Source organism: Aquila chrysaetos, chromosome 6, assembly GCF_900496995.4.
Source record: "Aquila chrysaetos chrysaetos chromosome 6, bAquChr1.4, whole genome shotgun sequence".
Lineage (NCBI taxonomy): Eukaryota > Metazoa > Chordata > Aves > Accipitriformes > Accipitridae > Aquila > Aquila chrysaetos.
In genome coordinates, this window is record NC_044009.1 from 11819341 (window position 1) to 11963519 (window position 144179).

A 144179-nucleotide genomic window follows, 5' to 3' on the forward strand; every position below is an offset into this window, starting at 1 on the left:
CCATAACAAAACCCTGGTTACTGTCTGCCAAAACACCCACAGGACACACAAAACATCCTTCTACCATTTGCAAGATACCACTTTAGAAGACAACTGTAGGAGGCAAAGGTCTCAATATTGAAATAAATGAAGGAAAGAACAAGGATGTCCAAAAATCTTGCTGAAAACTGTGGGAAAGACTGGAGTTAGGGATGTCGTCCAGCGGCTTCTACTCAGCAAGTGCTTTTTCTAGATGGGAAAGTATTGTGGACCATGAGTTGACTTTGTTTAAAGCTCTTTGGGGATCTGTACCTTAAGCACACAATTCCCAGTGGCACTTTTTACAGCCTACACAAGGTGACAAGGGCATCCAGCACCCTGCCTGCTTACCAAGTTCCTCTTGGAAAAACTGCTGATGTCTCAGGCAGATTTTACAACCTTTCATGTAGAAGGAGCCCTAGCATATCAAAGGTGATTTCAAGACATCTTGCAGGCTGCTCAGCATTCAGGTCCTGCAGAATCCAAGTTCCCACAATTGTGGCTGCAAAGAAAGCTTTTGAAATCCAAGTGCATTTTATCACCTTGGCTGAAAAGTGACAGACAGCAAAGCTGACCAGGATTTTGGAACTACTAGTCGAGTTTGAAGCATAAAACTTTAGGTTGGCTTTTTTTCCACTTTTCTGTGTCTTACTGGAAAATCAGCATGCAGCCACATAACCCAAAATAGAGAGTTTACATGTGACACAAAGTGGTTTTCTTCCAGAAAGCTGAAGTTGAATTGGGACTGTAAGTGTAACAGGATATTTGACAGTCACTCCTCAACGCCATTTCCAGATAAGAGTAATGATAGGTATTACAGCTTGTTAGAGCTTGCCTTGACTCATTCTTCACAGTCAGACATGAGCCAGAAATGTCAGCACAGGATGGTGTTGCGTTTGTCCATGGGAATCAGCATCTCTACCATCACAACAGCATTACTAACTTGCATTCCAAAGTCCTAGCATTTCTTGGTTTACATACAGGGAAACAAGTTTGGTTTTGCAAAGCTAAATTTTAACTGGTACATAACTGTGTAGTAAAAGCACTGCTGGAAACCGAGCTAATTAATGGGCCAAAGATGAATTACCAGGAATTTGTGTATGCATGGTCACCCTCCATACGATCTCGACACTTTACAGAAAGGCTCTTGCCAGGAGGATAGCGAGCCCTGTCTAGGGGCACTTTACCCTATTTCCCAACATAACTGAAGTGTATGGAGGGACCGGTTGATGCAAGTGATGTTTTGCCCCATTTGACAGCCACTCCTATTGGCCTTATTAGGAGATGACTGAAGGCAAAGAGCAATGACTCAGATTTTGTGGGTTTGCTTGCCTTTTTAAGGACACAACTGATTCATACTACAAGATAAAAATTTATCTTGGGGCAGAAAAATCCTGAAGGCTGCTGAAGACAGACAACCTGTATACTTGATAGCTCTAGTGGTATTTTTGCATTGAGCCCAACTCTGTCCCAGTTATTTACTGAAGTCACGCTGTTTACAGCAGCCTCTATCATCCACCCCCAAAAGTCTGAGGCATGACCACTATTTAAATGGACTGCTAATGCTAAGAAGAATTTGGAGAAAATTTAACTACTGCAGGAAAATTCTGGGGGCTGTACCAGGTCAGACCCAAGACCGTCCATCACTGCATGCATTGGGTGTGAAAAGGCTAGAAATAAGAGAAGCTGTTACTGTGCAGTTGGAGACCAGCAACTGATGCTTACTGCCATCTGCCCCTCGTTCTCACCGAGATGGTGAGAGCATCTCCAAAGCCATATCCCACACCCATGTGCAACCAAGGTCAGCCAGTCCTGCTGAAGGGTAGAGACACCCTATGCATAGCCCAACTCCTCCTGTGAGCACAGCAAACCCTTTCTCATGTCACGGCCTGGTAAGAACTAAATATTTGAGAAAGTGACTCCTAGCAGCTCTGGTTGGCAATGCAGTAATAGATGCCAACATTCACACTGTTACAATTATGGTCTGTCATTGATGGTTAAGGAAGGATGAGGGGAAGAGAGGTTCTTTTTCTCCACTTCTGACTCAAACAATCAACAAAATTTCTGCTTTCACGTAGAGAATGTTCAGCTTTTAACACTAATGAATGCAGAGAAAGTTAAAAATATACATTTAGGCTCACCTATTTCTCAAGTTTCTGAGCCATGGGTCAAATTTTAGTGTCTGCTTGTTGTGGTTTAACCCCAGCCAGCAACTAAGCATCACACAGCCATTCACTCACCCCCCCCAACCAGTGGGATGGGGGAGAAAATCGGGAAAAGAAGCAAAACCCACGGGTTGAGATAAGAACGGTTTAATAGAACAGAAAAGAAGAAGCTAATAATGATAATGATAACACTAATAAAACGACAACAGCAATAATGAAAGGATTGGAACATACAAATGATGTGCAGTGCAATTGCTCACCACCCGCCGATCAACACCCAGCTAGTCCCCGAGCGGCGATCCCCCCCCCCCACTCCCCAGTTCCTAAACTAGATGGGACGTCCCATGGTATGGAATACCCTGTTGGCCAGTTTGGGTCAGGTGCCCTGGCTGTGTCCTGTGCCAACTTCTTGTGCCCCTCCAGCTTTCTCGCTGGCTGGGCATGAGAAGCTGAAAAATCCTTGACATTAGTCTAAACAATACTATCAACAACTGAAAACATCAGTGTTATCAACATTCTTCACATACTGAACTCAAAACATAGCACCGTACCAGCTACTAGGAAGACAATTAACTCTATCCCAGCTGAAACCAGGGCACTGTTTAAGTCATTCTCAGGGTGAGGAAACAGGAACCATTTCTGGGTGTGCAGGAGCGGCAACACAGCAGCAGTTCTTCCTGCTACAGAGGGACATTCATTGCTCCAGGGGAGCAAATGGGGAAAGGCTGTGGCAAGGATGTGGACAGCCTTGGACTTTCACTTTTCCACCCCATGTCTTTGTATCAGGTTAGGATCAAAGCCATTTTAAGGAACCACCACAGCTCCCCCAGCCCTCTCCCTCTACCTTCTTCCAAGCACAGGTTTCGCTCTTGTTTAATAAGCTGCTATTCCATTCAGCCTGAATAATTTAAAATCAGAGAACACAATCGGCAGCAAACACACACGCGAGACAGGATACACGCTTCAAGCCTCTCTAATTCAGCAAAGGCTTTGCAAGCATGCTCACAAGATAAGGTGGGAGCTGTTTCTGAAACCATCACCTCACGTCAACCTTCACCTGCTTCCCATCCCCGCTCAGCGATCTGCTCTGGATCAGTGGCATTCTTGCATGCTGCTTCAATTTCAGCATCTCATTAGCTCATTCATTTCTGCTTTTTAGTTGGATGCCAGTGATACAGAGTGTTCACATTTACATTTGGCATGACTAAAGGGTATTCTTTGTTTGTTTTCATTCTGCACATTCCTCCAACTGCTGGCTTTACCTTCTCTTGTCTCACTCTGCCCTCACTGTCTGAACTCCAGGAGCCTCCGGGTCACTGCCAATTCACAGCAGCTGTTACCATCCTCCTAACTCATTAGCAGGGAGCATTTTCCTGCAGAAATTCTAAGAAATCTCCTTCATCACAGCTGGTGCAAAGTGGAAGTGTCAAGTTTCCACATGGCAAAAAAAAACCCAAACCACCTTGAAGAGTATCAAATCTGATATTGGCTCAGTCAGATTATTTTGAGGTCAAGATTAAGCTAGTGTCTCCAAAGTGTCTCCAAAAATAGGAGGACTGGTTTTAAAAGAGCTCTCCGAAAGATTTTTCGAAGGTGGGAAAACTGTCAGAAAACAAGATTGCAAATGGTTTCTATCAGTGGTGTTTTTCTGACTGGGCACCTGCTGTTTCCCAGAAACAAGCTAGGAACAAGAAGAGTTTAAGGAAGTTGCCTTACAGTAAGGAAAGTACCTATACATTCACATCGATAGACTAAATAAAAGTGTTTACTGCAGATTTTAGAACAACCTAGATAAGGCTAGATACCTCAATAGCAATGCCGCATAATAAGAGATAACAGGGACAAGGGGCAACAGAGGATCATATACTTCTAAAGCTCATGGCCAGGTAGTCAGGGATTTGGGGAAGAAGTTCTCTAAGATTTAGAAACTAGCTTACAAAGGCAATCTCAGGACAATTACAGATGAGAAAATCTGCATAAACAGGAGCTCAACATCCATGCCATAACAAAGGTTCTTTTTCATCATCTTCTGGCAGGCAGAAAGTATCTCAAGCTCCATGAGACAGACCTGCATCACTGTTTCGATAAGACTTCTTTTGGACTCTGGCTATGAAAACTGCCAGTTCATTTTGCCTCCAGCATTTTCCTGGTCTTCTACCCTCCGTTATTTCAGCAGTACTACTGTCAAATGGAGCACTCTACTGTGTCATCCAGAGACCATCAAGAAGTAATTACAAATTGTTTTTTCTGCTATCTAATACACTTTCGAAGCCTTTGTGCAACATCAGATGCTTGGAGTGTGCATCTTGTATTGCACACATCTGGTTTTTGCTCTATGCATTTTCTGATTTTAAATCAAGGCACTGCGCTTACTCTAGATGTTTACAAATCTTTTGGAAAAGGAACCTCAGCCAGTTCTGACTGGCATATCCAAAAAACTCCTTTGAAACAAATAGCTAGGTCTACATCCAAGATATTGCAGACTATGTTCTTAAAACACATTTTCCTGAGAAAACGTGGCTGATGGCTCATCAGGGCAAACAAAACCAGGAGGAGGGTAAAAAGGTTCTTTACTCCATATACCCAGCTGACGTACTGGCAAGTTCCAGAGACTTGGAGGTTTTGTTCAATAAGCCATCCAGCTCAACTTGGTATGATATGACTTGGGGGCATTTAGCACAGATGATGAATTGGGCCCAGATTTTCTGTTCTGGAACAAGATCTCAGCTGCCTGGACTGAAGAAGCAGCTCTTACAGCTAAGGCCCACAAGCAGCTGTTACTGCTATAGTAGCTGCCAGAAAAGAAGTGGGAGGACCACAGACTTGAGTTTGCTTCAGATATGCTAGTCTGGCTGAACAAGCAGCAGCCTATTTTTACCAGCATGGAGAACATTCCTGCCCACTCCACAGGAAAATCAACACTTGCAATCTACCCCCAACCCTGCTTTCGGTTGCTGGGTAAGCCAAGAAGCTAGAACTTCTGCGGTGGCTTCGGGTTAAGTGCCAAAATCATGAATGCAGTTATGCAAATGCTAAAATAACATAAACTTAAAGTGACAACCTATTAAACTGTCTTTAATTCTCAGTGTTGTAAAGGATTTATTAAACACTACATTGCAAGGCCAGAACGAACAGGGAAATAGGAATTTTAAATAACTTGGCAATCTCACCACACCCTCAATTAGGACAGTTATCAGTTGAACCCCAAATATTTCACAAGAGAAGGGCAATGTTTTTTCCTGCGTTGGACTTAGAAATTAAAACCCCAAGGACAAATTCATTTGCCTACAGTCCAGATTTCTGATGTCTCAAACCATGTTCTCCACTGTTGTAGCTACTCTATTGCCTCTGCCCAGTACGAAGGAGATGCTGGGTGCAGAGTGCAATTGTAAAAGCATGTTGCTTGCATCAACAAATCAACAGAGGCTGATGAGCAAAAACATTTCTGTGAGGCTGAGAGGCCGCCACTGATGCAGGTGCAAAGGGGAATCTTGCATTGAAGTGATTATTGAAGATATTGGGTTTAAGTAGCAAGGCATTTCCCACCGCCGGACACAGCTGAGCCCATCGGCAAAGCTGGTGGTGCCTCGGGGATAACATATTTAAGAATGGGCAAAAAATTTCAGAGAGCAGTGAGGAGTGAGTTAAAAAAAGCATGTGAACACCAGGGCCAGAGGATAAAGAGGGGGAAGAGGTGCAGCCCATGGAGAGACCACAAAAGAGCACGTATTTCCCTGCAGACTGTTGTGGAGAGGACGACGGTGGAGCAGATGTCCACACTGCAGCCCATGGAGGACTCCATGCCGGAGCAACTGGATATTTCCTGAAGGAACTGAAGCCCATGGAGAGCCCATGCAGAGATAAATTTATCCTGAAGGACAGTAGCCTGTGGGAAGGACCAATGCTGGAGCAGGGGAAAAGTGTGAGGAGGAAGGAGCGGCAGAGAGGAGCTGGTATGGGCTCACCGCAACCATACCCAGTCCCTCAGGGTACAGGGGAGGTAGAGGAGTCGGGAATGAAGGAGTGACATTGAGCTTGGGAAAAGGGGGATGGGGAGAAGGTGGTGTTTTAATTTTTGTCTTTGTTTCTCGCTATTCAAATCTATTTTAATTGGCAATTGTGGTGGGTTGACCCTGGCTGGATGCTAGGTGCCCACCAAAGCTGTTCTATCACTCCCTCCCCCACAGCTGGACAGGGGAGAGAAAATATAACAAAGGGCTCAGGGGTCAAGATAAGGACAGAAGAGATCACTCACCAATTACCATCATGGGCAAAACAGACTCAACTTGGGGAAAATTAACTCTATTTATTACCAGTCAACCAGAGTAGGGTAATGAGAAATAAAACCAAATCTCAAAACACCTTCCCCCCTCCCCTCCCTTCTTCCCGGACACAACTTCACTCCCAGATTCTCCACCTACCCCCCCCCAGTGGCGCAGGGGGACAGGGAATGGGGTTTATGGTCAGTTCATCACACGTTATCTCTGCCGCTTCATCCTCTTCAGGGACAGAACTCATCACACTCTTCCCCTGCTCCAGCGTGGGGTCCCTCCCATGGGAGACAGTCCTCCATGAACTTCTCCAATGTGGGTCCTTCCCATGGGCTGCAGTTCTTCATGAACTGCTCCAGCATGGGTCCCTTCCACGGGGTCACAAGTCCTGCCAGAAAACCTGCTCCGTGGGCTCCTCTCTCCACAGATCCGCAGGTCCTGCCAGGAGCCTGCTCCAGCGCGGGCTTCCCACAGGGTCACAGCCTCCTTTGGGCACCCACCTGCTCCGGCATGGGGTCCTCCATGGGCTGCAGGTGGAGATCTGCTCCACTGTGGACCTCCCTGGGCTGCAGGGGGACAGCCTGCCTCACCATGGTCTTCCCCACGGGCTGCAGGGGAATCTCTGCTCCGGCGCCTGGAGCATCTCCTCCCCCTCCTTCTTCACTGACCTGGGGGTCTGCAGGGTTGTCTCTCCTACATGTTCTCACTCCTCTCTCCGGCTGCCGCTTCTGTGTGCCCCACAACTTTTTTTTCCATCTTAAATATGTTATCCCAGAGGTACTACCACTATCGCTGATTGGCTCGGCCTGGGCCAGCAGCGGGTCCGTCTTAGAGCCGGCTGGCATTGGCTCTGTTGGACACAGGGGAAGCTTCCAGCAGCTTCTCACAGAAGCCACCCCTATAACCCTCCCACTACCAAAACCTTGCCACACAAACCCAATACAGCAATAAATTAAATTAATTTCCCCCAAGGCAAGTCTGTTTTGCCCATGACAGTAACTGGTAAACGATCTCCCTGTCTTTATCTTGACCCATGAGCTTTTCCATCTTATTTTCTCCCTCTGTCCTGCCAATGAGGAGCACTGAGAGAGCATCCAGGAGGGTGTCTAGCAGCTGGCCAAGGTCAACCCACCAAATGGAGAGAGAAAGGGACCTCTTGATCAGATAACTGCTTTCAGAGGTAGACCTACTTTTGGCTTGAAGTTCAGTTCTTGCCTGTCCTATCCTCTCCCCACCCCCTGCATATTATTTTATGTTAAGGTGAAAGGAATGACAACTGATTTTTCAAATCTTGAGATACTTTTCTGACATTTGCACAATGCCTTTTAGCTGGGAATCTGCAGGCAGCAGAACTGGCTTGTTCACTGCCACTTTCAGTGGAGCAGTCATCACTGCCTTTCACTTAAACCAAGAGAAGACAAGGTGCAGCATGCTGCACTGAAGATACCTTTCACTTGGAAAAGATTTTTTTTTTTTTGGATTAAAAAAGTATATGCTTACTGTGAGGGCAAGCAGCTGATGAAACCACCTTGCCAATCTCTTTCAGTATGCCATTTTATTTTGCTTTGCACCATTTTCTTCTTACAAACCATCTTTTTAAAAAATGATTTTTTTTTTTTTCATCTTTCACTTTACTCAGAGAAATCTCAAATCATAAGTACAGTCTGGCTTCTGAAACTGGATTTAGCAACTGTCAGGATTTCCAATGCCCTGAGATGTTCGTGTCATATCCAGCAGAACGGAAGAAGGACAGGCAGGGAAAAGAGCATGAAGAGCAGCTGAGCATTACCCTCTGTATTCCCAGCATCCCAGTAAGCCTGCAAGATGTGCCCTTGCAGAAGCCAGGGAATGGTTGCAGAGGAGTCTGAGAGCAAGAAATTGGGCTACAGCATTTCTCCTAAGGCTTCTCAGCTCTCAAGACCTCACAGGAAAGCAGTCTTGTAGGAAAACAAGAAAGATGACTTCCTTGTGCCACAAAACCTTTACCAGTACCATCCAAGAAGAGACCAGTCCACTTGGCTTCTGCATAGCTCTTCTTTCTCTCTCTGTCTCATGATGATGACACATCTTAGAGGTCTTTGGTCTCAAGGGCTTTCCAGCCTACACAGCAGCAATCCAACATTAGATGGGTGGTCTTGATGACATGATACTTGGTAGTTTTCCATGCCCTGGAGTTTTCCATGGAAGGAATAACCTAGTTATTTCAGCAAGGGACACCTTTGCAGCAAAGGAAAGGCTGCAAGGTCTGGCTTTTCTGAGGACCAAAGGAAGTCACACAACTCCTCTGCAGCATCAAGGACAGCACAGATTACATGGAGTGATCACATGGAGATCTCATTTCTGCCTCCTTGTTTTAATCCCTTCATTAAAAAAGATTTAGATTGTGTACATGGGAAAAAATTTGACATTTGGATGCATGCCTCTTGATGTTCAGCCAAAAAAGAGACATAGTTGCAGTGCCCCACTGGCATTTAACCATAACATAGCCCAAGCGCATGGCAGGAGTCAGAGCAAGTTTCCTCAGAGGCAAACCATTATGGGTAATTGTTCACAAAAGTCCCAAGTTTTGTAAAGGAGCCACCCTAACAGCCTTGTTGTCAGCAGGACCAAGAGGAGGGAATGGCTCTTGTGTAACACCTCAATGGTTTCAGAAGAGGTCCTTATCTCCTGATGTCAGTGCCTTGCAGGAGGTCAGCCAAATTCACTACCTCATTACTTTGTGCTCACCAAATTAACAAGTACCTGAAATCCACCTCAGCATTTAAACGGTGATGTCATCCAGCCCAAGAGTCCCATCCAAGCCTTTGAAAGAGCATGCACTTCCCAAAACGTGGTCTTGCTGTTAAGAAGAAGAAAAAGAATGAGCAAAGGACAGACACACAGAAATATGGGGTTTTTTTCTTAACGCTTCTCCAAGACCAGAGCTTACATCTAGCCTAGCGAGTAACCAACACTACAAGCTCTCCACCCGCACAGTTACAAAAGACTGAGCATATCCCATTTCTACAGCACAGCTACCCAGGACTAAATTCAGGACTGCTTAAAAATCCAACTTTTAGTTCTTTGACAATCCATTCCATGTAAGTTTATTGCCCCCGGGGAAATACACAACCTTCATACAGAGCTGTTTTTCCCTGTGCAGCTCTTAGAGGCAATAGAGGGCTGCAAAGCTAGCTGCCTCTCTATTTACCAGCAAAAGCAGGAACAGAGCCCACATGGTGTTGCTCAGAATATCACCTCAGCTACCAGGCCACGCTGAAGAGGTCACTCATGTCAGAAAGGAAAAGGTGAAGAAATCTGCCATTTCTATATTGTATGGTTTCTATACAACAGTGTCCTCCCAATCAATGACAGCTGAAGAACTGCAGAGCAAAGGGGGAGAATAAAACCTTCTAGATATTAAAGACAAACATATTTATATCTGTATTTACATACATGTGTCTGTGTGTAAATGCACATACATATTTAGCCTCCAGCCATCCCAGCATTAAATAACCAGAAGGTGCTCAATTTCTGGGAGAAACAGCATCTTCCTGGTGTGGCTTTTGCTATAAGGTTGTGCAGTAGGAGGTAGCCACTTGTTAGGACACGCTAGCAATGGAAAGCCAATGCGTGTGTCTGCAGTTCTGGAAATAAAGAAGTCATCCAATGGGCCCAAAGAGACTGGTTTTTCAAGGTAACTCCTAATGAACAAGAGTTTGATTGGCAGTATTTTGCACTGTAAACATTTGGACCTGAGCAACAGTGATGTATTTGTGTTTTTAATGGCAAAAAAACCCCCTTGAGGGCATAGTTATGTCATTCCAAAGTCTGAATCTATTAATCTAACAGCAGATGCAACGAGTTCCCACAAGCCACTCTCCAAGTTCTGAAATCTTTCCTCTCCAAGAGTTGGCAGGGGGTGTAAACATAGATCGATCTCTTATTTAGACTGCACTGACACAACTATCAGCATGACAGATTAGCTGTTATTTGAACAACTCACACCAACATTCTGCTTTCCCGAAATAAGTATCTGCCAGGAAAAAGCAGAATGAGATCTGAACCCCCAAGGCTGCTACTGCCCCTATACAGAAAGCCAATGGAAGCCCAGGAGACCCAATATTCCTGATACACCAAAAAACCTGCTCTGCCCAGGTGTTCAGTGGATGGCAGTGAAGGTAAGAGCAAATACCAATGCGTAAAATGAAATGCCTTCTTTTTCAGCTGCCTAAACAGAGAAAGGGTAGCTGTGCAGATGGTAAACCCCGATACCAAATGATGAGTCAATCCTCCGAACAGCGTAGTAGTGAGGGGCATATTTTAGACCCAGTGGGGTGCAATAAAGCCAACATGAGGTTGACTTGAGGGATTTACTCGCCTTCTGGGAGATGCTGCTCTTGCACTCTTTCCTCTTCATCATTCACACCCACATGGCTCCTCTCAGTTTCTGTCTTTGGGATCCAAACAGTAATGCAATCCCATGATAGGCTAATCACACCACTTCATTAATCATTTATTTCATCAATCATTTCAAGCCATTTCCCTAGGGCCACACAGCCTTGCCTACAGCTGCCAAATTTCAGGCTCGTTTCATCTCTAACCTAGTTTCAGAGCTGCCTTGTCTCCCTGCCTTTCATGTTTTCAGCTCGCATTTTACTTGCACATTTGAACTGGCTGTCCCTGATCAGTGAAGAGCAGGATGAGGGGGTACAAAAGAGGGGAGCCAGACTTTTATTATTGTTTTTGCTAAACTCAGTGTCTTGGAACCAGATGGTGGCTGACTTGTTCAATTCTACTCTAAAAGTGGACTCAAAAGAGCAAGTAACTTCAAACTGGGCAGCACTCCACACTAGCAAGTATGTACGAGTCTCTAATAATTGCGAAGCATTTGTTCACTGTATCTTCATGCAACAGCATGTCCTGTGGTTACGTTAATTGGGATGAGTGCAAGAGAAACTGGCCAAGAGTATTGGCCCACACTAGGCTCAGCCACTCAGAACATCATTTGCCAACTCTGTAACGAGCAGTTGCAATATTTTTTAACGCATTAATGGCTGGAGAGGTGTATTTTCAGGACTCCAGCAGCACAGCAGTCACATCATACTCTGCACTCACAGGGACAGCAGGTAAGAGAGAAGACATTTGGAGAAGGACAAAAGAAAGTGCTTAGAAGATTTTCAGCTGAGCCTTCACTGAACTCTGCCATCTATCATGGGCTGCCACAGGGTAAATTTCCCACTCTTGGCAAATCACACATATGGGCAAAGAAAGCCTTCATGCCTCCCTTTAGCTGGGATCTGAAAAGCAGCTCTTCCATGCAAACACAGATCTTTTCTCTTTCTCCTTCTCTCTAGAAGGAAAGGGGAGGGACAAGCATGAGAAACCCCCTCTTTTGCCAAATCAGCCCTTGGCTCTGACAGCTCCTAGATGAAACAAGCCCGCTTCCTTCCAGCACTGCACATAGTGGGCCTGTATAAACGGTGGCAGATCTAAGAGTGCTCAGGGTTGGAAGGAAAAACACTCACACACAGATGCCTTCTCCTTAAATTAATAGCTCTAGCATCAAGTACCCTAGACAAAGAGATAGTTTTAAAACCCAGACCTGAGTCTTGCAGTTTCTCTGATTGCTCAGAGGTGCACATTCCAGAGATCACACTCCAATCCTACAAGCCAGGCTCTTGGGCACATTGGCTTTTGAAGCCCCTGCAAGGCCAAGCCCAGAGCCCTGCAGTGTCATCAGAGCATGGGTACAAATACAAAACAGATGGAGTCTCCTGCATCACCAGCAGCATTCACATTCAAACCGTGGCAGACTCCAGCCTACCAGCATGTCCCTGTGGAACTCCAGCCCTCTGCTCCAAGTCGCTCTTCTCCAGGAGAGCCAACACTGCAAATGTCAATTGATGACAGGCATGAGCACCACGCTGAGTATCTGTGCTTTTGTTCACAGTGGGAGCATGCAACATTTTCAATAAATAGTAAGTTCTCCTAAAAATAGAATTTTTAGGGAAACTAGATTATTGGCAACTTTTTGCAGAGTTGCTTCAGCCAGAGAGGGGCGAGAAATTCAGAAGTGTCAGAACATAGCCTGTTGCGCAACAGCAGATAGCAATGAAATAGTAATTTCATTATGAAATAGTCACAATGAATAGTCATTTTAAAGAAGATTCAGTCATGTAATTGGGGCAGAAAGCCAAGGCCTAATATTTCAGCTTCAGGCTTTTTTTCCATCTTCTTTCAGTGAAAGAACTAAATCCATGACACTCTTTAAACCACAGGCAAACAGCAACAGCACTCAACCATTCACTTCTGGTCTTTCCCCAGACACCCCCACTTCAGTAGGTATATTTGCAGGCTTTGGCACGTAAGGTTTTTGGACAAAAGGCTGCGTTCTGGTTCACTGAACATACTGCAGATGCACAGATCCACTGCTCTGACCCTTTGAAAAAGGCAGGCTTCGAACACTGCTCCTGTTCTTGTAACATTCTTTCTCCATGCAACAACCTCATCTATTTTAATCATTTTCTTTCTACTAGGAAAGATGATGTGGGGTCTGGGTTATCTTTTGATGCTGTCTGTTCCAGAAAATTCACCATCAGGACCCATGAATCCTTTAAAAGCATTTGGGAGCTCAAGAAGCTAAGAACAATTCCATAGACAAGTGTTTATTTCAGTTCCTTCCAAGATGCTAAAAAGTTTACAATTAATAAAACAACAGTTTTTAACCAGCTTAGAAAACCAAACAAGTCAAAGGCTCTTGCAATCAGTTCTAGCATTTCCTATAGTCAGTGCTTCTTCCCCTTGAAATACTCTGCAAGACCATTCCACTAAGTAGGAAAGGTATAACAATATTCCTTAGTAGCACCTGCATCAGAGACTGTCCCAGGGGTTTCTGGGTTTTTTCCCCCTCTAGATCTCACAAAGAACCTGGCAAACCTGCTTAATGGAGATTTCTCACTATTGAACTTTCAAATATGAAAGAAAATTAAAGACCTTTAAAACATGCACAGAAAAAATTATCTGGCCTTCGCTGCCCCATCCCAGTAACCCACAGGTGTCATGTAGCCCTTTTCTAGAAGCATGATGCTCATAAGGACATCAACAAAACTATTCAGAGGTTGTCTGCAACAACCAGCTCTGCACCAGCTGCACGTGTCGAGTGCCATCCACTCACTTTGTAATTTTGTCCATGCCAGTTTTTGAGCTGTGACACTTCTTCATCTTGTATCATGCCTATTTCAGTTCTGTAACAGTCTCTTTAGGAAGGCCTGTCAGAAGGCTTTTGGGAAGTCTAGATCAGGCCTCTACTTTCCTGATCCAACCCAAACACTTCTGAGCTTTCTTCTGCAGAACAGCACTGGCAAGACTTCACTACATTGCTATACTCCAGGTATACTTTCAAGATAATTTCAGTTTATATACTTGGTGTGGACATGAGGCTTACTGCTTTAATTGCCAGGTTTAAATGTTTCTGGCCCCCATTCTTCTGCATAGTACCTCTTTTTGATGAGATTATGGGCTCCGCCCCCCCCCCCCCCCCCCCCCCCCGTTTAAATCAACAGCCTTCAATTTGGGAGGCTGTTATTTCTTTTCTCCATTATTCATTCCAGATCAGGAGGCTTAGCCAGCAGCAGCACCTCCCCACTGCTCAGAAAAAGATTCAGTCTCCAAAAGCACATAAGATTCTTTTTAAATTCTCATTAATCATGGCCTGTAATCCCTGGGATCCTGCCAGGCTCTGCGGTTTTCCTGGTGGTCTCCTTCTTCAACTCCAAGTCTTAGAGATAGCCAGTGCCCTAAACAAGTTTGGTCTCTGGAGGCCAACAAGAAATCCCAATTTCCTTCTTGGGCTCCATTTCTTCCAGCTTAACCTCCCCCTGACTTAATCTGCAATGAACATCTAGACGAATTCCAGGAGCTTGACTTCCTTGAAAGAGTTAAGACCCATGTTTTAAGCTTCCCTTTCTAGCACCGGGCTAACACTGGCTTTCTAGCACAGACTCCCTGCTTGTCACAGAGAACAAGCAATGCCCATAGACACATTGTCACCACCTTTTCAGAAGCCTTCACCACATGGAGGATTGCCAAGTGCATTATCGGCCATCTGACGTTACCTGGATTGAAGCTGTGGGAGAAATCCGCTGCTGGTCTTTGCAACAAGTGCCACACATGTTGACAATCAAGGCAGATATGCACAGACAGATCTGGCTTCAGTACCAGTCCAAAGAACAAACAGTGTTTGGAAGATGGGGAGGGGCACGTGCCTATGTACTCCATGATCAATGAATCCGACAGGTTCCCCAAGTATTTTAGTGCTTGAGGTGTTAAAAACAGGATTAGAGCAACCAACTGAGAAAAAAAGATATAAAAGCGTTCTCCTAATGCTATTAGCATCACAGCCTCTCGGTAAAGGATGGACTTCTGCTTTGCTTCTTCCTCATGCTAGGAAAAGAGTTTCATTTGGCTGCTGCTGCTAAAGATTCAGACTTACAGCTCAGTTGGGAAGTAGTAACAAAGTCAGGACTGGATTCTTATAAATCACTGCTGGTAATCAAGAATCACCAATCACCAAGAAAGTGACACAGAGACAGTATGAAAAAAAAAAAAAACCAAAGTAGGTGGGAAAGGAACGTCACATTCTGGGAGGAGAAGAACCAGCTAAGGTCAGGACAAGCACATTCAACAAGTCATTCAGTGCTTCCTTCCCTGAGAGATGTTTTGAGCCACTCTTGACTGAGACCATCAGCCAGCAAGGCACGTGAGAACATCATAAAGGAGAATTGAGCTTTCCCTGCTGATGCCACAGGAAGAAAACTACAAGAACACATCACCTTGGCCAGTATCAGCTGGGAGACCTTCTAGGGACATTGCATGGCAGCTCTGACTGCTGAACCACAAAGCCCACCAGCAACATGCGCTGACCCTCATTCAAGAAAACCAGTCTGAGGTTCCAGTGATCCACTGGCACTCTGTTTCCTGCAGAGACTCCCCACTGCACTGTGAGACTGAAGCAACAATTTGTCCTGGGAAGGGGAAAAAAGGATTTTAAAGCCAGCAGAAGGTCTAAAAGGAGAAAATACAGTGGCAGCTGTGAAGTGTCAGACAGCAGCAAATTTCTTCCTGGTTGCACAAACATTAATTAGTGCACCTAATCTTTAGAGCCATTACAATGCCCTTGCTAACGTTAACCAGCTGCAGTGAATGAGATGAGCTCTTGAATAAGAGAAGAGAGGGAGCTAGGAGCAGGGGTGAGGGGAACAGGTAGAAAACTTCAACCATAAAATTAAATCTCTGCAACCAGCTTTTCTCTAGCTTTCCTCTTACCAAAGGCACCTTACAGCCTGCAGTCCAAGGCAAGGGATGGCTGGGAAATCTGATTAAAAGCCATTTTATCAAAAAGGAGAAGTTTGTCATGCAGGAAAGAGAAAACTGTACTGTGCCTAGGAGTAAAAAGCAAAACCATCTTTGTGCCTGGAGCAGAATTTAAGCTCTGGGCTCCAATGTGCAAAACAAGCACTCTAACCTGGCCAGGATTTTTTGTCTCAGTCATTTCTCCTCCTCCTCCCCTGTTCTCATCACCATTTAAACAATCCTCCTACCCCAAAAGTCATTTTATGGCACAGCAGGCCAGAAATCAGAAGGAAAAAAAAAATCAGAATTATTTGAAAACTGGGATCCTGTCTCCCCCGTGCCAGCCTTGCATTTATTCAATTCTGACACCTAGTGGGCATCACTACCCGTGGGAAGCAGGAGCAGAAGTGGCCAGCCACGCTCACACACAGCCTTAGCAGCAATGCTGATGCTCGGCATTAGCTACGGACTCGTTCTGTCGTGAGGGAGGTGCTCCATCCATAGCACAGCTGTGTCTCCTTAAACCCTCCCAAGCCTCCCCGTTGAACTTGCACTTGCAGACATACTGACAACTGCACATTTTATGGTAGAGTCACAACTGGAAAATGTTCGGGTCCTGCTCCCAGCATCTCACCACTCTGAATCAGGACATGGGCTTGGCAATTAAGGCCTATCCTTCATTTCAGAGAGATCATCCAGGGGTCAGTCCAGTTTGTCACCCACCTGAGAATAGGTTGCTGACAGTAGAGTGTATGCCAGGAAATCTCCACATTCCTTCAGGATGAGCAATAACCTTCTTTCTAGCATGGGCCAGGCTCCATCCAGCTTTCACTCGAGATGATCTCTGCCCTTTGAGAAATTTCTTCAACTAGTTTCCCATAGCACCGAATCCCTCTTAGTTGCTGGTAATTCTACCCATTCCCAGCTAGCCCAAGTAAACAGAATTGCTCTGGGGCTACCAATGCACCAGCACGCTTCCCATGGTGGCACAAACCATACCAGCATCAAGCACTATATGCAGCAATTATCCCCAAGCATCTATGCCATGACAGCAACGAGAGGGTCAGGGATACGAAATGCTGTGGCACCTTGGACCCCAAATACCACCGTGTTTCCCCAAGTGTTGACTGAAGGGCAAGAAGGGAACTGAGGCCTGTCTTTCTGCAACACCACTGTATGGTAGTGTCCTTCATCCACACCACACCATGGGAATCCCTGCTGAGACCCTGTCAGCATAAATCCTGTTGGGGTGTGCAAAAAAAAAGAGAAAATGCATATAAAATGACTGATTCTGCCATAAATGCAGGTTTTACTACCTTTTCATAGAGAGTGAAAAGTCAGCAGTTTCCCTCCTTCCGCAGGGACAAACTGAGGTGCCGGAGGTCTGCGTAGGACATGCTTGCTGTGTGCGCGGACAGATCTCCTGACACTGCCCCAGCTGCAGCAGGGAGCTGTGGTTGTTCCTACTCATCCCCCAAATTATTGCACAAGTCCAAATCAACATAACTCCTCACTTCTTTCCTCATCCTACAACTACTGCAGATGCTCTGCATTGAAAGGGTGGCCACATTTCTACTTTCTGCTGAGGCAACACTCAAATGAACTGCCACAAAGTCCCTGTATGGAGCAAGGCCCAGTCTAATACCCCAAGGTTTTCCTGTCTTCCCTTCAGACATAGCTCCCTTTTTTGCTGTCTCAGAGTTTCTGAACAACCTCAAAGTCTACAAAAGGAGAATTTCTACTCTGCACATTCCTACCACTGTAAGTACTGTCTCTAAGCAGTGCAGGGAAAGCTCCCTCCCTGTCCCTGCTGCTGCATAAATCTTCAGTCTCCAAGCAAAATCCAACGACAAAACCAGTGGTCCACTTGTATAGAGTCTGCCTCCTCCTTGGTGTACTTTGCCTCTTGCTATTTGCAACATTCCCCCTTTCTAATGCTTGATGTCCCTTGTACAATGTAGAAGGAAGGTGGTATCTTACCTAAGGAATCCCTGGTTCTCACTTAGCGAAGCTACTGTAACTAATAGCTTGGGGAGGGTGGCCATGGAGAACATAGCATGCAAATAGACAACGAGTCAAAATATTTCTTGGTGCAGGAGTGCAAAAAGGGCTTGATGATAACGTTTTCCATTTGAGCTTGTTCCCTCCAAGGGAGGCAGTTTTGGAGCCTGTCAGTGTACTTGGAGGCTGGGACTCCACAAATGTGAGGACGTGGCTGAACACGAACAGAAGGAGGACTCCAGTGTGATTTCAGGCTTCAGTCACAGCAAGGAGAGATTTGCTCTTGGACATGGTTGTGGTATTTCAGACCAAACTCTCAGACATGGGAGTTGGAAGGGAACATCCGTAGCAACTATCATTGGTATGTTGGAGCAACAAGTGCTCGAGTCAGCTATTTGAGGCCACGAAAGACTTGAGTAATGTGGACAAAGAAAATATTACTCCCTAGTGCCAGATAAACATCTGCACAACAGATGCCACATCAGCTTTTAGGTGTGAAGTTATTTGCATACATGCAGCAAGGAGCTTAAAGTACCTGTAATCTATTTTGCGGGGGGGAGGAGGGGGGAGGGCGGTTCTTTGCTTTTTTTTAGAGAAGTGCACATATGATTAGCATATAGGCATCCCATGTATACTGGAGAGGGCTGGCCTTTCACTGATTTCATTACATCTATCAAAAGGAGATGTTGCAGCCCATGCATGTGCTACAATGGTGCCTGCAGAAAAGCTCCTGCCCTCGTTCCCAAGGGACATGACCACAAAGTCCTGCCTTCTGAGAAGTTTTTGCTTGTGGGACACCTGTGTTAGCAATGCCAAGAGATCAGAAGACCTTTTCTGCACAAGGGTCATATCTGGAGGTAAGAGGCAACCTCAGTTTTCATTCTTTAACAGCAGTAAGATTTTTTTAGCTCAGACAATAACTGTGAATCTATAATCATCTAAATGTCCATGCCTTGCCAGTGAAAATGTACTGGCAGTGTATCCCATGAGTGATGGAAATCACTGTGGGGACAGATCCCTGCCGTTGAACTTCTGACCACAGAGGGCAGGTAAGGTAAATTAATGGTGCTGGAAGTAGGTTCCTGAAGGAAAGTGGTGCTCCACTCTTGTTCGCTCACAGATGGTTATTTCCTCGAACACACTGCACCTGAAAGAGCAAGGGACAGGCTCTGTTCATCATTCCAGCATCAGCTAGCCAGCCCTTAGCTCAAAGACAAGTTTTCTACGCCACGTCTTGAAAGACCCACTATCAAACTCAGTAGTCTCTTCTGTCTCTTTTCCCTGACATACAGAGCCATGCTACAAGGACTTCGTAGCAAACATGCTCCCCTCCTATTCCACTGATACAGAGGTCTGCCACTACTCTCAATCAGCAAAATATGACTGCTTTTAGGCCAAGAGAAGTGTCTGTTGGGAACTGGGAAAAGCAAGAGTGCAATAGGGAAGAGTACAAGCACAGCTGAAGCTGGCTCATGTGTCAATTCACCTCATCCCTTCCAGGAGACAGGTCTTAGAAGAACAGCCCAGGAAGTTCTGCTCACCCATGGCTTTGCCTAGGACAGGAAGGCATACATGTCTACATGAGAAGGCAAAAGGCCACCATCACTTGAGCTCAGGAGTTTCAGGAAGCAGCTAAGGTGTTTCTTTGCACCAGCTTTTAAGTGAAGAGTCATGGTTCTACCTAAAATCAGCACAAAGGTGTGAAGTCACCCCTATTAGGAAAAAGATGCTCAGCAGAAATTACTTGACTGCAGCAGACAAACAGATTATGCAAGGACTCTGGAGCTGTACGTTCACAACGAACGAAGGGGTGATATTCCCAGTCCTGTTGATGCAGACAAAGCAAAACCACCATGAGAAAGGAAAACAGTCCTTCCTCTGCTGGAACTCTACACCTTATCAGCACCTTTCGTCCCCTTCTACTCCCTGCTGCTGCTACGGGTAACGATTGAGGGCTCCTCTGACTACATGTTGTCACGCTTATGAGATAGAAATCCCTACAAATCAGGTTACTTTGCTGCAATCAGTAAGGAAAATTAACTGAGAGTCAAACTGGATGGGAGAGTTGCTTTAGAGAGAAAAATCAGTTGATTTTGAAAGGAAGGACAGTTGCATAGCTGATAAGGAGCCAACGATCAATTCTGTAGCTCCCATGACCGTCACTTACCGAGAAAGCCAGCTGAGTACCAGGAACTGCAGCAGCAAAACTGCAAACCAAGCCAGTGTGCTGTGTGGTGGGAGTGAACAGGGATGGAAATAGATCTTAAAACACCACTGATACTTTTTCCTAAAGAAGACAGTTTTATTATGTCCACATGTTTTAAAGATTTCTTCAGCACTAAATGGCACTGTTATATTCCACCAGATATCCAACTAATTTCACTGTTTCTGTCTCAGAAGATTCACCTGTTATTTTGATCCAGTTTGGCACAAATCCATCATAAGCATGATAGAAAACACCTATCCGGATCTTCAGTGCTCGGGCAACGGGCACCTCCCCCAGAGGCCTCTTCCCGCCCTTACCAGAAAAATGGTGCTGAAAACAGGGAAGGAAAGACATAGAGAAAGACAGGGAGAAAAACACATTCAGTCCCAGAACTGCAAAGTCCTCACCTGGTTTCTTTCCATTGCAGCCAGGAGCAGTGGAAAGCCACGCTTCACAGAGTGCTTAGGAAGAGGAAAGCTCTTTCATTGGGATCTCGCCATCAGGTAACATGCAGGGAATCACATCACCCAAAGAGGTTGACCGCAACAAGAGTCCGTCCAGTGCACAGTTTGAATCAGGGTCTGCAGCTCAGTCAGGAGAGATTCCCTGCACCACAGGGCTGCTCAGTCCTTATAATCCTGTTGATCCAGGCACCTGCACGACCAACCCAGCATATAGGTGAACCTTTGCTGTTATCACAACTACGTGCAAAACACCTCTTCAGTACCTTCACTACGTACATGACAGTTTCTGTAGGAACAGCTTCTGTTGCCTATTTACAGATGCCTTGCGTGTGTCCAGCGGGGTCACATCTGCACTAGGTGAACTAGGTGTGCATAGAAGCACAGCCCTAATACCAGCCTACACCATAACCAAAGAGCAAACTTGGTGGTAAAGCCTTAAAAAACAAACAAGAAAACCCCAAAACTGCACAGTAACCTTTCCCTTCCGCAAGGGCTGCAGGGTGGGCTCTGTTGCGAGGAGAGAAAGGGACAAGACTGAAAAGACCTGTTTCCCAGGAGAGGAACACATCAAAGGTCTGTGCTAACCTAACCTAGTTCCCAAAGCCGTTAGTACCTGACAATCACTGTCATTAGCTTCCCTCAGCTCCCCACATTTGTGATCAAGTACCCATTAAAGCTAGATTGCTGGTGGGCTAAAACTCAAGCCTTTGGATCTGTAGCAAGACACCTTGTCCAGAGCTGTTGCACCCCAGAGAAAAAGGAATTCAGCACCTTTATTAGTTTGAATGAATCAAAATTAGCTACAAGCATTGCAGAAAATTACAAGCAACCAGAGAGCAACCCAGAACAAACAGACGGAATAATGATCCTTTAATAGCATCATTATGGGATGGTACAACACATACTGGACACAGTTAGCCAGGCGTCTGAGACAGTCCTTCCAGTGAGCTCTAACACATCAGAAGGCGGCTATCGACTGACAAGCACGCACATTTAGCATCTCATGAGTTCATCCAATGGCCATTTGACGTTGTAGCAGGAAGTGAGTTTAGGGAAAGACTGTCACTTCATTACAGAATAGTTTTTCACGAAAAAGGAAAGGAAATGGCATCAGGTTCTTTCTTCTTTCTGCTTAGTTGCTGGCTGGTGTTAAACCACGACTGGATCTTCCAATCTTGATTCTTCTCATTCTCCACTCTACTTCAAAAAAAGGGAGGGGGGAGAAATATCATAGCTCAAAATTTGTCTTGTACTTCATAGAACTAACCAAACATCCATGGCCTTGGAAAAAAATGTGTTCAGCTTCACTGAGTTGCTTATTAATTTGTTTAGCGTCAGAATCACACCATGAGGAATCTGTAAAAAGAAACCTGCGTATGCAAAACACTTCAAGTGTGCACAAATGTCATGTCAATTGCTAATTAGTGTAAAAAAAAAAAAGAAAAAAAAAGAACCAGACTGCTAGAAAAATTAACGACAGTGAAGTAAGTAACAAGGGACACAAATCAACACATATTGTAAAGTCTCAGAAGCAGAGATGGTTGAGGCTATAAGCTGATGTACGGTCTTCTGAGAAATGTGTCTGAATTAAGAGCTACAACATGCAGAAGAAATTTGAGATATGTTTTTCTAAGGAAACATGTGCCTGCTTCTACAGCAGTTTGTAGCCTACACTGTTATCTTCAGCAAGTTTGTCACCATGGCAACCTGAAATTTTTCTGTAAGGCAATTTTGTTAGTAAAATTTTAGGGATAGATTTGTGCCAGAAAGGAGTGTCCACACATGTGGTAGTGATAGATATAGCGACCCTCTGAGAGCAGCTTGTCCAGGAGCGCCTGGGTCCTGCCCAGCCCTGGAGATGGGGGATGCGGGCCAAAGAACCAGGACCAGCCACTACACTCATCAGTGGGGACCAACTGACAAGAGAGAAAACAGGAACAAGTGGGAACATGGGAAATTCCAGCTCAGTTTCAAGAAAAATCTTCCCCCAAGAGTGCTCTGGCACTGAACCTGGAGCCCAGAGAGGACGAGGGATCTATATTCAAACCTCAGCTACACAGCCTCACAAACCTGGCCCTGCTTTGAGCTGGGGATGGGCTTCCAGAGGTCCTTCCCAACCTGCACGACTCTTTGAGAAGCTCATTTCCAGTGCTTGCAAAATACAACAGTGAGCACTAGGCTGGAAGACAGCCGAGAGCCCTTTCTATTCCTTCAGTGAAGTCCTCTTGGCTTTTTCCAGGAATTAGATTAAGGGGCTTGCAATCAGGCCTTAAAGACACAGTAAAGTCTAAGGAATCATCCAAACTCTGCATCCTCCAGAAGCAGGAACAATTTCCTCAGTGCAGCAGTGGGTCTAATCCTTCAAAACAGATCCAGAAGAGGTGGACAAAGGGCAAGGCAAAAATCACTGCCGTTAAGAATAGCAACAAGAGATTGTCACAGCGATTCTCCTCTCTGCTGTAACACCTCTGCTTCATCCCTGCACCATGATCTGACCTGAGCATCAGGAAAGCTCCTGCCTGGGTCTGTTTCAATTGCAGTTCTTCACCTCTGAACAGATGAAAGTATGCTGTCTTCTCTGCTACAGCATGTCACAGATGCCAGGTGACACCAAGGACTGAGCTATCACAGACAGACTCCAAGGCAGGAGGAATATAATGGTAGCCTGTCATTTCCTCCATGTTGCCTGAGCGATAAATTGCTCTAGCTCTCACTCTCAAAGCTGATCCACTATGGACCTAAAGCACTGTGCAACAGATCCCATTCTGCAGGGATTTTCCTTCCCTCTGATGCTTCACTTTTTTCCCCAGAAAGCAATATGCTGCTTTCTGTGAACTGTAGAAAGTGGGGTGGGTGAATGGAGAGGAAAAAACAAAGACAGAATATACGAAGTCATGAGAATACAAAAGGAACTAAAATCAAGCAGCTTCTTAATGAGGACACTGGGGGTAAAAGCTCTTCTTTCCATGGCCCAGGAGTGTTATGCACCCTGCTCCATTATTATTTTTATAGAAGACAGACAAACAAGCATCCATTTCACTCTGAAGGTTGGATCCTGGATTTCTTCCATGTGAGAAAAGGCCCAATGTTGCCAGTTATTCTTCCATTGAAAAAAAAACCCTAATATTGAAGGATGCTGGTCTATTCACTTCTGATTCTCCAAGGCTGCTAATCAGCTTGTAACAACTGCCATCACCACATTCCCACCAGCAGTGAGCTATGCCAGGTGACAACTCAGCCAGAGAGTCATTTTAAGAAAAATGTAGAAAACTCGAGGAGGAAATCACAGCCCCTTGGCTTGATGCAGAAGGAATCTGATTGTCTGTTAAAGAACACTTTCCTTGTGTGATTAATGACAGTAAGAAAAGATCAGCATTCACAATCTACATGTATATTGCAAGCAAAGGCAGGAGTTTTCTTCTTAATTTTCCTGCTCAAGGAAATGAAGCATTGCTGGTGAGACTCCAGACATAAGTCATAGGTCGGACTCCACCCTGCACAAAAAAACCTGCCTTAGGCAGTTGATTTTGGAAGAGCAGAGCATTGGGGCCCTTTTCTTTTGCTTTCTGGGGTCCAAGGTGTTAGGTGAGTTTGAGCCATTTTTTAGGCTCCTCTTTACAATTCACAGCCACAAACACCATTAAGCAGATTCCAGCTTAATGGAACCCATAATTCCTCACACGTGTGCACACTCTAAAAGCCTTTCATATTGTGTGTGTGCTAAACAGCATCCTTTCAGAGCAGGAGTCTCTCCTCCCCAAGAGTTTCAACAGGGGATTGACTGCAGCACTAACTTGTCTTTTACTGACACTGTGGCAGCTGACACAGCTCCAACAAGCTCTGCACATACCTGGCAGGCCAAGCTAACTAATGACCTTAGCACTTGTTGCAGGCTAAGGCTGTTAACCAGTGATCAGCTGTTGTAGAGCAGCTGGCTCTCCTGCTGTCACTCGCTCATGTGCCTGAGCTATTCGTTGGAAAGACTGGTCCGCAGCATGACATGTGAATTTTACAGTCTCCCCAGTTCTGGAGATGCACTAGGAAATAAATCCAGAAAATCTGATTAGGACTTGTCACTGAAGTAAGCTCATTAATCATTGATGTCGTTCTTTCATATGCAGTTTGCTAACTCCTGCAGGCACCAGCAGACCGGTGGGTCTGAAGACTGCAGACTTGAAAAAGTTCTTCGTTATATAACAATTGCACTGATTTTTTTTCCTCTTGAATGTTTAGCACATTCTAATAAATAAAAAGAGCCACAAAGCACCAGTGAGATCATTTAGCCTAGCTTCTTGCATAGAGTCAGGCACAGGATTCCCCTGAAATAAATCCTGTAGCCAAAAAAGATAGGAAGATCTAGTTCAGAAAGTGTAAAATCCAGCAAGAGAAATCCTGTCAGCCACTTGCCTTAGTAATTTCTGCAGCAGTCAGTTACCCATACTGTTGCATAAAAAAAAAAAAGAATCACATTTCATTTCTCACCTGAACTTGTCTAGCTTTGCCTGTCAACAACAGGTTCTTTGAGTAAGAGATGAAAGTCTTCTATTATTAAATTGCTGTTTCCCCAGCCTCCCCCAAAATACTCTCAGCTAAGCTAAGCCAGCTGAGCTACTGCCATCTTAAAACACAGCACATATTTCCCATGCTCCACCAAACACTGCCATCACGGTATGGCTTGTAATAATGCCAGCCATGATCACACAGGTGCCAAAACACAGGAAAAAAAGCCATGAATAGCTTTCCCTGGCCTCAAACACATGAAATAATTTGGATACCTGTGGTTCCAAATTAAACCCACGGATGAAACCTTCTAATTCTGGATACCAGTGAAATTGAGAAGTAAGACTTCTCTCCAGACTTTACAGCTAATAAGAAGTCAAATTGACAAAAACAAGAGAAACAAGGACTTTTGAGGGATTTTGAAATTCTCCCTTAATCTCCTGACGTATCTGCATCCGAGATGTCCAAAATCTAGGACACTGGTATGAAACACAGCTCCATAAATGACACTTGCAACCTATCCTCAAGAACAAGCAGAAAGTATAAAAACTCCAACTGCACAGGATTTCAAGAACCATAAATTTCTCCCCATTCCTTTCATGTCCTCTTTCAAGATGATTTTGCAGCTTACTTCTGGTTTAGAGATTTGTTAGACATTAGATACAGGAACACAAAATATTCATGATTACTGCTTAATGGGGATAGCTCCTCTTGAGAGCCAAAGAACTAATTTAAGATACCTGACATTTTCCAAATGCAAACAAAATGATGTCTCCCCATTTTGAGCACAAAGATCTCCTTCCCCATAACTTTTCTGGAAGATCGGTTGAAGAAAGTTCAACCCCAATTCACCCAGCCAGACTGAGACAGTTAGGTTCTCAGAAGCCAACAATGGTCAGGCATTTACAAAATTTGTCCCTCTCTTCCCTGGAACAGAAAGTCAACCTTATGCTACTCTTCAGTAAGCCTCAGTCTTTCCACAGCATCTCCTTGGATTAAAGGTACACAGAAGGACACAGAGTGCACACCAGAATGCCACTGCAATATGCTCAAGGAAGTTCGAAGACATTTAGAAAAGTTAGAGACTCCTGTAAGAGGAAAGGTAGTGATTAAAACAGTCTATCACCTTTACTGGCTCATGGATAAACTAAAATAGCATATGGATTTAATGAAATCATTTTTACAAACACAGACGTGACCTAGCAGAATGACTGGGTTTTCCTTTCATATCTAGTTTCTAGGAGAGTAGGGGGTATGTCTCCTTCAGCACATATAGGTTTACCACAGATATGCTTATGAGTAACATGTGTTAGGTTTTGGTGAGTCATCGGTGCTAAATTACAACTAAAACTGTCTTGTTTCCAATGCAGCAGGCCTGAATTGAGCTCCACGCACATGGGGCATTCAGTTCTGGCACTCTCTACAGGGACAGAGACCTGCTAATGATATGTACCCAAGTGAGCCTGCAAAACCTTTTTCATCACAAAGACATAGTGCTAAGTAATTTCCTCTTCCTTTCCCAACTACTTTAAAAGTGTTTAGCATGCCAAAGAATGACGTCCATTCTGTGTTGCTAAAACTCTTTCAAAATCACTTCCCTTTAAGATTAACTCCATAAGATGGCAGGTAAAATATCAGCAGCAATTAGAGCTGCTCCCACATAACAGCCTCGGAAGTAGGTCAGCAAAGCTGGTTTGTATAGGATAGGCCTTGCCAGCTCCAATGAATCATGAGTGCCTTTCATTATCATTCCCATTAATTGGGCTCCAAACATCTCCTTCACAGCTTCTCTGCAACAAACACTTGCCCTGGGTAAACTGCATCTTGGTTCTCCCAGATACCTTACTACCGCATTCATTTTTTGTTTGCTGAACTGTGTGGCCTTGGGGCCCTGTTGCATTAGATTCAGCACAAAGACGTGGTGATTCCTCCAAGAGTTTGCAGTCTAAACAGACACAACAAGCCATGGCTGGGAGGAGAGCACCAACACAAAGATGGCAGGAGACTCGCTGAAGGACCGTGTCACCCAACAACTCACCTGTGTCTTTGCCAATACACATCCAGAGCATGTTCCGGATCCCACAGCCAAGTCATACACCCCTGCTAAGGGCAACCCGTTTGGATAAGATCCAAAGCATCCACAAAACATTAGACAGAAACATGTCTCTGCCAGCCAAGACAGATGGAGGCAAAAAGGCAGAACTGTAGCTCAAGGCTTGGGCCCTATGCTAAACTCAGGCCAGCAGATTGATTTTCTTGCACACCGTTCACACTGCCTGCACACCAGGACACTGGTGTTTGTGCGAGTATATGGAATGGACTACTCAAGAGTGAGCGAAAGCTGTGAGCTCTGTAGTTGGGATGTCTTCCTAAGAGTGAAGCAACAAGAGGGAAATCAAAAACGTCTTCTGCTGCCTTGACAACTGGTCAGACCCCTGTTCTGTGAGCCCTTCCGTAGGCACCAGAGATTGCCACCCCATCAACATTTGTCGATGGTGCTGATAGAGCTGTTTGTGTCACTGAATTTCCCCATAAGCAAGTCCTACAAATGCCTGGAGTAAAATGGCTTTTAACACGCTCGCAGCCAAGAACCACATTCCCATAGAGGTCCTTTATCCTGAGCAGTCACTTTCCCATCCTGCTGCAAAACCTGCAGACCTAGGGTGCATAAAAGCTACACTTTGAATTGTACTCACCCAAACCATATTATTCAATCTTGTCAGAGCCAAAATAGCTGGGTTTATGCCAGTCTGCACGGCTGCCGCCTCTTCCCCTTAAAGGGAAGGCTTCAGGAGCCAATACATCTTTTAAAAAAAGAACATGGAGACATACGTGAACATTATATGCTTTCAAACGTGTGTTCATTCAGCATTCTGCAGAACATCAAGACAACCTCAAGGATGCATGCAATACAGGTTATGTGAGCACAAATCTGGCAATTCAGAAAATGCATACACAGAGTATACAAACCTCAGCATTGCCCTACTTTGCAGCCTAATGCCCTCACCATTTCCTCAATGAGACACCCCTCTGCAAAGGAAAAAGCAGCTGGCCATGACCTGAGCAAACTGCTGGTCTTCCATATTTTCTTCTCCCTCAGACAGATGACCTTCAGATTGTCCAAACAGATGATCCAAAAGGCAAACATGTGCCAGGATAGTCCAGCATGGCAGAAACGGCTTACCTTCTCTGCGACTGCTGCCCCGCCTGTTGGGGTTCATAATCGGCATATGCATCATCTGTAAATTAAAGATGTTTCTTTAAAAAGCTCATCTGTCAAGAAGTCTAACTCTCCTTCATTTCCTTGGGTACTATGTGATCACTGAAGTAATTCCAAACTTCATTATTAATTTCTCTGAAAACAATATTACTGCTCATACTATTGCAAAGCAGTGCTGTTGCTAAGGAAGTCTGCAGTTACAGGTAGGCTCTCAGGTCAACATCTTTCATACTTCATACTTTACCTGACCTTCCTGTAGTGCAGATACAGCCAGGAGAACAGAGCCTGGAGAGCAGAGTTAGTCAGTTGCAGTCACACAGGGCACCTCTGACTCATTTATCCCAAATTACTCTTTTAAAAGCTCTCTATACTCTTCTTTTGTTGGTCTCTATCCAAGTAATATGATCCCAGCCTCAGCCAATCACAATTCCTTCTCGTATTGAAATGCCACCAGCACTACGGGAGCTACACCAACACCATCCACCACAGCTACACCACAGCATCTCAGCCAGGCTAAGGTCCCTTGAACTGAGTTACAGCTCTAGAGCAAGAGGTATGGTGCACTTGCTACAGCCCTCTGCAGAAAGAAATACTTTCCTTTTCATGTGCAATAATTCCCTTTGGCATTTATTCCTTATTAACATTGCAGGAAATACATTCCCTAGCAGGAATATTGGCAGCAGTACTGAATTTTAAGCGATGGTTAAAGATGACTTGCAGGAAGATGTCTGCTTGTAAAAGCAAGTGTTTGTATTATACTGAGTGCCCTATTAAACAAGACTTATGCTTAACCCACAGAGGACAGACTGAATATCCAAGACTATGTTACATATTTCAGTACTTCACATGCGGTCTTTCCGCTCTGCAAATCAAGACTTCCTGCAGTGCATTCACTAGCTAGCTCTGAATAGAGATTCTGAACAACAACAACAAAAAAATTACAAGCTAATTTGGCAATTCAAACCAAGAGAAGGTGACACAGAAACCTATTTGCTTCAAGTTATTAATTTAGTAACTTGCACTTTCCAAAAATAAAAGCTGTCCATATCCTCTGGCACCTTGCTTGTGAAACTATCTTTGTTCCCTGCATATAATCCTCAAGCACAACACCCACTGTAGGTGGGTTGTAAGTGCAGGCACCCAGGTTCACGTGTCGTCAGTTCATGGAAAAAGTGGACACTGGCATGATTTGAAAACAGCTAGCAGGAATTCACAGGTTGGGTCAGCATTTAATCACACCTTAAAAACCACATAAGAGCTCAAAAGGGAATACAAATCTCAGTAGAGCAAGTGTTCTTCAAGTATACTGTGATTACATGCTCAGTTGAGCTGGGTTTGGTAACAGAGCCAGAGCCATCGGTATTTGTTTCTGTCTACAAGATGTGCCAATCACTGTTCTCCAGGCACATACTCTATATGTCAACGAAGAAAGAGTGTCGGAGTTGGTGGATGTGCCAGACTGCCGCAGAGATTCACACTCTCCCCAGGCATCCATCAAGCAAGGTCAAACCTCTCAGCTGATGAAAAGTGAAGCATTACAGGAGACAGCTGGATTTCAAACCACATTTGGTTTTCTGATCAAAACCTCCAACTGCAACAGGAGTTGCAGTTCACACATATACACCTGACTTCTCCTTAAAAGAGGATGAGCAGAATTTTCGCTCCCCCAGGCAGCAAAAATTGGTTTTCCCCTTCCTTACCTCCTCGCTGCTCATCGATTCGGAGCTGGATGTGCCACGGTGGCACTGCACGATAATGTTTGAGATCAGCTCACCGGAGACTTCCACAACACTTCTGCAGAAAGCGGTTGACTGTAACAGATCAAAACAGAGCAAATCTCATAGAGCGAGCTACTGTGCAAACCCTCTCATGGGAGTTTCACAGGGAGGTGTTATTGTGCGCAATAACACAAGTTATTGCATATTAGGTCTACGAAGTCTTGACCCTGCTAGAGGCAGAAGAAAATCTCCAAGTCCTTTTCATGGCTCTAGCATCGCCAATCACAAACAGAAAAGCTGTGCAGGGCTATGCTGACGGCAGCTCCAGGTCTAGAAGTTAAGCTACCTTTAAAGAAGCTGTCTCTACAATTTAACAGAAGCTCCAGCAAAACCTGCCACCCAAGTTTGGAAAACAGAAACCCTCACACTATCTTTCATACCATATTGCCCCAAGAAGAAAAGAAGAGCGATGGTGTCTGTTTAGGATACAGTGATAACTTCCCAGCAGCCAACTCTTGTGTCTTTAAAGAAAACCTAGCAACAACCATCAATTCCATGTTGTCCCATCTACATGCACACACAAGCTGCTTAGCTCAAGAGTAGCGATACTTGAAGAGTTGTTTACCCCCCTCTTCATGGGGTAAACTACCTCCTGAGGTAGTAGCATGACTCATAAGCTATGAGGAAAGCCTTTGGGCCATATGTTCAGTGCCTTCCCAGAATTCCCCCCTCTTCCCTAAAGACTGTGCCCAGGAAGGACAGCTAAGTTTGGCAGCCATTCACAGAGGAAAAAGAGGCGAGAAGAGCTCAGCTTGGAGCAGCGCAAAGAAGCAGAGAGAATCTCTGTGGAAGTCTGACGCACAGTATGGCATCATTGTAGAGAGGGACTCAAGAGCTATTCCACACGCTTTGTAAGATTTGTGCAAGCAGTTAGGACACAACCACTCAGAAGCTTGCAATGGGAGCAATGTTTTGGCAAAAATAACTATGCATGGAGAAGTCCAGATTCAAAAATTATGTATTTACACCAACGCTGGTCATCTTAGAATCAGAGCAGAGCAAGAGCTATATATATCAAGAGCCTGATCCGTGTTTATTTCAGGCTGAAAAGAGAGCTGAAAATCTGAAAAAGATTAGCACTGTCAGCAAAAGTAGGAATCTGCACTGCATAAGAAGATAAGCCTTTGTATGGTGCCTAGATGCATGATAGACAAAAGCAGGTCAAATGTCAGGTTTTCTACCCTCTTATCTTAGAAAAGAAGCCATACCTTCATTCCAGGATTTGGCTCCAAAGCACACAGACACTTTTACTACATGCTGCACCAAGACATGCATCCTCTTTTCAGCTCACAGCAGCTCCTCTATTCCCCACTGACCAGACAGAAGAGTTTCCCAGCACTGACCCTTCCCACCTAACACCCACTCCATGCTGCAGGTTGTATTGGCTTGGGTTTGGTTTTGTTTTCAGAAAGCCAGTCATTCTTCATTCTTCAGCACTAACAGTGTTTCAACACGACCATCCTGCACTGAGGGGGGGGTTCACATTCACCCCAGAGGCACTCACCACGAAAGGTCCAATTTTGAAGTCGCATGTGAATGGGTCTCTCCCTGAGGCTTTTGTGCACACAGTTTCACGAATGCTGAACTGCAGGTCTAGTCTATAGGCATCGCTGTTCCACCAGTCAACCTGGTAAAAGGAAGGTCAACACAACATATAATTAGTGCCTGTCATTCTTCCATGCCCACTGTGTGGCAACCTTGCTTCTTTGTCAAGCAGAAGCAAGACATAAGGGCATTTTGGGTCAGTGCCCTATTTAGAGCAAATTACTGTGTGTGAGAAAGGCTATTTTATTGTGCTCAGGAGTTATTCTCTTGGGCAGATTTGGTAACAGCAACACAGAACAGCTTTCTGTAGGGGTTTCACTTAAAACCCTACGGCCACTGTGGGATCCTCCTACTGCTCAGAGTCAGTTTGGGGGGCTATAGCTGTCAAAGGTAGATAAGTATAGCATTACCCCTGCATGCTACCCCCTCTTCTGTGGGAACCAGGGAGCTAACAGCGCTGCTTTGGATATCTAGACTGCTGGGAAGTCTATTGCAAACACATGACTTGGAAAGTAAATCACATGACTGCAAGCAATTGAATTAATGCAGTTTATAGAGTTGCTCCTTGTCAGGTCCAACCCCCAGAACAACAACAACAACAAAAAAAACCAACAAAAAAACCAAATCCCCACTGCTTTCAAGTACTTCTTTTTTTTTTTTTTTTTTTTTTTCCCAAATGAGATCAACCCAAAAATCATCCTGTCATTCATTCCTGCAGAAGAATTGATACATGCCATCTATAGAAACAGAATGGTTCTGAGGATGTTCAGGAACATGGACATGCTAACCTTAAATTAGGAAGTTTTAACTCCTTGACGCTGGGAATCCAATATAATTCTTAGCAACACAAATTAAAACAGATATGGGTTTCCTGCCTGCATTTATACATTAGCACATTTAAACCAGAATTAGTGTGTAGAGACAGACGACATAAATATATATTGGAGAAAGAATCCTGAATGTGTTTGTGGTGACATATAATTAGCAGTGTGGACATTCAGCTGAGACCTTCAGATGAACCAGATTACTTTATGCCCAAAGCAAAGCAGTTAGCTGGAGGTATTTAAAAACACCGGTTTTGAACAAAATCTTACAAGACATCCCTCAAAGACTTCTATACTAGGGGTGGAAAATTTGAACTCCTAAAGTATTTTTAATTACAAACCAACATACGAACAATATTTAGGTCCCTAAAGCCATCACTTCAGATAATGCCCCAAACCCACCCTCTTCCAAGCAGCATCAGAAAACTCCAACTAAGTCTAGGTTTCCAGGGTTGGGTGAAAAAGAGCTTTCCATCACAGCAAAGTGTATTTCAGGTAAAGGTTCCCCATTGTCTGTGCACTTACTCTTGTGACATGGCTCCTGACAACACCGTACAGGTTTGTCCCCCATGACTGAGAATTGATCCTTGCAATGGAAGCATTGAGAGCCTCTTCTGTGACAGGGAGTTCATAGTCATACACTGGAAACCCTGAGACAGAGGCACAGTTCCATTAGAAGTTCGTCGTGGTCCTGTACTTTTCCTCCCTAAACCACCATAAGAAAGAGGATGTGGCTCCATTCTGAGCAACTTACCTGAACACGAGAAAACACCCAGTGTGAGGACAAAAATTAAGATCCTCATAGCGTGCCTTGCAAAATCCTCTGGTCTTTTTCCTTTTCTAAGCAAGGATTTCCAGTGCATATTCCTCTGTCTTTATATAAATGCAGCCTTGATCCTATACCTGACCTTCCTGTGTCCAAGCTCTGCTACAAACATTGCACTTTAAACAGAATTGATCTGAGAGTAAATATTTGCTGTCAGCTTTTCTCCATTTAGCAGTAGTTCTCTGATAAGAGATGGGCTGCACTGCCTTTTTCCCAGGACTGCAACTAAAAGGGAGCACTGAATTCCTGGTATCTCCACAGCCAAAGGCAGAATTTAGTTATTTTGTTCACTTTTAGCCATTAGTTATCCATTTAAAGCTGGTGAGTCGACTATTTCCTTAGCACTGGACCCAGCACCTTTGTGTCTCAGCAGCAACTGAGAGCACTTACAAGCTGGAGGGGACGATTCCCCAGCACGGAGTGGGAATCCACCTGTGTGGACCTGTCCGACACTACCACCCTGCAGGCCAAAGCATCCAACAGAAGCCTCCCGGGCTCACAGCAGACCCTTGGGACAGCCCAGGTCTGTTTGCCGTGCAAGCTCCTGGGATCTCTGGCATTTGGTGTGCACCAGAAGAGCTCCCACGTTGCTTTGACTCATGCCAAGCCTGAGCCCAGCTAACCAAACAAGCAAGTGGCTGTGGACATTTGGTTTCCCCTGTCAGATCCCCCTGAAGCTGAGGCTTCATTTTCAGCACAGAAATTAATGGGCTTTTTGAAAAATTATGGCCTGACTTCAGTACTGAAAACACCATAAGGAATTACAGGGAGGAGCTAGACGTGACACCTCAGCACTTAGCTAACTGGAGCCACTTGCTAGTCTTGGTTTCCAGATACAGGCAACGTATCACTCTACCACAACTACTCCACAACAGAGCCACTTCTAGTAAAGCTCAGAGATACACCTGGGTTTTAAGTGCTTAAAGGCTGTCCACGGGAGTTGGGAGGGAAACTTGCCTTCAAACAAGCTCACCCATTGCTGACTGTTCACAAGGCAGAGATGTGTCTAACCGTATTCATTTTGAAGATCCCATGTGTGAAATTCCTCCATTAACCTTCAAATTGCAGTTCTACTTGAATTATGTGGCACAGGGTCATTTTGAGAACTTCCCAAATGACAAGCACTCAGGGAAAGATATGGGAGCGTGCAAAGTACCAGGGCTTAGATTTAATAAGGAAGAGGATAAAACTGGTTCTGGTTGTTAGGCTGTCAGATTGCAGGACAGCACCCGATCACAAGGTTGCACACTGGGGTTCACACTGACTCTTCAGGTGACAGATGGAGTCAGGTAAGCATCACTCACTGCAAATACTTTAAGGCAAAGACCCATAAAGGCAATGCACTTCTAAGACACAACAGAAACAACTGCCCAGGTGTGGGCCTTGACGGTCACTGGATTCATTCCCCATTGTTGCTATGAGATACTAGAAAAAGAACCTGTTGAGCCATGGTGCACCCCAGGAAAGAGTTCGCGTGCCAGTTAGAGCTGCGCACAAACACAGAGACTGTACTAGGAACAAGCTGTGCCTTGGGGGGACAAGCAGACACGGCGCCAAACAGGAACCTCGCCAGGGCCACATTACTGGCTAGTGTCACACCATGTGTGTGCCATCCCACCCAAGCACTGCTTCGAGAGGGGTGGATGTGGGTGCATATTCCAAAAAAGGGGTGGGCATTTTTGACCAGCCAACTTAGATTTCAGCATTGGGAACGTGATCAAAAACGTCGATTGAAACTTTGCCCAGTCAAAAGCCAGAGCCTCTTCTGTACATCCATTCTGCTTGTTCACTGCAGCTGAAGACGCTCTCTCCTGGCTCTTGGACATGCTCACCCATAGCAGGGTCTGCCCTTCCTGCTTCCCAGTTCTTAACTGCTGTCTGTGCCATGGGGAGGCCACTAATATTCTTCTGTGGCTACAGCCATGCCAGAGGACCACAATGCAGAGGATTTAAACTGAGCTGGAGATTCTCAAGAACAGAGTCTGTTGTGCTATGCCTAACTTTTCTGCAACCAGAGCCAAGACCATGCTGCCTCAGGTCAAGGAAACCTTCTGATACGCTGTTTGACCTACTTCTACAGTGGTTTCTCTGCAATCAATGGTGCTGCTGCTGCGGTAATGAAACACAAGAAACGAGACCGTTCAAACCACTTGAATGGAAAGAACTTGGCATTTGGAGCCCCAAGGTCCTCATTGTTTTCCAGCATGTTTCACCACCAACTCGCTGCGGTAGTTTGGGTAACATCTAGCTTTCGACTTCATCTCTAGAAAAGGAACCATCTGCCTCTTGCATGCTGGGACCAGTTAATATTCCACCAGAACCTGAATATGTAAAACTGCTTCCTAACTGCTGAGCCACAGCATTGTAGCCAGTCCAACAGTAATTTTAATTATTGAACCAACTGCAGAGTTTAAAGATTTTCCTCTTAGACTAGCTACTAGGAAATGCTGCCAGCAGGATTGTAGTAATGTTGAGTGGGGCTTGAAAAGAAAATGGTTTAATGACATGAAAGTTCCTCTGCAGAGCTCTGGCTTTGCTTTGCGGCATCCAGAGAACAGAGATGTTTGCTATTCCACCTCTGAATCCTGGCTCATTAAGTCTGTAATGAAGTTGGTAAATATTTCTCCTATCTCTCCACAGATACATTATACACTCTAGCAGATTCATGTTACAGCAAAATTGGTTTCATCCACTGTCCACGTCAGAGGCATGTTTGGGTTGAGGGTGCTCAACCCAAACAGAGACAGGAGCTAGGGAAGAGGTAGAAACTAGGGGTGGGCAGGATAGGAAAGGAGAGAAGGGAGAGTCTGTGGAAAGAACAGGCTCGGGCATGTGCTGGTGGGAGAAAAGGCAAGTCTGAGCAGGGTGCAGCATTGTCCCCACTCACAGGTAATGCACCTCCACAGGTACCACCTGCCTACTGCTAACGGGCCAGGTGCAACCAACAAGAAAAGGACAGTTTACTTCTCTTTGGGGCAGGAGGTTGAAAAAAACATGCTTGGGAAACCTCTGGTTTCAGTAGATTTAAGCAGTGGAACCGATTCTACATTTTCAGACTCAAAGTGTCCCGAGTTCTGGGTTTCTGAGGACGTCTGAGGTTTTCACCACATTCTTTGGACTGCAGACTGTAACTGAAGTGTCAGGTTAGGAAACACCACTAAATTTCTAAAGAGCAACTGGAATTCAAACTGAAATTCAATACTTTGCAGAAGGCCTCCAATTTCAAATTACTGAACCCAAGAGACTCTTCAGTTACTGGCATATTCAAAACAGAAAGTTGTTGTTTCATCTGTGCTAAGGAAACAACAGGCATGGCCACGCAGACCAAGGAGAACATGCTCTTGAAAGAGCAAAGCATTGTTCCCTTCCTCTAGAGACCAGCTCCTGGCATTTGCTGATAAGGACCCTGCCATGAATTACTAGGTACTACAAGCCATGGTGGTGAGCGGTGCCGTGGCACATGGAGAGGTGACGAAAGGTGAAGCCTTTGCCTCAGACCAAAACCAGGGCGGAACAAAATGGAGAAGGTGTGAAAAATGAGACAGTAAGTGTTTCTGGCATGTTGCCTGCTACCTTACTGCCGCTGCCTTCCACATCCCTGGGAATTATACAGGCTTTCATGGGAAGATGACCCAGACACCACACAGCACTGGGGAGAAGCCAGAGATTCAGTCTGCAGCTCTATGAAAGCTTCTGGTTGCAGCAGCAGCAACGGAGCTCACAATGTCTCTGATCAGGAAAACGTTTGGTTTTTTTTTTCCCCTGATTAATCAGACTGAAGAAGTTTGAGAAGACTTTTAGAGAGGGCTTGCAGAGCAGATAGAAAAAGCATATGGACACATATATATACATCTTTTTAGAAAGGACAAATGTTACAGTTGAACCCCCAAGAATACAAAACCTCTTGAAACTTGGGGGGGGGGGGGGCCAAGGTGGAGAAGGACTCTTCACAATATAAGGACCAAACTTTGACTTATACTACCAGAAAGTTCCAGATGCCAAGCACCTTGGGGCAGAGGGAGAGGGTTGTATCCAATTTAATCTGCACAGCAAACAGATATGTGCTATTTAAGAAAAGAGGAAATTAAAGAGCTTCTGTTAGATGACTATTTTCAGATCACTTTCACTCCCAGCAATCAAGTCAGCTCTGTTCCCAGACAACTGGGAGAACAACAATTTCTCTTTGAGTGAAATTTTGATAATTACAAGATGCATTTTCATTTAAAATGTAAATCGTCCAGCATCATCACATGCCTGTATGCTGAAAACAGTCTAAACAGTATCCCAGGCACCGAGGAACTATTCCTGATCCCTTGTTTCCTGGACATTCAGAAGACAGAAGAAAGTTAATGATATCCCTTCAGATAAAAGAAAACCGGACTAAATTCAAAGCAGCATGTTCTCCCCCCCGCCCCAGCTCTCGCAGCATGGCATTGGCAAAACCAAAAGGCTCCCTGAAAGTTCTTCTCCATGGGTAACTTCTTCATCACACGTCAATACAACAGTCTTCCGCACATCAGCTGACAGAGGTAGGAGAAAGGCTTCTAGATTTTGCTCAGACTAACAGAGGTTTTGAGAGCTGATCCATAGCTCATAGACACCAACAGAGACTCAGCTTTGATTCCCTTCAGATCTTGCCTGCACGTCCCTTGAGAAACTAACAGACGATCGTATAGCCAGTGCAGACACTGCCTGTGGGCTGCTGAACATTCTCCAGCCCTCGACCACCTGAGAAGGAAAGTAAGTCTTTGTTATTCCAATTTCTCTAATTGCTCTCACACTCTCATAAGATGGTACCCTCTGCCACACTGGCTGCATTTGTCAACCCCACATAGAGCTTTTCACTGTAAAGCACTGGAAGATTTGGTGGTCAAAAGGAAAGTGAAGACAAGTGAATATAGTGACACCTCAGCTTCCCATACCTACAGTGTTAAGGATGAAACCAGATGCATTTCATAAGTCTGGAGTTTATACCATGGAAGTTTCATACTCTGCAAGGTTTGCCATTGCTCTGGGAGAACTCACGGAATTGTTCTATGTCCAGACTAAAAAGCACTAGAACTGATGTCTTAACAGTAATTTTACAAAGATTAAAGGAACCATTTCAGTAAGGGCGTAGAGGCAGCACCTAACCCCTTTAGCACTGCACTTCTGAGGTGCACCATACATGCTGGTTCCATGAACGCAACTGAAACCCACACAGTTTCTACTGCTGTTGCTGGAAGTGGACTTTGAGAGTGAAGCAACAGAAAGCACACATTACAGCAAACAAAACCTCAGTAACACACACTGGATGACTGTTCTGAAACATCACAGGCAGCAGCAGAATCTCAGAGGTCTCACTTCATTACTTCAAGCCTTTGAAACTTTAAATATTTATATTTCCTCTGCCTGCCAGGTCAGCAGTAATAGCTCTTACGGGGTCACTAGCACAACTTGGTAGCTGATGCAAGGCAAACATTACCTCCAGACCCAAAGGCTGTTCCCTGAAGAGCCAAAGAGCTATGTCTCTCTCTTTTTTTTTTTTTTTTTTTTTAAGTTTTGCTGACCGTACTGATAATTTTCAAGGTTTTCTCCCTATCCCTAGGGCACGTTCTCAGATAGTTCAGCTGTTACATTCTTTTGCATTCTTAGTGAAAGCTACTTGCAACCTCTGGTCAAACCAAGCCCTGGTAAAACTTGAAATCCTAGGTGAAACCAGGCAAAACATTCACCTCCCACTTCTGAAGCCATCAACAGCCAAGTGCAGCCACCAGTGTCATACCCTGTCCCTTGTGAGCCTGATGCTGCCATTTATTGAAAGTGGCTTGCATTGCTGAAGTAGGCTCAGCATTTCTGGTATTCAGTCACTTTACCAGCATTTCCTTTTAATGTTATTTCAACCTTAGCCCTCAGCATCGCCGTAAGTCAACACACAAAGGGTTGTTTCTGGCTGCAAGTCATGAGAAGGTGTACACACAGAGGAACATGATTTATGAATTTTTAGCATGAATTAATTAAAAAAGTTATTTCTTCAAGTTACAATCTTTCTCTCCATAAAAATATTTAGAATATTTTCGTAATTTCCCACAGGCATTAAGATCCATAACCAGAAAAATCAGAAGTCCAAATTTCAGGGATTCTTAAATACCAAAGCTGTCATTTTCATCTCTGGTTTTTAGAGTCTCTGAGCAGTTACACAAGGTTTTAGACATTAGATAAAAAGCCACTGATGGTGAGCTCAAGCTTCAAATCAGCATATATTTTAGATAATTACTTTAGTTGTGAGCAGCAAACCCAAGAATTAGCCAAACAGGCTATTCCAGGCACTGACTTGTCTCATGCCCTGCACAGCAGTAGCCGGGCATTTAGCAAGGGATTCAAAAGTCTCAGGGTACACATGAAACCACAAAGACTCTCAGATGCTGAAAGGGACCAATCTGGTGTCTGAGGCTGTACAGAGGTGAGCTCAATATAATGAAGCAAAGAAAAACCCAAGAAATCACTTCTGGTCCTGGTTCAACAGATGGTGCATAGCCACAGTTTCTGTAAAAAACCCACCACCAAAATCAGGGATGCAGGCAGCCGTTATGCTCATTAGAGACACTCCTAGAAACAGCTCACTTGTGATCATACAACTGAGGCAGAGGCACTGACTGCAGAAAAGAACAAATAAATGCAAATAGTAGAAGGAGGATTGGAAAAAAACGTACAAGGATAGAGCATCATAGCATGCCAGTCCCTTGGTAAGTGCACAGCACACGACGGAGGCCCTCTGCAAACCCACCTCTCGAGGGGAAGCCCTCAAACATAAAAATCAAGTACCCAACCCTCCTCCTCCACATATGCATATACCTCCAGGCAACCACTGAGCACAAGCACAGTTAGGAGTGGACACAAAACTCAGGAACAGCTCGGTAGCATCTTCTACACTATCTGACCTACTCTGGATCCCACCACCAAGCCTTGTCCTTATCAGCCCTTTCCCCCAGCATTGAGAACAACACAGACCCTGCTCTCCCAGATTAGATGTGGCATGAGCACCTGTGTTCTCTCTGTGGAAAAGATACAGCAAAGTGGTGTATTTTTTTTAAGTAAGACTCATTTAATTACTTGGAGCAATTAGTTTTATGAATTCATTCAAGGGCTGTGCTTGGGCAGCTGACAAATGCTTAAATGAAACAGCCAAAAAGGGACTTGTCTTGCACATATGCTGACACTTCTTTCCCCTATGAATTGCTGAGGGCCATGCAGGTGAATCAACTCTGATTCCAAGCACACTGCTCTCAGAAGAGGTATTATCAGCCCTACCTTATATTCAAGCCAGGCTAGCTAAGCTCACATTTTACGATCAACAGAATTAAAACCCAAAGCTAGGAGAAGGCCTCTCCTCTCTCAGACACACCCCAAACCCAGACTCCTCAGGAGACAGTCCATGGCTGGTCCTGTTCTCCTTACAAAGGTGAATCCCAAGCAGTCTAAAATTTACTTTTCCTTTTTACATTACGTTTCCTTCACCAGGAGCACGCCTCAGCTCTGGGAAGTCTTGTTCATTAAGGGTTTCCCTATTGCCATCACTACACTCCAGTCTCACCTGCCATCTTCTACCTGCACTACAGCCTCCTTCCTCCTGCCCACCCATTACTGAAATAGTTAGCCACAGTGGGCAGCAAGTGCACTGGCTGCTAGCCTGTTGGCAACCGGAGCATAGAGCGCTAATCCTGTGCACTACCTGTGCAAAAGTGACAAGATACAGAGCACTGTATGATGCAGACAGACCACAGTGCTGGCTAGCTGCTTCCCACATCTCATGTCCTCCTTTTTGATAGACTCCCTGGACCACTTGGCCCCAGTGGGCGTTGGTCCTTTCTGCAACAAGGATAAGAGTGCTTCTTGGTTACAGCTACAGGAGGAGCTTCAGCTACTTGGCAAGTACAGCAAAGGAAAGCAAGACAAGATATTCTAGTGTCCAAACAACCAGAAGTGATTACCTGCACCCACAAAGAAGAAAGAGATGGTACGAAGAAGAGCTGCTGGACCTCTTCTGCATCTCTCATTGTAGATTTATAGAGCAAATCAGCTCCAGGACCACAGCAGAAAAGGCCCGAGCAGGAAAGCCATGGGGTGCCTACTGCAGCCCTCTATACTATCAGTCTGTCTTAATTCTGTCAATATCACTCAAGCAAGAGCCATCCAAACTAGACATAGGCTGATGTCCTGGGGAGGGGGCACAGATCAGGCTTTCTGTGAGCCCAGGCAGCAGATTCACAGCAACAGGGACCACTCCTCATAAACACCTGTACCCCATGGCCCACCTGGGGACCCAGAGTAGATCCTGGTTGATCATAGCCAGTAGGCACTTTGCTCTATCACTTCTCTTCTGAGGCAGAGACTTGGCAGCACTGTCTTAACTTCTTGTAGTTCTACTGTTTTCAACACCCCTCCTTGTATGTGCATGTAAAATCCCACCTCCTGTGGCAGCACCACAGGAACAGAAGTTGAATCCGGGTTCCCTATTGTGCAATACAGCTTTTGTGCCCAGTCTGCAAAAGCTAACTGATCCTCCCTGGTTCACAGAGTTACTGCAACACTTCTTCCTCCATTTATGCTTGGAGAAAACCCCTGAAATCCTTGGTTTGATTTCACAATAAACTCACAGAAGTTGATCTGCAACCATCCATCAGCATCTTCGAGCATCATTCACCACCCTCTTCAACTCTGCTTCCAGCCAAACTGAGCAACCATTTCCAAGTGAATTCTCTGTTTCATCACTTGCAGTCTTTTCCTAGGTGTATAATTATTTTGTCAAGTTTGTTTAAATGTGCAGCTTGCTGTTCCAAATCATAACTTGCGGTACTGGGTTTGGATGGGATGGAGTTAGTCCTTTTCATAGCAGGCAGCATAGTGCTGCGTTTCAGATTACTGACCAAAAGAGTGTTGGTAACACATAGATGGTTCAGCTGTTGCTGAGTAGTGCTTGCACAGCGTCAAGGACTTCTCTGCTTCTTATGCTGCACCCCTAGCAAGTGGGCTGGGGGTGGGCAAGAGACTGGGAAGGGACACAGCCAGGACAGGTGACTCAAACTGACCAAAGGGATGATCCATGCCACATGATACCTTGCTCAGCAATAAAACTGGGGGGAGTTTTTCCAAAGTAGCCATTGCTCAGGGACTGGCCAGGCTGGTGTTGAGTGATTGCTTTTGCACCCCTGTTTTTCTTTCTTTCTTTTTTTTTACCCTTCACTTATTAAACTGTCTTTATCTCACCCTGGAAGGGGGTTTTTTGCTTGCTTTTTGCCCCTCCCATTCTCTCCCTTATCCCACTGGGGCAGGGTGAGCAAGTGACTGGGTGGGAGCTTAGCTGCCAGCTGGGGTCAATCTGCCACAGTAACGTTCATTGCAATCCATCACCAACTGTGGGATACTGCCTCTGTTCCTTGAGTGGCTGCATTTAGCAGACAAACCTGATTGCAATAGCCATCTCCAAGAAAAAAAAAACAACAAACAAACAAAACCCAATTACCTTTCCTGATGTACTGAGCACGTGAACAAATATCCTAAGGGCATTCACGCTACCAAAATGCAATCACATGGTGCTGGCATGAAAGCACAAAGATATACACTAACATGGATAAGCCAACGCGAACAGTGACCCGAGTGGTGCTCCTGAAGCATTTTCTGCAGCATTAAGTACTCCCTGATTCAACAGACTAGTAGTGTTGGCGTTTCTCTCCCTCTTGAGGGTTCAGTGCCTGGAACAGCATCAAAGTCATCACTGACACCAGTGATTCTTAGCATTCAAGTATTTGTGCATCAAACCCCAGAAAGCCAAAAGATTGTAGAAAATGATAGAACGGGTAAAGACTGTTGTCTTTGGATTTGTGGATTTTATAGTTCACGTTTATGTCTTGCTGACCATTTTAAAAGGGCTTACAGCAAGCTTTTGTGTTTTTTCTTGCTTTTGAGCGGAGATTCCCAAACTGCAAGAGGCAAGGCCTTAAGGGAAATATGCTGTCACAGGTCTTAGAGCAAAAGCTATCCAAAGCAACTAATTCTATACAAGTACAGTTCCAGCAAGGTAGGAACGCTTCGTGTGTTCAAGTTTCCCTGAAGATGACATTTGTGGGAGTCAGCTATGAAGTGTTCCCAATCTAAGCCCATCAGCAAGTATTTACAGAGACTAAGTTTTACAGTTACACTCCAGCATAAGCATCAAGACTCTATCAGCACACATATACAAGCCAACTACAAAACACTGCACAAACGTCCTGAATACTTCATAGCTCAAATTCTACACTAATAGCAGTCACAAAACAAAACAAAAAAACATTTCTAATATCCAAACGAAACCTCTTAGAAATAATCATAGAATCATAGAATCATTTAGGTTGGAAAAGACCTTCAAGATCATCGAGTCCAACCATCAACCATGCCCACTAAACCATGTCCTGAAGTACCCCGTCCACTCGCTTTTTTTAATACTTCCAGGCATGGTGACTCAACCACTTCCCTGGGCATCCCATTCCAATGTTTGACAACCCTCTCAGTAAAGCAATTTTTCCTAATATCTAACCTAAATCTCCCTCGCCTCAACTTGAGGCCATTTCCTCTTGTCCTATCTCCAGCCACCTGACAGAAGAGACCAGCACCCACCTCCCTACAACCCCCTTTCAGGTAGTTGTAGAGAGCGATAAGGTCCCCCCTCAGCGTCCTTTTCTCCAGACTAAACAAGCCCAGCTCCCTCAGCCACTCCTCATAAGACTTGTCCTCCAGGCCCCTCACCAACTTGGCTGCCCTTCTCTGGACACGCTCCAGCACCTCAATGTCTTTCCTGTAGTGAGGGGCCCAAAACTGAACACAGTACTCGAGGTGCGGCCTCACCAGTGCCGAGTACAGGGGAACAATCACCTCCCTGCTCCTGCTGGCCACACTATTTCTGATGCAGGCCAGGATGCCGTTGGCCTTCTTGGCCGCCTGGGCACACTGCTGGCTCATATTCAGCCGGCTGTCGACCAGCACCCCCAGGTCTTTCTCTGCCGGGCAGCTTTCCAGCCACTCTTCCCCAAGCCTGTAGCGCTGCATGGGGTTGCCGTGACCGAAGTGCAGGACCCGGCACTTGGCCTTGTTGAACTTCATACGATTGGCCTCAGCCCATCGATCCAGCCTGTCCAGAGCCCTCTGTAGAGCCTCCCTACCCTCAAGCAGATCGACCCTGCCTCCCAACTTGGTGTTGTCTGCAAACTTGCTGAGGGTGCACTCAATCCCCTCATCCAAATCATCGATAAAGATATTAAACAGAACAGGGCCCAACACTGAGCCCTGGGGAACACCACTTGTGACCCGCCGCCAACTGGATTTCACCCCATTCACCACAACCCTCTGGGCTCGTCCATCCAGCCAGTTTTTCACCCAGCGAAGAGGACACTTGTCCAGGCCACGAGACACCAGTTTCTCAAGGAGTATGCCATGAGAGACAGTGTCAAAGGCCTTGCTGAAGTCAAGGAAGATAACATCCACAGGCTTTGCCTCATCCGCTAGGCGGGTCACCTGGTCATAGAAGGAGATCAGGTTGGTCAAGTAGGACCTGCCTTTCGTAAACCCATGCTGACCGGGCCTGATCCCCTGCTTGTCCTGGACTTGTCATGTGAGTGCTCTCAAGACAAACCATTCCATAATCTTCCCCGGTACCGAGGTCAGGCTGACAGGCCTGTAGTTCCCCGGATCCTCCCTCCGACCCTTCTTATAAATGGGAGTCACATTGGCAAGCCTCCAGTTCTCTGGGACCTCCCCTGTTGACCAGGAATGCTGATAGATGATAGAGAGTGGCTTGGCAAGGACCTCTGCCAGTTCCCTCAGTACTCTTGGATGGATCCCATCAGGTCCCATAGATCTGTGAGTGTCCAGATGGCGTAGTAGGTCCCTAACTATTTCCTCCTGGATTAAGGGGGTTATGTTATGCTCTTCATCCTTACCTTCCAGCTCAAGGGGTGGAGTACCCTGAGGATGACTGGACTCACTATTAAAGACTGAGGCAAAGAAAGCATTAAGTACCTCAGCCTTTTCCTCATCACTGGTTGCTACGTTCCCTTCTGTATCCATTAAAGGAAAGATATTCTCCTTGGGATTCTTTTTACTGTTAACATATTTGTAAAAACATTTTTTGTTGTCCCTTACGATAGTGGCCAGATTTAGTTCTAGCTGAGCCTTTGCCTTTCTAATTTTCTCTCTGTATGATTTAACAAGATCCCTGTACTCCTCACAAGTTGCCCGCCCTTTCCTCCAGAGATGATAAACTCTCCTTTTTTTTCTTGAGTCCTAGCAAAAGCTCCCCATTCAGCCAGGCCAGTCGTTTTCCTCGGCGGTTCGACTTGCGGCACGTGGGACTAGCCTGGTCCTGAGCCATTAAGATTTCCTTCTTAAAGAATGTCCATCCCTCCTGGACCCCTTTGCCCTTCAGGACCGTCTCCCAAGGGACTCTCTCAACCAGTGCCTTGAAGAGGCCAAAGTTTGACCTCCGGAAGTCCATAGCAGTGGTTTTGCTGACCACCTTCCTTGCCTCACCAAGAATTGAAAATTCTATCATTTCATGGTCGCTAAGGCCAAGACGGCCTCCGACCATCACACCTCCCACCAGTCCTTCCCTGCTTGTAAACAACAGATCTAGCAAGGCTCCTCCCCTGGTTGGCTCACCCACCAGCTGTGTCAGGAAGTTATCTTCCACACACTCCAGGAACCTCCTAGCTTGTTTACTCACTGCTGTGTTGTATTTCCAGCAGATGTCTGGAAAGTTGAAGTCCCCCACGAGGACAAGGGCACACAATTCTGAGACTACTGCCAGCCGCTTGTAGAATGATTCATCCATCTCTTCAACCTGGTCAGGCGGTCTATAACAGACTCCCAGCACAATATCTGTCTTATTGGCTTTCCCTCTCATCCTCACCCATAAGCACTCCACCTTGTCATCAGAATCGTGTAGCTCTGTACAGTCAAAACATTCCCTAACATAGAGAGCCACCCCACCACCTCTTCTACCTGCCTATCCCTTCTGAAGAGCTTGTAGCCATCCATTGCAGCACTCCAGTCATGGGAGTCGTCCCACCATGTTTCCGTGATGGCAACTAAGTCATATCTATCTTGCTGCACGATGGCTTCCAGCTCCTCCTGTTTGTTGCCCATGCTGCGTGCGTTGGCATAGATAATGTCTATTTGCTCGCTATTTTGTGAGCAGAAAAGGAAAGATGAAGTTTGTCAATAAGTTATTCATTACAAATTAGCCCTTTCTTTTAGCAACTGGGTGCACTCCAGCCAAAATGGGGCATGCTGTAGAAACCAAGAAACACTTCACCTCTAGCAGTTCTGCTGCACTCAATAGAGCCACGTGGTTACAATCTCATTCTGTATTTTTGCTCCTACTGAAACCATCCTGTATTTATGAATCCTAGATTTCACAGAAAGCAAATTTATTGCAATCAAGATTTAATTATGGCCCATAATTAATTTCTATATTACATAAATCCTTTTTCACAATACCTGCATACCAGCTACCAGCCTAGGCAAGCAGAATGCTTTCAACCTTCACTTACCCATATATCCTTGCTTGAGCCAATATTTTTAACTGTATGTCATTTTAGTGTCTCCCAGACCAAGCCCACATTGCAGATAAAACAGTGTTTTTCAGCTATTTACCATGAAGAGCAAATCTACATCTTTTAAGCAAATACCTCTTAAAAAAAAAAGGCATTTTATATGATCTCGTTAATATTCCTTTTCACAAGAAAGATTTCCTGATAGCAGAAAACTCATATCATAAATTAACAGGGAGATTATTAGATTTACATATTTCTTAGATGACAGTTTTACAATGTTGTTATTGGAAATACATTAACGTCCTACACAAAAAAAATAATAGGAATGGCATAAAGCAAGAGGTACTACCCACTTATATTGGGGCTGCAGGAAAATAACTCAACACAAAGTTGCCTTGAGACAGTATCATATCAATGTTTTAAATCAAATTAATAATGGAAAAGCAGGAGACAGCCAGGGGCAAAAACATGTAAGCCACCTTCTCTGTGAGGAAACACAGACTGGCTCATTTACAACACCCAGGCACTGCTCCCATGCCGAGACTCCTACGGCAGGCTCCAGCAGCACGTGCGTCCCTCCTGACCAAGGGGCACAGCCACAGGCATTGCCTGCTCCTCCAGCAGCCTTGAATATCAGCAGTGGGCCACGATGCATCCTCCCGTCCCTGCGGTTCTCCAGCCCCTGCCAGGGCCCCCACCCCTGGAGACAGATGTAGGACATTTCTGCAGGAAAACAACTTGTACCACAAGATGTGGAAGGCATCCATCAGGTTAGGGGAGACCCAGCAGGAAGGGTATATCCTGAAGGATATCTGAAGGAACATCATTGTGCTTGACATCTAGGTACCCATGCAAGCTTAAAATCAGCTGCCTCAATTTCCAGGACAGCCCAGTCTTGACCAGCATCCACCTGTGGATAGAGGACTGCTAGGAGGTTTTGCTGGGACCCAGGGTGACAGGACTAGCTGTCTAAAGCACAGTCTGCATACACGTAGTACCCCCTCGCATATCCACAACAGTCTAGTGTCATCCTGAAACCAGACACACCCTCATATGTCAACAGAGAAGAGCAAACAACATTCAGCTCCTTTCAGGATGTCTAAGCTGTGCTTGTTTAAGAATGTGCCCCAATTTTAAGGTCTGCTAATGCCCAGCAGTAACAGCTGCCAAAAATGCCTACCTCATTCTCTTCAAGATGCACAGAAAGGGCCAATTAGCAGGAAGCTTTGGGAGCCAAACCTTCCAACCCTTTCCTGAGGCCAGGGACACATCAAGATCAGCTGGTGCCATGCAGAGAAGGACTCTCCAAGGTGCATGGCCCATGCATCTCAGCTCTGTGCTGGCTCTGGGCCAGAGCAGCTTCCACCAAGGAAGAGGCTGTGACAAACCCTCCATCTGTCTGCAACCATCTCCACCTGCACAGAAGAGGTGGCACAGGCCTAGAGAGATCAGGCATTAGAATATCATGACACTAAATTCATGTATCCCCAGTTTAGATTAGCGTGTAATGGAAGTAAAAAGCAGGAGAGATCCATCGCCTCCTGGGGCACAGCAGCAAAGCCAGGCAAATGCATATTGCCTAAAAAAAGCCTAAATAGATGTGTGTAAGCGTGTGGGTAAAGGCCTTTTAATTCACAGCTCTCACTGCTGTACTGAACTGACCATGTTCCAGGAGCTAGACAGCCACCATGACAGTGTATTTAATGTTGAATAATCCACTGACAACAAAGCAGTCATTTCACCCGGCAGGAACCTTTTGGGAAGCAACCCCAATTCCTCCAAAGGGATTGACCCAAATTAGTAGTTTTCTTGGGGAAAACAAACACACACTTAAGAAACCCTTGCAAGACTGAATTACTTACAGTCCTTTCAGTACAGGCATTCTAGCTCTTACTTCTCCAAGTGTGTTTCCAGGTGTAGGTTCAGACTTAAAGCCCCAGGCCCCCTGCAAACACAAGCTGGCTGCTGTCTTCTTCACATGTCTGAACTCCTGCCTCCAGTCATGAGAGCAAAACCAGTCTGTTCTCAGTGAGAGACCAGATCCCTGTTCCCACAAGATGCTCTTTTAAGCAACATCCAGGATTCTCTGCTGTGCATATGGCATTTTTCATGCTTGCTCTGAACAGTCTTTGGACAATAGAGCACAACCTGGCTCAGATCTGGTGTCAGCAAACCCCAAATACCAGTAGAGGAAGAAGCAGCAGCTGTTTTGCAGTAATGTCCAAGACAGACTAGAAGGGTCCCCTACCTCTGGTTTCATTTTGTTTGATTTCTGTCTGTGGCTTATGCAGGGGCCGGGGTTCTTGAATTGTGGGGACCAGAACTGGACACAGTACTCCAGGTGCTGCCTGACAAGCGCTAAACAGAGGGACAGTCATGCATCTGTCCCTACTAGTAATGGCCCTGCAGATGCAGCCCAGGATCCGATTTGCCCGCTGTTGCAGCAGCACACTGCTGACTCCCGTTCAGTCTGTTGTCCACCAGGACCCCCAGGTCCCCTTCAGCAAGGCCACGCAGATGCTAGCCTGTACTGGGCTCTTCTGTTATTCTGTCCCTGGTACCAGACTTCGCACTTGTCTTTGTTCAACTTCATACTGTTCTTGCTAGCTCACTCTTCCAGCCTGCCCAGGTCTCTCTGTAAGATGGCTCTCCCTTCTGACATGTTCACCTCACCACCCAGTTTGGTGGCATCAGCAGACTTGGTGAGAGTGCTTTCAATCCCATCATCCACAATGTTGAACGGCATAGGGCCCAGTATCTATCCCTGGGGACCCCACTTGTGACAGGCTACCAGCCTGAGTAAAAAACATTGATTATCACCCTCTGAGTGTGACCTCTTAGCCAATTTCCTACCCATCTCACAGACCACCCATCCAATCTGTTTCTTGCCAGTTTGTCCAGGAGAAGGCTGCGGGAAACACTGTTAGACACTTCGATGAACTCCAGGTAAACAACATCCACTGCTCTCCCCATATCAACAGATGTTATTTTGGTGTAGAAAGTGATCAGGGTTGTCTGGCATGGTTTGCCCTTGGCAAATCTATGTGGGCTTTTCCCAGACACCTGCTTCATTTGGTTAGTAATGGTTTCTAGGAGGACTTGTTTAGTTACTTTCCCATGGACTGAAGTAAGACTAATGGGCCCTTCTTGTAGATGGGTATGACATTTGCCTTCTTCCAGACATCAGGGACATTCCCTGATCTCCACCACTTTTCAAATATTATAGATAGTAGCCTTGCAACAATGTCAGCCACTTCTCTTAAAACCCTGGCGTGGATTTCGTACAGGCCCATAGATTTATGTTGGTTGAGCCCTTGCAAGAGCCCACAGACCAGCCCTTCCTCCGCTACTGGTGGGTCAACACACGCGTTAGGTGTGTCAACATAGCTACTTGATCTTGTGATTTGCAGTCCAGCTACGCTGGTAAAGACAGAGGCAAAGGCGGCATTGGGAATGTCTGCCTTGTCAGCATTATTAGTGACTAACTTCCCTGCTGTGTTTAGTAATGGGTCTATGTCTTTCCTGTGTTTCTGTTTACTGCTCATGTATCTGAAGAACCCTTTCTTGTACTTGACATCTTTGGCCAATTTTCTAGCTGAGCCTTAGCCTTCCTGACTGCATCTCTGCATGCCCTAGCAAGGTTCTTGCAGTCCTCGATAGCTATCTGGTTGCCTTTTCACAGCTAGTATGCTTTTTTTTGCTTTTAAGCACACCCAAAACTCATTGTTAAGGCAGGGTGGTCTCTTGTTCTGTCTTCTTCCTTTACCTTTGTAGGGGATGGACTGTTCCTGTGCTTTCAGGAGGCTGTTCTTGAATAACTCCCAGCATTCACAAGGTCCTTTGCCCTCCGTGGATGCTTCCCATGGAATCCCTTGCAACTGGGCTCTGAGCATATTGAAGTTGGCTCTTCTAAAATCCGGGGTATTTGTCCTACTAGTGGTCTTCAGTGTGTTCAGCAAGATCTTAAACACCACAACGTTGTGGTCAGTGTATCCAAGGATAATGCTGGTAGTTATGTTGTCAAGTAAGTCTTCTTGATTTGTGAGCAGTAAACCTAGCAATGCACAGCTCCTAGTCAGCATGTCCAGCATCTGTAGCAGGACACAGTCCTCAATGCATTCCAGGAACCTGATGGATGGCTTGTACACAGCTGTATTGTTTTCCCAACAAATGTCCAAGTAACTGAAGTCACCTGGAAAGACCAGGTTCTGTTGGCCCACACATAAAAAGAAGTAGGGAACAGTAGTCTGTGCTTTTTTACCAGTTGTGGCAGTCTCTCTGACATCCCAGATCTTGGCTCCTGACAAGCAGCAAACTTCCCCTGACTGTATATCAGGCCGGCAGATGGGTGCCTCAGTGCCTCTCAACAGACAGTCACCCACTAGTAGCACTGGACGCTTCTTCCTTTTGCAGCTTTTAGTATGTGCTGCTGGTGCAGTTTCTTTCTGTGAGTCTCGCTCATTGGTTTTGTCCACTGCCAAGGCTTCACATCTGTTTCTGGCTGGTACATATGAGGAAGGGGAGTGAAGTGATATCCTGGTCCCACAGGTCACCAGAGACCATGGCACCTTCTTCTCCAAGGTGCTGTCTGTTTGCTGTTCACGCTCTTTGCCTGGTGGTCCTTGGATGTCAGTGAAAAAAGGGCCCTAGTATTTCTTCTCGCAAAGCCTTGAGTAATACTCTGTTTCTTGTTCACCCTCCCTAATACAGCATAGCCTGCTAATTTCCTTCTGCAGCTCCTCCACCCACTGCCTGAGTGACCCCACCAGAGCACACCTTGCACAGGTGGAGCTTCCACCCTCCTCCACCCAGGAGGCCGGGTGCAGTCTCTGCAGCCCTCCACCTGGGCAGCAGCTTCCCGGACAGAAAGGTCTGTCAGGGTGGCCACCTCCACTCACCCCAGGCTATCCTGGCCAGGTAGCTGATTCCTGGCTGCTGCAGAGCACAGCCCTCCCCTGGTCTCTACTGCCATGCTTCCAAAAACTTTAAAGCACTGCCTAACAAGCCTTTCTAATTCCCTGGAGACCTTAAGCTTCTGGGTAGGCTTGTACAGCCACCAGCTAGCTGGGGAGCCCATCGACACCTGCAGAAGAACCTGCCGCATAAGGAAAGATTGAAGGAGTTAGGTCTTTTCTCCCTGGAGAAGAGAAGGCTCGGGGGAACACGCATCATCACAGTACTTAAAGGGTAGCTGCAAAGAGGATGCAGGCCCTCTCTTCACAAGGAGCCACATGGAGAAGACAAGGGGCAAAGGGTACAACTTGTATTGGGAGAGGTTTCGTCTCTGTGGTCCTGCCCTGGGGAGCTGGGGTGGCCACTGCTCAGGGGGAGGTCCTGTCTCCTGAGAATTGTCCTTGGCTGGTGGAGGGGTGGGCAGGAGATGAAATAGTTATTCTCAGCAATGAACACCTAGGAAATATGCGGGGAATAGCAGGAATAAAACTCCAGGACTTCCTTCTCCAATGCCAGCATTCCCTTGGTCAGCACACCAACCCATCTGCCCCTGTGTGGAGAGGGCCATTCTCCTAAAATCCACTGCCAGCTTTCTCCTCTGCAGTGTTGAGACCCAGGCCAGATGGAGAAAGATCCTCTTGCATCTGTGAAGATGACGTGACATTCAGAACAGGGACTGACCCTACTGGAGGACACTTCTGCTATGAATTGCCCTTGTTCCTCTCCATCTCTGCACATAGCACATGGGGCAAAAGAAAGGCAGGACCAGGGCCTGTGTGCCTCAGGGCCCAAGTTTTGCACCATTTCATTTCCAGAAAGAAAAGACACACAGAGAAGGTGAAGAAGCCGGACTGTTTATTCGCAGAAGGCCGAGTGGAGGGGTGAGCTGGGAGCAGATGAAGGGGACAGACAGGGCCTTAGGGCTAGAGCTGTCCCATGGGCAGGGAGAGGCCAGGAGCGACCCAGCCTTCCACACACGCTCAGCTGTGCCCTGGATCAGCTCTGCACAGAGCTCTAGCAGCACAGAAAACTGGTGCACGGGAGACAAGGTCTTCTCCTCCTCCATGTCCTCCAGAGCTGTTCTTGGAGCACTGCTAGTCTGAATCTGGAAGACGACTTTCTCTCTGCAGCTCTTAGCAGGAATAGGGTTTGAGACGGAGAGGCTGACGTCTTTTGTCGTGCCTTGAAGGGCTGGGACAGAGAGGAAGAGAGCCGAGGTCAGAACCCGGATCTGCGGGGACCCCAGGAACGCCTCCTGCCAGGGCCGCCCCACCCAGCTCTTCCCATGGCCAGGAGGGAGCAGGGGTCAACAGGATCAGCCGGAAGGTGCTGGCCACGAACGCCACGTGCCCCTGAAAGCTCTCTCTGCTCTGCCCACGCTGCCCCTCATCCGCGCGAGGAGCAGAGCTCTCCCCAGCTGGGGCAGGGATCACAGCTCCCGGCCCAGGGTCTTTCCTCCTCCCTGCCAGTCCCCACTGACACCCACCCTGCTGCCCTCACTCACCCTTGTAGATGACCTGGCGCTTCACCTGCTGATGCGTCACGTGCCGCCCGGCGAGCCCTAGGAACACGCAGCCCGTCACAAATCCTGCTGGCCCCAGCAGCACTCCTCCCCTTGGCGGGGCTGAGCCCGGGGTCCTCCCAGAGCGTGACGCCCAAGGGCAGGGGTGGGAGAGGGCGGCAGGGAGCCCCGTGGGTGCCCTGGCCCTGCATCGGGTAGTCGGGGCTCCACAGCCACAGGGCCAATTCCTGCTGCCGGTGCAGCAGCCGGGGCTGGGGCCAAGCTGCAGCGGGGCAGGGAGGGACCCCGGGGGAGTTGTGGCTCACCAAGGAACCTGATGGCCGCCTCTCGCATGGATGCCTGTGGGCTCTGCAGATACAGCAGGGACTGCTGCAGGTACTCGTCCACTCTGCTGCTGTACTCTGCCAGCTGGAGAGAGCACAAGGGGATGGAGGGAAGGATTGGTGCAGACTCTGCCCCCAGGTCGGGCGCTCCCTGCACCCTGCCTTTCCTGCCAGGACACCCATGACGCCCAGCCAGCAGCCGGCCGGTGCCGGGGTTTGGAGGGAGCAGAGGGCTGGGTGCTCCCCGGGGAGCCGCGGTGCCACCCTGCTGCCAAAGCCCAGCTGGGCCGGGGCTCCGTCGTCGGCACCCGGGGCTCGAGGAGGGAGAGGAGCCTGGAGAAGAGTCCACGGGGACGCACGCCCAAGGGAAGGGAGCGAGGGGGTGGGGGCAGGCTGGCGGTGATGGGCTGCAGCAGCAGGCAGGGGCACGCTCTGGGGTTTTGAGTTTTCAGAACATGGTCCAAAGTTACATTCACCATTTTACAAGAGAACAGATCACTAGAGCTACTGGCAAGTACACTGCAGGTTTTATATATGAAAGGAATCAACTAAAAGCACAATTTTCACATTCAAAGCATACAAATGACATAAGAAAAAATAATTTCTAGAAAGGAAACTTATCTCATTAATTTATGATGCAAGCTAACTGCCACAGAAGTCAATGAAAGCCTGAGTCCTTTATAAACTTTTTAACAGAAAAACACAAGTATTTCCATATGTAAACAAGTAATGCTGCTATTGGTAGTGCTATATCCCCCAGATTCATGCAATGCATGGCATACAGTAAAGTTAGGTCATGTGAAGCAGGAAGAAAAAAGCAATAGCCTTTCTGATTTCACCTCATCACAGTTTTCCCTGTAAAACTATTCCATTTTCAGCTACAAAGACAAGCAGAGCAGCAGCTCCAGTAAACGATGCATGCATGTGCTGGCCTCCTCAGTCAGTAAGCTGCACCTCTATCAGCTGTATCCTAAAGTAGAAACATTCCCCACGTACAACAGCACTTCATATCCTTGTACTGAAGCAAACACCAAAACACACAAAAACAGTCTTGTCTTCCCCGTATTGGACCAACATGTTTTCACAGCAGACGTGGACTGGAACATGCTGTTGTGCACAGAGGCAGGCCTGCACACAGGCTTTGGTTTCTAGCCAGGCAGCAGATGGCTGTATTTGCAATGGTCAAGGCGACTCACCTGGGGAGTGTTCTGCTTCAGCAGAAATTCCCTCTTCACCTACCTAACAACTCATCTGGAGACGTCATGTGGCACCCATGTAAGCACCCATATGTTCTGCCTGACAGCCCTCAGACTAGCTGCAAGTCATTGTAAAGTGTATGGACTATGATAGCCATTGCCAGGCAAAAGGAAAATACCTAAACCTTCAAAATCAAACATCTTGGGAGATTGTTCCTAGACACAGGGGATGGAGACGGATACAATGCTTTGCAAGGTAAATAAATGCCATTTGTAGTGGTTTCCCTTCAGTTGGCAGTGCACCCAGTTATACCACACAAAATTCAGCTGCTATTTTGGATGGAACGCAGAAAAAGCAACCTCACCATAGCAAGCATCACAATATTTAAAGCTGGCCAACAATCTCTTCTCCATTTCAAAATGCAAACATCTGCAAACAGATGTTTGAAAAAGTTAAATTAATTGCAATGCTCCCAGTATACAAATTATCACTAAAGAAAGAAGCAACAATTGCACACAAGGCCTTTGGAAACACTTTTTAGATTAATTAAGTCTCCCATGTGGGGTTGTAATAGCTGAGCTTCAGCATTGCTGCACAGTTCCAGGTAGAGTGGAAAGAAGTCCACACTGTTCATGCAGGGTCTGAGATGTGGGTGCAGGGTTGGACAAAAGGCTGTCTTTCCTCCAGGGGATGATGCTGAAATACATCATATACTGGCATGCCCGCATTACAGACCTCAGCAGGTCTGACAGACAGACCATGCAAGTAACAAGCTCGATCTGGCTACTACATGAAGGAAAGGGAAAGGAGATTGATTCATTAAGACAAGCAATTAGTGGCTAAAGGAAACCCATGAACAGGCCCCTTTGAGTGAAATTGAAAAGCAAAGTGATTTTGGCAGCAGCAGCAGAACTGTTGGAATTAGGAGTGCTTTTTAACAGCAGCTGACAAGGTCTAATTGCTGCCATTGAACATCAGGGGAGATGAGGAAAAAGAAGAGCGTGGGTAACACGGGAGTCCTGCCAGGAGATAAACAGTCGTCTTAATGTTTTACCATCATCTTGCAACAAGCAGAAAGGGCTGTTTTATTGAAAAAATAAAAACCGAAAAAAATCCTAGTAACTCCTGCTGAGACATTGACACTCTGGTGGATCAGTTACTGTTTGCTTGGTGGTTACTGCCAGCTCAGAGAAATTACTCTTGATGAATCAGTACCTGTGTGAGCAAAAGAAAAAGATTTAGTGTAGAGCTCCTAGCCTGCCTCAACATTTTGCTTTCATCCTCATGACATCAGCTTGGAAAATTGGATGTCTTGTGCAACACTTGGGATCAAGGAGTTCTTTGCAGCACCCAGCCAGAACATGGTGTCTTAGCGGAGTAGCAGAGATACTCGTTGTCAGGAAGTGAAAGCAAAAGAGACACCTGCCTGCAAAGTACCTGGAATGGCCAATCCGGTATCTCATATTGAAGATGGTCAGCACAGATACAAGTACTCCCTTTCAGATGAGATAGCATAATGCACACATCTGCATCCTGTGAGACACTAACCTCCCTGTTCACACTATGATGTTAGTACTGTGGACTGCCAAGGCTCAGCTTTAGAGTCAGGACAGCTCACAGGCAAAACCGTTTGATCACAGCTGGGATGTCATCTAGATAGTTTACCAAGCATAAACTGGAAAGGGACTCCATCTTTTCAAGGCACTTATTATCTATAAGGAGAGGCTGTTTCCACAAGCTCCATCACATTTAGGTATCTTCTTTCCCAGGTAGGCTAACCATAATTCATTCACTCCTTTCTACAGATTATTTGTTAAGATTTCCAGTTCCTTGTCACTGTTCTGAACACTCTCCAGCCACTCTGTCGTCCTCCTGGAAGGTTAATGCGAACACTGGATGCTGTACCCAACAGAGGATTCACCACACTATAAGCGGCAGGAGGATTATTTCATACATCTCACAGACAACAAAACACGAGCTATTTAATATTCCATTTCAGACACTTTTCTGCAGAACTGCTGTCTCATCAGATTTTCTGCCATTTTGTGCCTGTGTAGCCAGTAATTCCCAGGTAACTATAAAATTTGCATTTGTTCTTACTGAATTGCAACCTATTTTTCAGCCAAACTGCAGCTACCTTTGATCTGAGCCAGTGTTGTTTTGAGTGGGGTTGGCCTAGATGACCTTCAGAATTCCATTATTCTACAGCCTATTTTCTAGGTGACTTGGAGTTTACTGCATCCAAGAAAATGCCCAGGAACTGGTGATCCTTGTAGATTTTATTAGGTGGTTGCAAGTCATTCATAACAAAACTGAACTTCAGGTCAAGTGAATATGAAGTTGTCCCTGAAAAATGGGGAGACAACTGATTCAGGAACATTTGGCACAAGTATAAGCTACCTTGCAGAAAAACCCTCTATGGGAAAAGAGGCCAGGCTCTAATGTTCAGGCTGATCAAGTTGTTCCAGATTATCCTTGTCAACAGCTACACTTCTTAACCTCCTGTCTTTAAAGAATGCATCCATCAATATTCTGTCTGGCTTTCACATCCCACTGGAACCTGTGGTTCCAACCTAGTTCTTCGCAGAACTCGATGAAAAAGGACACAAGGCTCGTGACCAGATGCTGAACTGCAGCTCTGGAGCCTTTGGGTTAACTCTTCACTCTGCAGTTTATCATATAGGACACAGGAAGGCTATAGTGATCTGCCATAATGCCCCACTTTGACAGTGGGAAAATAAACCATATTCCTACCCACAATTCTGTCTTTTCTATTTGGTTTTTATGTTCCTCAGAGTTAAAATGAACCAACTGTAAAGGATCCAGCACAGCAGCTCCTAATTTTCCAGGGGGCCTCCAGCACAAAGACAACTAAAATAACCTTGGGTTATTCACAGTTTTTCAAAGGCGAGGGAGCAAAACAAGATATTTTAAACCATGCCAAAAATGGAAAATTGTATTTTTCAGAAAAAAACAAACAAGGAAGAGAATTTAGCTCTTATTTCTTTTCTAATATTAGACAACATCAATACAAGCATCAATAATTAATACTAACTCTTCTTCCAGAGACATACAGATTTAACATCCCAAATGCTGATAACTTATTCAAGTCAGAGAATGGGTTTAAAGAAGGCTTACCCTGCTCAGGTAGCTGCTCTTGGATTTCAGATATGTTCATTTGATTTTGCTGGAAATCTCTTTCAGAAGGCCTTTCAAATCAGAGAACTTAAAAATTAAAAAAAAAAAAAAAAAAGAAAGAAAGAAAAATTGTTTATGTAAAGTCAATCTAACTCATTCCAATAGATGATCACAGCTTGGGATGAAGGGAAAGGAAAAGAACAAAAAAAGCAAGCAGTAGTAAGTACCTTGAAATACCCCAGAACATACGTACCCTAGAAAATACCATACAACATCAGCAACAACAGGCATAAAACACATCTGGCCTCCTGCCTCCCTGGCTACCCTGTGGACACCAGCCACTACTTCAAAAGCAATAACTGACTGCTTTTTGTATTCAGTAGTCACACTGTGGTGGCAAATATTAATATTATTAATATAACACCAGTGTTAATATTGCTTTTCACAGGAAAGCAATAGTAATAAGTAATATGAGTAACGAGTAATTGCCTCTCCAAATATTACACCAAATGCAACAGTGCTTGAAAGGACACTCCCAATTACAGTTTTCATCAACGCAATTAATGCAGTGAGCCCTAATGCATATGTATTTCACCTAGTTAACAAGCAGGTATCGTGACAGCTACAAGCTCCCAACTATAATGCACCTCCTTGTGCTCCTTTAAAGCAGAGACTGCAGATCACTGGAGTTTTGTGGAGCATTCATTCTGGCACACAGAGCTACCTTCAAACCCTCCCTGTGCCATAACTGAAGGCCATTATTCCTCAGGACATCCACATCAAGTTTAAAGAAAAGTTTACCCCATGATCAAGGCTCATGCCTAGGACTCAGTTACATCCTCAGACTTGTTTTTAGGACATCATCTGAAGTGAGAGCCAGTGAGATATCTCTGGAGTGCCTTGCTCTCAAGGGCACTACTCCTAAGCACTGGCCTCGGTACGTTTCTGTCACTAAAGCTGAAGGCACGAATAGACAAAACAGCTTGCTGTGAGGTATTCCCTCACAGAATAAGAGGCACAATTTGGGTATTACTTTTCAGTATAGAATTAAGGTTATCGTATTTCCTTTCAGTTTCACAAGAAGCATCACTAGACACATACTTGGTCACTCACAATTTCCATTTCAGTCTTGAAAGCAAGCTATCATTTTACAATCTACATTATTTGACAGCAATCAAAAGAAGTATTTTGAAGTATATGTGGGCCTTTTCACACTTGGACTTCTAAAAAGTCTGTTCTTCACATCAAAGCAATGCCCCACTTCAGAGGCAAAATACATAATTCAATCAAGCCTCAAAAAATACCCATTGTGAAGGTCTTTTCAGTATCACAGTCATAAAAAGTATACTTGTATGACAATTCTTATAATGATGTGCTCTCTAGTAGGTTGGTAGCTTTGTATTGCTTCAACACAGGATGTTTCTTTGAATCAGATGAGAATTGGTTATTTTAAATGTAATTAATGATCTTCCTATCCTGCAATATGTATGGAGCATCCTTTGTTTACCTAGCAGGTGTTGCGTGTGCTATCTGAAGCACCACCAGGCTTACCACAATGTATGTGAACTGCTACTTCATTTTATAAGCAGAAGTTAAACAACAACAACAACAAGAACAAAGTAGGATTAATTACTCACACCTTCAGCACTAGAAGCTAAACTTGACAGAACATGTGTTTGAGAATGGTATACTCTAAGCATGTAATGCCCCTTCTTCCCATCAGTGTTTCATGGGCCTGTTACACAACATTCTTCAGTGCTAAGCAAGTATCTTTCTACTTAATTTTCCAACAAAGTATGAAGCTACACATGGAATCAAAGATGCAAAGGAGCACATTTAAAAAGCCCAATTAAAATGGGGTCCTGGCAATAGTAACAGACTGCACATGACTCTCGGTGATGCTTGTTTTCCTTGTGGACCACTACTTGCTTTACCAGATAGAAGCACATCCCTCAGAGCAGTCTGAAACACAAGTACCTTTGCATCCAGTTGTCTAAATCGATGCACCATCCTGAAAACAGAAAGAAGACACAGAAGAAAGGGCTGAGACCAGGTATTAGAGAAGCCTTGGCTAACTGCCCTCCCCCCTTTGCAAAACTGGGCAGAACTGCTTTGCAGAAGTCTCTCTGGAGCTCAGAGATCTAGTTATCATCTTTGGCCAAAGAGCAGAGCTAAGGCAATTAGAGTCTGAAGCTGTCAGAAGACTGCCCTCTTTGCATGTAGTCAGAGGGCAGTTACAGATTGTCTGCAGATGCCCCTGCTTGGGAACACCAGTGTTTCATCCTTCCAAGAAGGCAGGGCTGCAGGTGGTTTAGCATTGTTTTTATTACAAGCATATTAACTAACATATGAATTACTGTTAGTGCCGTGCTACTCCATTTTCCCTGTCAACACTCCTGCTTCCAGCATAAAAGCTTTTTTTTTTTTTTTTTTTTGTTTGGCTTCTTATCCATGCTGAGTGCCTCTGGGTAGTCTTTAACATAAACACTTACTTGTGGACAGCAATGTCCACAGCAGGGGCAGATGGGCATGGAAGAGTCTGGTCTTTCCTATCCATTCTTATCAGCTCTTCCCTTACATTTGACTTAGGGAAATACTAAAGCTGCTGGAAGTTAGCTACAAAATTATGCCATCATACAAACCAGGTTAGTGTTGCTGTTTTCTAGCTTTCTTTATATTTCCTTTTCCTTGTATACTATTACTCTGAAAACACTGAGACAGATCCCAAAGATAAAGTGTCATGATCCGGCAGTCAAAGAAGAATAGTCCAAGTCATCAACCTTCAAATACAATCATTCCAAATAGCATCTTCCCCTCTCCAGAGGTCTTTCCTACTTATGCTATAAAGTACAGACCTCTGTATAGATTGATGCCGTGAGGATGCTTGATATTCCAGGTCTAACACTAAATACTCTCTACTAACTGCATAATGTTACAAAACTAGTCAGCTATACAACTGCTTTCCACAGTGAGACCTCAAAACACTATAGGAAGACAACATTTTCTCCTCTGGTGGTAAAATAGAAAGCCTCAAGTACAGAAAGGTGAAATAATTTGAGAAATACTGTGACAGACATTTGGAACAAGTGTGTTTAATACATCTACCCAGCTGTGTGCATAACATGCCATTTTAACCCTTGCAATATTGCCATTAGTATTCTACCCGACCAATCAATTATTTCTGAAGACAGCCTGCAGCAGCTGACAAAAACCCCACCATTTTACTTAAAAAGAAAATGCACATTTATGCTGAGTTTATTTATCTACTCATTAGTTTGTAAACATTTAGAGCTGCCAAAAACTTGCCTTCACTAAAAATATTCAACAGAAAGTTAAGAGACTGAAGACAAAGAAGGGCAGACGTACTCTTCTGATGAATCATTTGCTTTGGTATTGATTTTGACAAGGTAATTCTCCTTCATGACAGCTTCCCATGCCAGAATTTCATTGTCCTCATTTTTTGAGCCTGGAAAATGTATGTGAAGAAAAACAACACTAGATTCAGTTAATTTGTCTTTCCAATGCTAAGATGTAAAAAGGCTGGGTTAGTGCTTGCATTCAGAGGCTAATGATTCCCTTCTCTGCATCCAGAGCATTCACAGCCCCACCTTCCACCTGTGACACAGCTCTGATAAATGTGACATTAATGCATTTTACTGTATGCTCCTGGCAACCACAGTTGGTTAAAAAAAGAAAATATGAACAAAAAAACCCTAACAAGTTCCAAAACTCTTTCTGGAATTTTTTGAGCCTTGGTTAACACGAGTGCTTTGTGAAATGGCAGCCGCTTCAACAGGCATAGGACATTCCAGAAAGTTCCTATCTGGGTTTGAGCTTTCCATTTGTTTCTACATTATCCCATATTCAATCATTAAGAGTAACACGTATTAAGAACCATGTTGTATGACTTATCATTGAACTAAAACTTTTCAAAATGATGAAGCATTGTCTTCTCTAAAAAACATCTCCTGTTGATGCTGTAAATTAGTGTGACACAGAGCAAACCACTTTGAGGCATCAAAGTCCTCCAGGATAATACTTCTGCATTTTATCCTGTTCCAACAGGACAGCACAACCCACATGGGTTTTAATTAAAAAAAGTTAGCTGAGACAAAAGAAGCCCACAGCTGGCAAATGACCGAAGTCCCATTTCCTCCACCCAGTGCTCCTCTGACCTAACACAGCCTCAGTTGTTCTCCCACATACCAACAAGCATTTAAGCACCCAAATCCCAACCATTTCCATAAGAGTTAAGTGGGGAAGTCAGGATTTTGCAATAGTTAATACATTAGTGTGCTTTCTCCATGCAGTTCTCAGTTCCTGTCAGCAGCTCAACCACGATGATATTCCAGCTCTAGTTAATCCTTCCATTTGCTTTTAGAACTGCAACATCAGCTGTGCATTACTTGGGCAGAAATATCTGCCGTTAAACAACCTTCCCAGCAAGGAAACCAAACAGTGATTTGGACAGCCAAAACAATTTAGTCAGCAGTAAGGAATTTTATACGCCAAAGCAGGCATCTTTCTGCTGAACCAGTAACAAATCCAGCCTGTGCTGCAGGGCAACTGCCAGGTTGCTGATGGATGGGAGTAAGACTGTCAATTAACTCAACTTATCCTCTCTCATCTGCTTCTGAATGGGACTTAAAAAAAGAGAAAACACTCCATTTGTTGGGGGGAAAAGCTTGTTAAAACAATTCATATCTGTGCCTTCTGACAGAGTAAATAAGGGGGAAATAGCTAGAGGACTGACTCGGCCACTGGTGCATTTTTGAGGCAGTTTGCCCATTTGGCCATGCCCAGAGGGTCAGGAGACTCTCTATTCTCTTTCAGTCACTCACCAGCAGGCAGAAGAGCCTCTGAAGATGATTGTCCTCTGCTAGGCTGCCATAGCAGCTACTAGCTGTATTAGCTGGGAGATTGTAACTGGAGGACAAAAAGAAACGCAACTCCAGAAGGTAGAGTGGCAAGCAGAGACTAAGACCACCTCTTGTACTAGCTACCTAAACACTCAGAGCATGCAACATCAGGGATCTCTGCCACTGGGTAACAGTGCAGGAAGGATGCGCTACAAGATGTTAATGACAAATGGGATGGTTTACATTTTTCATGCAGAGCATGAAGATGAATTTCAGCTGCTGCAGGCTCTGGATGAATTTATTCAGTGCTCTAACACAAAAAAAAACCTTTTCAAAGCTAGGAAGAAGCATAGGCAGCCCTAAACTGATAGGATTAATTTGAAGACTTAATTGATTTACATACATGAAGTAATTCTGCCTTGAAATGGCTTGGACAAGAAAGCACTGGATAACTCTGCACAGTACTCAAGTCGACCAGGTCTCAGTAGAACACAAAAGCTCTCTAACCAGACCAAAACCAAAGCTACTGAGGGGCAGGGATCACAATAATGCTCAATAAGAGTTTTAGCATAAGGAGTTAGGAGTACCCATATCCCAGAGAGAGCACACCTTGAGTACTGAAGGAAGATTATGGCTGAGAAGCAGCCAGGGACTTTGATTCGAATCTTACTGAAGGGATTTCCAGCAATATAGTGGATTTGCATTTGATAGAGAACATGAATGAGCTGCTCCTCTTTTCCACTACAACCACCTCCTCCAAGGTCTACATTGCCCATGAAAATTTCCCACCAAAATACTAGCTGCCTGGTTTAAGCACACTATGCCATGGAAGAGTTGCAATGCACCTGCACCAGAGCTGACTTTTAGGCAGTAAGGAATAATCCAACTCACAACAAATAGATGGCTCTTTACTTTCTTTCTTACAGCAGCATTTGAAACATTTCCTCATCACCATGTATATGTAGGCAAAGATGACGAAAGGGAAGGGGATAGTCAAGCGACTGCAGTATTCTTGGACCAAGAAGTAACGCTGGAACTTCCACACCTGGTCGTTGTTCTCTTGTACTGATCCAACAGTGTAACTAACGGGTAAAGAAACAGAAAATACATACAGCATTAGTTACTCACTCCATCAGAGCCAAGTAACACAGTGTTTCTCTTTATTATACTAGGGCATGTTTTTGTAAAGTCATCCCGGAGCTGTTACTTTTTACTGATTAGGAGGTTATTGAGTTTGTCCTTTTTAGAGAGAAATTTGAAAATGAGGAGAACTAAGACAGTAGAAAAAAAACCACCCTGAAGTTACAAATAAACTGGAAAAATGAGGAACAGGGAGAAAATACTCCACATACTTTCACTACCTTAGCTCTAGGCAATTTTCTTCCAGCCTAGACACATGGGAACAGGATGCTTCTTTGCAAGATACTGTCTCATTAATTCATCAGCTAACTTCTTTCTAAGCAAAAAAAAAAAACAAAAAACCAAACCTAAAAATAGAACATTTACAAAAAATGAAAAGCTCCTGAGATTTTTAGTGGAGGCATTAAGAATGCTCCAGGCATGGATCAAACCTACTGTACGAACCCAGCAAAGCAGCAACCGCAAGGGCAAACAGCTCCCAGACTGCCTGACCTTTCATTGCTGACATTAAATGGCAGACAGATGCTTCCAAAACGTCTGTGTTGAGATCGTAACGGACCCTTACACGAGATAAGCTAAAACCTTCACCTGGTGGAAATTATCTATTGTTTTAGAAGATAATACAATCCTGAATATCAGAAGTATCTAAAATGTAATATTCACCCTTTTCAGCTAATGCATACCAGATGCAAAGAAATAGTTGGATTCTCTGTTGTTAAAATTAATATATAATTGTAATTACAACATATAGAGACACTGATTGGACTGGTGTCTAACAGACATCAGCATTATTAAAGATTGACAGACACTATGTACACACTGGTCATAGGAGGAGTCATCACAGATTTCACACATTTCCAACTGCACCAAGAAAAAAAACATCTGGGATTGCTCTTTGCCCACTGGGCTTCCTGACTTCAGTACAATCCAGTGCTCCTCCTTAAATTGTGCAGTCTATTGTTAAAATGAACTATGCAAAGCTCTGAGAGTGTCATTAGAGAATTCATGTGGGTCCTTCCACGAAATAAACTGAACTGGCAAAAGTTAGGTTTTTACTGGCATAACTGTATAAACCAGAGCATTTACCATTAGGTGCTGTTAAAATAAGTGTTCTAACAAATATCAAAGGCTTCTAGGGTAGAGTGGCTTACTGCTATACTTTCCTTGATTAATGTGAATTGCTTTCACCCTTTCTAGTGAGTATAAGCATTGTCTTCTGTCCCCAGGTCCTGTGCAGGTTAGGAAAACTAGGTACAATAAATAGATATGCTGCACTGGTCCTAGCTGCCTTGTCAAAAATCACATTACTGACTGTCTTTGGAGTCCAGCTCAGCATGGGAAGAAAGGGTCAGGGCAGAGGGGTGAGCAGATCCCAAAGCTGAGGCGTTCTCAACTCATCACACTAATACATCTCATCTCAGGACAGTAAACATTGGCATTGGCATTCAGAAGGGAGATCTTTTTGAGGCAAACCAAGAGTCCTTAGCAGTTCCTGTAAATACTCTTGTTGCCAAAGCAAATTCCTGCCTAGTCTGTCACTGCCAAAGTACCATCAAACACACAAAAATAAACATCGTGGACCTCAAGAATGATGCCCAGGGGTTGTAAGTATTTTTGTTAGGCTGCAAGGGAGTGTAAAGCAGAAAAGAAGTAGGATTTCTGGAAGAAACTGAGGAAACTTTTCCCTGAGGACCAGTTATGGTTTGCTCTTGCTGGTCCCAATGCAGTCAATATATATTTGATAATGTGCACAACAGCAACCATTTTTATTTGGCAAATCAGTGCTGGCTATGTGATACAGTCAGCAGTTACCAGCACCAAATTTCTGGTGTCTCGTCCATCTGCATGGTATAATACCTCACAAGATGTCAGAATAGGCCTCCTGACTGGTAGACCCACAGACAAATTACCATATAAAAAACAGGGGTGATGGCATTTTTCAAGACAAAGTCCTTTTATATGTCCCAAGGAGATGCAGCCCATTGCCTGTGCTGTAAGTCAGAACAATAAATAGCAGGTTCACCAGAGCAGTAACACACCCATCATTACCACACAGCAGTTCTGGTTAATAAAACCTGAGTGTCACAGAAAGACTGCAATAATAACTTGTTTGTTCTGTCTAGCACAGTCAGTTGTGCAGCAACTCACACTTGGTAAAGCGCTGACCCAGCAGCTACCACCCGCTGTGTGAACCACAGGCGTTTGTACTAAGCCCAGTGTGCAAAGGATGCCTAGAGAAGTAGTAAAAGGACAGGCAGCAAGCCGTCCCCAGGACATTGTACCAGTTTTGATTAGACTGCTGTGAGAAACGCTGAATAACCTTGCCTTTGTTCACCTTCCCATGCCACACCCTTCACTTGAGAGGTCTGTTTCAAGTTGGGAACCCCATCCAGACTACTCCCAGCAAAGGACACAGGCAGAGTCCAAGGCCTGGCTTCATGCCATTTCCCAGGACTTCATTCCCTTTCTCTGAGCAATATCGATACAGAGATCACAAGCAAGTGATCGCTCCTTTATTACGTACCCAAACATGGCCACAAGCAGGTTCACAAGGAGGATGTTAGTTGAGAGCATGTAAATGCAGACAAGGGGAATGGTAATCCACTCTGGGAAGCGGGGTTGGTTGTTGGCATCCAGCTCCACGCACAAGGGCTTGGACTCATTGCCAGAAAAGGTGCAGCGGTCAAAGTTATAGGTGGTACCTCAGAGGGTGAGAGAGGAGAACAAACACTGAGCCTTCTCCCCCTCTTTCCTGTTGAGTCCAGCCCCAGATACTGCCATTGACCCCAAGATGTGTGGCTTCCTCCTTCCCCACCTCCCCATCAGACATAAAACCTTGCCTTGCTGCTGCTTGGAGGAAAGGATTCAACACAGGACTGGACAACCACTGAAAGGACAGAGCCTTCCACCCACCCAGGAGAGCTTCCCGCAGAAAACAGGTACCGTCAACATCATCGGGGTACTGGCCAAACATAGCCAGGTACGGCTCGTAGATCACAGATCGAAATATCCACTCCCAGCGGTGCTCATTCTTCCTCAGGATGCCTTGCCTGGCCACGCCAAAGGCCACCATCCACACAGCAAAGAGGAAGAGGAAGAAGAAGACATCTATCATCTAGAAAAGGACAACAAGCAAATGCATCAGTGACCACCGCAAGCCACACATGGCTTTTTTCTCCCTAATTTTATATTTGGGAGGAGAACAAATATTAGAAAACCTACACAGCACCATTTTAATGCATGTTTTCACATCACTGCTTCCTAAATTTACAGTCACCAACACACACGCATGCAAATAATTAACCATTCCCGCTCAGGGAACTTCAAAAATGTTTACGCAACCAGAAAAGCAAGGCACGTTTCAGAATGTAGGATATCCCCCTGGCATCAGACAGGGTCCACCCACAAAAGCAAGATCCACATATAAAGACTACTTATGCAACAGCTGTAGCTTGCAACCCTCCAGCCAAGTGTCAGGTGAAACCAGCCACCAGTTCTGAAAATGCTACCCTGGATGGCTTCAAACCAGCGTTTATAGTCCGGACACTCTGGCTAACAGTTTCATGAATTTCTGTCTCTTAATAATATAGAGATAACTGAAGACTGGCAGTATCCCAGTTGAGCTTTCCCATTTGTTGCAGATCCACCTCCAGTGAGGTGTGCCCTTCCACTAGCCCCAAGCATCTTTTTTATTACACTTACTCAAAAACTTATCCCTTTTGAAGAAGGCTAAACAAGAGAAAGTTGTACAGGAAACAATCCTGTGTTGTTGCTTCCATATCATAAGGCACTCTAGGACTAGGTAATCTCTAGACTTCAGCTTTGCAGCAGTGGTACATGGCAAAATAAAGGCTTTCTGGGTAAGCTGCAGACCACACTGTTACTCCCATTGTCACCACACAGCTGGTTTTTAAATTCCAATACAAGATCGGCTCCAGGTGACATGCACAAACTCAGGCATACTCCATCTCTCCAATGCTCCTCATTCCCACACCTGCAGTAAAGCCACATCCATATTATATGGAACGCCACTTTCTTCCTATTACCTTTCCCAGTCTGCTAGCAAACATGCCCTCCAGCTACAAAGGACAGAATTAGCCTGGCCACTCCATAAGAGACTTCTCACCACCAGCTTCTCCAATTGTGTGATGGATGCAGTGGAAGACAGAAATCCTCCTCCTGTACCATTTATCATCACTGTCTTGTTTGGGGAACGCTCATGTGAGCAACAAGAGTGATGGAATATACCACTGAAACATGAGACACGTAAGACAAAAGCTACCAGGAAACAAATTTCCTCTTCTGTTCTTCAGCCTGATCTTTATTCTCTCCTTGTGCAGAGGGAGAGAAAAAGGCCCTGCTCTTAATTAGGTCCTATTTGAATCTTAATTAATCCTGTTTAGCAGATTTAAGAGAAGGAGAGAACTTGCTGACATCATCAGAACAGTGGTGATTTTCACTCTTGAAGAAAAAAAAAGGTGTCACATCATTTATTTAGACTTCCTTGAACAGCTGCCAGAATCTTACCATCCTCTGCAGCATAATAATTTTGGGTCCTAGATTCCTGCTAACTGTGAAAATATGGATCAGCCTCAGAGTAAAAACTATGTAGTCCAAACAGAAAATGACTCTCCCAGCATACCAAGAGCTTTCATCAGATGAGTGAAGCCTGATGGAGACAGTAAAAGAAAATGAAGACAAGCATTGGGTAAAGCATGCAGAAATCAGGTGAAAATACACTGAAACACTGAAATGGGGAGTGGAAAGTGAGTTACTGGGAAACAGAGCACAGCTATCCAGGGCCCCATGCCCTCTCCCACCCACTCATACCTGATGACAGGTGGTAGAACAATGCACACCTTGTTTACACCCTTCCTATCTTAGCTACATCATCGCTGTGTTTCCTCTTAGCCTCTAAAACTATTAACAGCAAAGAAATCTTGTACTTTTAGCTACTCCCACAGCCCTCCAAAAAGATCACAGTGCAATGACCGCTCTGCTGCACTGAGGCAACAACAACAAAGTTACAGTTGACTGAACAATTACACTGTAAAATGTGTTTCCATCATTTCTTTGTCATGGTTGTTAACTCACCCATTCATGTAAAGTAGCTTATGTGAGCTAATGACATTCGGTTAGACTATTGTAGGTACAATTACGGTCCCCTTAAATACAACACACTAAAGCTCAAAGAGTCCAGATTACCATACTAAATAGTCAATAATAGAAGCCAGGGAAAATCCCAAAGAACTTCTGACTCTCCAAGATATTAACCATCTTACCCTGCAACTTTTATTTGCTTTTACAGATTTAGAGTCAAGACTTGGCAGTATTTGGGGCCTTCATAAAGAACAGGGAGTTTCACGAACACGTCATTTCCCAAAATCTCATTACAGGTTGTAGTCAAAACCCAGAAAGGAAGCAAAGCCATAACATGGCCACAAGAAAAGATACTACTCACCTGAACACAATCCCTGCTATGAAGTAGAAGATTGCTAGTGTATCCATAACATTCCACAGATCTGAGAAATACTTACTCCCATTCATGTACCACTGGGAAGGAAAAAGAGCAGAAAGTAACCACCACAGAGCACTGACCAGTGACATGGGGAGCTCATCCATCTTCCCCTCCTCTCTCCCCACTGGATGTCCTCATGGGTAAATATTCCACCCACTGCAATAGAGTAAGGATTGTTTCCTTGCCCAATTACTTTTTTGTCACACATAATGGGTATACCAGAGTTCAGATTGCTTTTAATTTCCCCCAAAAAAGGGTTTTTAATATATCCACCAATGCCAGAAATAACTGGCAACATGTTTTTACATGTTTACATGTAACTTCTAATAGGACTACGGGTCAAGATTTTCTATGTTTAGAGCTCCTTAACACATCTTCTCCTGCAGTTCAGATATCCTAACCTAATGCTCTTGCACTAGGACCAGTCAAGCACATCAGCGACACAAACACTGCACCACAGTGTGGGTTACTGCACTCAGAGGACATAATCCAACCACACTGGTGCTTGTGCATGGAGAGAGGAGGGAACAGTCCTGACAAGAGCTGAGACTGATGGACTTAGTGCTCACATGTGTATACACATGCTGCCAGGGGACCTCAGGGTAGATCACGGTATGCTCCAGCAGAACTGCTGCCAAATGGGTCAAAGGAGTCTTGGTGTGACACACTAAGAGCAGATGAAACACTGCAGGGAGGCAGGAGGGTCACTGTTTCGGTGCAGTTGAACTATTCCAGCTTCTCTTTCTTCACAGAGCCTTTCAGTAATCTGTCCCTGGCTACACACACATGCTTTTGATCAAAGATGCAGGCTTAATTTATTCTTTTAATTACCTGGCGCTCTATTTCTGAATTGCAAGTCTAGTGAGAATCTGCCCATTCCCAGACTGACTGGTACTGCACCCTCGATCCAAAGTTTGTGCAAGAACCAGCTTCTGGACCCAATTCAGAGGTGACTCATTAGGACAAGTAGCTTAGCCAGGAGAAACCTCTGCCAGGACTGAAGAAATAGACTGAGTCCCTGATCATAATTCTTTTTAACGTTCTTGAAATAATCAAAGCTTAGTACAGTACTGATCAGTGAATCTCTCTATAACTGGCATACCCAAGGAAGGCAATTCTGCTCTCAGTACTTTTATGGGAAACAGAGATTGAGGGGAGTTTTCTTCTAAATGCAGAAGCAGCTATAAGTAGAGACCACCACTTTGCTATTCCAGTTGCACAACTGTTGCATTTTCTTCACATGATGGGACACATTGCTAAAGATGGACAGTTGTGGCAACTACCAGGGTGTCAGGCTCAAAATATTACCAGACACTATTTCAGCATCTTGGGACCCAAACACACCTTTCTTACTACTTAAGGTACCAAAGGTTGGGCACTGAGTGGGGACAGCATGTCTGACACCTATGACATAGGGTTGCCTCTGTCTAGTAACTCCCTAAATCAAACATAAGTTGTCTTGCTACACATGACAGTGAAGCAGGGGTTTATGTGAATGGCTAGACACACATGGTCCAAATATCTTTCACAAAGCAATAAGCATATCACTGCACTACAGCTGTATTAAATGTAGCAGGTTTAAGCCTGATGCCTCTTCTATTAAGGGCACAACTGTGGATGGAGGAAAGGAAACAGGTTTTGGTCTAAAGCAGAAACAGAGAGAAAACAGAGGCAGATGCTTGTAATCAAGTGAGAACAACCGAGACTGCAGTGCAGTTAAGTCCTTCAAATATCAAGCAGTTCCCACTGCTAAGAGTTAACGTGCATGGAGATTCTGTCCAGATTCCTTCCCCATTTGAGAAAATGGGGCTTTCCTGCACACCCCACAAGTCTACCCACTCACCTGGCTGGAGGCTACATCCATGTGGCTAAGAAGATAGCAGGAAAAAGGCATCTCCGATTTCACTATTGCCATGACAGCTCTAAACAGGATATGAGAAAGTAGCTCTGGCTAGTTAAAAATCTCTAGGACCATCAGAAGTGAAAACAGGGCAGAGCCAGTGGCTTACAGTTCAGTTCTCCTGAATGGTGAAATAATCTCCTTTAAATTTGGAACAATGTCTAGTAGTTGTCACTGCCACAGACACACCACTCTCTAATCAGAGGGCTGATTTCTCCCCAAAACTAGTTATCTGACTGCAGCAGGTACAGTGGGACCCCAGGCAACGTTACTTTTACTTTTCCTTTGATGTGAAAGCAAAATCTGAGACATCCCTCTTTTTTTAAATATTAAGGACACAGATACTATTTTGACTGCAGAGTTAGACCAATGCATGCATAATCTATCTCGGAGGAAGCCAGGGAGAAAGTTTCCTGAGAAGCTTAGAGGTTTGGGACACTGCTTGGCGTTCTGCTCTTTAGCAGAATAGGTTTGAAGCCAGAACACTGGCTTAAGATAACTCTAACTCTTCAATAAAGTCTCTGTTTTAGCTGCCTCCGCTCCCACAATCAAATTGGTACAGTCCGGCCACCAGCTATCAATGGGATTACTGGGATCTGAAGCTGTTCTACCTGCTCAGGGTAGTGAGAAATAGTGACATTGGTAGGGAAAAAGGTTTCTATCCCTAAGGCTTTCCCCAGGACTTTTGCTGGGTACACACGGGAAGTGCAAGGACAGGTCCAGAGACACCAGAACCTAAATCAGCAGAAACAAACACTCCATTAGAGTTCTCATTGCAACAGAGTCTTTTACTTTTCCCCCATTTTCCTTAGCTAGTAAAGTTGCCTTAAACAGGGTACCACCTTGACTATTAAAAAGGAAAAAAGACCACACAGCAAGTTAAGCACAGTGACATCAACACAGCCATGTCATTTGAGCTCATGTAAGAAATGTTATTGCAGGGTGGTCTGATCCAGCAGATCACCCACAAACACTCATGTGGAGACTAATGCCTTACAGGACAATCAAAAAGCAGCATTGCACAGAAACCACACACCCATTTCTCTTCCAATTTCCCCAGCATCTTCCCACTATTCTGAACACTGACTGATAGAAATCAGCTTGCCTGAAAACCAACATATTTCATATGTGCCCTTACATATGAAGTGAGAAGAATATCAACTATGTGGCTGGCTATAAAGGCAGTCCCACACACTCTTCCCACACCACACCAGGACAAGCAGTGTAGGCAGTCCAAAGCTGGTCCCTGGGACTACATGAAACTAGCAAAACCTGTATTTATGATTAAAAGATAAACAGAAATACATAACAATATGTTGCTCATTGGTCAAAAAAAAAAAAAAAAAGCGGGGGGGCAGGATGTGGAGAAGAGAGGCAGGAATCACTTGATCTAGAGATATGCACCCAGATAGATGTGTTAAATCTAACCTCCTATTCTCAACTGCTTTGGCAATCCAAGCCAAGCATTCCTGAGAAATATCTCCACCATCATCAGCTTATCCACACAGCCTCAAGGTCAATACGCATTCCTCTTGGTGCATGCTATTGGGGCACAAGTAGGAATTAAACATCAGGGGAAAAAAAAAAAAAAAAATATTCATTGTGCCTTGAGTTGCCTGAACATATCTCCCAAGAAGTGGTTCCCCTGTAACTCAGAAGCTGCCTGCACTGTCTTATGCTACTAGGAGGGGAAAAACCACAAGGCTTTTAATCTAGCACTAAACATTTTTGGTTTGCAAGCGCTGCCTACTTGTCTCACTTCATCACAAAGCAGAATGAAGACCAGCACGTAAAGGATCATCTCCAGGATGGTAGGTTCCTTCTGGAAATCCATAAGCAACACGTAGGCGAAGAGCAACAGGAAAGCGATGTAGAAGATGACATTCCAGGAGAAGACCACAAAGGGGGAGGTGAAGAAAGACACATAATACAAGAAGAGTTTCTTACTCTTCTCCACAGGCTTTTTCCTGAGGAATTAAAAGAGGGAAAAGGTCTCAAAGCATAGCTTTTATGCCTGGAAACAGTTGTGTTCTTCAAAGTGAAAATGAGAAAGGTGCAAAGTCTAGCACAGGACATTACTTTAAAGGTAATGCCATTCTGCATCCACTGACTTCAGGCATGCAAGTAAATTGGCACATCTTAACTCCAGATCAGAGTGAGGACACGATCTGTCAGCTCATTCAGGCATGAAATATCTTTATTTCAGAGTGATTGAACACTGGAACAGGTTCCCCAGAGTGGCTGTGGAGTCTCCACCCTTGGAGATACTCAAAACCCAACTGGACACAGTCCTGGGCAACCTGCTCCAGCTGACCCTGCTTTGAGAGGAGGTTGGACTGGATGATCTCCAGAGGTCCCTTCTGGCCTGAATTGCCCTATGATTAACTGACTTGCTTTGCTTCTGCTAATGAGAAGCCAGTTAATTACCTGAATGAGATGAAACCACAGCCTATTAAAGGAAAAAAGAACAGACACAGTATAATCTTCCAGTTCTTAGTATCTCTTGAAATCTCTCCATACCACTGCTTGGAAAGGAAATTCTGCAGGGAAGAAGAAAATATCATCATTTGTTCTAACAGCAACAAAATAATCTAGGAATGCTATTAGAGGACATTTGATGTAGTAAAAAAAAACCCCAAAACTTTGAGATTTCAATCAAAATAACTGGGATTCCTGTTTCAACAATACAGAAAGCTTTCTGCATCAGTAACAGCATGCTGGTTCCTTAGTCCAGCCATCTTCCAGTCTACATGACGAGGAGTTCAAGTCCTCATCAGCCTAATGTTGACCTGATTTATAAGGCACTTTACGCTGGGCAGTACATCCATACTGTGCATACACAGGAGCTGTGCCTAGGGAGAAGTCACTTCAGGCAGTCTTTATCATCCAGCTCATCATGATTTACAGCTCTAAATCAAGTCTTCCCCTCCTGACTTAACATTTCTGGGCAAATCAGCCAATTCCTGTTTCGAGAAGAGAAGCCACACACCCTGTACCCCACCAGCCACAGTCAGTGCTCTCTGGGATGCATTTCACAGCACTGCAGACGCTGGTTCTGTAAGCGTATTGCAGGACACGGCTACGCTGCCGCCCTGCAAAGCTCAGTGTTCACAGGGCTAGGAAACCTTGCCTGGAGGCTCTCACTTCCATGAGGACAGTGTCTGAGCATTACCCTTTCACAGACTGTTCACGCGGATATAGCATTTTCACAGCAAGTATATTCACTTTTTTTTAAGCTACCCAGATCTCAAGAGTTACAGTAATCTGTGCACCTCCTTTTCACTGACATTACCTGCACCCCTGGCTGTGCAATGAACTGCTGGTCTCTAGCTTCCACTGCTAGTTCCAGACAATTGCTCCCTCCCCAGGCTTCACAGGAATAGGTCAGCAGCTGCTCAGCTAGATCCTCATCATTGCTGTAGCACTCGGTGAACAGCTCTGGAGGAAAGAAGTAGCCCCACACTGAGCTCCAACTTCAGACTCAATCTCCCACCAACTTGGGTGCAATTGTCTTCAGTGACTTCCAAAGTATAATATTAAAGCATGCAGACACAAGAACTCTTTCCACATTTTCAGCATGGTAAAACAACACGTGCATTGCTTTACAACCCCACTTGCATGTATTAAGCTTTCATACAGAATTCATGTCTGGATGGAAAACTGTAATAGTAAATCAGTTCACACAGAGATAGCATTAAGTTGAGTTCTGCACTAATTGAGTAAAAAATATGAACTTCTCCTACTCAAATGACTCAGTATATCTGCTTGTTTCATCGTCATTCATTTAGCATTGATCTAATGACTTATAGTCAGTCTCAGTAGTCATATATTAAGAGTAGGGTCGAACAACAAGGGCAGAACCTGATGCTTTTTCACTGGGAAATGCATTGCAAACATAGTTGTTTTAGAAGAGCCATAAGCATCTTATTCTGCCTATAGATTTTTGCCACTAACAATGCACATAGAGTGAAAAATTATTTCTCTTTCCAGCTCTGGACATTTCCCACTCGAAGGCAGTTCTGTTGGTGTATCTGTGACAGAGCATAACTGCCCTGAAGAGCGATCCAGCCTCTTATAAAACACACCAGCCTTCACTAGAAGCTCTTCTCTCCAAGAGTGCATTTTCCCAGGCATTTCACAAACAGCTGTTACCGTAACTGCGAGGATGCATGCATACAGCAATACTTTTGGCTGGTGTTGCCACATACACCACAACATGGAGAAAGATCTTGATAGACAGACTTCAATGGGACATGTTCATTTCTCAGTGTCCTGCTAATAGTCAGGCCTGAGGGATGTAGAAACCTTTAAGAAAGCCTGTTTAAGCTGTCTTCACCTTGTGAAGTAGGAGATACTTTCTGGTAAGAAGCAAGGTATTTTCAGTGTGGCCTCGTGCCACTCCTTAGCAGCTAGTGAAATAGCTTTGGTGATATACACATAAATAAAACAAGGCTGAAGTTCAACAGGTCAATCAAGTCTCCATTAGCCTCAGAAAAGGAACAAACATGATCTGCTTTTAGGAGCAATAAAATAATATCCATCTGTGGAGATTTTTAAGATTTAGCTAGAAGGAGCCATGACTGAACTTATTTAGTCCTGGTGGTAACACCACCTCAACGAGAAGACTGGACTAGAGGCCTCCAGAAGCCCTTTCCAGCAACATTTCTATGGTTTCCTATTCAGTCTGCAGGGCTATTACACTTTACCCGTCACTTAATCTGACTTGGTGGTGACATCAAATTGCTGGGCAGCCATGCAGTTAGAGATCCACTGTTTTCTGCGCCAGGCAAGAGAACAAGGCCATAAGCCATAATAAAGCCCCAGAGGCAACACTGTGTTGTATCTCCCTCCAAGTTTAGAAACCAAGGTCCTGCACCACAGAGCACACCACAGATAAGCTTGAGTTTGTAAGTCGTGGGTGCTACAAATTAATCCCTGCTCTGGTATCTACCAACTGTGCTGGCTTTCATTTGCATGTTTCTCTGAATAATTTGCAGAATAACTAGACGCTGAGGAAACATCAGCATCGCTGCTTCAGAAAAGGGAAGTCCTAAAAAAAAAAAAAAAAAAAAAAGAACATCCCCCTGTTCTCCTGCCACCCATTACCCTCATTAAACAAGAAACTATTAGTCACCCCAGCCCATGAGAGGCAGAGCTCAATTCTGAACCATTCACAATCCCTGCAAATGGAGAAACTGAAGGTCATACAAAAGAAAAAAGAAAAAAAACCCAAGCTAGATCTGCATTCTTAATGAGTGACAGTATTGCTTGTCAACTTAGAATAAGGAAGGTATATGATTTTGCAGTTCAGAATTCGGGAATTCAATCCACTTTTTAGTTACAATTTATTCTCACTCCCCAAAAGTACTCCTGCAAATTTGAAGGGTGGCTTTTCTCAACCTGAATATTACCAGCACTCATGCAGAAAGCTTCTCTTACTCTATATTCTCCTTCCTATTTCTGGGCACCCTTCTTTTTCAGCCTTGCCGTTAGAGCTAGGTAGCTTTTCTTCCCAACAAAAGGAATTATCTACCCCCCAAAAATCCCACAACACCCACTTTTGGAGGCAAGCTGTTCAGGCAGGGGACACAGTTTCTACTGGGAACAGATGGTGTGGAAGAGATTTCTAAGCAGTAAAAACACATTTTGACATTAAAGGGAAGCATTTAATGTTGGATATCTAGTTTTCTAAATAAAGCTTTCTTTCTACTTCCTTTTGAGATGTCATTTCTCTTCTTTAAAATTCAGGCTGGATTTCTGGGCAGCATTTCAGGCAAATTGAATGAATTATCTTGCCTTGCATTTTGCTGAACAAAACCAGCAGGGTTATCAGTTTTGCTTTGCACAAAATAAAAACATCACTATGCAATCATTGGTGCACACTAGACCTGGAGACCATTAAAACAAGTAATGTTCTAAGAAAGGAAACAATTTACTGATCTCTCACCCCTCCCATTAAATTTCTAAAGGACTTAAAGAAGGCACTTACCTACCGCTCTTGTCTCATACTCATTAGCGAGTTCCTCAGACTCACCAGCAGCATTTATATCATTCTTCACCTTCGCCATGCTTTTCAGGAGCTTACTGGCCCCAAGGGCTGCCAAAGTGCAACCTCTGGTCTATGGAGAGAGAGTTAAGTCATGCAAAGCCCTCTGCGAAGGGAATGTGATACTTCCTTTAAAAATTATCCCCCTTTTTTTGCAGCTGCTCAGTTCCCAGTCAGGACTGGCAAATGAAGATCCAGTTCCACAAAACAAATGGTAACCATCAGTGTACTGGTTTGATAACAACTTTGTGACCAGTCTGAAAAGTTCTTGTGTTTAATAGTTATATATCAGCTTTGCATCTCTGGCTGAAGATTCACTAAAAATGGTCTGCTCTGCCATGAGCTACACTACCATTTTCACTGTCCACCAGTCTGGACCAGTTGGGTGTACCCAGAACTGCCCAGACTATGTTAGTCCATTCCATTCAAATGGAATCTATATGTACAGGGAAGAAGCACTCAGTTTCAGACATGAAGACCAACGTGAACAGGAGCATCCATTAACTTTGTTTGCATTAGCCTCACATTTACAGCCTGCGAATTACGTATTTGATACAATCATCACTAAATGTACTGTCTAATTAAAATTAGAAATGGATTTCAATCAAATACCTGGGATCAGAACACATCCATATTGCAGAATGGGTGGGAACTCAGCATCCAAGATTGAACACAGATGAGAACATACAACTATAGGTACATGTTAGTTTGGACTGGCTGACTCACACGTGACATTAGGAAAGGAAAGTATGAAATCCACACCCGAACACAAAATGGGTAATATTAAACCTACTTACTGAATCGCCTAGCAATTATCTCTTGTGGTTTTGTGCTTGAAGATGGATCCAGAGCCTTCAAAGGCCCACAAAACAAAGACAAGGAACACCAATGTACTGTTTGCAGAGAGGAATAGAGAATTCAACTTACTTGCTCCCAAATGACTTTAGACAACTCTTTCTTGTTCTGAAGAACTGACCAAATAAACAGAGCTTGCAACGGGTGCCTTGTGATAGGACACTCATCCTGAAAGAAAGAGCAACAACTCCTCAGACCTGAGCTCACCAAACTGTTTTCAACTGGAACAAATCCTAGCCTGCCACTCTCCTATTTTCATATTTTCTTTCTTTTACAGCCAACCCACCGATCCTCTCTGTCAGCTACCTGGCACTTGTCACGCACTACTGTAAGTTAGGTTATATTTTATATTTACATTAAAGCCTTATATTTTCCTATTTGATGTGGAAGAATCAGCCTCCCTGTTTTTCCTGAAGTTGGCATTAAAGGACATTTGGGTCACAGTCACTTTCTGCCTTAACCCATGCAGTTCAGATAGCCTCATTCACAGCTTGACTTTGTGTTTAGAGAACACAGATTAACAACCTCTAAAAGGAATACTGACTTTATACCAATATGCCTTTCGTGTTTAAGCAAGACCCTGAACTTCACAAAAACTTAAACAAAGAGGAATTTCTATACCACCATCTTTGCATTAGAGCAATTAGCACTGGCAACGGCAAAGCCATCACAAAATGTCTCCTGAGCAACAAAAGTTTTAAGAACCACAAGCTTTGGTGGAAAGTCTCAGAGCTAACCAGAATTTTTAAACCAAGCTTCCCCCAAATGTCTCATGTGTTGCATTGCATCTCTAAAGTCTACAACTGATTTCAGAGGTTTCCTATCTGATGCCCAAACTCCAGTTTTGAAATTTGGATCTGGATCTGATGTTTGGACCTCCTGTGCTGTGATAACTATGTCTGGTTCTACCTGACAGTGAAATAAAGTTCAGAAGATGCTTGACACCCTTGCAACAAGCAAGGTTTAAGATACAAGAGTCTGTACCAAAATATGAGTCCGTATTCCTCATGCCCAGCTGGCACCTCTGTACCAGACTCTGAATTTATATTGGTATAAATTACAAGCATAACTAGAGAATTGATTGCTCTAATAGGAAATATTTTAACTCACACCCAAACTCACCCATTTTTCTTGTAGTTAAATGACCATTACATGCATTTGTAAAACGGGGCAATACGTTAATCGTAAAACAAGGCTGAGACTGTTAAAGCAAATCCTGCTATACCAGAAACAAAACTTAATTTTTGTTTTTTTCTTTCAGGGGACACACAGTGGAATCAAACTGTTCAATGCTTACCGAAAGAGGTATCTCCATCTCATCCTTGCTATTTTTGTCATCTCTTTTGAGACCTCTTCGGAAGTCTTCAACCATCTTCCACACAAATGTAAGGAGTGCATCATTATAGGAGTTTTTTGCAATCTGCAGGTTCTTGAACACCAGGCTGCTGAAGTTGTTTGTGTACAGCTCTCTAAGGACCTCTGTGGTAAGGAACTTCCTCAGATTCAAGCCATTTTCCAGGAAGAGACGGACAAATTTGGGCCTGTCTTTCACTAGGGCTGTGAACATGACATCCTGTAGGTCAGCAGACTAGGAAGAAAAGCAAATATTAGGGAGCACATGAGACATGTAAAGCTTACCTAAGGGCCTGACACATGTGGCTAACTGCCACGTTTTCAACAGAATCAGTTTTTTCTGTATGCAGTTGCCTTTGTTGGATGGCCTAGAGTCCTTCTGGCAGAGGCAGATAACCTTTGCAATCAGTGATGTCAGTGCAAGGAGGACTAGACACTCTTTCTGATCATCACAGAGGTTGGGGTACAGACCTAGTGGCTCCTGTTACAATGTCTCTCTTCCCACTGCTCTCCTGTCTCATGTCACTGTACTCAGACACAAGTGGTCTGTACCTCCCAGTTTCGGTCGTTGGTGAAGATCTCATCACTGGCCAGGTCCAGCTGGTTCCACTCCAGCAGCAGCTTCAGCTGCCCATTCCAGTTATCTCTGTCATGTTCATTGGTGCTGAAAGCTGCACAGAGGGAACAATCCTCTAGGTAAAAGACCAGAAACAAAAGAGCTTCTTGGCACAGTTATTCATGTCTGCTTTTCACACTCTACCTGACAAGACCCCTATCAAGTGTCTTTCCCCAGACTCATGTGCATATTCCTGATTGAGTTTTAGAGGATGCTGGAGGCTTATAGACATATTTATGGTCCAACATAGGCACCAAACAAGATGCTAGGAGCATGTCATCAACCAAAATCAGCACATTTCCTTCAGGCTCCTCAGTGTCCTGCATCCTCTGCACAAAACAAATTCTGCAGGATTCCCAATGGGGCCCTACACAAGAAGTGTCATGACAAGCTGTAATGTTCATAAGCTTTCTCTATGCACAGACAGGAAAATGAGGTCAGCCCAGCAACTTTCACTGAGTACCAGTTCTGCTCTGCTGCACTAGCAGAGAGCCCAGGTCTGAGTTACTCACGGTAGCAAGTCACTGGGATTTGAAAGAGTTAGGAAGCAGCCCTGCACATCAACTGTTAATTAACTGGATACTTCTCTCCCTGCTGAATGCCAGTCAAACCTCTTCAATCCACATATATAACAAAAGACACTTGATTTTACATTGCGGGATGCAGAGTAATCCACTTCTGCAGTATAACCAGAAAAGATCCTTTGCTTGGCTTCCTGACTCTCTGTTGTGTTGCATACTTGTGTGCTACTACTCAGAGATGCTATCCCAGCATCCCCAAAGCTCTGCTAAATGCCTTCTGAATTATCTGGACTGGATTTCAATCTCACCCACACTAACAGATCCCATAATGCTGCTGTAGCCTGTCCACACCACTTCAGATGAAGACAAGCTCCACACTGTGGCAGGAGCTTAACTCTAGAGAGATAGCACTGCTCTAAGGAAGGCAGTTCTAGAAAATAAATAGCCATCTTTTCCCATCTATTAAAAAAAAAAAAAACAAAAACAAAAACCAACAAAAAACAACCAAACAACCAAAAAAACCCAAAACCCACCAAAACAGAAAAACAATTACTTGCCTTTGTACAGAGCAAAAGAAATAGCATTGCTCACAATTTCATCTCCAGCTTCTTCTATTTTGATAACTGTCAGTAAATGAGGGTTCTCAAGGACTTCTTTGATCTACAAAAAGGAAAAGTTCCATTTCAAAGCAATCTAGGCTGTTTAGTAGTTGATCTCCTAGAGCACCTTTAAAAGAAATTTCCCATCACATCGTAGCAAAACTGCTTCTCATCAGTCCTACTCCCACATACAGTTAAAATTTAATCAAGTCCAGATTGAAGTAGATAATGAGATTTATTTTAAAGCCACCAAAGTACAAGATTAATTATCCTCTGAGCATACAGCAACTAACTGATTCCCCTATGCAGAATATCATAACCAAAAAGATATAATCTCAGTAATCAGAAACTACTCAGAAAAAAGACTGTGACAGCGCAAGTTTCAACAAATGTCTAGCAGTTCATTAGAGAACAGTTTCTACCTCCCTGTGCTTTGTCAAAACCAGAGATCATTTCTCATATAACCAAGCCTTATAAAGTTACTTTCATTCTAGCACATACAAAACAAATAATCTTAGCCATTCTTGACTGCAGGAGGAGGTACACTCCAAGGCAGCTCAGCAGAAGCTGTGAGGAGTGTGGCCAGGTGACCAAACGGAAAACTGCCTTCAGCAGCAACACACTCCCCAGTGCAGAGCTCCTTCTAGAAACCAGAGGGTCATGGTCTGCTCAGAGGGCAGTTCTTCCTCTTCAGGTTTGGATGTCACAGTCCCCAGGCTCAAAGTGCAAGTTCAGACATGGTTTCTGCAGGACTGTCTCTGCAAAAGACCATGCCCTATTCCTGCCCTTTTTCCTGTAAGCTTCTTATTACAGAAGCAGAAAATTGTTGAGGTTGGAAGATAGGTCTGGAGATCCCACTGCTCAAACAGGGTCAAGTGGAGGAGGTTGCCCAGTGGAACTTGCAGGTTGATCCATGGACTCACTCTGCCAAGCTCCAACCAAGAGATTTGAGTCAGGCCTTGCCAGAAACAATAGCTGCTTAAACTTCACAAGCTTTGCTTGGTTTATATCATAGAAAATACACACAAAAGTTTGAGTGTCTGAATTCCTCTCCAGGGCCTACAAACAACTTGCAATGGTACATTCATAAAAAAAATTTTTTAAAAAATTAAAAAAAATTTAAAAGCTAAGGGCAGGGCATGGAAAGCTGAGAGAAGAGGCCTTAAGTGTACAGAAAGCAATATAACATTTTCCATCCCCCATAATGAATTTTGACTGAAGTTTGAATATGCAATCACTCCCCACTCCCTGCTCCCCACGATGAGCGTGGGTAGGAGATAATTAACCAAGAGAGCAAAACAGAATCAGACTCCAGGATAAAGCATTGGGCAGTTAATTGAGAAAGTCAATTAGCTCAAGTTAATGGATTGTTCACTGAGCTGAAGCATTCTTGGAACTAAGACTTCTGAAAAATAACAGAACAGTAAGATTTTTTTGGAGCTCCATTTTTTTCTGTCCCAAATAAGGAGAGCAGAAGTATACCAAAAACAGGTCCACCCAAAGTCAGGCAACCAGAGAGTTACAACAGTTTCCCGAGACTGGCCCAAACAACCCAACCTAAACGATTCTATGATTCTATTGACAGTTGGACTCAATGATCTTAAAGGTCTTTTCCAACCTAAACGATTCTATGATTCTAAGATAGCAGATGCTCTCCTTACTTCTCCAGTTTTCCCAGTCTCCAAAAACCACTCTTGTAATAAACAGTTACATATGGGATCACAATGGTGGCTACATCCTGAAGGCTCTACCTCTGGTCAAAGAGGCAAAGACGACCAAAAGAAGAATTTGCTGGTGTATGTACAGTGTTGTACCTTCAACTGCATCCCATGTACACAGTACTAGTAAGTCAGCACTAACAGAGTCCCAACGGAGATGGTGTAGGGATGCTGCTGTGGCGAAATACTGACCAAGTAAGCCTCTAGTCCTAAATGTCCCCTTCCTAGTCTGTAAGGGAAATCTGTCCTGCCCAATATCTTAAGGGATGCAGGAAGACAGACAATAAGAGAATCCTGAAGTAGAATTGCTGCAGTTTGGAAGTCCGTGGTCGCGACAGCGATAACCCTTTGTCTCTGAGCAATTCAGCAGGATTTAGCAGTGTGAGGCTTGGTTCAGCAAATACCCAATTTCTCCACTTTCACAAAGCACGTAAAGGAATTGCAACACCAATCAGCACATCAGCCAAGAGACACATCCAGCAGCCAGTGCTCCAGAGGGATTGCAAGCATCCAGGGAGCAGACAGTTACAAAACATTTGGTCTTAGCTCTCTTGTGCCTAGACATGTGCTGCCTTTCCAAAAGATTGCAATCCCCCACTCCTTCTGTTCCAATTCCTCTAAGTTACAAGAGTTTGGAATTTTTCTTTTTTAAATCCCCCCAGATATATCATGGCAAGGAGCCCCACACATCCTATAGGTATCACCAGACAGCAAGATCCCTGATTTGGATCTAGCTGCTCCTGACCTTCTGTTTCCTTTACGCTTCTCCCACTTTCAGCCTTGCTAGCTCCCTGCAGTAGCATGCACTTACCCATTTGATCCAGCTTTCAGTCTCCTCTTCTGAGAGCCTTGAAATGGTGCGAGGCAGATACCTGAGCAAGCTCTCCTTGACACATGAAGAAGCAAGAGTGCCTTCTGCCTCCATCAAGCTAGCAATAACATCAGCGATCCGGCCAGAGCCTTCCACCACAACACAGGGAATCTTACTCTTGATAGCCACATTGATAGACTAGGGAGCCAGAGAGGAAGAGGTGATCACTTGAAGCATGACTGTGTTATTAGAGCCTACTATTCAGTAAGAAAGCCTAGCGCTTGTAGGTTTGACTTAGGCGAGAAAAACAGAAACCCATGGTCCAGAGCAGTATTTTTATTACTACCCACTGATACCCTTAAATGACAACTCTTTAAAACACAGGGCTGTGAAGAGCCCCATAAAAACTGAGGGACAGAAATCATCATCTGCCAAATTTTAGAGCTGATTAGCAGATCAGGAAAATTGCTGAGTGGAAATGGCATTCAGGACACATTACAACATTGCCTAGCTACAGTCACTGCTGTTTTATGGCGCAGCATTGCTCAAGTAACACCACTGCTGAGTACAAGGGCTCTGGCTTTATTTGCTGGAGACGCAAGCAGCAGTCTTACATAGAGATCACTTCTGTAGCATCATGAGAACACTGAACTCCAATGTTACTGAATGTCTCCAAGTAGCTGCTTATGTGATTTCTCAAACAGCAATGTTGTACACAGCTCATTAGCAAGGGGAAAAAAAAAAAAAAAAGGTGTGAAATAATGATGGAAGGACCATTAGAATTCCTGTTGCAAAGACCACAACTGGTGACATTTATTTCATTTGCATCACTACCATTTAGAACACTGCCATCAGAATATAAGCTGTCTGCCAGCAAATCGTACAAAAGGAGTCAGTGCAAGTTATCATCAACCACTAGAAAGACAGAACATCTATTAGCTATCTGAAGAGACAGTTTCATGAGAACAAAAAAATCAACTTGGAGTCATCAAAACTGTGAGCACGTTACTCCTGTCAATCGGATAGCAGGTCCATGATAAATGCAAGATGTTTTTTCTTACCAACTAGATCAAAGTGGTGTTCTTAAGAAGGGTCCAGCTAAAGTGCATGTTTTACATCACAGGGAGTTTAAAACAGAAGCTTGAAACAGTTTTAATTCTCCTCTGCTAAAGCTGATTCCTGTCATCATTGACCAGTCACAAGCTGAGAAAGAGGGAGGTTTTTTTGGTCAACACTGCTAAGACCAAGGTATGGCAAGGACAGACATCCACAGCATGGAACCTGCTGTGTCACTTTGGGCTGATCAGAGACTCAATTTACTCCTTGAGAAAAGGGCTTCACCTACAAATGAGCAAGAAGGCAGACACAGATGTCTCCGTGTACCAGTAACACCGATAAATAGCCGGGAGACTGGCCTGAACCCTTAATTGGACTATCAACCAGTTACTTTTCAGAGGAAGCTCTTGGTAGGAATTATGCATTTGTTTTAACAAGGCTTTTATTCATTCTGATTAGATAGCTAGTAAGTCCGTGTTATGTATCATTTCTTAACAGTGGGTTTTGAGGTCTCTCCATAATATACATGTAACCACAAGGCTGCCCAACTAACTACACTGCATGGCATATAGAAACAGCTTCTTCAGCAATGGCCAAATCCCCTCTTAAATGTTGGCAGTTTGGAGCTAAAAGGAGATGGGCGTATTCAACATGTCCTTTTCAGCAAAGCTTTGCTCTAAAACCTGAATGGATGCTTCAATTCAACTTAAGACCTCTGATTAACACATTGAACTCTGCATCTGTATTTGCCCACAATCTACCTGTGGGAAAAGCTAAAATTAATCATGTGAATGGAACCAAAACATGCAGGAAACATACAGGGAGGCTGGGATAATGATCTGAAATTTCAGAGTGGTTCAGACTAACTGATTAATGTTAGGAATGAAGTGGTGACAGAGTCTGTGCTTTGAATTCACATTGTTTGTCATCCTGACAAGCAAAATAGTTTGATTAGCCTTAATATTAACAGCATAGCTCTGGTCAGAACAGGTAGTACTAAGATCACCTCTTCAAAAGAAATAATTAGAAATACCACCCTGCTTCAATTTTACTGACTCAAACACTGACACACTCTCTTCATTGTATCCTACCCTCTTGCAAAATCCAGCTCCTTTTCTAGCTCTTTCTCAAGGTCCTTCAGCCCAGGCTACATCAGCTCTTCAGTCAGAACCATCTCTCCTCACTGTTACTGTTCCCTTCCCACACAGCCTGATTGCACATCCCCTCACTTTAATTCCCGGCTGCCAGGTCCCTTTGCTCCCTCAGTCACACCCTCCTCACTCAGGCCTCCCATCTTCATTCTTGCAAGGTGGAGGGGGAAGTAACAACCCTGTTATATAACACTAAGACAGATCTAGAAGTCATGTCTTTTTTCCCCTTCCCTAAGCGTCAGTTAGACATCCTGTTTCAAGAAACTTCTTTCTGCCTTCTTTGTTCTGTTCATCCTCCTCCTACCTGTCATCTATCTGAAGGTGATGCCTACTCCCTCCCCTTCTAGGCTTAGAAGGGGCAGAGTCAGCTGAGCCCTCCTGCCTTGCTCAGCTGCCTAGATTTAAACTAGGTGCAGCCCACAGTTCTCAGGAGCAGCAATCACAAGTCAGTTCAAGCAAGCTCTGAGCTGTAGTACCTCCAGCACAGCTGATCTTCCCTGTATATTACAAGAAAGCATTAATCTCCACTGAGCATGGGCAAGCCAAGTTTTCCCAAACCAAACTTTAGGCAAATTTGTATTAAAAAGATCAAGAGCTCCATGGTTGACAAAGACTCTTCTGATTGCTGCTCAAATAAACACAAGAAACAAACATTTTTGTGCTGCATTTGTTATGGAGGAACTGAGACAACCGAACTGTCCCAGCCAACAGTTTTCCAGGATGTCAGCCTGAGGTAGAAACTTTGCATAGAAAATTTTAACTGAAATAAACTTCATAAGCTTAAATGCAATTGCAAGTAAGTTCTTTCTATAGCAAGTGCTAGGCAAGCTTCAGTAAATAATAGGACTGTATATCAAGTTGTTTGTGGAGTAATCCGTCTTAAATATTAGAGCAATGTCCCTACTGTCACTCCTGGAAATAAGTAAAAGAAATAAACTTACTTTCAAAGTCTCTTTCCCTCCACCTTGGGCAAAACACACAATTGGAATCTTCCCACCATAATTAGATTCTGTGAAACATGCCAAAAGAAAAAAAAGGAAAAAGATTCAACACAATGCAGTTTGAACAACTTATTTTTCACAAGTACAATGAAAGAATTTCCAAGCAGTTCATGCAAACACTCCGATACTAGTTTACTGCTGGTTTTGCCAAATCTGTTAACAGCTCTTCCTGTTTTTAATGAAAACTCAGTTTTGCCTAACATTCTGCATATCTGGCTTCAGACACCCTTCTCCAACAGATGCTTTTTTTCCTCCTAATAATCATAATTTTTACTAGCTCCAAAGTCCCTAAAACATGATTTTATTGTATTTACCTACCGCTTTGACCATTTTGAGTCTAGGTACAAGGTTCTTATCACAAGCTGAAGATTCAGAACCTCTGACTTCACATTTTCAATTGTGAAGGAAAGCTAAGAATCCTGTAACTCTAGAAGCTAGTGTTTAAGAGACATACCAAGTTTCCTAATGACTCTGGGTGCTTTGTCATGACTAACAGCAAGTATGCTTCAGCTGAGATACACAGTAAAAAAAACAACAACAAAAATCCAAAAACTTCTTTAACTAAGAATTTCTTGTCAAGGCTTTTGATTTTTTTCCATTTTGGCAAAGAAGGGGCTGAAAGAAATTATTTAGGAGCAGACTGCAAATGGATCCATCACCATCACAAAACAATATTTTGGGAAAAGCCTAATTTCAGCTCCTGTGTAGTTGTGCGTCAGCTACCTGGAAATCAGTGCCACGTGGGAAGTATGTAGAAGGGTCAGCTTCCAACTGATAGCCCATCAGGAAGGGAGGGAAGGGCTGTATGGCTGAAAGGGATCATTTGCTGTGTCCCACAAAGGACTACTGTCACATAAAGAAAGGAAGATGAGAGGAGAGGAATTGCTCTGAAGAGGGCTGGTTGTTCCTGAAAGTGCTCAAGATGCAATGCAGTTAACACATCCCTTCCAGCTCAGCATCCAAGGGATGCTACCACTAGTCTTTTGTTCCTAAAAAATCACTGTGCATCAGCCCCAAAGCATGCAAGAACTAAGTAGAAGGAGGTCTTCAACCTGGCACCCACACCTACCTGGGATAACCCGCTCCGAAATGTACTTTTCTAATTGAGTTCGTACTTTTGCTTCTATTGTCGGATGCCCATGGGTGCCATTATCAACCAGTAAGAGATGGGTGTGATTATTATCCAGGCAATAGAGGGGGTCTCTCTTGAGATCATCCATGATGTAGTGAGCCAAGTAGTACCCCTAGAAGCACAAGCACAGCGTTTAACAGAGATCCAAGGGCAGAGCATGCACAAGCCTCCAAGGACAAGCCAGTGACAGCTGAACCCCTAGGCACCAACTATTCCTCATTATTTAGGAGTCTGAATTTCCTGACTCAAGACACTGCTCACTGGCAGTCTCAACAGCAGCAGAAGACAGTGAAAGAAATGCCATACAAGAGCACAGCATAAATATTTGCAGATAAAGGCGGTTTTTATACAAGAGCAGCCTGATTTGCGATGACCATCTCATAATTTCACTTCAGCCAATGGAACAGTGAAAGTTATTTGCAACAGTTTAGTTCTTTCAGAGATCCTGTTAAGCAATGCATGCTTCCTTCAGCCACCAGAAACATTAAATCTGTGGCAATCTTACTTTCAACACCTCATAGAATCACAGAATTTTTTAGGTTGGAAGGGACCTCTTGAGATCACCTAGTTCAATCCTCAAACCTTAGAGCCTGCAGTAAACTAAACTGCTTTTATTTATCTACCACAATGGTTTTTAGACATGTTCTATAAAGTCTAGTGGAAAAAAGACAAGGGGAACTATGTCGGTGTATCCGACAGACAGGACAATAATATCAATAAGCAAGATCCTCAACAGCAGCAGCAGTCACAATGTGTCTTAGTTCATGGGAATCCCCACTATGGGTGAGTGTGTAGGGATTTCGCAGCAGCTAGAATAACCGTGAAAGAGATTGTTCCCTAATGCAATGCCTGACATGAAATTAGAGCAGCTGAACTTCCACATGGACACGCTAAGCACACAGCTGAAATTCTCCCCACCAGGCCTGATGTGCGCAACCATCTTGAACATGAGAACACTTTAGTTTCCTCCTGTTCTGGGAAGAGCACCTGATGTTTCATCTCACTGCTACGTACACTGAAGAAAAGCTGGCCCCAGGTTGAATTGTTTAGGACACAGTACGTGAGGCTAAGTAGACAGATGTGCTTCTACACAAACATTGTACTGGAAAGCATTCTGCTGAAGGACAGAGATGACAAGGTTAGGGGTTTTCAGGTGCCAATGCTTTGCCACATGTACAAGCAGAGCTTGACTGACCACTCAAGTCAGTCATCACATAGCTGAGAGCAGCAGCCTCGCACAGATACTGTTATTGCTGAGAGCAGCAGTCAGAGACATAATCTGTATAATTGGCAGCCAAGCCTCCTCTTTGTTTCCCCACCAACCTGTACATGTTTCTTACATCATTATCACCACTGCGAATCAGACTTTCTCGGTTGGAAATCATGCCCCAGGCTGCTATGCCAATAGCCACCACATTCTCCTCTGAGCTCCGACTGATGGTGTTGTCTCTGACCACTTCCCCGATGTACTTCATCAGCCCATAATGCGTGCCTCCTGTGAAAATCCAGGCCCCTGGGGACAACATCCAATAAACTGGGGGAATGTAGCAGAATACCCACCCTGCCAATGCATTACCTTTAAGATACAACCACCCAATCCCCTCTCTCAAGACCTTACCTCAGAAGAGGCATTTATTCTTCAATTAAATACAAAAGATATGCTACACAACTTACCTTGCATTATCATGGACATCTGATGACTAGCTCTCAACCCCATTACTTCCAAACTGTGAGGTCACATTTGCCCCAAGTGCACCAGCCAAGCAGAAACAAACTGAATGCTCTGCTTCCCTGCTGACCCTTTGAGCTGCGACCTCTCCAACAGTATTATGCAGCAATAAAATAGTACAGACACATATGCAGGTCTTTACCTTTGGACTGGGCAATGTAGATCAGCCTGCTGAATATCTTGCGCATCCGAGGCTTGAGCGCAAAGTTCTTTGCGCCCCCAGTGACAGAGATGACAAGGTTAGGGGTTTTCAGGTGCCAATGCTGGGTCATGAGATCATAGAGTGTTTCGGAGTCCGTGTCGCATGACAAACGGATGTACTTGGGTGAGAGAAAAGAAGAGAACAAATGTAGCAAGAGATAAATAGTGATAGCTAGCAAGAGATAAATAGTGATAGCTGGCAACAGATTGGGAATTGCATTTTCCTTCTCTAATGTACCGTCTTATTCCAACAGCCAGTAGACAAAAGGTGAAGTAATGATGAGGTCTTTGTTTCTTCCTCTAAAGCATCTTTGTCCTCCCCCTACAACCAGGCACCCAACCCATCTTCCACTAGAGGAAGGCAAGAGCACTGACCTTGGGATTCAGAGGAACATTGGAGGGATGAACACAACACCCAGGAAGTTTATGGTATAACAATTTTAACTGTAACAATGTTATTTATAGCTTAGATAAAGGATTACTGATAGCATTGTTGTAAGTGAACTAATAATAATTACAGTTGTATTTTGATTACACTATTAAAGCCTTAATGAACTATAAATTCCAGGCTCCACGTGCATGGTGTCCCTATTATAACACATACCCATAACAGCATTTTAAGTAAAACACATAAGAACTTTATCAAATGTGTAGTAAAGCTTGAACGCTGTATGAGGATGCCAAAAAGCACGCTAGATAGATAATCTGGCTTCAGATGGACCTATGTCTCCATTTATGTAAAAGGCGCTCTGGCTTTTTCTTGCTGTGCTATTCCAGAGCCCCCTTTGCAATTTCCTCACTGTTAGTAGTTTAGTATGATGGGCTTTTGGAAGACAGTCATGGCTAAACAACCCATAGCAGGGGATGAAAAGGAATAACTTGGACCTGGATCACAGGGGATTTTGTACAGATTGCCCAGTATTTCCAGGAGAGCAAAACCAAGGGATTAGTTTGAGGAAGAAATGTCCATATCTTGAGAGGCATTTAACTTGAACAAGAGAACACATTCATCTATTCCAGGACAGGTTCCCAGGAGTAGTTATTGCATCTGGCTCAGAACAGCACATCACAGAGGAAGTCTAGCAGGCTTCAGCAGCTACACAGGAGAGCTAAGGGACTCCCACAGCTTCTGCTCTAAGAAGCATCAGCCACATGAAGCCTTGGGTGTTTTTTAGGAGAGGGTCCCCCATAGGAGAGGGGGAGCCTGCCAGAAAAATTAACTGCTCCACAGAGCCGGTAAGCCATCCCCAAAGCAAATCTTGTTAGCTCTGTAGTTAGAAGGCATTGCTCCTAAACCCTATGATACACAAAGTACCTTGTATCTCTATGACTACCTTTGTTCCACCAATAGTTAAGGTTTCCAGTTGAATGACTTGTTGTTTTCATCTATATAAAGCAAGTACCAAGTAAAAGATGATGAAGCTGAATTGCCCGTAGAGCCGATCTCATTCTCTCATACACCAACACAGTATATAATTGCAAACACACTCCAGTTACACCTAAGTTTCATTCAATGTGCCAGCAACTATACATCTGGTGCTTGACACCTCGAGTCCTTGGCAAGGCTCTACTCGAGCGGGTGAACCCCTCGGTTCAGCCACTCTTTTCTCCGAGGTACAACGGTGCCATCTCCTGGTACAGCCGGCTGGTGCACCCCAACCATGACCGATCCAACCCTCAAACACAGGCGATGCCAAGTGTTTCAGTAGCTGAACTCAGAAAGGTATTCAAAAGAAGCATTTTTCAGATTGATGGCTACCAGAACATAAAATACAGCAACTGCAGTGTTCTTGGATGTTACATGATCTGAGCAACACTGCAGAAAAAAAGAGTGCGCAAGCAGGACTTGTGGAGAGATTTTATTGGTCTGTTCACATTTAATATTTCTGCTCAGGACTTTTTAGGACTCGTCTGTCCTAAAAAGCACGATGCAGGGTATAAAACTTCCCATCCTTCACTGATAATAATCAGAAATTCTTAGGTTACCTTGGGTTTGAAGTCCTCCCCGCTGTGCATGAGATCAAGAGAAATTATTTTGCAATGTTTAAGATCAGCAGGTGCCTTGCAGTATAGGGAATGAGAATGTGGAATAGAGATGTAACTCCAGCCAATGTGCTGATGGGGTGGATTAGGAGACTTACATGCCGTATTTGAACAAAGTATGCTCTGAAACAGAGGCACAGTGGCCTTGAGAGTCCTCATGAAACAACAGTGGGCATGCAAACTGATTTCCAAGGTGGGAAAGGGGACACAACCTAAGGAAAAAACATTTAAGCTTTGAGAACTCAGAAATGTTGCAGTAAAGTGAACCATTTCTTCTTTCAGTAAAGATACACAGCAGCTTACAACACAGTAGTATGAAGCTAAAAAGTGCATATCAAGAAATATGTGAAGTACTTCGATCTGTTTAAGCGTGATTCAAAACCTTTAGTCTTATTTCCCACCAAAATGCCTCTTGTTTCTGCTACTTTGCATAAAACAAACCCAATTAATTTACATGGCATGCTCTGATTTTTCCTCATTTATTTTAATTGTCTCAAGCAAGCTGCACTGGTGGTAAATATCAGTCATTTAGAAGAGGCAGATTAGCTCAGCCACATACGGCTCCTCACACAGTATCAGTATAAATCATCAGAAACGGCAACACCAGCTACTTTCTTCTTTTCTCCCCTCCACTGTCTCCACACCAAGGAAAAACACAGGAAAAAAAACACCAAGCAGAATGAAACCTCTGAAGTTCCACTGATATATTACATCCCCCTTGAACCGATCATCTTTATAGGATCTCCACCCTGGGAAACACTCAATATTCAATTGGTTATGGGCCTGAGCAAGCTCATCCATGTGGATATGCTTTGAGCAAGAGTTTTGGCTAGAAAACTCTGGAGAGCCCTTCCAAACAAAATTACTCTATGAGGGTGTGGGACACAAGCCCCATTCGAACATCCCACAACATCCTTCAGAATGTCCACTCCAAGGCCTAAGATATGACTGCATGGAAAAGAGCACTGTACATCTGCACACTGTGATTGATGATCTACACATAGAACAGCTAGGGAGGAAGGGAATATAGGTCAGCAAGCTCTGTAGGCAGGCGTTGGATGACATGGAACTTTAAAACCATTACAAAGCATGAGTGATGATTTTATGGAGTAGCAAGCACGTACGTGCAGCTTCTGCACTGAAGAGTACAGGTCCGCTGAAGAAAGGTCTTACATCACTACAGATATGAAATCCCTATGGTTATCACCTCATGGATCCTGCTGCACCTGTTACACATGCTTCTGTCCCAAAAGTTGCACTGGTGCTCACCCTCGCACCATTTTCTTTCTAAAGCATAAGTTAGTCCACACTGGAGAGGTGCAATGTTCCAAAAAACAGCTGTGCCTTGGTGTTAAAGTCAGACAGTCAGGAACAAAGCATCCTTGTCAGGAGCTTGATCATTCAGGCACTTGAGCTTATCAGGTTGGATTCACCAGGGTACAGAGTCCCAGTGAAAGACATCACAGATCTAGTTTTAAATTATTTTCTCCCAGCCCAAGACCTTCAGAATTGTATCACAGGCCAATTACAATAAAACTAGCTACATTAAAAAAGGGAAAATAATAATTGAGCATCACCCTCATTCACCCATTCTTCTGCCATGCCTGGAAACAGATAGCCTCTTTTCACTCCCATCATCAGCCTATGAAACAAATAACACAGAAGAAATTATTCTTTGTTACCTATTTTCAGGGCTTGAGAAACCAGCTTGTCTCCTTTGTAGTCTAACTCCTTCCACTCCCATTAGAATAAAATTAACTTTAGCTTCACCTTCCCTGCTTTCCAGGCGCTTCCACTGGCATTGGGTTCAGGACTCTGAATACAGTGAACCCAACAGGGGCCTGACGTATACCCTTAACACAATCACTTACCTTTCCTCTTTTTCCCATGTTTTCAAAGTGAATGTCCCCAAAGGCATCAGTAGGAAGTTCCTTAGTGTGCTTCTTGTAGTTCCATTTTTCATTGGTATTAATCTGAGTGCCCTCTATATGTTGATTTTCAGGGTATCCACATTTACATAAGTTACCCCTGAAAGGAGAATGAATAGACATGAAAACCCACAGTTATCATCCTGAGCACAGAAAAAAAAAAGCTCTGATACATTTATGAACAAGAGAGAGAAATTTTTCACAGCTGACACTACCTTCAAAACTTCTGCTCAATCAGGACATTTCCAAGAAATGTTATTCTGCAACAAACCTGGAGCTTGTAGAATACAGGGTGCCTACAGTAGCAGTCACATCAAGTGCAAAGTCTGGTAGCAGGGTTGTACCAACACAACAAGACAAGCAGCAGGTGGAGCTACGGAACCAGTTGTGCATGGGACTCTACTTGGATTTGCTACCTGACAAATTTAACAGCTGAGAGGAACCAACTCTCAGCTGAGACCAGCACCTAATCATGCTTCCTCCCCCTATAATCTGCTTCTGTCTAGCACATCTCAGGAACCAGTCTGTGCTGAGAGATGAGCTGACACTTCTGGATGGGCCTTACCTATGTGACTTCTTTCATTATCACAAATGAAGTTAGGTCACCAGCAGCTTAATTTGAAACCCTACAACTGTGCACAGAAATGAAGAAAATGAACCAGAACTCCGCATCAGACACCACCAGCAGTGACCTCATCTGCTGCTAACCCGATGTGTAAAAATGGTTTCTTCCCCTTTTTGTGCTCTCAACCAGGTATGAAGAGTTCACTAAGATGCTTACTAAGTGTAATCATTTTCCATGCAAACCCAGGGCCTGACTGGTGTCTAAGCAAGCCCAAGACATACTCACATCAAGCTGGAATGGATGTCTCGTCTCTGAGCAGATTTTGCGAGCAGTTGCTGTGTTCCTAGCACATTTCCACCACCACCACCACCCCTGTCTGCTGCATGGCATGGTGGGTAGTCCCTACCAATGCCCTCCTCATCAACACTGAAATTGCATCAAGGGGAGGAAGAATCTGCACTTCGGTTGTGCAGGACTAGTTGGGAAAGCTAGGAGAACTCTTTTCCTAGGAAAAGCTGCAGCACAATCCAAGAAGTCTTCTGCATAGACAATAGCCCTGCTTCCTCAGAGGGCATGGAGAAGGGGTCATTGCTTATGAAAGAGAGGATCGACTGGCAACTGCAGTCAGCCAAGTGTGGCAAGCAATGTCAACAGCAATAGGAGGGAAAAAGCATGGCCCCTACACTCTAAGTTAACAGGCAACATCAGGTAAACACTTGTCCAGTGTTAATTTTGCTAACAGCACAAAGAAGTAGATGGGGAAACAAAGCAAGAAGAACAATGCTATTAACAGCACTGTGCAATTTGGCAATATACAGGATTAGAAAAATAATATCTATATGTTAAAAAAAAGCATCTGCCCAAAAGAATTAAGATAAGAACATTAATTTGTGTGGTTACAGTGACCTTTTTTAGCTAGCTTGCAGATTGCAAACATGAGATTGAGTAATGCCCTCCTGTGAAGATTGCTGTAAAGGTAAGTCACAGCATGCCTCTCTGAAGGAGAGAAAACTTATATAGTTTCTCCTACTCCACTGTAACTTGCAAATGAAACCAGCTTACCTTAAAAATAGATAGACAAAAATTCCAGCAAGTATCAAGTATGACTTACAATCCTTTCCCAGTGGGCTTGTAGGAAGAGAAGCTGCTAAGAACCAGCTCTGCCATCCTTTGCTGGTCCTTTGCCAGACATCCCATTTTAGATGGCAGAAGACCCTAAGTAAGACTTTCTGAAATGAGACTAATTTCCCTCCTTCTCTCTCTCTCTCCCCAAGGCATTTTTCCTCCCAGCTTCAGAGGAGAACAGGGTTACTGACAGTCCTCAAAGCTCTATATTGGGACTTCTGCAGCTACATTAGTTTGATTGTGTTTCTCCCAAGATTACCAAAAAACCAAAGGCAATGTTATGGTCCTCAAACTTGCATTGCATAGGTACTTCCGCCTGAAAATGGAGCGAGTATAATATCCTATCTTAAGAGAACATCAGCCTGAGCAAAACTTAGCGACTGTCTGTCTCTGCTGTAAAGGCTTGTGCATGGAAATTGTGATTTGGGTTTAAAAGGAAAACTTAAATTACGCAAACCTCTGATACATACATACACTGTTATACACCAATACCAGTGCTGGTGCTGCATCCCTAAAAGCACATATATATTGCCACAATTGTGTTTCATATAGGGAATTTGATATTAAAGCCCTTTAACAGAGCTGCTGGAAGGCATGCTGACAGAGTCAGCATGAAGGTCAGGCCCCTAGTTTTGCATCAAGTTACTTGTGGAATAACCCAAACTGATATATTTCCAGTTTTTACACTAAGTCCAGACAGTCTAGAGCAGTGGTCTCCAAAGTGAGGGATACATTAAATAAACTTTAAAAAAATTAAAATATTGTTTATTTCATCTTAATCTCATCCTTTTTAAATTACTATTTTTGTGTATGTTTTATAAAGTACATAATATTATTACAGTAGTAGATGTATATAGTTTATAAATAAACATATATTGGGGGTGTATGCTCAAAAATTTCTTACTGATGGGGTATGGAATCAAAATAGTTTGGAGAGCACTGGTCTAGAACTAGGAGAAGCACTCCAGGCTGCCTGTCAGACCACAAGACTTCCAGGTTTTTTTGACCACAACTGCAGAATACCCCAGGCATATGCAAACAAGCCAAACAAGCAGTGACAATGAAAGGAGTTGTACAAGCAAGACTGAGGTGAGGTTGCACTGCTAGATTCAGACTCTTAAAAAACCAAAAAGTGTGCTCCCTGCCACATGGCTTAGCACACAGAAATACCCTCAGGTCCCAGCACCCCATGCCTGTAAAACAAGAGAAAAACATCTGCTTACATTGACTTGGTGTCTTTTGTAAAAAAGACACATTCTCTCTTCTTAAAGTTTTCTTGGATGAAGTTGACCAAATCCTTGAAAATAATTAAAAAAAAAAAGTTTACTTCTGATAACTCATAAAACAGAAGAAACCTCAGTACCAGCATAGTCAGTTTAAAACCAAAGAAAACTGGTGCAAATTCCTAATTCTCCTTTCTCAAAGTGGATGGTGGGGTGCAACTAGAAAGCACTGATGGGAGCTGACAGGACATGAAGACTACCAAAAAAATCACAAATAGGCATTCCAAAAAACATGTGATATCAGTATTTTTATATCCATCAAGAACAATATATAATAAAGAGCCAAAAGGTATGGTTTCCCCCTCAAAAAAAAAAAAAAAAAAACTTGAACAGCAAAACCGATTTGATGCCCTAAGAGTTCTTGGAGAGCCTATTTTAATTTCAGTTTTTAATCGAAGTGACCCACATAGAAAACATCTTACTTGAATTCAGTGGCACAATACAGGTAGCTGTAGACTACAGAGCATTTCCATTTGCATGCATTGCCGTGTTTCCAAATAACTGACAGCACTGACAATATTTTTCAAACAGTGGTTAAGTGGTCCAGATACTGCTTAAAAGACTATAGCAAACACTGTTTCTTCCCAAGGGAAGAAGGAAAAAAATAAATACATTAATGTCCTCCTGGGTAGGGCCTATTTTAATTCAACGCAAAAAGACCCCAGCAGGACCCCTGAATAACTTAAAGTCATGCTTTATGTGAGCTCAGTGGAATGCTAATTCTCTCCAGCTTGTTTAACCATTAACTCTCATATTAACCTTGAAACTCCACAAGTGCAGGGGAAGCTTTCAAACTTGGGAAATGCAAATTCATTCCTAATCTGCTTCTGCAAGCTAGGAAAGCAAAAATAATTTCTCACTTGCTGATAAAGGTTTGGAGGATTGAGGGGTTTGTTTGTTTTTAAGCACAGCTTGGATTTGCAAGCCAAGATTTAGCTTGGGATGAAAAGGGAACACATACAGCTATAGTTTAGTTTACCATTTTGACAGAATACTTGTAGTTAACAGCAGTTAGAGGAAGTTATTCCAAGTAGAAAAGCATAGAAAGTATAATATGCAAACGAAAGAAAATGGAAGGGAACATAATTAGCTAGTAAAAGCCACAATTATGCAAGACCAAAAAAAATAAGACCAAAAAAATAAAAGGGAGGGGGAACCACTTGCTAAAGACCTAAGAGCTAGTCATTAGGCCTCTTGCAAGCCCATCAGAAGCAAGAAATCTGCCAGACAATCGCTGTCATCAGCAAATCATTGCAGCTTGAAAGAGATGTTTAACATAATTATATGTTGTCTGCCTTTGCCATCAAGTTGTGGGAAGAGGTTGGGGTTCTTCTTTACAGAGACAGAGGATTTGTCTCTGAATTGTGAAAAAGGATTTAAAAACAGAAGTGACTAAGAATGTACAATAACGAGTTACAGGGATCAAAAGGAATGCAATACATCCTTAGACTTTCACTATGTCAACAAAGCACCTTTACTGCTTGAAGGGTCACTGGCTCGGAAAACTTCTCCATAAAGGGAAAACTGACAAATCAGTCATCCTTCTGACATGACCTAGTTCATAACCACTGTGGCCCACCCCCAAGACAACAGCCAAGCTTATCAAGGATGTACCAGATACTCACAGCGTCACTGCAAGACACATCTATGCTGCGAGACATGCTGGAATAGAGGAGTCTGGAACTCTCAAAATTGCCGTTTCTTCGGTGTCGCATGGTGCCCATAGAAACCTGAAAGAGCATGGCAGAGGAAGAGATGAAGGAGCAATGGTCGTTTCTTTCACTAGATAAAAAACAGCAAGGACACTTAGTGCCTTAAGAAGGCAAGGGAAAGGTTATTCAAATCCAGCATAAAGAATTAGGAAGTGTCTTGATTCCTAAAATGTGAAATTAACATTCAGAGAAAATCTTCTCTCATTTCATAGGAGAAAGAGACTTTCCTCTTTTTCTCCCCACTCCAAAAAGAACTCCAAGTCAACATGCTTTGAGAAAGGAACATACCTCATATGCCATCCCATTCAATTCATTGCCCTATCTTAACTCTCTTTCCCTTCCCATCTCTGATGGGCATGCTCAGAACTTGTGCTATTCAGCTTTTATATACAATGAGCAGTCCCTAATCCAGTGTATTTACAAATTAAAGGGGATATTAAGAAGAAACATTTCAATCACAGAGAAAATGAACTGCAGTGTAAAAAGAAGCTGGTCTGGCAGTATGCCAGAAACTTAGAGTAGATGCAGCAATGTCCACTCCTGTAACAAGGGAAGTCAACATGTGTGATCCAAAGAGTAAGTGGATTTAAAGTTTATTGAATCCAAAAAGTTAACAAGTCACCCTTGGAAGCAAACACACTTCAGTTGCCCTCTAGAGCAGATACCTGTATTGACCTCTCTGTCTCTGAAGGAGCATCACTTCATTTGCACCAAAGCACAGAACAAAATTTTATTTATGCTAACGGCAAGTACTTCAATTCCCTTTATGTTACTTTGCAAAATAATACTGGAAAAGGCAAAAAGCATCCTTCCCAGACATAGGAACATGCATTCTCCAGCTCTGATGCAACATCCCTGTGTAAATATATAATTTCTGAGATCCAAAAACTAGCAAGTGTGAAACAATTTACTTGGGCACTCGACAAAGTAGGAATGGCACAGGCAGCAGGAAGCTGCAGTCATAAATAGAATGACGGAGCATGATGTGCACAACCCCCAAAGCAGGAAAACAAAAAAGGCAAGTTTCCACAAAAACATGTATATTTATGCTTCACAGTTATTTTAAAAATACTTCGAAAAACATTTCATGTTGAGGGGAAGCACAATTGACTCAGTGTTGTTTACTGTGCGTGGTAGAAGTCCACAGCTACTTCCCCCAAATTCTTCAGCATGCCTGGGATCTCAATCACTCTCTGTATCACTGGTAAGTGATGGAAGAGCACAGAAAAAGCCTTATTCCTCCTTCCCACCTTCTGCATGCAATAAGAATGATTTAAACCCAAGAAAAGGCAAATGTCTGGATGCTGGGCCCAGAGAGTGGTGGTAAATGGGGTTAAATCCAGCTGGTGGTCGGTCACAAGTGGCGTTCCTCAGGGCTCAGTATTGGGGCCAGTTCTGTTTAATACCTTTATCAATGATCTGGACAAGGGGATCGAGCGCACCCTCAGTAAATTTGCAGATGACACCAAGTTGGGAGGGAGGGTTGATCTGCTTGAGAATGGGAAGGCTCTACAAAGGGATCTGGACAGGCTGGATGGATGAGCCGAGGCTACATGAGGTTTAACAAGGCTCAGTGCCAGGTCCTGCACCTGGGTCACAACCCCATGCAATGCCACAGGCTTAGCAAAGAGTGGCTGAAAAGCTGCCCGGCAGAAAAGGACCTGGGGGTGCTGGTCAACAGCCAGGTGAATATGAGCCAGCAGTGTGCCCAGGTGGCCAAGAAGGCCAACGGCATCCTGGCCTGTATCAGAAATAGCGTGGCCAGCAGGAGCAGGGAGGTGATTGTTCCCCTGTACTCGGCACTGGTGAGGCCGCACCTCGAGTACTGTGTTCAGTTTTGGGCCCCTCACTACAGGAAAGACATTGAGTTGCTGGAGTGTGTCCAGAGAAGGGCAGCCAAGTTGGTGAGGGGCCTGGAGGACAAGTCTTATGAGGAGTGGCTGAGGGAGCTGGGCTTGTTTAGTCTGGAGAAAAGGAGGCTGAGGGGAGACCTTATCGCTCTCTACAACTACCTGAAAGGAGGTTGTAGGGAGGTGGGGGTCAGTCTCTTCTCTCAAGTAACAAGCAATAGGACAAGAGGAAACAGCCCCAAGTTGCACCAGGGGAGGTTTAGATTGGATATTAGGAAAAATTTCTTCACTGAAGGGGTTGTCAAGCATTGGAACAGGCTGCCCAGTGAAGCAGTTGAGTCACCATCCCTGGAGGTATTTAAAAGACATGGTACTTAGGAACGTGGTTTAGTGGGACTTGGCAGTGTTAACAGTGGGACTTGGCAGTGTTAACAGTTAGACTGGATGATCTTAAAGGTCTTTTCCAGTATATGATCATATTGCAGCCTGAGTAATTGGCACAGTGCAGTTGTCCCCAACTTTTGCTGTTGTTTAAATCTAATTTATTCTGCACTGATTTAGTGTTGTATGAAAGTAGGATGCCTGAAAAGGTACCTACACTCAATTCAGACACAGGTTTTAATCTGACCACTTAGAACCAGCACCTATGGAAAGCCAGTGTTCACCAAAAGCTTGGAAGAACAAGTGGGTGTTACAAGGGAACAGCAACGCTGTCTCTCAAAGAATGGCCAAGAGCACAGCGTTTCAAACAGAGCTGGCATTATTGTTCCACAGAGAGAAAAGCCTATTCCAAATTCATGGCTCCCTGCAGAAAAAGAAGAAAGGAAGGCTATATACCCTCTGCAAAACATAAAACCAGAACAAACAGTTAAAATCTCATCTCAGACCTCCCAAGACAACACTGAGCTAGCTTGTATGCCATGTGAGAATCTTGTAATACTGTGACTCAGGCACAAACCTGAAAACCTGGTACGTGGTCTGGCCATTTGGTTACATTTCATGTGGACTTCACAGGGACCTGAGCTTCTAAGTACCATACCACCTTCCACAGACCCCCACTACAGGTATTGGGGATTCTTAGCCCAGAGGAATAACAACAAAAAAACTCTTTCCTTTGAAACCCAACGGCATATAATCTCTTCACTTCTCTTCATCTCCCATCACCATCTCTCCTTCAAATTTCAACTTGGAAATACTGATCCAAAAGTGACTTCTCAAAACATGTGCCATTGAGAGCTACAGTTGTGCTGGCCTAAGCCCTCCACATGGGAACTCTTCTCAGCTGCAGGTAAGTGTCAGGCTATACACACTTGCTCAAGGTTTCAGACAGTGGATCTGCCTGAGACCAATTTATTTCCTCTGCAGAAAGGTGTTACGCTGTTTCTCAAGCAGAAGCTGCAGAAGAAAATAGAGCACGCTCCTGCTTTCATGTTTGTAATCTCCTTTGCGTTAGTAACTCCAGCACTTCCCATCTTCAGAGCAAGGATAGAAGTCTGGCAAGCTTTGCGCCAGAGTCGGGAAGAGACTTTGTAGCAAACTTATTGAAACAGCTGGTAACAACAAAACACTAGAACAAACTGGCCTCTGAAGGGGCCACCGGTCAGGTCATGCCCTGCTTCAGAAGGGTCTGTGGAAGGAGGGAGCATCTGTTCCTTTAAGGGTATCTGCTCAAGGGCCTTTTCAGTGCAAAAAGGGTTAAGAAAAGGCAGAACACATAAACAAGAACATGCAGAGAGGAAAACCTGACTGACAGACAATAAGGGAGGGAGTGATGAGACCCAAACCTGGTCAACCACACTAATTGATAAGGGTATGTGGAATGTGGCAATGTTTATTCCAGTGAGGTTATCTGAAGGGGTGGGCTTTCCAAATGGGATACTAAGGAAAAGAGGGAAGCCATACACAAAATATACATAGGCTCAAACCTAGCAAGCAAGCATCATGGAGACAAAGACAAGAAAAAACACCTTGTCAGTCACAGTAATTGATAGGTTAGCAAGAAAATTCATGCAAACTGGGACTGATAAGGTCCAAGGATGCTGGAGGGGAGCCGGTAGAATCCTGCCAGCTGAAGAGGGGAAGGCAGACAGGGAGGAACAAAGGCGGAATAGGCAGAAAGGGGTATAAAAGGGGCCCTTTGCATGTGAAATGGGGCCTGTGGTCTTCTCTGGCTGAGCCCTGCACCTGATCACTGCAGTCTCTCCTATCTTCTTAATAAATTATTTCTTAACTATGTGGGGAGGGGTGCTAGGCAGACAGAGGGGCTGTGCCGGTGCTCGAGGGATCTGCAAATATGTGTGTGCTTGTGAACCCCGAGAGCGTGGTGTGTGTGCCTGCAATAGTGACCTCCCGTCTCCCTGCCGGCCCAGTGGGAAGGGCTCCATTAAAGGAACACGAAGCACTAGAAGCTTGCCAAGAGCAGCCAAACTACCATTTCTGCTCATTACTTTCCTAAGACCATTTCAGGGCCAGTGGAGCCTTGTGCTGGGCAAACATTAAGTGAGGTCCACAGAACCACCTGCAAATCATTTAGGGACTTGGCTAGCATCACTCGTTCACTGACAGATGCAAGGCCAAACACAGTGGTTCTGGCTTTATAGTCCGGCTATACAGTCTGGTCAAATACAGTCTGGCTTTACCTTCCCTAAGTATGGGACCACCCGTTGTCCATCTATAGGCCTGCCTGGCTTTTCACAAACCCTCCAAACACCAAATGAGTCCAGGGTCCTGCAGGTAATGGCCCCCTTCCCTGCATGACCCTGACTTCAGAGCAGATCAAAAAGGTCCTGTTAAACAAGAAGTCCTCCATCAAAAGACTGGTAGCTCTCATACTGCATTTCCAACGAGGGCAAGCTACAAGACAAGAGCTGACCTTGGTGTTGGGGTTATGACAGGTTTCACCCAGCATCCCAAATATTTAGGATCCCTCCTTCCCTCCCCAGGCAGGACATGAGCTTTGCACATTTAACCTAGTGCAAGGATGGTTTCCAGGCATGAGCTAGAAGCCGAGAAGCAATTATCAAATCTCTAGCAGTTCCTCTTCTACAAAGACACGCTGCCAGAGGAATTTAGATGGCTACAGCCACAAAGCAAGCATCCTGCCCTTGTGAAGTGCTAACTTTCGTAACAACCAAGATGATGGCTGAAAGAGTATTGTCCCTAAAAACACCAGATTGTTTTAAACAAAGCAAAAACACACACACACCCCACTCCACCATATCACTTATTTAACTGAATAAGATTGGCAACTGTATTGGGAGATGTATTTCCTAATAACCCAAAGAGCAATTCTTATAATTTCCTACAATTGATGTTTGGTGTAAAGATGTTTTTAAAGCTGTAATTCAAGATAAAAGTTCCACAGGGGAAATACATTTTGGTCTGGATCTATGCAACTTATTTATTGACAGAGTTTTACTTCACTTGTTGATTTGTTTAATAAGTTAACACCAGAAAAGCGACTATGGACATAACTGTACAGAGAGAAAATTAAAAGGAAACAAGGGCATTAAATTATTCATTCAAAACACTAAAGGATTTCAAGTTTGCCTCACTGCTTTTGTAAATAATTGATAAGAATGAACGTGCTACAAACAAACTGAAAAAAAGTTAGCGAGAGTGCAAAGGAACCCTGAAAACATTGGATTTATTTTTTAAATTTAAGTTCTGAACAGCTGCATTGATACCACAGTGTTTAGCTGATATTTGTGAGCAAAGCTCGTTAACTCCATGAGTGTTAGAAATAACACAGCAATCATACATACTTTAAAAGATGTGACACAGCTGCAGCCTATGCAACAGGCAAATGCAGTTCATTTTCTATTGCATTTCCAACCCATTAAATATATAGGAAGACATTTTTAAAGCACAGGCTGGTGCATTAAAGCATAACTTTCTTAAACTAGCACATTTTGAGAGCAATAATTAGATAAACACCAGAATAATCCTGTGAAGTATAAGACTAATACTATGACTTCCACAGCACTTGAAGGAGCATATTACAAGGAAATCTTCAGCTTGGAGGTGACTAAAAAAAAAAGTGACAAAAAATAACTAGTTCTAAAGATACTTTAAAAAATAGGATTTTAAAAACTTGTCTGCAACTGAAAAAGCAATACCAGCTTCCATTCTCGGAAAGCTTTCAGAAAAATCTAACCACTATTTGCATTAACATAATTCTAGCAACTGGCTTTATGCAAAAGCTCTCAAAAAGAAAACGATGTTGCCAAACTTCAGATGCACTGCTACCTCAATTTCAGCATATTAAAAGTATACACTTTCACGTATAGAAAAATCAATGCCTAATCACGTACCACTGTGATTAGCACTTACCAAAGTCTCCAGAATATGCCCCAGCAATCCTACTGAAATCATTACTCAAAGAGGAAGGTTTTGATATACTTCAGCTTGCAAAGCCCCACCTTTTTTATCTGTGTCATGCTCTCCTTTTAAGGGAGGACACGGAGGAAAAGATAATACACAGGAGCAAGCAACGGCAGGATTACTCACCAATTAATAATGAAGGCAGGCATAATTGCAGCAGGGCACAGGAAATAACAGTTGCAGGTTATATGTGAGAGAACAGGAATGCTTCTGTCCCACCTGCTGCCAACGTACTGCAGAAACTGATAACAATACTGCTGCTAATTTATGCAATCAACTGCACTATTAAAAAGCCAGAAGTATAAGAAAATGCTTGTGGGAATAAATTATACATTTTAATGTATCAGAAGATGATGAAACAGTTCTAAAACCAACACCTGTTAAACTAATTTACTACAAGGTTGTTGAAACACTGGTGAGTACAACAGAGGATTTTGCAACAACTAATATTTTGACCCAACAAAAATCTTACTCTCAGTTCCTTAATTTTTTGTTTGACACTCAGTGTAAAGTAATCTGGTTTTCTTCTACCTTTAGCTTGAAGCTATTCACTTCAGTAAGAGTAACTTCTATTGCTGTTATATTCACAGTGAGTGCTTGGAGAGCCAGATTGTTCCCAGTCCACTCTCCTTGCAGAAAGCAGAGCTATCCAGTGTGTTGCTGGAGAACCTTCTACATCCTTTTAATCACCCACTTTGGACAGATGTCACCATCCCACCAGCTCAAGCACTCCCCCACAATCCTATTTTACTATGCACTGCAGTGGATGAGCATGCAGGGAGAAAATACATCCAGCTCTGGGGGGCAGAAGCTTCTAATCCATAAGCAATCCCAGAGCAGCAGAGGGGAAAGAACAAAGGCCATACTGTTCAAAAGGCCCAAGACAAAACAAGTAATTAAAGACCTGCTGTTGAAAACACAACCATTAAAAACAAGCTGAGGTGTTCTGAGTTTCTGTTGACGGTCAAAAGCTCACAGTGCTATTTCCTGGTAATCAGGAGTGTCTCTAAACTGTTGAAGTGCATTCTGAAGTGTGATCCCAGAGCATCCAGATTAAAGAACCTGGTGCCATGCACTGGGCTCCCTCTGCTCACTCAGCTCCTGGCTTTTCTGGCCTTGGAAACCAAATGGAGGGAATGATGCACATAGGAATCTGTTCCCAGCATGCAGTCAGTGCGCTAGGACGCACAAGCGGATAACCACCAATAAAGCTCAGCAAAAGTACTTCTGTAGCTTTTTCGAGAGCAGGAGTGAGACGTCTCAGATGCAATTTTCTCTCCCGTCACTATGAGGCAGGTACTGCTACTATGCAAAGACCTGCAGCATGAAGAGGCTAATCCATTCGGACAAGTTATTCTGCCAAGAGGCACCGGCAGAAGAGGGAACAGAGCTGGATTTTTCCAGCCTGCAGCCTGGCCTCAGAGCAATCTTTCCTTCTATGATGGAGATACCTTTATTTACCTTAAATCTCACATTACCTTGGTATATACACATCTGCATTTGCACGAGCTTTCACTTAGGGGCTCAACTTTACGCTGCAGCATCTAACAGCTCTGTGTCTGCCCTACAATACATACTGCACACTAGCAATTAATGACTTATGAACAGGCAGCTGCCGTGCACTTCATTGGTCCAATTTCTTTCCTTCTTGGCTTGGTTGTCCGATTGGTTCAACTATGAAATAAGTAGCAAATGGACTGGAGAAGCTTAGACATTAAATGTTACTAGGATCACAAAATGATAACCACACAAAACTAAGTCTTAACTAAAGCCATAATGCCTGTATTTTCATACACGTCTCTCCACTTCCCCTGTCATGTCAGAGCTATTATCACATGAAGCTTACCTTAAGCCGATAGTAAAAAGTGGTTAAGAGTTTAAGCTATTGGAGGCTATTGCAGTTTGCATTTTATTTGCCGTGCACTGATGAACTGATGCAAAAAGTTTTATTTTATTTCCTCACTCAACCCAGACCAAACAATGTAGGATGCAGGTTCACCATCCATGAAAGAATCTTCTCCTAGAACAGCATACACCAGGGACCTTTTATTTAAGTCAGGAGGGACCGTCATCTTGCCTGCCTCTACCACATGTGTGTTCAGCCCAAAGGTGTAACTCATCCAAGTGATACTACTCCTAAGAAACATACAGAAACATATCAAAGACTTGCAGCTAATCCTGAGAGGGACCTAAATCACTTCTGTACACCTTCTGTCATCATATTGCACAAGAACAGAGTTTTCAGGGGCAGACAGTAGCAATATGGTCATGTATCGACATTGCTGAAGTACTGAACATGAATCTTTATTGTGGTTTATACCTGCAGTAAGTCCCTTAGTCACTGCCCTGTGAAACCAGTCTGGCTGGTAACTCTCAAGAAGAGAAACTAATGAGTACATAAATGGGGAGCTCAATCATTCCTTTAAAAAAGCAGATGCAGAGTTGGGGAACCAACCTTTCTGCCTGGTCCTATTACACACAGGAAACCTGCAGAGCAGACAGATTTTTGGGGCCACTTTATGGTTCTCAAGTGTACCAAATCCCCCCATACCTCAAGTAAGAAATTGGACACCTCAAGCATAAGTCAGAGATGCTCTCTGAACATGGCAGGAAGTTTTTAGTCTACCTGGGCAATGATCAATATTTTCCAAAGGCACGAGCTCTTCCACTGGCAATAATTCATACTTCCCAGCATTCCTGCATTCTTGGTCTGAGAATACATATGCAAGTATTCCAAATCTACAGTAATTATATCAAACGATAGCAAATACACTAATATTTACTGTGTTCAAGCAAAATCAGCTCTGTCTCTACTGGAGAGATTTCAGTGAGAGATTGCCAAACTGCACAGAATTTGCTGTCTTCCCTAATTCACAGAAAGTATATAACTCCAGTTTTGGCCTAAATAGAGATGAATATTTGTGAACAATAGAAAAGGCGTTACTATGGATCCTGGCCAAAGAGCTATGTTTCTATGATCAATGAAGAGCCCTCATCCTCAGGATTCAGACCACCAGTGTCATTATCTATGCAGGAATCAAAATACAGCAAGCACTTGTATTACCAAGAAATGGAAATTCACATAGAAGTGAAAACATTTTCCATGGTACTGAAAGCAGAGACCGTAAGGAAGAAAGATACTTGTGCACACGAATAAACCTTATGATCCTTTAAAAAAAAAGTATAAAGCAAGAGAGCAGATTTAAGGCAAATGGTGCCTGAAGAGCAATAGGGATTTCTGAACCCTGCAGCCTCCACTGTGCAGAAAGCCAGGTACCATGGGATTCATTTCAGTGGTTGGCAGTAAATCACTTTCTAGCCCAGGACCTTTGAGAGCTTAAAAGGGGCTTTTTATTGGTGAAGGCAGAATTGACAGTGCACCCGTGAAGTTAACCAATATATTAATTCTCTCGTAAAGTTTGTTTTTTGTTTGGTTGGGTTTTTTTAACTAAGTTAGTCTTACTTCACCACACCAAGTAAAATTCTTAATGCCAAGGAGACTGTCATGGGCTGACAGCATTAAAATCACCACTACTGGCCACAAAATTCTTTTTTAGGAAGCAGGTTGTTTCTGCTAAGCTTTGAGCCACACATTATTAGCAGACTGTTCAAAGACAATGTCTTACTGGAGGTTTCTATATGGGGTTTCACAGCATAGCCACCACAGAATTCAATGGCTGAAAGTATTCTTGGGTCACCTGTTCCTACCTGAAACTCAGAGAAGAGCCCAAGCAAAAATACAGATGGGTTTTGCAGCACTACCAAAGCAGGATGGATCAAATGGGCCAAAAGGTGAAATACGTGTTGAGTGCTAATCACCATCCTTCCTAAATTCTCCCCATGGATCACCAGAGAGAACAAAATGCCAAATACTGTCATAGAACAGCCAGGGTACTTACTAATTACAGAAGCTAAAACAAAGTGTTACATGGAGACACAAAGAACACTTCTATCACAGAAATCCCTCCGGATTTATTTTGCTTTGGCCACAAGCTGTTAACACTGTTCCTGTTTCTGAGCAGGAAATAGTGATGCAGCTGCCCATAGAAGTTCATTTACTGTATATGACCTGCCTTCTGTACTCCCTTTAATTGCTTGCTATAACAACCCACTTTTTCCCTTTTTATCCAAACTGCAGAAACTCACCTTGAGCAGGGGTAACAGCCTGCGTGGCTCTGTATCCTTTTCATGTTGTGATTTTGGATTCATAACCACTGGGGAGAACAAAACTGTTTAATCATGTTTCCAGCTTAGATACTGCATTTCTCGACAGCGTTAGAAGAGGAGGGGGAGAAAGCAATGAAAATTATTAATGGGAATTATGATGTAATACTTTAGCACTTCTCATCCTCAAAAGCACCTTGAGCATAATTAGCATGAACACAACAAACCTGAGGAGAAATAATTATCTGCCATTTCAACTCCATGCCCTTTGTGTCTCTACCTCACCTGGCTCCTTAAATGCCCAGGTGTTCTCACCAAAAGTGATAAGTTCCCTGTTTGTGTCTTTTACATTTCCAAGCTCTGGCTAAGGAAAACATCTGAAGCTGCTACATGGATGGCAGGTCAATACTCTAGCAACAGGCACCCCACAAAAGCACTGAGATAAAGCAGAGCAAACTCTTCAAATCAAGCAAAAGGACAATGATAGACTCTCCACTCCCACCCCCTTTTTGGCGGGGGGGGAGCAAAGAAAAAGAGAGATCTGATTCCTATTTCTCTGTGTGTGGACGCACCTACCACCCACTATAATAAGTCTGTTTCAGATAATACAGGCAACTTGTTGGCTTAACTTCTGGGTTACTTTAAAGCTCAGTAAAATGAGGAGCTGCAGAAGGTATTCTTTATTGCAAGAAAGGTCAACAAAACTATTCAAACTATACCAGAGTCCTACCTGAAGCATAGGTGTGATAAGTCCCGTTACAGAGCAACTTTGGCAACAAAAACACAGATAGCAGAACTTCTTTGGGGCTTGGGTCTTTAAGAATCTTGGAAAAGCCTAAAGACCACTTCTCTGTGGAGACAACTGCTCAAGAAGCATCGTTCTGTGAACAGGCAACATTTTCTGGTTACTTATTTCTTCCTATATTCAGGAATGCAGGTGCACTGCTGGAGATAAATGAAGTTCCATAAACAATATCCAGCTCCAGTGATTCTTACTCATTTTGAATGGTAAAGCCTTGTAGAATGGCATATTTCCGGCTGGCTGCTCAAGTCACAAGGATTTAATATTAATTACGGAAAGCAATTTTGTTATTTTTAGCCATTTGCTTTTCCAAGGTATGCAACAATATTCTATCAAGTCTGCAATGACACACTAAATGGCACACTAAAGAGAACATAGCCTAGTGCAAAATGGCAGTATTTTGGCAATTACAGATGTTTGAACTGTTCAAAACGGGATTACTGACAGGGTCCAAATCTATTAGACAACTCTTATTAGTCTGAGTGTTCAACTAGTCTCACTTAAAGATGACAGTCTCCTAGACCAATGTAGGTGTGACCTCACAAAGATACAGCGACCTAGCGTTATGGGGCCTTGAAAGCTGGGTTACGACAGAGCAGAAAGCTGTGGTCCTACCCTCTCTTATCACCTATCCTGCTGTTTCACAAGCATTTAAAATCCTTTTTAACAATTTAGATTCCCAAATGCAGACTCTTGTATTTACTTTAAGTGTGAGAGTGCATTGCATTTGGAGAACAATGGGTGAAATCATTCTGATATGCATGTTAGACCAGAAAGCTTTAAAAGTGCATTGTGGTGTGAAATATTAATAGGTATGAACAGAACATTGTCAAATTCTCTCTGTAAAAGCCTTAAAAATAAAAGAAATCCACCAAAAATAATTATGTAATTTTCAGCTTATGAATGTTCAGAGTGAGTAGCAATTGTGCACCCCAGGCTTTTATGCACTTAATTTGATGGAAATGTTCTGAGAAAGTGTTCATCAAGCTTCAAAAATGAGGAGAGGAGAGAGCAGAAGAGAGGGAAGAGGAGATGAAAAGCTTAGGATACTTTAGATCAGCTAAAAAAAAGAAAAAAGAAACAAGCAAGGCCCTAGCCTCAAACACACTAGTCAATTGAAGATTCACCCCCACCAGTTTCAGTGCAGTAGGCTCACAAGCTTAGCTTTGCTACAGCTACATGGATTTCTTTGAATTTGACTAAGACCAAAATAAAAACATGCATTAGCCCAGACTAATCCAGTTGATGACTGTCACAGGGAAGTCTACTGCATTTACCTGGCAGTTCTTTAAGATATGGACTCAGCAATGAAAGCTTTCAAAATGAAAAAAAAAAAAAAAAAAAAACCCAAAAAAACCAAACCACCCAAAAATTGAAAGTAGTAATAAATTCTCTTCACATTTGCATCAAAACTAAACTTAATTAAAATCACCATCTTTAAAAGGAAGCACGTACATGTCAATAATAAAGTATATTTGAATAAACCCAGAAGGTTTAAGAAAAATAATCAAGTTAATTCATTTTTTAAGGCTCATTGTAACATTGTTGCAAGATTCAGAAAATTATCCTTAGTAATAACTGGTATCACTCACTATTGTAAAGTTCATAACCAAGACATGCTAAACAATATCATTTTCTACTTTGAGGGGTTTTTTAATGCATAATATTCATATGCCTATTTTGCATGCACTGAGATCATAGACATAAATCAAAGCCATATGGCACAAAGACAAGTGGTAACACTGAAGAAAAAGCTTTCACAAATTTTAATTTAATCAAAAGAAACTGCTCCAGTGAAGAAGTACATCTGTTTTTACAGAGACAAATTACTAAAATATGCTGTCAAATTGATCTAGTCATATTCAGTTGAAATGAACATATGCTTGTGACTATTTCAGTCTCCATTCTCTGGAAACTGGATGTAACATGCAAACCTTGTACATCTATTGAAATTTCACACCCCTATGTGGATAATAGTGTGTGACAGCAGTAGGCATTTGATTATCACCCCCTCTCCCTCCCCGCCAAGGTGCACTTAATCAAATATCCACACACAGTGTCTTAGGTTAAATGCCTTTAATCCATGGAAATCAGAATCAGAGTCATGTAAGTGGGAGGGCACCTCTACAGGTCCAGGTAAATCAGAACTAAACTACACATGGCTCAATATGTCAAAGAACATAAATCCCACAACCTCTCAAGACCCTTTTTCTAGTGTTTGACCACTCTCAGGTTGATTTTTTCTTTTTCCTCTACTATCCACTTGCCATATCCTTTGTTCCAACTTGTGTCCATTGCCCTATTACTGCACATCTCTGAGAAGTCTGGATCCACTTTCTCTACATCCTCCCATGTTAGACAGTTGCAGATACCATTAAGGTCCCCCAGCACCTTCTCATCTCAACCTCTGCTCATGTGTTATGTGCTCCAGCCCCAGCCACCTTGGTGGCCTCTGACTCACTGCAGTACATCCAGGTCTTTGTTGGACTGATGAGACTCAAACTGGACACAGTGCTCCAGATGTGATCTCAGAAATGCTGAATAAATAGGAAGGATCACTTTGCTGGACCTTCTGGCCATACTCTTGTCAATACAGCCCAGGATGTCGTCGGCCTCTTTTGCTGCCAGGGAACGCTGCCAACCCATATTCAACGTACTGGCCCGCAGATCCTTTCACCTCCAGATGCAGCTAAGGACATTTTTATTAACCTAGGACAGGATTTACCAGGGAGGCGACCAAAAGCATGCGGTCAGGCAATTACATACCTCCAGCTAACCTATGTACAAACTTGGCAGCTTTTAAGAACACGCTGCCTATTACCAATCCCTGACCAGGTGACAGGTGGACCAGAGGTAACTTGTCCGAGTCCTGTTGCTTTCTGTTTCTGTTTTCCTGCTGTCACAGAACAAAAAAGGACAGCAATCATCAATCCCATGGAGGTAATATGAAAAGAGTACCAGGAGAATTGTTCAGCTGGGAAGTGTGGTTGGAAACGCAGGTCATCCAGAATGAGAAATTTAGGCTGCGCCAAATTTGTGAAAACTGCACTTCTGGCAGCAGATACTGTACTATTGCTCCAACAGCACAGAACAGATGTGGGCACAAGCTAAATTCACTTACCAGTCTCCAATGCCTGTTGGAAGTAGCCCAGGTGCAAATGCAGCTATTGTAAAAGGGTGGGACTGTCAAAGACACTGATATTTCTTATTCATTTTTCCTCAGTTCAGCCAGCCTGGAGGAACCCTAACTTGCATCCTTCTCAAGCCCTTCTGTATAACAACACAATTCCATCATACATTTTGTGGGAAGCTGTAACCTGCCCCAAGCTGCTCTAGGATTCCAATAGTCAGAGAGACAACATGAGTGAGAAGCTGGATTTTTAGTTAACCTGAGGGTGATATGCATAGGAGAGAGAGAACAACATTAGGTTCTCTGAGGCAGAGAAGCTGATTTCTTAGATGCTGGCAGACACCTGTCAAGGCTGTCCATGTAACCACAGACAGCAGCCACTTCTGCATTGAAACAGCCTGACCACAGCATCGCACACTCCACCTGTCCCATTTCCTTACAGACTCCCCATGAAACTTCCCAGTATGTAGTCCAAGTACACACAGTAAACGTGCATCTTTTAAGGTACTCTGTAGTAACAAGAGCACATTGCGTGTTGACACCTCACTTGCCAGTGGCTTTATTTACAACATGGTGACTCCTGAGCAGACCTGATGAATGAGAAAAATGAAAAATGAAAAAAAATCAGATTAACTCCCTGCTCATCAGCCTGCCAAGTCCTCCATTTTTCACAAGGAAAACCAGGGAAGGGATGACTTGACAAACCACCCTTCACACTTGCTTTGGGTTAGTGAGCTCCTGTTTTGGCAAGCACCGTACCTTGTATGTACAGTGGCCTTTTACTTAACGAATTGGACTTCAGAGCTACAAGCATCTCCAATCACAGCTGTGTCATTCACCCCAGATCACTTTGAACAACTTGTTTTCTAAAAACAATGTAGTGATGAGAGGCCAAGGCCACCTTGCAATAGAAAAGCTGGATTCAATCAAACTTGCTGAAATAGGAAGAAGTGAAAAAGTAGGTTGCAGAGAATACAGAGAAGACAAACAGAATATAAGATCCCTTGCCACGTCCACAGAAAAAAAAATAACAGCCACACTCCTAGCTTGAGGTGGGAAAACCTGACTGAACTATCCAGTTTGAGTGGTCTTCACACAGAACAGCTGAAAACCTCGAAAACCCCTCTAAAATGCTTTGCATTACTTAGCATATTGTTCTCTGCACAGCTGCTGCTGGAAAGTCAGTTTGAGAAAAGTAGGAGGATGGGAGGAAACTGCTTCCAAGAAATTTAGCTCAGGTCAAAGTCAGCAAGAACTGCCCACCAAGACGGGAATGTTCAAAAAAGTTTTGAGCTAAAAAGAGTCTTAAAATAAGAAGCACTAAAGGCAACATTAATAGACAGAACTAGCAGCTCTGACAAGAATTTCAGCACACAGGGAGAGGCGAGGAGGAAGAGATACAGTCAATGGAAAAAAATCCCCTGGAGGCTGAGGTCAGACTGATTAAGACACTGTTTCAGTCAATATCCGCTGAAAACCATAGTTGAAAGCAAACAAACACTAAATATACTTTCTGAGTCTTACAAGGAAAAGACTCTCATGGAAAATGTATGAAGAAGCATCCAAGTAATTATGGATTAGCAAAGGTATATTTCTTTCATTGACCATTATTTTAATTATTAATCAGCTGCCGCTGTCAAGCCTATGTGCTTAAAAACACTAAAGCAATCTGTTCTTTATAGATGTAGTTTATAAATTTGATTTTATGTCCATCATGCAGCACTATAATGAAAGATAAGCATTTTAGAGTAAACCATGAATTTGATCCACTCACTTATACATTTCATTGTTTTCCCAAGACCATAAGGAGCTCGGTGTCTGGGGAGGTGGGTGGCTTTGACAGACTTTAAGGGAAAGAACAACCGAAGTCTAAGGTCAGGCACAAAGGTGAAGTGTACAACCTGTCTGTAGCTACACTTCTGGAGAGCTGCTTCTGTAGACATTGCTGCTTCTGAGACATCCCCTGGATTTCACATGCAGGAGTGCAGAAGAATACAACTTTCACCAAAACCAAAGTCTTAAGCTGCAGTCACAACCAGCAGCAAAAAGGGGCCCAGAAACACCCCCCCCTTACTCTCCCTCGTCTGAACAGATACCATCGATTCTGACAATAAATGACTCTCTAGAACACACAGGTATTGCATACAGAGGACACATTTCTGTTAGGGTTTGTAATTTCTCCAAGTCTGGTCACACTTGCTTTTCTTCCATATGTCTTTAGCAAGTCAGCAGTAGAAAGCATTCACTCATTTTCTCTATGCTATATGCTTATACAAGCTTAAAGATGACTCAGAGTCCCAGGACTGGAAGCTTCCTATTAAGGACAGCAAGTAAGTTTAAGCATGCTATAGTCTGGTGCTATATTTATTCAGTGCTGTATCTATCCTGGTCCACCAGTAACCTGCCGTGAAGCTAGGAACAACTCTCTGGCTTCTGTGCTCCCATCAACCTTGGTCCCAGCTGGAAGCGTTCCCTGAAGAAAGTTGTTTCACAATACAGCCACAATACTGAAGAAGGTATCATCTTAGGATGATCAACAGGGCTGAAAAAAGGCAAATATCCCCACAGCTTAAAAAAACCTGTTGCTTGTCAGCTATGTTCTCAGAGGCAATGCAGTTCCCTTCGATGCTCTCCTGATGTTTCTTATCATTATAATTACTACTACAGCTGGAACAGACTTTTAAGAGAAAAGGTTGACCACCCTCAAAGTTGAAGAGAAGCCAAATGTGCCTTCAAGCCAAGGATCTGGGCCACCTGACTGACTACAGAGCTCTGAGGGCAGCAGTCATGGGCATGGGGACCCAGGTGATGTTCTTCTCAGTCCTGCTGGTGAGGAGAAAGGGCATAAGGAGGGGGACACCAATATGCAGGTTGTGGAGATGGTGTTGGCTGGTGTTGGTTTTGGTTTCTATGACCACGGGACACTATCTGCATATCAGCATCCACATGGGAGAGATGGGATCCACCACTAAGTGGGGCAAATAGTATTTTTGCTGATAGGGTGGGGGAATTGGTAAAGAGGGCTTTAAACTAGGAATGACCAGGGAGGGTGAGATTTACCAGCAGCCCTGTGAGGCAGTGACAGACAGGGTTGATGAGCAAAGGCAAAAAAAAAATTAAAAAATGAGCAAAGCTGGTCAGTCACACCAGTTGATGAGGGCATGTGAGAGCATGAGAATATTTATGCCAGCAAGGTTATCTGATTGGGGACCATGTCAACTGAGAAATCAAGGGAAAAAGGGGGAAACCTGAAACAAAATATACAGACACAGACCTGACAAAACCACCATGGAGTCAATGACAAGGAACAAACCTCATCAGTCCCACTAATTGATGGGCTGGCCAGAAACCACAGGTACCACTTCCAGCAAGATCAGCATGAGGCAGGAATAACGTTTGTCCCAAAAAACAGCTACTGGGGGGTACCAGTGTGAGTGAGAAGAGTCAGAAAACTGGTGGAGAGGAACAGGCTATGAATAAAAACAAAACATGAGGGAAAGAATGCTGCTGGGATTAACCTCCCTGCTTGCAATACCAACCATTAAGACCTTTAGGCCTGTCCTTGGCCTGCCTGAGGGCAGACTTGGCCTATAGGCAAATAAGCCCTTTGATTTAGTTACCTTCTAGGCCATTAAACCCACAGTAAGTCTGTGAACTAAAAAATACTTTAAAATGTAGATAGGACAAGGCTGAAGTTCTCTGAGCTTTTTAAGCCAGAGAGGCATTTTAAGTGGGTGTTTACCAAATTCTGCAGAAATTGCTGTGCTTCCTAATGCAGAGCAAATATCAAGAACTGTGAAATTATGTAATACGGGTTCTCAACTAATGCAAGACAACTATTTCTGAATAAGATTATTAAAATGGACCCTTTTTACAATTGCAAAACTTTCAAAGATTGCTAAATTTTCCAAGGTTCAATGGATTCCTGCCATTTCACCCAGGTGTCTCACCCTCCCATTGCCCTGTGGGCACTTAAGGCCCAATCTCTTCTTTGGCTGTTTCACTGCAGTTACCACCAAACACCCCAGCTTTGTGAATCTCTCCGCCACTACACAAAGTTTGAACGTCCAGTTCTACATTGATTAAAGTCCGAGGACCTCAAAGTGGTTGTGGAGTCTTTGTCTGATTCATGCTGAGAGCTGTGTGCTGCAAAGACTCTTTAAAGATAAAGCATATAGTTGGGCATTATAGATTATTTTGGAAAGCCTAGGTCAGGCAGCCATTCCACACATACCCTATGGCAACCCTCCACAAAAAGCTGAATTAAGGACAAAACATCCTGATAAGTTGCACAGAAAAATAATCTGAGCACATAAAACAGTAGGATGGCTCCATTTATGCAACCTCCAAAGGTAACAGAGTATCACAAAGTCTGCTAGCTGTATGAATGTGCAGGAACCACCTAGTCTTTCATGGGAGTGTCCTGATCCACCAAGCCTAGCAGTCCCTAGTGACACTTATTTATCCCTGCTACAGGACAAAGGTGATCATAAACAAGCAAAACCTTCTGTCCAGTCTCATAATAGAGAATCTCCAAGGGAGTGAAGAACCACCCAGCTGCAGCAATGAATGTCGATCACTTTTTTTTCCTCCTTCCCTCCATTTATCTACTTGCTTGCCACTGAATGCTGCAGGTTCCAAGAGGAAGGGAGTAATTGTGCTAGTTGCTCATTCCTCCCTGTTTGCAAAGTGAAAACTGCAGCAGAAGTTAAGATGGAGTCAAGTCAAACATACCACTGAATCAAACTCTTGCACATACGAACTCTTGTACTTCTCTGAGTAGTGCCAGTCTTGGAGTGAGCAATAATAAGCAGTAATTTTTCAGATTTGCAAGTCTTCAAGCTACTGGCACCGGTAGCATTTTTTGGTCTCAGATTCTCAGCAGAACATACCCACCCCAAAGACATGGCCCTGAATTTCATGAACAACTGCAATTATTGGTAATTAACAGGCCTTTAGGAATCATAGAAAAAGAAAGGCTGCAAGTACACTGACAGACAAGGATCATTGAGACATTCCACGCAGACCTGTGGAAGGAAATGAGAAGGGTAAGAAATATTGTTAAAATATAAAAAGGATATTAAAGACAACTTCAAATACCTAGATTATAAATGCATATACTATCTGCTAGCAATTTTTTGCATCTCAAAGAGTCTCAATCAAGTCAGCATCATTCAGCTTTTGACACTGCAAGTGGCAGTATTAGAAGGATCCGTTCTAAACTTTCACATCATCTTCAACTCTCCAACTTCTCCAGTCTACCAGATGGCCGAAACCACAAAAATAAAGCATGTGTTTGGAGCTGCCACTCCCTAATTTGTGAGAGAATACATTCTTGATCAATTGAAGAAATAATGAAAACATTTATGATTTCCAGCTTCTCTGAAACGGCAGAGAAAGGTTTTCACTCTAACAACTTGTATTATCTAGCCTGGAATCTGCGACCAGCAACATTTAAAAAGTAATTTGAAACTGAAAGAGTACTTTTGGGGAAAGTGTCTCAAATACCAGACAGATCTATTAAAACAGCTCTTGACAGACTAATCTATAAGCCCTTCTTTTTTGGTGTGATATTTGTATCGATTTTTAAAATAGCATTCCCATTACTACACATTAACAGCATGGATAAGCATCTCTCTGAGAGTATTTAGTATTACAACAGGACAAAGAGAGAACATGAGGGCAGTAATTTTCCATCACATAGAAGGTGAGGTTAAATGGTGAAAGGACCAGCTTAACACTTGGTATCTGAAAATCAAGTCCACCTTGAAAACAAGTTTTCAGCACAGCTGCTGCTGTGCTGACCTTTTTTGTTATCTAAATCCACTCCATACATGCTACTCTGCTCCCTTCCCAGCAGTCAGCTCCAACGTCCCTCTTGCTGTACTGCCTCTCCTGCTGTCAGTCATGGAAATTCCCTTTCTAATGCATCCAATTGTCACAATTTTAGGGGCAATGGAGGAAAACCAGGAGCAAGTGTACATATACATGGGGCTGAATCAGCATGAATGCAGGACAAGAGATATCCTGGCAGAAGAGAAATGGGAGAGGCAGGCATTTCTCTTCATAGGAGTTTGGATTACCAGGGCCAGAAAGACCAGTTCCTCCTCTCACAGAGCCCATAAGCTGCTCTACAGACTTGTCCCAGTCACCAGAACTGTAAGGCTGACCAAATTCCCAACAGCACCACTGTTGCAGCCAAAATAAATGCATGCTATTGCATTAAATCCTGCCGTTCTCTAGCCCAGAGATTTCTTGAGCTCAGCAGGCTTGTGTATGCGTTAGCCTCACAGTAGATATACACTTGTCTCCACCAGTTACCAGAGTTGTGTAAGGATGAGTTACCTTACTTATCCTGGATTCCAGATATTTTTGTGTGATAGGGATAACTGGCAAAACCAGTCCAGTTAATATGACAAAATTGAAGAACTCAACCTTTGAAGTGCTAGTTCAGAAACATTTGCCCAAGTTTTGCAACAAGATGAAACATACCAATAAAAACCATTTGCGTCAGCTCAGCTACCACTCTCACTCTAGGAAGTCACTTCAGTTATTAACTATTCCTCTGTAATCAAGTAACAAAACACCCACTGAGTCCACTGCAGCCTCTGTCTCAGTGCTTTCTCCTCTCTGTACCTTTACAGTCTTGTACAAACATGAGGTACAAGCAAGGGAGTTGCATAAGTGACAGTGACACATTAACAACATGAGGAGAGTGCTTAAGGTTTTGTGGGACTAGACTCCACTTTTGAAGAAGATTGAGTAGACAAAGCAAGAGCTGCTAGTCAGAGGGGCACTTCAAATACAACTTCTGTCTGAATGCTGTCAGATGGCAAGGAGGAGATGCTGCTAGCAGAAATATGCGTGACTAGTATGGATAAGCTACCGAAATTTCAAGGTTCCCCTCTCAAAAACCAGTGTTCAAGTTATTATGTCACTCATACAGGCTTTCTTCCCCAATACACATGCATCTAGAGCTCATTTTCAAACAAGGCTTCATAACTATAGCTTGGATGATCTTAACATACAACTCACAGACTTACAGATGTTCCTGGATATCAGCACATTAGACAACAGGAGGTTGTTCAGAGGGGTACAACACATCTCAAACTCATTCAAGTCTTTGGTCTTCCAACTACCAGAAATGTGCCACACCAGAATCACATGCAGAACCCGAACCTGCCATCCACTGTCACCACTTATTGTGCACCATCTTAATGGGGAGGTGCAGTCATGGGCTATTATCCATTCAGACTGATAAACTATTGGATGGAAGGGATTACCTAAGCACAAAAAAAGAAAGAGCTGATGACAGTTTCTGCATGACATCTGTTCCCACACTCAGCCACCTTGAATGGTCATTGTCTTACAAGCAAATGGCAAACAACAACTGTAAGAAGGATCTGAAGGGCATCAAGAAGCAATTTAATGAAGCCTTTTGATGGATTTTTCAAAAACAAAGAACTGCCTTGGGAAAGTGTAAGGGGCAGGCCTGAAAGAATAGGGGGAAAAAGTGCAATCTGCCAGACCACAAGGGATTTCCTCTATGGAAAGATGGCTACTGAAAGATGGGCAACCTGGCAATTATGGAGATCTACAGGAGGCTTCTGGCAGACACTTCTGCAGAGAAGTCCATGGAGGTCTCTAGAGGAGGACTGCTGCTTTATGCAGGCAATTATGTCACCAGATTGCCTCTCAAACATGAAAGCAGAAAACAACCCAACTGCTTCAGGTAGGCAAAAAGCTGTCTTTTTCCTAGTTTTGCTATGGATGACACAGAGGCAACACTCAACTACATGCTTATAAAGGGAAGAAATACTTTCTCCAAAGGGGTCTCCATGAAAAGCATTCCCTCCTTTCATCAGAAAGTGCCATACAGTTTACATCTGTATGTGCACAACCAGGTACCAGGTGGAGGGGTACAAGGAGGGTTACAAGGTGGAAAACATGGAGAAGCAGCTTGACTGGCTATAGGGAAGACTACTCAATACATTCAAACCAAGCATGTCTGTGAGCATGAGAAAGTGAAATTAAAGACTTGAACAATGCCTGAAGCTACTCTGCAGTAGTTTGCTGTTCATGCCATCAAATGTTAAGCTTCCCAGAGTGAGAAAGGACATTCATGGTGCTAATTATAAAACCTCATGTTCTAAGTGCCTCTAACTCCCTTACTTCAGAAAGGTGCCTACTGACCATCATGCTGGTAACAGCAGCATTACCATGAATCCCGTAAGACTAGAGATTCATTTGAAGGGTCAAGAGTTTCTCCCATATGCTTACTTTCCCCCTTTGCTGGTAGTACAGGAGTAATCCTAAAGACTGGAGCCCAAGAAGCCTCAGCTGTGTAAAACCTGTGACAAGACAGCTGAACCTGTGACAGGTCAGGTGCCACAACTTTGGATGCAAAAGAACTGAGCTAGAGATCCATGGTGGGACTGCATAGATTATTCTTTGGTTTAAATATTGAATTAATCAAAAACATCCAAAGAGATTTCAAACTAGAAAAATCAGGTGTTATCAAAGCATGATCTAGAATTGCTGCCTGATCAACTAGAGGAGGCAGGGTGAGTTGGAATAGAAAGAGGGTTTGCAAAGAAGTCTCTCTCCTGAGTCGCAGAGGTGGCTACCACCTCTCCAACCCCAGAATTCTGAGTAATAACAAATTCCACAGCTTTCTGAGTCTCTCCAAAATGTCTTGTGTTGTTGGAGGCCTGGGTGGATGCCTTTGAAGCCCATGGCCTTCCCTCCTGAAGCCTTCCCACCCCAAGGGAAGGAAGCCCTGCGTCCACTCCCTCTGTGCTCTGGAAGCTCCTCTCCCTCACGGAAGCTCCATGGCTCCATCCTGGAGAGGCACACCACCTGTCCAGGGGGCTGGGACAGGAGAGCCTTCCTCTCTGGTGTCCAAACAAAACCAGTAAATGATACAACACAGAGCCACAAAACATGCAAACAGACTTGATGTCTCCATCACGCAGACTGAGAGGTGGGAATACACCTTGGGCGCCTGTGTAAGTGGAGCAGAAGATGGGCTGGGAAGAAAAACGCCAGCTCCCAGACACACATAAGCGATGTGCAGCAACTGCATCAAGGACAGAGTTGCCTGGCTCTTTTAGTGTACCACCTAAAATGCAGGATACCATGAAAGCCCAGAGCTGCTAAATCAGAAGATTCCTGTCAGTAGGAAAGATATCTTGGCTTGCTTTCACGTGACAAATCTGAATTCAAGTCCAGCTGTCTGGTAGAGGACTGTAAAGGTTCAGAACAACAATTCCCTGCTCCTTGGGCTCCCAAGTATGGTCTGTAGGACTTCACACCACCTGGAAAAACAGCAGATGATTCGTAGGATGCACCACAGCCATGCAGTTTGGAGCTCGCATCTCACAACAGAGGGCACACAAGCTTGCCAGCCAGGCATGGAACAGAATAGCTGTGCTGCAGCAGGTCCGGGCCACCCAGGGACAGCATGCTGCACACACGCCTTTCCGCCACTGCTACCAACTACACCGACTGCAAGTCAACATTTTAGCACCAGGATGAAAAAAGCTGTCATTCCCTACGTACTTTCCCAGCTGAGCATGGAGCACCAACCTGTGCAAGTACCAGGAAAACACCTAATGAGGTAGTATTGCCCACCAGGCCTTAGCTACTCCTGCTCCTACAAGCCTGTTGTCTCCCAGGCACACCTCTTTCCAACGCGCAGTTCCCTCCCTTTCCCCTCAGACAGCATCTGCTCATGTCCTGCAATTGGTTTTTCAAAGTCCCCTCTTACAGAACTAGAAAAGAGTAACAAGAATGGACCTAACTGTTGCTCCAACTTCTCCTGGGTGGCAAATACCCCTGAATATCAAGCTGGAGACAGCCAGCCAGCTTCACACACAGACATCCTGCCTTGCACAGCTCCAGCACCTCCCACCTTGTTCCTGCACAGTTTAGCAACCAATAATACTAGCTCTGCTGAATGCAGCTGGAGTGGCTGGATCACCTCAGAGCCTGCACTGGGTCTGACAGGGACAGAGTTAATTTTCTTCATAGCAGTCCATATGCTGCTGTCTTTTGAATTTGTGACTGTAACAGTGTCGACAACACACCAGTGTTTTGGGTATGGCCGAGCAGTGCTGGCACAGCATCAAGGCTTTCTTCTTCTTCAACTCTGCCCCTCAATGAGTAGGCTGGACACGCACAAGAAACTGGGAGGAGACACAACCAGTACAACTGACCTGAACTAACCAAAGGGATAGTCCACGCCACATAGCATCATGCTCAGCCAAGAAAAAGAAGGGAAATTTTTTGTTCTTCCTATTTTGTTCCCCATTCTGCGGGACAGGGGGGAAAGGGAAGGAGTGTGCATCTGCATGGTGTTTAGATGCCTACTGGGGTTAAGCCACAAGAGACCCTCACTGGGCTCCCAGGTCTTCCACCCTCTCTGAAGATGCTACGTAGCATCTAAGCGTATATCAGCCCACGTTCAGTGGTGTTACGTGGCATGTGCTGTTTGCAAGGGGAAGAGCCATGACCTTCTTCAGAATTTGAAGTGCAGAGACCTCCTGATAGACCTCAGAAATACTCGGAGATTTTTCAGCTAATCTTTCCATTAGGGCCGTTACATAAACCCCCAAAACTTAGGGTCAGAGGAATATCAGTTTGCTTTCTAAATGGATTCTGTGCCCTTAAGGCTACAGAACATAATGGAAAAAAAAGAAAAAACCCTCAAACAGGTCATATACTGGAAAGGTGATAAAAACCACACCATTAAAGCAGAGATTTAAAGGCAGTTACATTATTCTACAGATCTGATTCTGCTATGAAATATCCGAGGTTGTTACGGAAGTTCAGGTTAGTCCTTCCAACCCTATCAAAGAAGATGGTTTGTGTGGGCTTTGCCAAGAAGAGAAAAGAGTTTAAAAAAAAAAAAAAGAAAATTAAAAAAGGAAGAACATTCTACTGTTTCAACAATTATTCTTACAGAGCCATAGGAAAGAAGTAGAGCAGCTGAACGATGCGCACAGGAAACTTCTTGCTGTGCAAGCTCACTGCCATGCAGAACCCAAGGATGCTGTCTTTTGCAAGACACTTCTTATATCCATTATTTGGACTGTGCTACACCTCTTCCAGGCCTGGAGAGAGGAAAACAGAACAGATAAGGGAGCTGTCCCATCCCGTATCATACCCGTTAAAAGCCTGAGATTCTTTCTGCAAAGTACTTCCAGCAGAGGCTATATAGCAATACATGGAATATCCTGCAGGTATAGCCAGACTTGTGAACAAAAGTGCTTTTCCTACCCCCGCCTCGCTACTCAGCTGCATTCCCACAGTGCTTACAGCCACGTTGAAGTCTGCTCCAGCTGCTGAGGAGACCCACATCTGTCCTTAGAACCTTATGGCCAACAGTAGGATATACCAGAGAGAAAAACACCACCAATGTAAAATAAAAGACATAAATGGCTTCTGGAAGGAGCAATCGGGTGTCATAAATGACAGAGCTACACTGGAACAAAGAGCGATCTTATTCAGGTAACATTGTTTCAGCAAGTCTTGAAGCTATTTCTCAGTAGAGCAGCGCTAAAAAAAGGAAGTTGCAGTTTGTCCTTGCTGCTTCCACACAAACTGCTTTTGTGACTAAGAGCCAAAACTGTTTTCGAATATCAATATTTAAAACCCACACAATTCTTTCAACCTTATAAACCAACATGCAGAGAAAAATAAGGTTTCAGTGCCCTTTCTTTAAACGGGAATCTCCTCTCTAAATACCATTTTGACTTCCAAGATCCAGTCTCCTTTCTGCCACTAGATGTCCCACAAGTAAGAGGAGAAGCCAGATGAGGAGCACTGCAAGCAAGGATACTTAGCAAACATTATCTACAGCAGTAATAACCATGCAGGGAAACATGCCGCTGTGTTTACATTACCTGAATAATTAGCGGCTCAGACACTGCACTAACAGTATAGATAGAGAATACATGATGTGAAATTCTTGCTGTGTAAATCCTCACGTACATACTGTTGGAGATTGCCAAACTGATCTTCCCAAATGTGCAGCAAACTCCAATGAGCCACACTGCTTAAAAACATAGCCTGTTGTGGGGCTTGGTTGGTTGGTTGTTATTTTTTTGTGCGTATGTGCTTGGTTTTTTGTTTGTGGTTTTTGGGGGTTGGTTTGTGTTTTTTTTAAAGCCTTGTATGTGTACTGAATGTAATACATATACACCTTTAAGGAGCTATTCTACAGGAACATCACAATGGCTGAGTAGTAAGCTAATTGCAAGTTGGATTTTCGGTCCAGCTGTACTGTAAATTAAAAAAAAAAATGGGATGGAGGAGTGGGGACACAGTCTCTGGCACAGATGTCTACAAGTACCTTTGGTACAGCTGAGTTCTGGGCCCAGGCAGAGCTCCAGGGAAAGAGGACAATGCTGTCCAGGCCTAGGACTTGCAGACTGGGCTGTCCTAATGGGGCAAGCTGGAAGCTTGTGACTTCTGGCAAGAGGTTCCCACCCTACTTGCAGATCTGCAGCTATGGAGTAGGCACAGTGCCCTGGGCACTGGTAAGGATCAACAAGACATGTCCCCACTGCTGCTGAGGAACTGCTGGTTTGCTCCAACAGCAAGAAATAGCCCCTCTGTTGGTAGCTTTATTCTTTTCCATTGCCAGCTCTATTGGTTGTATCTTAGTAAAGCCAACATCCAGGGTTAGTGGAAGGTTTGCAGAGAGGCTCAAATGGTCCACATAGTCCTTCATACTCATTTTGTTACCCCTCAGAGTCCCTGTTTTAGCCATCAGCCTTAGCCACAGTGACTGGTTACTTTCTCAAGTGCCCCAAGTCCCTCTGTAGCAATCCTTTTGCCCCTGAGCTCCCTCAGTGCCTCCCCAGTTTTGGTGTAAAACATAGAGGTTTGGGGTTGCTCTAAGGGCTTTGCAGTCACAGGCAGGAGACGGAACTCCTGTTCTGTCCCGCCTGAGCCCTTTCCCTCACTTCTCAGGCTGGCAGCACCTGGAGCTCCAACATCAGCATTGCTTTCTTGTAGGCCAAGGGCAGCTCATGCTATCTGCCCTGCAATCCCCTGGAGCCCCACCATTCTGTCCTGCATGGCCTTGCTCCTCCCAGCTGAGCCCAGGGACAGTGCTCAGCAATAGTAGGAGCAGCCAGCCAGATCCTGCTTTCACTGCAGACCCCTAGAAGAGAAGGATCACCTTCCTTGACCTGCTGGCAATGCTCCTAATACAGCCCTGCAGGGCTGTTGACTTGCTTTGCTGCAAGGGCACACCGCTGGCTCCTCATCAGCTTGTTGTCCAACAGGACCCCTAGGTCCTTCTCTGCAAAGCTGCTCTCCAAGCAGTCAGCCCCCAGTGAGTACTGCTGCACTGCATTATTCCTCCCCAGGGGCAGGACTTTGCATTTCCCTTTGTTGAACTTCAAGATTCCTCTCTGCCCAATTCTCCAGCCTGTCAAGCTCCCTCTGAATGGCAGCAAAACCATCTAGTGTACCAGACATTCCTCCCAGGTTTTTTATTGTCTGTAAACGTGCTGAGGAAATGCTGTGTCCCTTCATCTAGGTTATTAATGACTAGCATAATACCCCCCGCCAATGACTTTCTTGTCCTTCATGTGCCTGGAAATGGTTTCCAGAATTAGTTCCACCACCTTCCCAGGGACTGAGGTGAAGCAGATCAGCCTGTACTTCTCCAGATCTTTCTTCTTGAAGATGGGAGTGATGATTACTCTCTTCTAGTCCTCAGGAACCTCTCCCAGTCACTGTGACCTTCCAAAGGCAAGCAAGAGTGGCCTTGCAATGATATCAGCCAGCTCCCTCAGCACTCATAGGCACATCCCATCAACACCCATGAATTTATGTAAGTCCCATTTAAGTGCTCCCTAACCCAGTCCTCCTCCAGTAAGGGTGTTTTCCTTGGTGCGGAATGGCAGTGCCCCTGTCCAGGCAAGAAGCTTCTCACCCCTGCCTGGCTAGCATCCCAGGGGCCTCTGTGCATCTTTCAGTGGACCCCAGAGGCCACACACAAGAGAAAGGACAGAAAAGACAGTCCATGTGACAGCAGAAAGCTCAATCCCAACTCAATCCACAAAAGGCTAGAAACTGCTGAAGCTTGACTTGGACCGGTCAGCCTGTCATAAGGCAACAGCATTATGTCCCACCACTTGCACAGCCCTGCATGCAACGGGTATTTTCAGCTACAAGGGGTGCATGATTTCAGTCCAGTGTAGACACCAAACATTTGACAGCCAGAGAAATAAAACCTATTTTTATTTCACAGAACAGTCTCCTGATTTTGCTTCAGTCACCATTCATGTCTCAACACACAAAATGCATAAATAAAACAAGGAAGGAAATATTTTATTCATGAGCACAAAGCCCAGCTGACTTCTGAGAAAGCTTACTGTTGCTTTTAAGGTATCCCATCTCAAGGCATCGAGCTGTGCAGTACATCTCATGGAAAGTGTCAGAAGTCCCCAGCCTAATAAACTAGGCAGAAGATACACAGTCAACCACCAGTGTTTGAGAAGAGGCTTCTGTGATCTCTTATCAGGCTGGAATTTTGTCTCAGCTCTATTTTGTGTATTCTAGATGTTTGATCCAATTATAAGAGATGACCAGCTAAGGATTAGATGAGAAGGTGGCAAGCTTTGGGCCACGACTCAGCTGACAGACACCAAATTACATAGTACAATTCACTTGGTAAAACCTGGATTTATTTCTGCAACAATTACCTTCAGCTGAGAGTCCTAGCCATAGCAGATAAACAACTCAAAAGCATCGTCAGCTGAGGAGCTTTGCCCTCAGAGGACTATCTACTGTCAAAACACAGTTAAGCTCAGGGAAATCTCAGACTTCATTAAATTGGGGTGCTGACCTACATAAGCAACAGAAAAGGCTGCCTGTTATATTTTGTCCTTGCTTTTCCAAGTGACACTGAGAACATTGCTTGAATGTGGAAAGTCAGAAACTAGGACTTCATTGCCTAATCAATATTTATTTGTGAAAACATTTCCAATTCTTACAAGCTTGGGAAGCAGCAAGCTTTCCAGGTAGCATCAAGCATACAGAAAAAATCAATGAAGATACCACTGGAAGAAAGAAGATGGCTGAGTGCAGAACCACAAAAATCAGCACACTAGACACTAGCAGGACCCAGATGGTACCAATAGACCTTAATTGCCCTGAGCAGCCTCACCAAAGGCCTCTACCTGCAGTCCTGCCCAGGGGCTCCCTTTCAGCTCAGTGCTGGACACCCAGTCTTAGCCTGAGGTATATTGTAAGGCCTGTCACCAGCCCTGCCTCTGGCCCCATCTCTCAGGTAACCCCTTGGACCCATACTGAAACCTTGCCTACAGCCCCAACTCCTGCTGCTCCTGTCTGGAGCCCTGGATGGATCCTGGCCCTGGTCCGCTCCCTCACTTTGTCTGGGGCTTTCCATAGACCCTTTTACCTGCACCCAGCTCTACTGCTGCATCCCCATAGGCCTGTGCCAGTGTCCCTCCCAGCTCATCCTGTAACACAGAAGAGCCTTGACACCAACCACCTACAGAGGACATAAACGAATCCACTTGGAGAGGAAAAGGTTTCCAAATGCCAAAACCCCTAAGAAACACCATTTCCACTTTGTTCATAGCCAGTGCGGGCTATGGTCATGGTGGTGTTTAAGGCATTTAGTGGTTGTCCCAGTGGCTGGATTGCATGACACATTAGCAGCTGTATTTAACAGGCTAAGTCTGTCTTGACTGCCCAGGAGTTTCACAGACACAGTTCACTGGCACAACACCTGTGGAGACAGCCTTCAAGCAAGTTAAGCTTCCACAGGAGAGGAAAGAGGTTTCACTTCCTAGCAGCACTAACAGAAGCCCCCCAAGCATTAATTTCTTCTACATTCCCTCTAAAAGGTTTTGGTATCCCACTACCTCCTCTTCCTGATACTCCTGCTCTTTGGAGAGCCACAGCAATTCTCACTGGGACTCAAGCTGGATGCAGGATTTGGCCACATTTCACCCTCCCAGCTCCCATAACTCCACTTGCTGCCGGCACCACCCAAGTGACTGCAGCAGCTTCCTGCTGGCTGACACACAAGCCTGTTCACTCGCTGTTACCGAAATGTCCCTCCTGAGGGTCTGCACAGGCAACACCAACCACTGCCTTTTGAAACACCTTTGCTCATGGTTCAGACAGGACTGTTTAATTTTGCATATACACGCTTTTTCTTGCCTGGTAGGCAGCTGTTTATTACATCCAGAATCTACTGCACAACCCATGCCTGACGTGACTTCCACGTGCAAGTGCGCTTCTGTCACCTCTAACACTAAACCCCTCCACTCCTCCCCCCAAGCGCACAGAAAGAGAAGAAAGCAGTTTGGTGTGGAGTGACTACATGAGCAGTACTGCATCAAGTGGGGTGGGGAAGCATAGTGGGATGTGCCTGCTCACAGACTATCACAGCCCAGGAGAAAGGCACAGCAGTGACGGGGAAGGTCACTTTGCATTTGCTGTTCCAAAGCTAGTGCATCTATGACAGCCAGGCACAAACCCAACCCCGGCAGCCTGTTGATTCAAATTCCCCCTGTGCCCACAGGGGGCTGGCCAACAGCTGGAGATCCAACACCATGCTGCAGTACAGTTCCTTATTTGCCATACAGAAACTGGTTGGGTTTGTTTGCAGAGCACGCGGTAGCATATGTAAGTACTAGATCAATGCTTTACAGACAGAATAAACCCACTGTATTTGGTAATAAGAAGACATTGAATACATATTTCTGTCTCTTGCCTAGATACATGCCACCTCTACAAGCTGAATGGAGAAGCAGGCAATGAATATTTTGATAAATATTCTAAAGGTTGTACCAACACGACCTGATGGAACAACACATTTAGAGTAGGAAAAAGATATATATTTTACATTGTTGCTTCCTTATGAATTAGGACAATAAGAGGACCACAGATTTGCTGGGTGAGCTCTTTTGAATAGTGTTATTTAAATCAAGTGCTTTAGTTACAGTTCCAAAAGCTTGATCATTTTACATACATTTAACTCTCCCCCCACATGCATACACTTTGTATTTTAACAAACAACTAATTTCTTCAATGGATTATTTTCCCTCCAAAGATAGCACTGTGTGTCAGGGAAGGTCACTGCTTTGGCAGCCCTTAAGCTTAATTAAATTTAACCCGCAAGCCCCGACCAAACCTTATTTTTCTGATTTGTTCAACATCTGATTTGGCTGAAGGTGGAGCTATTTGGGTACATACGCTAACTCGCCTGTGAAGCAGATGGTATATTTCTTCCCCAGCTAAGACAAAAGGCATTCCCTTTCCCAGAACAGTAAATGCAAACCCTTTCACACTGCCACCCTCTGGCAAAAAATGCATTTGCAATATTAAGGATAGCTATTTTTGTCCTGTAGCAAGCACATTCAGTCCTACAAGAATAGTGTCAATCTTTTCCTAGTTATGGAAAATTTTCTCAAAAAAGTGCTGTAAGCTGAGGAGAAGATCCAGTAAGTTTGACCAAAATACAAAGAAGAGGGCTGTTCCCCTCCACCCAAGGTACATGTTTCTTGTACTACTTTTATGAAGCTCAACATATAGTTATCTATACAGAAGCAACATACATTTATAACAGGATATCTAAGGCCAACACTCTTAGAATGTATGTTTTGCAAGCTCAGAATTTGCAGGAAAAAAATGGCCCAAGCAGAAAGTTCATACAGTGAGGGGTTTGCTTTGGGGATGTCTGACCAGAGCCAGATACAGCATGTACAGGTATCACTGACCCTGTCTAGGGGGTCTCTGTCCTGCACAAGAATGAGAAGCAACTCAGTCGGGACCTCCTTGAATTTGCTATAAACTTTGGCATTTGCATGGTTTCCTAAAGTAACTGGACTAAAACGAGATCCAGTGGCTAGGTGGCATTGCTGGCTGAAGTTAGAGCTTTAATCCAGGTTGCCAGCAGAAATGCTAGCAGGTCTCGCCTGTGGTAAACAAGGAAAGCGTTTCCTCAATCACAGACAACTAAGCAACAGGGTTTTCTGTAAAGCCAGCTACAGCAAACATACATTACACAATACTACACCATCCCTCTCTACTGCTCCACTTGCTTTTAAGAAACCAAAACATGAGTTTAAATGTATGAACCAGCAGTGGAGCTAGCAGCTGACAAGAATGACACTGCATAGACATTAAGTCAGCAGAAAAACAGTCTTTTCCTCCCAGCTGAAGAGCCACTAGGGGAAAATAAGAGCTTCCTATGAAACTAATTACAGTGAGTCCCTTCATATGAGAGCTCCCATGTTCAGTCCCAGGCAATCACTAGCCCTACCATGCTGCATCATGTCTAGCACAGTGGCATGCCTGTATTTTAGAGCTGTATGCTCAGCTGCCCCACCTAGAAGCACTCCCCAGAAAGCTGTCAAGAGTAAGCAAAGCAGAAGGGAAGGAAACAAGCTAAACGCAGAGCAATTCATTTGCACTAAAATGAGGAAGTCCACAGCTTTGCCAAAGTAGCTCCACACAAACTGCAGGAGACATCAGTTCCGAAAGCTCCAGCTTCCATCTCAACATCACATATCATTTTGTGAGGGGAGGTAGCCCACTGGATCTCCCCCAGCAGCCACAAAAACCTTACAGCCACTTCAGCCTCCTCCCTCCCAAGCCTGTTACCCCCCAGGGAAAACACAAAGCTTGCAGCAACTGCTAGAAGTCCATCTCTTTCAGCTCAGAAGCTATTCCAGAGAGGTTTCGGGAAGCCTGCCCAGTGGGTCAGATAAGGAAAGCAGTTAGGTTTCACAACTTGCTTCACCTTCTAGATATTGGCAGCTCGCACACTTGCAAGGGCCACAGAGATTCATATTTCTTAACACTATGTGGGCTTCCTGAAGAGCTGCACAAAACCATTCATGCTGAACTAGGAGTGGCAATGAAAAACACACCCTCCGAGTGGGGAAAAAAGGCAACATAACAGACATACAGGTGCCAAAAAAGCATGGGGTTTTTTTCCTGTAGGAAACTCAGGCTGAAGCAAGGTTTAGCTTTGTCCCACAGGCAGTTGCGGCTTGAGCAATAAATGCTCCGTGTCCTTACAAAGCTATTATTCAGTCCCTTTAGTTCTCCCAGTTTACCCCACAAGAAAGTGCTTCTTGAAATACCAGGCCTTACGGTCATATAAAAGGCTTTGAAAACCCAGCAAGGTCCTTTCTGAGCTAGTCTAACAAGTGCCCTGATAGAGATGTTTTTCCAAAGCACAAAAAGCTGGCAACTGCCTCCTACCTGCACTTCTTTATTATGAGGGAATTTGCATGCATGTAGAGCAGTGATAACAATAACTAAACCGGGGAAAAAAAAACATGGAAAGAAGCTTAATAATAATCATGTCTTTCTGTTTAGTGCTCCCCTTTGAATCTAAAGCTAGACACTTTCCAGTCCACTTCCACTTCTGAAGGGCAAAAGGGATTTCTGCAGAGCTTCCTTGTTCCATGTGGTGAGGTATTTTCAGCTTGTGAATTTTTTTATTTCGTCTGCCCAGAAGGAGGAAGAAAATTTAAGTATACACAGCTATATTATTTTCTTAGGAGTATTTTAAAAATCCAGTGGTAATATGATGTTATCAGAGGACAAAATAGAAACCAGATGCCAGTCGCACTTACTTCCTGTGAAACTGATGTTATGGCTACTCACATTAGGAGCCTACCAGTCTGAGATAAAAATGCAACCAGACTTCAGAGCCAGAAGTCTACACCCAACATTAGGGGCTGCTTCAGTCACGGAATAGGGTGAACGTACCCTACATAATCAGAGGCAAAGCCACTTTCATCCACCCATCATGAGACACCATTGAATTGTGTGTCTCAATCACCATTTCCTGGCCAGCTTGGGAGGAATTAAGCAGGCGTACAGTTACTTTCTGAGAGACTTCAGGCATCTCAATCTCAAAGATGGACCATACTTAAGCAATATAGTGTTTCTGATTCTAAAAATAAGGCTTTCTTTCCAGAGGGAATCCTCTCACACATACCTGGGCACAGAGCTCCCCTTTCTGACAAAGGAAGCCTTGCACAATCAGCACAAAATAATCCAGACCCCCCATCAGCTGAGCTAGTAACTGCACACAAAATGCATGCCATTCAAGACTGAAGCCAGCAACAAATTTCATCTCAATTATATGAACCTGCACACAGGTTCCCTGACAGTAGCCCAAGGTAAGCTTGCAAATATCTCCTGGAATTATAAGGACAAGACAGACACTAAAATTAGCTGTCATTGCTAGCCCGCTTTATTGCATTCTTTCCACTGCTTTTTTTTATTCTTTTTCCACAGATAACCCAGAAATATGTGGATGTATATTCTGACTTAAATGTAAACAAGCTATGTCTGCCTTTTCACTTGCATTCAAGACAAATCTAATTTTTCAGGATTTGAGCTACCATCTCATGCCAGCTTCCATTTACCTGGATTAGACCCACTGCATCCTAAGCCCACAGGGGTCTGTAATGATATATGTACCCTAGTACCTACAGAAAAGCTATCTGGGCATTCAGGATTATCAGAGTCAATATCTTCAAATCAGAAGAAGCTGCTTCATGTTTTCCCATGTCTTGGTGTCTGTGCCCAGCTCCATGCCAGAGACATATGCACTTCAATTCTAACATGTTCTCCCATTAGCTTGCTATGAGGCATTTTAGCAATTCAAGTCCTATTTCATTCATAGTTTAAGTCTCATTACGGGTATGTAATGCAGAAAGTACATTCCACTGTGGAGCCCTCATGTTAAGAAATCTGGCAGGCACTGCTGTAATGAAAATAGATTTACTCTAGGACTATGTCCAGGCAATACTCTCTGCTATGGGCCTCAGCCACAAAATGAAAACAGAGCCTACGTCAGCAAATGAGAAAATTGACTAGTGCCATGATTGTACAGTGAGAATTGTAACAGTGGCTACCTTAGTGCCATAAACCAAATAATCCTCAACAGACAACTGCAAGCACACACTGAGACCTCATTAAAAGCTCCAACACCTGCTAGACTTTAAGTAACATGTAGTAAGTAACCCAGGAAAACAGGAAGAACAAACATGCACAAATCTGAGATTATGTGGTCCAAATGGTTTATGCAACAGTATTGTGTAGTAACTGCTTTCTCATTAACTCTTGGGTCTCACACTGCCAAAATTCAGGAGCAGTCTGTTGGCACTCCCCTCCTAAACCTTGGTAAGCTGCATGAACAGGCTGACAAAGAGCAACTCCAGGAGCCTGGACCAATTTAAAGCCACAAGATGTATAATTTACAAAGCCAGAGTCACACTGACAGCAATGTGTGCATCCACTTCTGCACAGGTCTGGTGCAACAGAAGCAATTTGCATTCTCCTGGGGGGAGAACAGAAATCCAGAAGCATGCCACCAAATCTCAGTGCAGAGTCTAGTTATTCCTTTGGCTTCTAGCTCATGTATGAACCCACTTGCAAATACAGTTTTCATCCTATGATTGCACGCACTAGATAAAGCTAGGGGACTATTCAGGGAAGCTGGACCCTTATGCTTACAGTGTACAGTATCAACTTGCAAATTTAGTTACATTCAAGAGCTGAGACCTTAATTTGGCATTTTAGTCTGCTGCATTTGCTTTGGTAGTTTTCCTATTATTGTTGTAAATACTGTCTGTGCTCCTACATAATTAAGAGCAGCATAATGCCTACTGAGTGTTTCTAATTTGCTAGGCTGCTTTTCATGCACATGAAAAAAATGTAACCAGACATTAGCAAGCAAGAGGCAGAACACCACACACACTGCTGGTGCTAGCAATCATTAGTTTCTGCTATGAGCAAAGACTTGAAATTATTAGCAAAGTGCTTCACTGTTAAACTGTGAAGTACCTGCAGTAACCTCAACTCAAATTACACTTTGTGTCTTACACTTTTCTAGTGCAGTATCAAGAAGCAACCAACCAGCTGGTTCAACATACAAAGTTTCAACACACACACCCTCCTCTCCACCAAAATAGTCTGTGAAGCAAGAACCAACTGATACCAAGCTCAGAAAAACATGTACATGAAAGTATGTATTTTCTCCATATATTTTTGATGAAAATTGCTTAAATCATGGGATTTCTTTGCACTGAAAGATGAGTCCATCCTCCTATGCTAAGAGACCATGAGTGTGATCTAGCCTTCAGTTTTGAGACTGAGACACAGAGAGGTACTATTGATAACGAAGTGAGCTTCAGACAGATGTCCCATGGATGTCAGATGTCCCATCTGTCCCCTTTTGCCCCACACAAAGGTCTCCCTGGCACTGTCCAGTGTCTAACGCTGGTCCAGCCACTGTAGCAATTCCTGCTTCCCCAAATTAAAGAAAAAATGAACAGACTCAACCTCCCAGTCCTGGGGCTGCTCTTTCCTTTCAGGTGGCTATGCCAGTTCCACACCCCACCCCCAGTACTCCACTCATACAAATTCTCCCAGGAGGCAATCTCTTCTTACTCTCCTTCCTGCTTGAACCTCTTCAGTAAGTCATTCCCTTTTATGAGAATCCTTTCTATCTTTCTTCACTTTTTTTGTCCACCTCTTCTCCCATCCCCTGTTTTTTTACCATCAGAAAGAAAAAAGTTTTCACCTAGAGTTAAGTCTTCACAAGCGCAGCTGCATTTAACTAAGGATTTTTAATTCTGCAAGATGCTCTGGGTTGCTGCGGACAGCATACCGAACCAAGCCTTAAAAAAGCTAGAAGCAGGATGCTGACAATACTATAAATTCACAACCACACACACAGACTGTATATACACACTGCCTCAAATAATTCATATGTACTAGCTAATATAGCTGATGTTTTAATACAGCAGTGAGGTTTTCTTTTAAGTCTAGGAACAGAAAGCAGCTACTGCTGTGTGTTTATCTCTTGGCAAATGTTCATTCCCTTCAGTATCAAGCATGCCTCTTTTTAACCTCCCTGATAACAAGTACATGGTTTACAACAAACATTTGCACAGAAGAATTTAGCTTGCATCTGAGGTCAGACTCTGGTAGATGTTTATTAGCACAACTGAAAACAGCTGAAGGGATGTACAGCAGGTAATTCTGGCTCTATTTTTTTCTGGTGTGAAGCAATACAGAACTATATAGATTCCTAGATGCAAGGTTTCATGTTGTTCCCTATGAAAGTGAGTTTCATCTGTAAAATATTAAGCAAAATGACTGCTCAAATGCTTTCAGCTTCATTTGTTTTACCAAGGAAACAGATCTTCCAAGAAATGAAAGAAAACTGGCACCAGTCATCTAATTAGCACAGCTGTTTTGGGAAAACCTGGCTCTCATGGCCTCGCACAGCAGCCTGACAAGCAGCTCCTGTCCTGAGATGGAAACCCGGAGTTCACCAATAGAGGTACCCCAGGGGGTTGGACAATATAACCTCCGGAGATCCCTTTCAACCTCAACATGTCTGTGATAGCTCATGGATGGCGATAAAGACACTTTAATAGGTGAAGCAAACACCACATGCTCAAGGAAAGCAGAATAAGGAATTTATTCACTACTCCCTATCAGCAGGCAGATGTTTAGCCACTACCTGGGAAGCAAGGCTTCAGCACATGTACCTTGGTAAGGCAAATGCCATAACCATGAACATTCCGCCCCTTTCCTTTAGCTTTTCTTGCTAAGCACAACATCATACAGCATGGAATAACCCTTTGGTTGGTTCAGGTCAGATGTCCCAGCTGTGTCCTCTCCCAGTTTCTCACCAAACCCCAGCCTACTTGGTGGCAGGAGCAGAGTAAGAAAAAGAAATCTTCGATACTGTGCAAGCACAGCTCAGCAATAGCCAAAACACTGCTGTCTTATCAACACTGCATTAGTCACAAATCCAAAACACAGCACCACACAGGCTGCTGTGGAGAAAATTAACTCCATCCCATCCAGACCCAGTACAGCAAGACAGGAATCATTACCTTGCTTTTATACCCTTTACGCTTTTTTTCCTTTAAATAAAGACAGTCTAGTGTCACCATTACTTTTATATTTAATCCCTGAGCTTTCCAAATGAGTATTGATACCACAGGCTCTGAAAAAATTCAAGCCCAGAAAAAAAATTTTCAAAAATCATTAAATAACTTTAGCACTAATTTTTCAAGATCACTGCAGTTGCAATAAGGATTCCCCTGCATGTCAGTGCTTTTGTGCTGCACCTTTGGCAATTAGCCTGTTCCTAAAGAAATAACACAGCAGTAAGTACCAGCAATAGCCACCTTCCTCACTTGGTGGAGGTCCATTAACATCAAAAGGATGAGCATTTAGTTCAGTCCTCAATTGCCCGGAGCAGCCCCACGTGGGACCTTTGCCCACAGGCCAGGATCTCCACTCAAATCAGGGCACACAGTTCTGGCCTGAGTTACAGCAAAGGTACTTGCCTGTCTCCAGCACATCTCCTGGATGAACCTCTTGGACCCACATTATCTCTTCAGCTCCAGCCTTGTCTCTCACCCCATCTCCTGCTGCTCATGGCTTGACCCAGTTCATGCCCTCACCTTGTCTGAGGCTGTCAGTGGACCCAGTTTTAGCAGGTAGTACCCTGCCATGTTCAGAGGCTGCAGGGCCACAGCCTGGGGGTGAGGGCACTGCCTCACTGGGGTCCCCACAGTTCCTGGCTCATACCCTGCTCTCACTCCTCACTGACACAAGTTTTTCAGCCTCACCATGCTTCAGTTAGAGTTTCTTTGGTTTAAGCTGCCATTTAATATAGAGGAATTGCCTCAGACCATCCCTAAATTAAACCCTTGTATTTGCCAAAGGCAGTCATGCTTGGACTAAAGCAGCATTTCCATCTGAGAAACCCTGGTCCCCGCTGCCACTATCTCCACGCATGTTCATAGGCTGATGGGGCCAAAAGCTCAGAATTGCTTCTTAAGAAACTCTTCCCAGGAAGTACTTTAGCTCTTGAGGGGAGCGCAGTGTGAGGCTGCGTTAGCACACCTTCATGGGACAATCTTACAGAATGAACTGCTGAACTCTAGCTCAGTGATCGATCTTGCCTGACAGCCACTATGGTGCAACAAGCCAATTAAATCCCCAGGGCAGTGCTCCTTCTGGCTAGGGTCAGCTGTCAGGCAACCTGCCAGCCTAGCAGGGATTTGCCTTAATATCTTCCCATCCCACTAATGTAATGGTTGTGAAGCAAGAGGGGATGTGCCAGGGATGGCTCCAACAGATTCAGTGCAGAGCTTGTCAAAGTACATCTGACAGAAGGCAACAAAAGGCGGCCTTTCAATCACTAGAGTGAAATAGAGCCCACTTCAATGCGATTTCTCCTGCCACCCCCAAATCTTATTATAATAGCTCTTTAACTATAAACCCAACTATACACCCTTCCTTTTCTGGCAGGCTGAATTATCCTCTGCACTACAGACCAAATCTAAGCAAAATTAAATTCTGTTAGAGTAAAAGTAGCCATGAAACTATCCTTTCCCAGCAAACAGCATCACCATTCAATACGTCCATTGCAGTTCTGAGAACAGCTTTGTCTATGGATGAACATGCATTTCTGTAACCCTCCTGTCTTTAACAAATGTATAAAGGCGTGCACATTTGAAACAAGGCCACCGCACAGCACTCATCCCTGGGAAGAGGATGAAAGGACAAACAGCATGTGACAGATGTTACTCATGTCACCTAACACATTGCTGGGATGGTGCTGGGATACTGCAGCAGCAAGCACAGCCCAGGAATGCGTGAAACAAGCAGTTTCACTATTTCGCTTTTCATTTCCTTCCCACGCTGCAGAAAAGACACCGGGATCTTCAGGACTTGAATGTCGCCCTGCAGCAAAATGTGACAAAATCAGGTACTTTGCTGGCCAAGCAATTACAACGATCCCCCAAAGTGAAACTGTATCTCCAGCCACTGCATTCAGTCACTCAGCATGCATGACACCAAATGTTCAACTAGCTAATTAGGACTCAATCTTTCACATTACAGGGAAGACAATCCCCCTCCCCTGCCAAGCTAAGAAGCTTCCTCAGACAAACATGCCTGAACTCTTAATTATGGTTTGAAAGTGCTGAGGGCACAGGTTTAGATAACCCTCTTCAGGCTATGAAGTGATGGCATACCTTTTTTCACCATTAAGTGTCTACATTTACAAACAAATCTAGTGCAGAGCTTTGGAGCCTGCTGTTTTAAGCCTTTCACTGTAGTCAAACAGATGAATCAAAGGGTATTAGCGCCTTGGTTTAACAAAGCTGGACTACAAACCAGCTGACAAAGCTGCTGTCAGCAGACTCATACTTAAGAGTGGAGGAAGCACGGCTATTTTTGTAGACTACAGCAGCATACTACAGATAGGCTTGAGTGAGGACTGAATAAAGATAAAAAGAGGATTGCAGCTTAGGGGAAACTGCTACTCCACCTGGAGTGCAGCCTGGTACTTCCTGTGATCCTCCATCGCGAAAACAGCTCTGTCCCAAAGATGTTACATTTGCATGGGTGATCTTGTGTCTACTTTGGAAACACTAAGAGTTGAGACCTCCTGTTTTAACACATTCCAGGAATAAATGCAGCTTGCAAAAAAGATGCTTTTAAGCCCAGATTTGATAACAGCTATGTGTGCCTGTAGAAATGGGAATTTTAAATCTGTACTGTTCTGCTGTCCTTCCAGAGATCTTCTGCCACGGGGCAAGACACAGCACACTGCAATGGCACCTCAGAAGCCCAGGCCTCTCCAGGTGCATCAGATCTGCTCTTTGATTTTTACCCTGATTTTCTACTACCTTGCAAATCATTGACATCCTCCTCTTAACATGCTCAGTAGCTTAGACTCAACCTAAAAGAGTACTTGCACCTTCTTGGGATCATAAGGCTTCCTACACCATTTACCCCATGGAAATTAAGAGGCAGAGGACATTCCCAGCCAAAGATGGTCTTTCAGTCTGGAAAGGAGGGCTGCTAGGCTCAGAGCTATTCAACATTGCCATCTCTGTCAGTGGACAACATCTTCAGAGCCTGTCTCTGCTCTGAGGCAGTAGCAAAGCGCAGCACATTCTGGGCAGCTGTTTGCTCACATACCATCACACCCAAGTGGCAGGCAGCCACCAAGAAGGCCTGAATTTCTCATGCGGATCAGTCTGTGCTTGTTCTTACCTTGTTTGCTTCACACAGTTGCCATTATCTTTGTTTTCCTTCACTGAGTCCCTGCTATTTTAAACAGTCTATTCAATGCTTTTGGTAAACCGTGTCACATGTCTGCCGTGAGCAGGAGCAAGTTGTCATCACCTATGCCAACATGCCTACCACCTCAATTAAGAACTTGCCAATGAAGCACTGCCAGAAGCCTCTTCAGAAAGTTCTTATGTTTTCTTCTCCACTGAGATCAATCTAAGCTTTCTGGTCCAGAACAACAATTCCCACCTAGAAAGATGCTTACCTTCTAGATCCCAAATCCTGAATCAAGGCTGTTTAACTAGTCCTGAAAGAGAACTAATGCCTTTGTGTCTTCCCCTGGACTGCCTTGTATCCCTTTGCAATGTAACGCTGGAGTAGGTTCTCCCAGATAGGCTTCCTTTGCTTCCCTTATCCTCTGCCTTCCTTGGAAAACCAATTACATTTTTCTTTGTAAATCCCAGGAACACCAAATGAAAGTCACAACAAATCTGTATGAGAAACCACTTGAATTTCTTTATAATCACCTATTTTATTCTTAGCCTTTTTGAGGACATGCTCAAGAGATTCCTAGATGTTTCACCAGATGCACACCACTCTGGACAAACAGCTCAGCTTTATCTAGTTGGCAGTAGGGTCTCCCTTCTCAAAGTTCCCCAAGACTAAAATATCCATGCTTCATTACTGCGTAATTTCTTGATGCTGTAGCCTTCCAGCTGCTTAGGAGACACACTCCAAGAAAAGCACTCAGAGGGGCATTGGCTGAGAGAACTTTATCCTTATAGACAGCCCAGAGTTTTTTGGACAGCCTGTAATAAGCCACAAGAGTCATACTCCTTAGACCTGCAAATGTATAGCTCTAAGTGAAGCACATTACTAGATCATGGTCCTATTTAAACTGCCTCTGTAGGCAAGAGCAGAAACATTTCAAGTCTCTTCCACTTCAGCATGTTTAAGCTTTCTGCTTTAACTACTAAGCATTTGCACTTGTTAAGAGATGGGAATCATGCACAAATGCAGAACAGCAAGTTCCTGAACACTTCAGCTATGAGCTCAAGTAGAGCTCATACTTGAGCAAGACCAAGAAGCAGAGAGCCCAGCAAGCTGGAGGCGAGTTTCACATTTCATCACTCACAGTCACTAAAAACTAAAACTGATGGAAGACAACACAGCAGACCAGTGCCACAGCTCCCCCAGAATGCCACTGACTTACACACACCTGCACAGTGCAAGTAAAATAAAAAATCCCTGACCTACCTATCTCTCCTCCTAAAAAAAGGATAGGAAACTAATGAGGAAAGGAGTTTACCACCATCTTACAAACCAGAGCCACCCCAGAAGAGAGCAGTAGCAGGCAGTGGGACAAGCAATACAGCCCACCGTGTTTTAGTCACTAGTGTTCTTCCTTACAGCCAAGCCCTCTGTGGCCTTTGCCCGCAAGACATCAAACCTATCAACTGTGAGTCCAGCTTGCACAGTGATTATTCAGAGTTGTTACATCAAAAGCAGTTATTTTGCTTAGCCACACTACTGGAATGTGCCAAAGCAGAATAAAAAGTTTGGTATAGTGGTCATATCCATGTGCTCTGGCTGAAGTAAGGAGTTAAACTCAGTCTCTCCTCCTATAGAAAAATACATTAAGAATGACAGTTCATTCACATTTACAGAAAAAAAAAATCCACCTTAAATCCCAGGAACTGAGTTAATTGACAGAGGCTACAATTGATCCAGCTAAGCTATTGCCTGTGCTGAAATACAACGAACTCCATTGGGTATGATCAGTGCTGGGCACAGGATGGCTGGGCAGTGCTAAATTAAGTTGGTGGTTTTTTTTTTTTTCCCTGCTCCCTCCTCCTCCCCCCCGCCTCCTTTTTTTTTTCCTATAGCCACAGAGTCACACTGAATACTGTACTCCCTATCTGCACGCTAAAGGATTGTGTTCAATGTATATCAGGGAAAGAAGGTACACAACTGTGGTGTGGTTTTGTTTTTTTTTTTTTTTCCAGCTGTACCCTGAAGCTCTAACCTAAGAGCCAAACTAGCATCTGCTTTTCACATCTAAAAGCAGATTAGAAGTCTCCTCTTCCCTCTGGCTTGGGCATAGCACTACTCAAGAGTTCACTCCCCCTGCCTCCTTTATTACCTATTAGTACATGTAAAAGAAAAAACACTCAGCTTGATCATCACTATTTATAACAATTCAGGCTCATAAAAGATAAAGAAGGGGATTTATGGTTGCCTAGATACAATGGTTAAGTGATACAGTACTGAGACCTACTGTGCTGGTTTTGGCTGGGGTAGAGTTAATTTTCTTCACAGTAGCTAGTATGGGGCTATGTTTTGGATTTGTGCTGGAAACAGTGTTGATAACACAGGGATGTTTTAGTTATCGCTGAGCAGTGCTTACACAGAGCCAAGGCCTTTTCTGCCTCTCACCCCACCCCACCAGCGAGCAGGCTGGGGGTGCACAAGAAGTTGGGAGGGGACACAGCCGGGACAGCTGACCCCAACTGACCAAAGGGATATCCCAGACCATGTGACATCATGCTCAGCTTATAAAGCTGGAGGAAGAAGAAGGAAGGGGGGATGTTCGGAGTGATGGCATTTGTCTTCCCAAGTCACCGTTACATATGATGGAGCCCTGCTTTCCTGGAGATGGCTGAACACCTCCCTGCCCATGGGAAGCAGTGAATGAATTCCTTGTTTTACTTCGCTTGTGTGCACAGCTTTTGCTTTACCTATTAAACTGTCTTTACCTCAACCTACAAGTTTTTTCACTTTTACTCTCCCAACTCTCTCCCCCATCCCACTAGAGGGGAATGAGCGAGAGGCTGTGTGGGGCTTAGTTACCGGCTGGGGTTAAACCACAACACCTACTCAGAACACATCTGACACAGGGCTTAAAATATTTCTTAGTACTGAACTCCAAACCAGGCTGTGCCAGTGTTGTCAAAATCCTCCTAAGCCAGTTGGCCCTTAGTAGAAGTCAGTCTCTAGGTTTAGCACACGGACAAGAAGTCAAGCTGGTAAGGAATTTCAGATACAGTGGGCCACAGAAGCACCTTGTCTAACTTGGCCCAGACATTGTTAAAACAAGATCTGGTGAAATACCAGATGCACCTTTAAATCCTCAAGCAACACTGTGCTAGAAGGTGAGAGCTAGGCAGACGGGGTTAGTCAGTGCCCTTACCTCTGCAGCCTGGGGTGTGAGCTTCCCATCCACTTCCCTTTGCTTTACAATAAGCATTCTAACCTCAAACTCAGCATATGTACATTGAGATGAGAACATTCAGACCTCATCATAGCTGGCTTCCTCCTATAACACACAGCACTCCCCCTGCAGTTTCTCATTTTAGCTGTTAACCAAGCTAGGTTTTCTGTTATGAGAAAACATAAGCAAAATCCCCAAAGACTATGCACTCACAACAGACTGTAAGGGTTCACGAACTTGTGGCCACAAGTTTAAGTGAAAAACCCATATGGACTTAAATAAAGGCACAAAATAATCAAATAATTACATCCCAGAGAAAGAGGATACAGTGCTGTTGAACAATGAAAACCTCAGCCTTTCCAGTTGATCTGATGATTCTGATTTAAAATCCACTTAAATGAATACAATTCTAATGAGACTACTGGGCAGACTGTATGAGGTTTGGTCAATACTTGCAACTTGTATTTAAATTTAAATAAAACTCATACCCAGTTATACAGCTTGTTTGAGCCAATTCATTGATATGCCTGTTATCACACTGTCAGCTAAGCTACGTTGGTATTTAAAAATAAAATAATAATTGGCAGTTATTTGGCATGTAGTACAATGGAGCAGCTTCCCTTGTTGGGTTTATACCGTTCTTTGCACAGTTATGGGCATGTATCACTAATGGCATAAAGGCCTGCTCAGAGCCTACTGAACAATACCAGTGAGATGGTTCTGCTTCAGAAGGTCTTGCTTCAAATCCCTGGCCCAGCACCTGGTCCAACTCAGAAGTACAGTAACTGCATAC

The 144179-nt window shown here is 44.0% G+C and overlaps 2 protein-coding genes and 1 long non-coding RNA gene across 9 annotated transcripts; all 3 read right to left on the reverse strand.

Annotated features, from left to right (window-relative positions):
• Window positions 1–17076: 17076 nt before the first annotated feature.
• On the reverse strand, window positions 17077–20005 carry LOC121233395. Its single transcript, XR_005932707.1, has 2 exons — window positions 19956–20005; window positions 17077–19469 (listed from the first exon to the last, which is right to left on the reverse strand). It is a non-coding gene; the product is annotated as an uncharacterized LOC121233395 (long non-coding RNA).
• Window positions 20006–21213: 1208 nt separating this feature from the next.
• SPP2 (secreted phosphoprotein 2) lies at window positions 21214–33290 on the reverse strand. 2 transcript variants are annotated; one of them, XM_030018734.2, is made up of 7 exons: window positions 33080–33290; window positions 32851–32975; window positions 31461–31583; window positions 29879–29989; window positions 28143–28197; window positions 27655–27762; window positions 21214–21655 (listed from the first exon to the last, which is right to left on the reverse strand). In XM_030018734.2, the coding sequence occupies exons 1-6, from the start codon at window positions 33186–33188 to the stop codon at window positions 27665–27667; spliced, it is 621 nt and encodes a 206-aa protein (XP_029874594.1). In that variant the 5' UTR covers window positions 33189–33290; the 3' UTR covers window positions 21214–21655; window positions 27655–27664. The 2 variants fall into 2 exon arrangements, with proteins under 2 accessions (XP_029874594.1, XP_029874598.1); XM_030018738.2 differs by having other exon boundaries at window positions 21588–21814.
• Window positions 33291–54022: 20732 nt separating this feature from the next.
• Window positions 54023–107527, reverse strand: TRPM8 (transient receptor potential cation channel subfamily M member 8). 6 transcript variants are annotated; one of them, XR_005932724.1, is made up of 27 exons: window positions 104894–104960; window positions 98625–98729; window positions 96940–97013; window positions 93970–94126; window positions 89997–90174; window positions 89466–89638; window positions 88063–88237; window positions 86934–87001; window positions 83786–83983; window positions 81215–81317; window positions 80073–80191; window positions 79465–79755; window positions 78240–78335; window positions 77256–77385; window positions 74559–74704; window positions 73694–73806; window positions 73017–73233; window positions 69310–69401; window positions 68376–68517; window positions 66792–66963; window positions 66373–66550; window positions 63600–63790; window positions 61216–61315; window positions 59827–59860; window positions 57850–57936; window positions 55766–55926; window positions 54023–55407 (listed from the first exon to the last, which is right to left on the reverse strand). XR_005932724.1 is itself a non-coding variant. In XM_041124525.1 (26 exons), the coding sequence occupies exons 1-25, from the start codon at window positions 104933–104935 to the stop codon at window positions 57886–57888; spliced, it is 3336 nt and encodes a 1111-aa protein (XP_040980459.1). In that variant the 5' UTR covers window positions 104936–104960; the 3' UTR covers window positions 54023–55926; window positions 57850–57885. The 6 variants fall into 6 exon arrangements, 5 of the variants coding, with proteins under 5 accessions (XP_040980459.1, XP_029874683.1, XP_040980461.1 ...); XM_041124525.1 differs by having other exon boundaries at window positions 54023–55926; window positions 73026–73233; XM_030018823.2 differs by having other exon boundaries at window positions 54023–55926.
• Window positions 107528–144179: the final 36652 nt, after the last annotated feature.

Excerpts from the sequence above, each read along its gene's own strand:
- TRPM8 (XM_030018823.2), bottom strand. The coding sequence starts at position 104,935 with ATGATTTCAGTAGGATTGCTGGGGCATATTCTGGAGACTTTG. Across the intron at positions 98,730-104,893 it reads GGCATATTCTGGAGACTTTG|GTTTCTATGGGCACCATGCG; the intron begins GTAAGTGCTAAT and ends ATGCTCTTTCAG. Across the intron at positions 57,937-59,826 it reads TTAGACAACTGGATGCAAAG|TTCTCTGATTTGAAAGGCCT; the intron begins GTACTTGTGTTT and ends TTAATTTTTAAG.
- SPP2 (XM_030018734.2), bottom strand. The coding sequence starts at position 33,188 with ATGCACTGGAAATCCTTGCTTAGAAAAGGAAAAAGACCAGAGGATTTT. Across the intron at positions 32,976-33,079 it reads GGGTGTTTTCTCGTGTTCAG|GGTTTCCAGTGTATGACTAT; the intron begins GTAAGTTGCTCA and ends CCTCTGTCTCAG. Across the intron at positions 28,198-29,878 it reads AATCGATGAGCAGCGAGGAG|ATGATGCATATGCCGATTAT; the intron begins GTAAGGAAGGGG and ends TTTAATTTACAG.